This window comes from Cibotium barometz, chromosome 60, assembly GCF_041138505.1.
Source record: "Cibotium barometz isolate CiBa-2024 chromosome 60, ASM4113850v1, whole genome shotgun sequence".
NCBI classification, from domain to species: domain Eukaryota; kingdom Viridiplantae; phylum Streptophyta; class Polypodiopsida; order Cyatheales; family Cibotiaceae; genus Cibotium; species Cibotium barometz.
Window position 1 is genome coordinate 8,825,225 of NC_141105.1, and position 144,179 is coordinate 8,969,403.

Genomic DNA, 144,179 nt, shown 5'->3' on the forward strand with positions numbered 1-144,179 from the left:
CCCGCTCTTCACCATGCTATCTTACCCAAACATGCTCTGATGGTGACCAAAATTTGTGAGCATCTAGGGGGGACCTGCCCCCACATGCTCGCAAAGTTTGATCCCCAAAGGAGCATGTTTGGATTAGCAATTAGTGCCTAGTTTGGATTTTTCAAGTCTCTTGGTGCTTGAGAGGGCAAGGAAAATCTCGCTCTTCCCCATGCCATCATACCCAAACATGCTCCGATGGTGACCACACTTTCTGAGCATGTGGGGGTGGGTCCCCCCCACATGCTCACAAAGTTTGGTCACCAGTGGAGCATTTTTAGATTATCAATTAGCGCCTAGTGTGAATTTTTTCAATTCTCTTCGTACTTGAGAGGCCATGGAAAATCCCACTCTTCCTCATGCCATCGTACCTAAACATATTCGGATGGTGACAAAGTTCTGCGAGCACATGGAGGTGGGTCCCTCCCAAATGCTTGCAAAGTTCGGTCACTATTGGAGCTTGTTTGGATTAGCAATTAATTCCCACTGTGGATTTTTCAGGTCTCTTGAAGCTTGAGAGGCCATAGAAAATCCCGCTCTTCTCCATGAGATCGTACCCAAACATGCTCCGATGGTGACCAAACTTTGCGAGCATGGGGGGTGGGTCCCCCCCACATGCTTGAAAAGTTTGGTCACCATCGGAGCATGTTTGGATTAAAAATTAGCGCCCAGTGCGAATTTTTCAAGTCTCTTGGTGCTTGAAAGGCCATAGAAAATCTCGCTTTTCCCCATGCCATCGTACCCAAACATGCTCCAATGGTGACCAAACTTTGCAAGCATATGGGGGTGGGTCCCCTTCACATGTTTGCAAAGTTCGGTCACCATCTGAGCATGTTTAGATTAGCAATTAGCTCCCAGTACTGAGTTTTCAAGTCTCTTGGTGCTTGAGAGACCATGGAAAATCCCGTTCTTCCCCATGCCACTACACTGTACTCAAACATGCTTCGACGGTGACCAAAATTTGCGAGCACGTGGGGGTAGCTTGCAAATTTTGGTCACCATCGGAGTATATTTATATTAGCAATTAGCGCCCAGTGTAGATTTTTCAAGTCTCTTCATACTTGAGAGGCCATGGAAATACCCTCTCTTCCCCATGCTATCGTACCCAAACATGCTCGATGGTGACCAAACTTTGCGAGCATGTGGGGGTGGATCCCTCCCACATTCTTGCAATGTTTGGTCATCATCAGAGCATTTTTGGATTAGTAATTAGAGCCCAGTGCAGATTTTTCAAGTCTCTTCATACTTGAGAGGCCATGGAAAATCTCGCTCTTCCCCATGCCATCATGCCATCATACCCAAACATGCTCCGATGGGGTGACCACACTTTGTGAGCATGTGGGGGTGGGACCCCCCCACATGCTCGCAAAGTTTGGTCACCATCGGAGCATTGTTGGATTAGCAATTAGCGCCTAGTGTGGATTTTTCAAGTCTCTTCGTACTTGAGAGGCCATGAAAAATCTCGCTCTTCCCCATGCCATCGTACCCAAACATGTTCGGATGGTGAAAAAACTCTGCGAGCATGTGGGGGTGGTTCCCTCCCACATGCTTACAAAGTTCGGTCACCATCATAGCTTTTTTGGATTAGCAATTAGTGCCCAGTGTGGATTTTTCAAGTCTCTTGGTGCTTGAGAGGCCATAGAAAATCTTGCTCTTCCCCATACCATCGTACTTAAATATGCTCCAATGGTAACCAAACTTTTCGAGCACATGGGGGTGGGTCCCTCCCACATTCTTGCAAAGTTTGGTCACCATCGGAGCATTTTTAGATTAGCAATTACTTGAGAGGCCATAGAAAATCCCGCTCTTCCCCATGCCATCGTACCCAAACATGCTCCGATGGTGACCAAAATTTGTGTGCATGTGGGGGTGGGTCCCCCCCCCACATTCTTGCAAAGTTTAGTTCCCATCGGAGAATGTTTGGATTATCAATTAGCGCCCAGTGTAGATTTTTCAAGTCTCTTGGTACTTGAGAGGCCATGGAAAATCCCGCTCTTCCCCATGCCATCATACCCACCATGTTCCGATCCTGACCGAACTTTGCGAGCATGTGGGGGTGGGTCCCCCTCACATGCTTGCAAAGTTCTCTCACCATCGGAGCATGTTTGCATTAGCAATTAGTTGCCCAGTGCAGATTTTTCAAGTCTCTTCATCCTTGAGAGGCCATGGAAAATCTCGCTCTTCCCCATGCCATCATACCCAAACATGTTCCGATGGTGACCAAACTCTGCGAGCATGTGGGGGTGAGGAGGGGGTGAGTCCCCCCCACAATCTTACAAATTTTGGTCACCATCGGAGCATGTTTGGATTAGCAATTAGTGCCCAGTGCAGATTTTTCAAGTCTCTTCATACTGGAGAGGCCATAGAAAATCCCGCTCTTGCCCATGTCATCGTACCTAAACATGCTCCAATGGGGTGACCAAACTTTGCGAGCATGTGGGAGTGGGTCCCCCCCACATTCTTGCAAAGTTCGGTCACCATCGGAGCATGTTTGGATTAGAAATTAGCACCGCCCAGTGCGGATTTTTCAAGTCTCTTGGTGCTTGAGAGGCCATAGAAAATCCCGCTCTTCCCCATGCCATCATACCTAAACATGCTCTGATGGTGACCAAACTTTGCGAGCATGTGTGGGAGTGGGTCCCCCACACATGATTGTAAATTTCGGTCACCATCGGAGAATGTTTGGATTAGCAATTAGCGCCTAGTGTGGATTTTTTTAGTCTCTTGGTGCTTGAAAGGACATGGAAAATCCCGCTCTTCCTCATGCCACTATATCCAAACATGCTCCTATGGTGACTAAACTTTGCGAGCACGTGGGGGTGGATCTCTCCCACATGCAAATTTTGGTCACCATAGGAGCATGTTTGGATTAGCAATTAGTGCCCATTGCAGATTTTTCAAGTCTCTTCATACTTGAGAGGCCATGGAAAATCCCGCTCTTCCCCATGCCACTATACCCAAACATGCTTTGATAGTGACCAAACTTTGCGAGCACGTGGGGGTGGATCCCCCCCATATGCTTGCAAAGTTTGGTCACCATCAAAATATTTTTGGATTAGCAATTAGCGCCCAGTGCAAATTTTTCAAGTCTCTTCATACTTGAGAGGCCATGGATCTTCCCCATGCTATCATAACCAAACATGCTCTATTTGGTGACCAAACTTTGTGATGAGCACATGGGGGTGGATTCCCCCCACATTCTTGCAAAGTTTGGTCACCATTGGAGCATGTTTTGATTAGCAATTAGCGCCCAGTGTGGATTTTTCAAGTCTCTTCATACTTGAGAGGCCATGGAAAATCCCTCTTTCCCATGCCATCATACCCAAACATGTTCCGATCATGACCAAACTCTGCGAGCATGTGGGGGTGGTCCCTCCCACATGCTTGCAAAGTTCGGTCACCATTGGAGCATGTTTGGATTAGCAATTATCGTCCAGTGGCGGATTGTTCAAGTCTTTTGGTGCTTGAGAGGCCATAGAAAATACCGCTCTTCCCTATGCCATCGTACCCAAACATGCTCCGATGGTGACCAAACTTTGCAAGCATGTGGGGGTGTGTCCCTCCCACATGCTTTCAAAGTTCGGTCACTATCGGAGTATGTTTGGATTAGTAATTAGTGTGCCCAGTGCGGATTTTTCAAGTCTCTTGGTGCTTGAGAGGCCGTAGAAAATCCCGCTCTTTCCCATGCCATCGTATCCAAAAATGCTCCGATGGTGACCAAACTTTGCGAGCATGCGGGGGGTGGGTCCCCCCTACATGCTTACAAAGTTCCGTCACCATCGGAGCATGTTTGGATTAGCAATTAGCGCCCAGTGCGGATTTTTGAAGGCTCTTGGTGCTTAAGAGGCCATGGAAAATCCCGTTCTTCCCCATGCCACTCTACCCAAACATGCTCCGATGGTGACCAAACGTTGCGAGCATGTGGGGGTGGATCCCTCCCACTTGCTTGCAAAGTTTGGTCACCATCATCTGAGCATGTTTGAGTATGATGGTATGGGGATTTTCAACAAACAATATGATAGCCAAAGTGTTATAAAAATCTAAAATCCATGAACATCAACTAAAATGCAATGATCCTCTCAATAATGAAAAAACTCATAATGATAAAAACATCAACTAAGGACATCAGAATGTGAGCTAATCCAACCACTCTGGGTTTAGTCACTGACTCAAAAGATCGAGGCATAATGAAAATGAGGTACCCCAGCTATTCTAAGGTTAGTCACTGCCAATAAATGTAAGTACAATGTAAGTGAGCTAACCCAACTAGTCTAAGTTTAGTCACTATCAAGATAGAGATCTAGTCAAGAGCACCCTCTCTAGCTCTCAAATGCTCTAGAATGATCTCATGGGTCACAAACTCAGATATGATGCCACGAACTGAGAATATAACATTATTATTAATATCATTATTATATAATATTTATTATCAATATTATTAATAATAAATATTTACAAGTCAAAATATTTATCATTATTAGATATATAAATATATCTTTTATTGTATAATTATATAACTATATTTTCTTATATAATGTAATTTTTTTAAATTTTATTCAAAGGTTTATCCTACACATAAAATATTTTCAAGAAATATTAAATTTAAAAATTTAAAAATTTTAAATTAAATAACATGAACTTTAAAAATAATATTATTTATCTAATTCTAAATATAATCCTTTAAAATTAGTGATTTTAAATTCTTTTATATTAATAAGTTATATATATATATATATCATTTAAAATTTAATATTTTATTTCTCTTTTTTTTAAAAATACTAAAAATATACTAACTTTTTCTAAAATATGTTTTTGAAAAAAATGGGAAGGTGGGAAGGAGGTGCCACATGTCACATGCGTGCATGACACGTGGTATTTTCTTGACATGTGGCACTATTATGGCTGATGTGGCAATTCCATGATGTGGCATGCCATGTCACCAAGTGCTAGGTGGTATGCAAAGGTAGCAAGAAGATGTGGCATGCCATGTCACCAAGTGCTAGGTGGTATGCAAAGGTAGCAAGAAGATGTGGCATTAATGATGACTAGGATGATGAGGTGGGGAGTCATCTAGGTTGACCATGTTGACATGGAGAGTGGAGTTGGCAAGGTGAGGTAGCAAGGTGCTTATGTGGATCCTCTCGAAGTTGATGTGGACATAAAGTCGCATGCATATATAAGATTTATGCCTACCCAAGCCTCACACATGGCATGATATCTAGGCTTTGAAGTTTACCAAGCCTAGATTTCCAAACCTAACTAGGATTGGTTTTAGACTTGAAAAGGGGAGAGTGGACACAATATGGGAATTTTCACTTGGGAGGATTGAAAATGGACCTTCCCATACTCAAACTAAGCTAATTTTTTGTTAGTAAATTCATAGCAACAAGTATATTGATCCCTAGATTTTTTAGATTGAAAGATTTAATATTTGATTTTCTAGAATTAAATTACATTTGATTTAATGGGGCTCTAACAGTCATAATAAATTTTTCAAAGTAAATCTATAAAAATCCAACCGTTAGATTTGTAATTTTACCTTAAACCCACATTCTACTAATCTTTTCCAATCTAATCATCACTAGATCTATACAAATTGAGCATTTTAAATGGTAGATGTGGTGGGAGGATAAAATAGTATGTCTTTTAACAATTCTAATGCATTTTAAATAATATAGAAAATAGTAGAACACATAAAAAATTACTCGATAAATCAAGTTAAGCTCTATGTTATTTGAATTTGTGATATGCAAAGTGGGAACATCATATGGGTAATAATGTAAAAGTTATAGGTAATTTACTCACATTCAGTGTACCTGTCCAAACCTTCGAGACAGGGCCTGCATATAATTTTGGTCCCCAAAGAAAAGAGAATTTGCAATTATTGGATATTCAATCAGATTATAGTTCTAGGCGCCCAACTTTGCATATGATGTTTCATTGGAAGACCTTGAAGTGAAACTCCTTGGCTAACTAGGAAAGATTGGCTATTCTTCTTGAAAAAATGCTTGTTTTCAGGCTAAACCCAAGGGCGCCCACTAAACGAAACTAGATAACCTCATCTTGCAACCACCCCTTAATGCATTCATTAATCCCTATGCATAGAGCTTAATACATGCATTAAGCTCTATGCATATAGAGCTTAATCTATGCATAGAGCTTAATGCATAGATTAAGCTCTATGCATAGAGATTAATCTATGCATTAAGATGTATGCATATAGCTTAATGCATGCATTAAGCTTTTAAGCTTTATGCATAGAGATTAATCTATGCATTAAACTTAAGCTAAGCTAATCCTAAACCCTGGCACCCAAGGGTGCAATAATAGGTAGATGAAAAGCATAAATCATTAGAGGGCTTACCTCTTTCTGGTGAAATTGAAGGAAAGGATTAGAGGACCTACAAAACATAGATTAAACAAAGTAATTAGTAATACAAAATCCTAAAAGCTTAATGCATAGATAAAAAACCCTGAAGAATACAAGCAAAAGAAAGCTTACCTCTATATTGTCTAACTAAAAGAGATGATTAGTGCACGACCAACACACAACATAAAAAGGTAAAAGAGTGATTAGTAACACATTTAATGAACTCTACCTACCAAACACAAGAAACAAACAAAAGACCAATACACATTAAGCATAGACATAAAAATAAGAAGGAGAAGAAGCAAAAGGAGAAGGTTAGTACTCTATACATTAATCTTAATCTCTTTATGTTTCTTATCAATCATTAGGTTAAGCATCATAGAAGCAAATCCTAATCATTAGGTCACACCATCACTTGTAGAGTGATGGATAGGAAAAGAAAGAGAAATAGCAAGAGGAAGGGGAAGGGGAAGGAGAAGGAGGATTCAGGGGAAGAAGAAGAAGAGCCATAAACAAATGCATTAGAATAAAACATAAGAGAAAAATGCCTTCAAGAGCTTACACCATAGCCATTTGGTGATGAAGAAAAAGAGTCTCCTGAAGAGGAAGGGGAAGGGGAAGGGGAAGAAGAAAGGGAATATAAAGAGTACAAATGCATGTGAGGGGAGCTAGCTTGATAGAAGGGAGGAGTCGGTGCAGGAACTCAAGGAAAGTATTGGAGTCAATTTTTTGGGGGAGAGAAAGATAGGCATCAGGGGCGCCACAGGCACGAAAAGTTATTTTTCTTAGCGTTGCTAAAAAAGATGCTTAGTGATACTTTAAGGACACTTATAGCATTTCTTATAGCGATGCTAGGTAAATTCCAGAGATCAAGCATATGCATATACCATTAACACTGCTAAATTAAGTGCATATATTCATATTCAGTTTTTTAATTGCACACTTTTTGTGCCCCAGTACATGTCTTCTACTAGTTCGTATCATGATGGGTCACCATTAATTGGAGATCTAGAGTGGTTGCAAAGAAGACTCCCTTGTTCATGTGTAAGATGCAAGAATGTTTGTGTATGTGAACGTCGTGACATTGAAGCATATTAGAAAATGGGGATCGTTTGAACCAATGCCAGCCAACTTGATATTGCAAGCCAATCCCTCGGTTAGTATATAAACTTATACCTTGAAATGTAAACTCGTGGTTTGCCATATGTAATGTTGAGTGTCCAATTTGCGGTTCATCACTTGTTTCTAAACAAGCACATGTACTAAAGAAAGTAGTGTATAATGAACATCATCAATTTCTTCCTCCAAACCACCCAAATTATGCTCCATCAGAGGTAAAATCGATTGTGATTTGAGAGGTGCGGAGTGGGAGACCATGTAACATTCGCCTCCTACTACGATGCCATTGGAGAGAAGGTGGAGAGATGGAGAGTGGGATGAGAGATGGAGGGTGACTCCCATCACAGCACCTCCACAGCACTCGCAAGCATGAAAAGGTACTCAATCTTCTATCATCTACCATAGGTGGACAGAGTTAAAAATAAATCATCTTTTAGATCCAATGCACATTTTTAAGAATGTGACATTGTAATGAAAGGGGCTTGAGTTTGTACATAAGGAGAGGATCATGGGCATGGATATGGCTGGACAAGTATGAGGCCCAACATTAATGAGTGTGAAAAGGTGGGCAAGTATATAAGTGAATATTGTAATTAGGGGTATTAATCAGTTTTTAACTAATCAAATCATATTTTCTTGGAGCTCTATGCTTCTATGGCTATGGTGGTACTCCCTTGAGTGCATGTGGTGCTCCATCATGAGTGCATTCACTTTCTTTCTCTCTTTATCATTACAGTGGTATCAGAGACTTGTCTTTGATCCAATTTTTTTGAAATTTTCTAAATTTTTTGCATTTTCTTGATCTTCTTGGAGTTTCTTTTTGGAAATTTTCTTGATTTTCTTGATTTTGAGTGATTTCTTGATCAAGAAATGGGGCATGGGGAGTGTGGAATGCTGGAAATCTCATTAATTTTTGAATTGATTAATGTTTTGGGGGGCTCTGAGTCATTGTGGACTAACAATTGGGGCAGTCGCTCCAAAATTTGAGGGACAGGACCAAAATTGGAAAATTTTTAAAATAATCATGATTAGTGAACTAATCCAAAATGTTTATGATTTTTCCTTCCTCTCCACATGTTTGATTCTCAGGGAATAGGGTTTCATCCTCTTGCCATTGATCAACATTGTTTTAAGGTTTTGATGAAGCAGATCATGATCTTTCAAATGAGCTCTACAATTTGTGCTACGTGTTTTCTTTCCCATGGAGAATCGTAGATTTATGCGTGCTGTTCAAGGACTATTTTTTATGTCGTTTCGTTCGATTGAGGGGTTGTGGGGAGCAAGCCTAAGCTTGCTTAAGCTTAGCATAAGTGTAACCAAGCGTAAGCTCAAAGGACCTCAATGGCTGCGTTTTAATGTGCATGGATGTCAGTTGTTGCCGTGAAGAGAGGCATCCTTCAAGCTGCAAATTAGCATGATCATGATGATCTCCTTCAAGTCTTTAATACTCAAACAACTATGCATAGGTAGTGATGTTGTTTATGCCATTGATAAAGGCATTGTATGATGGCATTTTCAGCTCTTTGAACACTATGATTTCAAGCCTTTTGAAACTTCTCTTCAAGCTATTTGAACACCATGGATTGAATTTTTTGATTGCCAATGTTCCAAACATTTGCATGCTACATGAAATGGTGGTATGCCCATGATATTTGGAAGTTTTTGCATGGCCATTATATCTACCATTGAGGTGATTTTGGAATGCATTACATGAGCTCTTGCTTAGCATTAAGCAAGCTTTTGCTTAAGCATTAAGCAAGCATAATTGAGCCATTGGAACTTCTACTTGCCATTTGGTTGATAGCTTGCTCATTAATGAGGACTATGGAGTAAAGGCAAAGGACTGAAGTGATATACATGAAAACAATGAGGTGTAGTTCCATATTGTTGCCAAATACTAGCCTAAAGCAAGCACATGCATGTGTCTACATGAGCCAATGATTGCATTGATCTTGGGAATTCCAACTTGAAGAAGCTAATCCTTATAGTTCATTTGCCTTGTGATTCACATGATGCTGGATGCTATTTGGATGTTGTTTTTGTGGTCATTTGGTGTATCAGAGCTACTTTGGATGATTGGGGGAAAGCATGAGTATATGTCTTTGTAATGGATAAAATGAAAATAGCATGAGTCATGCTAAACACATTGTAAGTGCTCCTACCTTATCTTTTTGAAGCTACATCCACATACACCTCACTTGTACTCTCACTTCAATTACTAGTATCTAGTATGCTTTGTGAGGGTACCTCGGGCATTGGAGGAGAGGCTTGGGGGGGAGCATGGCATGAACTCTCCTTATCGTGAGTGCTTTTGGAAAAGCGGCAAGGGGGGGGATTAGGTACTTGGATGTAAAGACTTGAGCTCAACTTGTGCCTAGATTCGGACTAGGTATGAGGGTGGGAAGGCTTGGCCGGGAGATCAGCAAGCATAAAGCGCTCCTTCGACACACACTTGACTTTATTGCAAGCATGCTGAGGCTATGGAAGCCAAATGTCACTTGATTGAGCATGCCATGGATACTTGATAGTGGTCGAAGCATAAGAGTTGCATGAGCAAGTGTATGCTTTTAATAGTGATGATTACTTGGGGCATTATATCATGATTGGACATTAGGTAAGTGCTTATGGATTTTGATTGAGATTTGGTCCAAATTGCGGGAAGATTATGGCAAAATTTTTATGATTTTCCTACACTCTACAGTGTGTACAATTGTGCAATTCAATCCCAATCCGTTCAAGATATCTCAAGGATCTTTGGAAGCCTTAAAAGGGTGTCTTAAGGCAAACCTAACAAGCCATCAAGTGGTTGATTTCAGACACCATCTCAGGGTGCAAAGGGGATAGTTTGGTCTCAGACTGAAAACCCTAATTCAGTCAAAAACAGTGTGGACTGAATTGAGGGTCAAAAACAATGCGGACTGAATTGAGGGTGTTTACATAGCCTAAGAGCACTACCTAAGGGCTTCCAGATGAGCCAACAAGTTCCAATTCCGTCACCATTGGATGGTCAACCTCACATAGTTGACTTTCAACTCTAAAAGTCAAAAAAGAGAGATATATAGGTGCCCAAAGTGGTGATTCAGGGTGATAGGAGTGTTCCTCTCGTCAAGGTGAATGTGGAAAACTAAAGAACTCCCAATTTGGTTGTCGTTTGCTATACTAACCACTTGATAGCATGGGAAACCGAGAAAGGCCATCGAGATCTCAAGCACAAGTGCCCGTGGAAGACAACCAAGCTCATGATGATGCCAATGAAGTGGTTCATGAATGACATGGTACATGTGGGGATGCGCCATTAGGTGAGAATCCATATTCCATTGTTGAACATGGGAAAAGTTCAAGGGCAATGCAATAAGAAAGGGTACCTCTACATGACATTAGTGGGCAAATAGTGAATGAAGGAATGCCGGTGCACACTAGTGAACATGATCAAATCTCATTGGGAAAAATTACTTTGGATATGTTAAGGATTTCTCTCACCGATGCAATCAAGGATGCTCAAAGGGATGCCCAAAAAGAGGTGCTCAACATTAGTAGTGAGATTGTGTGTCAAGGCAATGAGAATGCCAAGTTGATGCATCAAATGGTGGACAAGTTGGATGAAAGGTTTGCAACTCTTGAAGACCAGATTTTAGGTGTACAAAGGGGTGTGGACAGGTCTGATCATGCACCAAATTCACATGGGAATCTTGGTGGTATGCAAGGAAAGTCAAATATGCCTTCAAGAGACCATCAAAGTGGGCATGTTTTGGGTTCTAAGTTTGGAAAGCAGCCCATAGTTTTGGATCCCATGGAAGGCTCTTCAAGGGGTGTTTACAATGTTAGTGGGAGATGGGATATACCACACAATACCCACAGACATTCTACATTGGAATCACCAAGAGGAGCCAAAGATGTGAAAGACAAGATTACACTTCCCAAGTTCAAAACACAACCACCAAGGAATTGGAGGAATGGACTAGCAAGATGGACAGTGTACTTTGCATTGTATCCCGGTCCCATGAGGAAGAAGACAAAGTACAATTTGTGGTGTTGCATTTGGAAGATTATGCCCATTTATGGTGGTGGTCTACTCAACATGAGGGTTTGCATTTTGACACTTGGGAGGCATTCAAGTATGCCATGTTTCAAAACTTCACATCTCCATTGGAACGGGCTCAATTGGTGGGACAATGGTATGACTTGGAGCAAAAGGGAAGTTCCGTCAAGGAATATAGCAACCAATTTAGGAAGATTTCCATGTTTGTTGAAGGAATGAATGAGTATAACAAAATGGTGAAGTACATACATGGATTGTAATCCTCACTTGGAGCTGATGTTAAGACTCAAAGACCTCAAACTTTGCAAGATGCCGTGTATTATGCGGAGGTCTTTGAATCTAAGTATAAGGAGGTGTTGCAAATATATGGAATGCGGGATCAACTAATCCATCTACTTTTAGTCCAAATGCAATAAAATGGCCAACTTCTACCTCTTCAACACCTTATGTACCTCGTGCAAGCTTCACTACTCCAACTTCTACTTCCATACAACAATATCCTATTGTGTATGGACAGCCAAGGAATGTGAAATGGAGTGGTTCTTCGGCCAAACCTCCTCTCATATCAAGAGTGATGCTAAATCTTCTTCCCTTCAAGGCAAAGTGATTAAGCAATTATCACAAGCGAAGATGGAGGAGAAGAGGAAGAAAGGGGTTTGCTTCCTTTGCAATGAGAAATGGAGTCCCAAGCATAAAAAGGTTTGCAAGGCAAAGGAGGTGAGAGCTAACATGATCTTTAAGGTGGTTAAAGATGAAGAGGAACCACTGGATTATGTGGATAAGGCTGAATTTCAAGATTGTGCAAATGAGGTGATAGAAGAGCTTACTCTTGACCCTTCTCAAGAGTTTCCATTTGATCTGGGTGGAGAGGATTGGCTAGAAGTTGAAACAAAAGAAAGGACAGCCATGCTTTGTGCCATTTCACAAGAAGCTAAAGCGGGATGCAAAGGTTCCAACACTTTGAGGCTTGTGGGGAAGATTAGGGGCAGATCCATTCATATACTTCTTGATTCGAGGAGCACACATAGTTTTGTAAACTCTAAATCAATAAATTCTTTGAAACTATGCCCAACAGAGATAATGAATGCTCTAAAAGTGAACAAGGATTTCTTTGTCTTCCAATTATGCCTATGATGCCCGTTTGATTGTGCTTGATATGGGTCCCATTGATGTGGTTCTTGTATGCGATTGGTTGCACATTTGGGCAGGTTCTCAATCGATTTGAAGCACATGAAAATGTGGTTTATGCATGAAGACAAAGAGCTATGCTTTGATGGAATTTGCAGCCATGCTGTCCATGAAGCAAATGAAGAGAGAGATGAAGAGTTTATGGCATGTTTACATGCTATAACTCCCTCGTCTCAAGAAGAGGACAATGGGTTGCAAATACATGATAAAGAGATGGGTTGCAAATACATGATAAAGAGATGGATGCCTTGTTGTAAGAGTACAAAGATGTGATTGAGAGGCACCTAAATGCTTGCCACCTACTAGAGAAGTTGTCCATGCCATAGAGCTTAAGAAGGATGCAAAACCAGTCAATAAGCCTCCTTATAGGCTTTCGAAGGTTGAAAAAGGCGCAAAAGACTTCTCCAAGATATATCTCAAGTCAGGGTATCATCAAATAAGGATAAAAGATAGTGATGAGTTTAAGGCAGCATTCCAGACTAAACGGGGTCTATTTCAATTCATGGTTATGCTTTTTGGATTATCAAATTCCCCGGCCATATTTCAAGCTCTCATGAATAAAGTTTTGAAGCCATTCCTCTACAAATCAGTTTTTGTCTTCTTTGATGACATACTTGTGTATAGCAAGTCAAGGGAAGAGCACTTGATGCATGTGGAGCAAGTGTTGAAGGTATTGAGAGAGCACAAGTTGTTTGCCAAGCAAAGCAAGTGCATCTTTATGTCACAAGAAGTGGAATACTTGGGTCACATTGTGAGCAATAATGGTATTAAGATGGATCCCAAACAAGAAGGTAAAATGTGTGAAAGAGTGGCCTACACCATCCAACACTACTCAACTAAGGGTATTTTTGGGATTATCATCCTTTTATAGGAGGTTCATACACCATTATGCTCACATGGCAGCCCCACTTACTAATAGGCTTAAGAAGGAAGCATTTTTTTAGGATGCCGTGGTGGCCGATAAGAGCTTTCAAGAGCTCAAGCAAGCACTCATTTCATCTCCAATATTGGTTTGCCCTGATTTTTCTAAGCCTTTCACTATACGGGCTAATGCAAGTGGAAGAGGAATTAGTGCCGTGATATATCAAGAACATGGGCTAGTTGCTTATGAGAATAGAAAGCTCACCGAGAAGGAGAGGGAGCTTCATGTTTATGATCAAGAAATGTTGGCCATTTTGCATGCCGTAAAAGAAGTGGCATCACTATTTGTATGGTGGGCATTTCAAAGTAAGGACCAATCATCGAGTACTCCAATTTTTCCTCACCCAACAAAACCTTTCTCCCAAGCAAAAGAGATGGCTTGTTACCTTGCAAAATTATGATTTCGAGATCTCTTACACTGTGAGAAAGGATAATGTTGTGGCAGATGCACTTTCTAGGATGTGGGCTTGCACTATACATGCTATTTTGGAGGTGCATTATGATTGGATTCATGAGATACACAAGAGGAGTATTTGGTGGATGACATGGCTGGTCCAATGTTTCAGAAATTACAACAAGGGTTATGTGATGAATATCCACATTTTGAGGTGCGCAATGGGTTGCTTTGGTACAAAGGAAAGGTCTATTTGGTTCCTCACTCATCCTTCAAGCTGAAAATCCTACAAGATATGCACTCTTCACTAATGGCGGGTCATTTGGGAGTGTTCAAGACCTATGATAAGATACGAAAGAGTTTCTTTTGGAAAGGACTTTGGAAGGATGTGCATGACTATGTGCAAAAGTGTTTGCTTTCCAACAAAACAAGGATCCAAATCAATTTCCAGGAGGATTGTTGCAACCATTACCTATTCCGGAAGGAAAGTGGACCCACATAGCCATGTATTTCATTTTACCAGGCTATCCACTACTAAGCAAGGGTGGAATAGCATCTATGTGGTAGTGGATAGATTAAGAGAGGCGGCTCATTTCATACCCACAAAGACGCAATATACAACTTCTATGGTGGCTCAACAATTTATGGAGCATGTGTTTAGGTTGCATGGAATGCCTAAGCAAGTGGTGAGTGATAGGGATGTCAAGTTCATGAGCCATTTTTGGAAGAGTGTCTTTGATTCCATGGGGACTACACTCACTCCAAGTACAGCCTATCATCTGCAACAACGGATGGCCAAACCGAGAGAGTGAACAAGTGGCTCGAAATATAAGGACGAGTACTCCAATTTTTCCTCACCCAACAAAACCTTTCTCCCAAGCAAAAGAGATGGCTTGCTACCTTGCAAAGTTATGATTTCGAGATTTCTTACAGGGCGGGAAAGGATAATGTTGTGGCGGATGCACTTTCTAGGATGTGGGCTTGCACTATACATGCTATTTTGGAGGTTCATAATGATTGGATTCATGAGATACACAAGAGGAGTATTTGGTGGATGACATGGTTGGTCCAATGTTTCAAAAATTACAACAAGGGTTATGTGATGAATATCCACATTTTGAGGTGTGCAATGGGTTGCTTTGGTACAAAGGAAAGGTCTATTTGGTTCCTCATTCATCCTTCAAGCTGAAAATCCTACAAGAGATGCACTCTTTACCAATGGTGGGTCATTTGGGAGTGTTCAAGACCTATGATAAGATACGAAAGAGTTTCTTTTGGAAAGGACTTTGGAAGGATGTGCATGACTATGTGCAAAAGTGTTTGCTTTCCAACAAAACAAGGATCCAAATCAATTTCCAGGAGGATTGTTGCAACCATTACCTATTCCGGAAGGAAAGTGGACCCACATAGCCATGTATTTCATTTTACCAGGCTGTCCACTAGTAAGCAAGGGTGGAATAGCATCTATGTGGTAGTGGATAGATTAACAAAGGCAGCTCATTTCATACCCACAAAGATGCAATATACAACTTCAATGGTGGCTCAACAATTTATGGAGCATGTGTTTAGGTTGCATGGAATGCCTAAGCAAGTGGTGAGTGATAGGGATGTCAAGTTCATGAGCCATTTTTGGAAGAGTGTCTTTGATTCCATGGGGACTACACTCACTCTCCAAGTACAGCCTATCATCTGCATCCGGATGGCCAAACCGAGAGGGTGAACAAGTGGCTCGAAATATATTTGAGACACTATTGTTATGACACCCAATCTTCATGGGATAAATGGCTGCACTTAGCTGAATTTTACCATAATAATACATATCACATGAGTATTGGTATGTCTCCATTTGAGGGCATGTATGGGTATAAGGTGCATGTACCTTCCATTGCATTCAATGAGAAAAAGGTGAATCGTCAAGCCAAAGAGGAGATTGAGAAGATGTGTATAATATTGCAAAGGTGCAAGGATAACATGACTAAGACACAATACCAAATGAAGCAATATGCCGAATAATCACGGAAGCATGTGGAGTTCAAGGAAGGGGATTATGTATTCCTAAGAATCCGTAAGGCAAGGTATGCTTCTTTGAAGGGAGACACCAATACAAAGCTTGCTCATCGCTTTTATGGACTGTATAAGGTTTTGAGAAGAAATGGTGAAGTAGTTGTTGTTACCTTCTATCAAAAGGATCCACAATGTGTTTCATGTGTCACATTTGAAGAAGTATGTGGGACCTCAATTGGAAGTGATTGATGAATTACCTCCAATGGATGAAGTGGGAATGATTCAATATGTGGCAGGAGAAGGTGATTGGAATGAGGGAAAGACACCTTCCTAATAGGTCTATTGTTGAGTACCTTGTGAAGTGGAGAGGCTTGCCTAATGAGGAAGCTTCTTAGCAGTCCGAAGGCTTCATGAAAGACCATCTAGAGCTTCTACAAGCCATGAATCAAAGTGGATGAAGTGGTATAGCTGTTTGGACCTGTCTTTAGATAGCTATTTGCATGGATTTGGATGATGATATGAAGGATGCCATTGCTGTAAATTTATTGTATGGATAGCCATAGTCATTGGTATACTTCACTACTCACATCAATCAAGTTCAACAAGACTCCGCAGGCTTATGGATATCATAGAGGGTAGTCCATATGTATATCAAATAAGTGGACAGCTCTATGTGGAGTTCTCTTGTGTAAGACATTTTTGAAATTGCAACACAAATGTACTTCCACATTCATGAGGGAAGTCAAGAAGAATTCCAACAGTCCATACATGGTTTCGAGGACGAAACCTTTGGGGGTGGAGATGGTTTGTAATAAAAGGGGCTTGAGTTTGTACATAAGGAGAGGCTCATGGGCATGGATATGGTCAGGCAAGTATGAGGCCCAACATTAATGCGTCTAAAAAGGTGGGCAAGTATATAAGTGAATATTGTAACTAGGGACATTAATCACTTTTTTGACTAATCAAATCATATTTCCTTGGAGCTCTATGCTTCTATGGCTATGGTGGTACTCCTTTGAGTGCTTGTGGTACTCCATCATGAGCATTCTCTTTCTTTCTCTCTCTATCATTACAGACATCAATGATTTGGGACCATCTAATTGATAAAAAAGACACCCATGCAATAAGGGATGACCTAGCCGAAATCAGATGCATGGAAAATGCATGGCCAAGAGTAGTCAATGACAAGGTGGTTTTATCAAAGGCACCATGGAGGTTGACAAGGCAAGAGAAAAAGAATGTCAAGAATCAAATAATTTCATCTTTTCGTACTCCAACCGTGCACTCATTAAAGGGTGCATTTACAATAACAAAAAACAACCGTGCACTCATTAAAGGGTGCATTTACAATAACAAAAAACAAGGGCAAGCATCAATTATATGGTCTCAAATCACATGATTGGCACAAGATAATGCAGGTATGTACATAACTATATCTATTTTTGGGCACTCCTTGGTTTATGTTGTGTGGACTCTATATTGACCTTTTATTATTTTCAAAAATTGATTGCACTAGTACATACTTCTAATATCAATTGGCGGCTGCGGGGAGAAGAGAAAGCTCGAAATGCCATCTATAAATTAGGTGAATTGGTGAGGTGAGTTTTAATCAAAACTATAGATTTGTGCATTTAGTATAACATATAGCTTTGAAATTATTTATTATTCTTTAATTTATCATTTATTCCTTTGTTGAATAGGTGAATAGTGTCAAAGGAGATTCATCCACATTATTCCATTGAGAATACTCGAGTTGAGTCGATTGAGGTGGTGTGTATGAGGGAAGAAAGCTTTCCAAGAAGCATACTCACAACTCAATTGCACCTTCTAGTACATTTGGTGAATGAGGTGGCTATATGTGACGTTGTTCATAGTAGCCGATGGATGTTCTTTCTTGAACGCTTCATGAAAACCTTGAAGGGATTTGTGAGGCAAAGGGTAAGGCCAGAAGGAAGGATGGCAGAGGGATGGTTGGTGCAAGAATCCCTCATATACATCTCTGAATATTTGAAACAGATTGATCCATCTATGCCTAGATCCATGCATAACCAGAAGTATGAACGAATGGTGTCACATGTGCCACATGGAAAAGGACACATTCGAAAGATGGATGAGTCCATGCACAAAAATAATCGCATTACATTTTGTCTTCTTAACACTTCTGTATGACAAAAAAGTGGATTGAGAAATATGAAGATGTAAGAAAGAGAAGAGGAGCATTTAAGAGATCAACACAAAGGCACATGGCATACCCACCTAACCTAAAGGACCCAACCTAAAATTGGAAGATTGAATGGCTTAGAGATGCCCTAGACTAAGCCGAAAGGAAGAGAGAGGAGATTATAAGAGAAGAATGGGAGTATGCAACGGGATGCAACTACCATGTAAGTAAAGATGTTTTGCTAAGATATATAATGAAGACTATATTAGGGAGTTTGAAAAAATCCCATTACTTTGGGTATTTTCTTTTCAATCTAACTTTTGGTGTATCTTGATCATACCAATTTGAAAGTTGTCGAAGAATGTGGATTTAGAACCTACTCTTCAAGAGCTTTCCAATGATATCACATTGATAAAACATTAAAAAAATCATCGTGCCCCCATTTTTTGATCTTGCAAAATGAAAATTGGGATTTTCCCAAAATCCCTTATATGGTCTTAATGTTGAATACTAAATTTCTTACATATAAGCTATATTTTAATTGGATTGCAGTATAAAGTGCATTATGCAATGTGGTGAGAATGCTGACATGAGTAACGAGAAATCATGTGAAAAACATGATCGCCTGCCAGTTCCACACAGAAGGTCGGCATTTTTATACTTAATGTGTGGAATCCAAGAGAATCACATATGATTGTGGTGTAATGGCAAGTTTTGACCAAGAAAGTCGAGCTAGTAGAAGAAATAATAATATTATAGCAGAGAAACTTGAATATTGTGGAACAATTCAAGACATCTTAGAGATTGGATTTAGAGCTTTCAAAGTGTTCATCTTTGATGTTAAGTGGTTCAAAGTGGTATATAGAGATACTGAAGCAACCGTCAAGAAGCATCCAAGGAGCAGATTTTTTGCAATAATTGACTCAATTAAATTATGGCAAGATTTAAGAGACACGTACATTCTACCACAACATTGTGAACAAGTTTACACTTGATTTTCAATTTTGATGAATCTATACATAGAAGGAAGGCATTGTATATATTTTCTTATAAATATTTTGTGGTTCTTTCTTTTAGGTTGTGTTTCATCCGATCCAAAGAGATCGTAATTGGTGGTATGTAATACAAGTCGTTCCTTGATCTAAACTTATATTTCAAGATCAAAATGTTGCAAAAGAAATACATGGTGGACAATCATGGAGGATGCAGCAATGTTTTTACAGTGCCACTGTAGCGATGCTTATAGGGTGTTTAACTAGCATGGTGCTAATAATGGCGTTAATAGTGGCGCTTATCGAGTTCCTCTCAACGGTGCTAATAACGGCACTTATAGCAACGTAACGTAAAATGTGCCGCTAAAACACTGCAAATAAACACCGCTAGTAGGGCCCTCTCTTGTAGTGTATCCATCTCTCTTGTGTACTTGTCTACTTATGTGTGTTTCTTTTCTTCCACAAGGAGCTCAAGCTCATCATCTCCCTCCCATTCTTCTCATGCTAGACCTAGATAAAAGGAGCCAACCTAAAAAGAATTCATTTTTGGGATCCCTTTTAGAGGTTCAGTGTGTACGATGGACCTGGACAAAAGGATCACACCTAGAAAAGACATTTTGGGATATTTTTTAGAGCCCAAGTCTTTTGGCTCTTTCACTTTTGGGATGCCCACCTTCAAAGGAGATCATATATAACTAGGCTTACCTTACCTAGTATCATGCCCTACCAAATATAACTTAAGATCAAAGCTATCCCAAGTTTATTTTTCCCTCATTTTTCATGTCTAAAATGTCTCTATAATAATACTATGCCCTCGATAAACCTTTTAAAATGCTATTTTCCTTATTATAGCTCCTGTAATATATTACCTTATCTACTTTTGAACACTTTTATCCTGGCAACTCTTATGGCTCCATTGGAAGACATCATTATGCTTCCAGAAGCAAAGAGGACTTACATAGTTATGTTCCGTGTGAATATGCATCTCTTAAAGAATTAAAGAATATAGTTGCAACAAGTTATTCATCCACTCCTCAAATGCTTCCACCAGAGGGGAAATAGAATGTGGATCTTTGGTTTGATGATCCATTGCATTTAAAAATCTTATCCCACATTATGACATGGCAAGCTTTATGCCTTTTATTGGGGATGGGAGAGAAGGATTCTTTTGTTAAAGGCAAATATTAGTGATGTTTGGAGGCACACAGGCATGGGAATACAATTAGGAATGCAAGCTATAAGTTAACAAAAGAAATTGTTATATGAGCCAATAATTAGGAATGCAATCTATGAGCCGAAAAAATATATGGTTACACCTATGGGTACTTCTAAGTTTCAAATATGGGTCCTATATCTAAAAGAAGAGATAGGGAGAGTTTAAAAAAGGCAGCTCAAATACACAAATAGAGATATCTCTAAGTGATGTTCCATAAAAAATAGCTCTTAATCTCACTAGAAGGGTGTTGCTAATCCCCCTATGTCTAGTAGTGATGATTTAGACGACGAACTTTATTATTTCATTAAAATTTGCACACATTCAATAATAGTTTACTTAGAGATTTCTTAGTTTACTAGATATGCATGATAGCCAACTATATATGACTAGCTTCTTTTGTCATAGGCTCGATCCATTTATGCCTTATAGCACACATTATGGTTGAGATTACCTACTTTGAAATGTCCTAAATTAATTATGACTCATAATAGACCACTCAAGAACTTATGTGTCTGGGCTTTTACACATGCATGGCTTGCTCACATATACAAAGGACCCTTACTAAGAATTATCATAAGACATGGTAGAGTCATAGTTAAGGATTGGATTACATGAGTACCAATGATAGGAGTGACAACATGGCTATCTTAATTTATCTAAAGAGAGGAAAAGTCTTTCTTAATTAAGCACAATAAAAATACTCCATGAAGAGTTTGGAAAATGGGTAAATTCGCTTATCATCCAACCGGATGGATTTTTAAAATAGCTTATAAGACTCATATCCAAAAGTTTTTCAAACAATAGAGCATTATGGAAAATTCAGGCTCCAAATGGACCCTTTTGGAGCCCATTAAAATAATATAAGGCCAGATCCATGTAACATGGATCATTTTTATCAGAGTGGGCCCCATAATTTCAAGATCAAAAAAGAGAAATAAAAGCAATTGGCATAAAACTCAAAAATAGAAGAATGTCATGTACGAATACCAAGGATTCCCTGGTTAAAGGCAAATATTAGTGATGTTTGGAGGCACACAGGCATGGGAATACAATTAGGAATGCAAGCTATAAGTTAACAAAAGAAATTGTTATATGAGTCAATAATTAGGAATGCAATCTATGAGCCGAAAAAATATATGGTTACACCTATGGGCACTTCTAAGTTTCAAATATGGGTCCTATATCTAAAAGAAGAGATAGGGAGAGTTTAAAAAAGGCACCTCAAATACACAAATAGAGATATCTCTAAGTGATGTTCCATAAAAAATAGCTCTTAATCTCACTAGAAGGGTGTTGCTAATCCCCCTATGTCTAGTAGTGATGATTTAGACGACGAACTTTATTATTTCATTAAACTTTGCACACATTCGATAATAGTTTACTTAGAGATTTCTTAGTTTACTAGATATGCATGATAGCCAACTATATATGACTAGCTTCTTTTGTCATAGGCTCGATCCATTTATGCCTTATAGCACACATTATGGTTGAGATTACCTACTTTGAAATGTCCTAAATTAATTATGACTCATAATAGACCACTCAAGAACTTATGTGTCTGGGCTTTTACACATGCATGGCTTGCTCACATATACAAAGGACCCTTACTAAGAATTATCATAAGACATGGTAGAGTCATAGTTAAGGATTGGATTACATGAGTACCAATGATAGGAGTGAGAACATGGCTATCTTAATTTATCTAAAGAGAGGAAAAGTCTTTCTTCATTAAGCACAATAAAAATACTCCATGAAGATTTTGTAAAATGGGTAAATTAGCTTATCATCCAACCGGATGGATTTTTAAAATAGCTTATAAGACTCATATCCAAAAGTTTTTCAAACAATAGAGCATTATGGAAAATTCAGGCTCCAAATGGACCCTTTTGGAGCCCATTAAAATAATATAAGGCCAGATCCACGTAACATGGATCGTTTTTATCAGAAAGGGCCCCATAATTTCAAGATCAAAAAAGAGAAATAAAAGCTATTGGCATAAAACTCAAAAATAGAAGAATGTCAGGTATGAATACCACCTACCAAAACGTATGTTAGAAGAAATATTAGAAAAAATGGCTAGATTGATTGAAAACTTTCTCCACAATTTGAACTTAGTCCTCTTTGTTTCGCGCCTCTTAGTTTTACTTATTTCTACCATATCTGCTTCTTCTCTCAACCTCTTTTTTCTTCCATCTTAATAGTCTAGTAAATTTCAGCTATGTTTTCTAATCATGATTTTAAGTTGTGATTTTATTTTGTTTGTTATGTTCATTAACCTTACTGACCATGATGTCATTTGTGAAAACTTACAGGCTTATTTGTTAACTCGACTACAAGGAAGACAGAGTGCAAGCTTCACAACATTTTTTTAAAGTTTTATTTTCGTTATTTAGATTGTTGAGCCCATCGAAATGGTAATAATTTTCTATTCTCCCTTTGTAGATGAGTTCTAGGAGAACACACGTCTGCAGCATTGAAAGTGTGGAGCTTTTCAACAGGAAGGATGCTAATGGTGGCAACTAGATCCCTCAGCGATTCATTGAAGTCAAACTGGACCACAATGAGATGAGAAGCATTCAAGGTAAAATAAAAAGACATTGGTAATCCTAACAAGCATTGGAAAGGTAGGATTCTTGAGTTCTGCACACAGGCGGTCAAATGGTGCAATAGACCTAGTCCTTGTGCAAAATATTTATATGCACATAAACATAATGCTACATCACCACGATGGAAGTACAAGATCTAAGACAAACAGTACGATTCAATAAGTAGTCTTTATTTTTTGTGTTCAATACCTAATTTTTTGTGCTCTATATAGCTAAGCATTAAAATTTTCTTGCAACTTTATATCCATCAAATAGGAGTGGAAAAATGCAAAGTGCATCAATGAAAAAATCAATGTCTTCTATACAGAGATGGGCACATTGCTATATGACAACCCACCCAGCCATTTAACATGGGGAATCTTCTTTTACAATTCCATGTATGTTTTGGCTAATGCAAACAATAATATTAGTAGACTGGAGTCTATCCCACTACCACCATTGTCTAGCCAAGAATGAGTTTGTTCTTACATAGACATCATTGCAGCATGCAAGAATAAGATAAGAATAGATATGCATACAGCAATGATTTGACAGGTTCTAAGGATGTCCATCTGAGTTGGTTTATACCATTTATCGCCTTTGCATACATGTTTAAATCATTTGAGGGTGTCAAGAAAACAAAGTTAACATATCAAGTGAGGTTCCTTGATAATGATTGGATGAACTGGTTTTTGGGAGAGGGATGGGATGTAAAGAGAACCTCTGTATATAAGATGAAATTGAATGCAAAGTAACAATGCTAGATGTTACATTCAAATAAAATCAAAACATAATGTTTGTTAATGTTTGTAGCAAATTGTGTTAGGGTGACAGCGTTAATTTCTAGCATTAGTTGTTAATTTCTAGCATTAGTTGTTTCTATGCCCATGTATTTCATTGGGAGTCAAACATTATGTATGAAATTTTGTTACAGAAGATGGCAACTATGGCAAGATGTCTGGCAAAGCTTAGATCAAGACATGCGTGATATGGAACTCACTCTTCCATCATAGATGTTACAATCCAATCACAAGATTGATACCCATAATTATGGGTCAATCTAAAAAGCCATTGGCCACCCATTGGCCTTTCTTAGAGATAAGAGATCCAATTGATGCGTAATGGTTCACCGAGGGATTTCTATTTTAAGTTAAATGGTAGAAAAATTGAAAGCAGGAGTAAAGCTTCAAAAACCTGCTCTATTTGTATCGAACCACATATCCTATAGGTTGTGGAATCACCTTGATATTGTAACCTTTCCATCTATGATAAATTTTCATAAGTTATCTTTGGTCTATATGTTGCGTAAATGTTACTTCTTTCTTCTTTTTATATCTTTTTCTTTTTATTTGCTTCAATGGCAACCACACGTCCTAGGCATCCCTGCTTCTCTACCTTGAAAATTCCTAGATTACAACATTAAGCCATAATAGGCTATTACTTACATACATTACTTTGAATTCTACATATAGGTACCATGGAGAACAAAAGGAGCATTTAAAGACATTACCACAAAGCAAGTTCTCTTGGTGCTACCAACTACATCATAAAGATCATCATTACAACATGGAGATACAAAAATGTCTTGTTAACATCTGGCACGACCAAATTTTGTAAATGCCAAGATTAGTTAATACAAAGATCAATGTCTTCTTATATTGTCGAATATATTAACTTTACACATTGCATCCGAGATATGTTCTTAATATGTGAATTCTAGTTAACTAAGCTGATGTAGAATATTATTGTTGGGTGGGGGAAGCTTACTCTTATTGTGGAGGAGGGTAAGCTTACTCTTTCTGTTGGGAGAGTCACAAGCATGCTCTTGTCATGCTGCTTGCTCCCACCGAGGGAATGGCAAATCTCCAAGATGGATCCACTCCTCACTACCGTCAGTTGTGGCGTTTGCGCATATTGCCACAGCGGTGGCTTTGGTCTTGGCTATTGTGGAGGGGACACAAGTGCAAATGGCACATCAGGCTCTCATTGCTCAATCTTTTTGATTAGATTTTCAATTGTTTTCGCTTTGAATAGTCGTACATCCAAATCGCATATTCTGCTAATTGTGGATTCTACACATAATACAAAAAATTATATATGTGCTATCAATGAGAATGTATGAGAAAATTGAGATATCGTTAAAAGAAGAAGTGTATGCTTACATTTTCTAAGAGCAATCCCAACATTGAGTGCAGCAGCAAAATGGCATTGTAGCACACTCTCCAACCAACTAACACCATCTTGTAGGACTTTACATCTAATGATCTCCATTGCTGCTCTAAAATCTCCTCCTAGGTAAGGGCCTTAATACTAGCTATTAACTTTCTAATAGATCTATACACCATTTTTCAATTATCAACTCTCTCTCTCTCTCGCTCTCTCTCTCTCTCTCTCTCTCTCTCTCTCTCTCTCTCTCTCTCTAAAGTGGCTCTAAAGTCTTGTCATACCAGAATCTAAGAAGCCGTAGTAGCGAGGACATGTCCTTCAACTTCACTGTCAATCTATGTGCATGGGAAGCTAGAATGTAGTTGTTCTCAAAATACTCAATAACTCAATCCTTGGCAACCTCTTGGGTGGCGAGCAACCCAGCGTCGAGCCGTGCCAACGCATACCAATGTGGTTCCTTTTGCAAATGGATATGACAAGGCACTAGAATGGGAACTTTGAAATTACACTCTACATGTGCCTCTACACCTCTCGCAGTTCATGTGGAACAGACCTATGCTTCTCGTACATCTGAGTCCTCATTGACCAAAGATTGGATATATTATTACCCGGCATACAGCTTTGTGACCTATTTTAGAATCTTTTGATGAGGAGGCCCTCGCGGTCTGCTTTGTCCGTGCCATCTATAATAAAATCAGATGGATGGCTCAAATAACTAACCAAGAAAACTTTTTAGATAAAAATCACTACAACGTGATAGACAGAAATCCAACACACATTCAATCCCCCACATCGCATTGTATAAAATTCACAATCAATAAAACAAAAACACACAATTAGTTCAAATAACTACCATGGAAGACATTTTGGGTAAAAATAAAAATCACTCTACAATGCAATAGATAGACATCCAACACATTCAATCCTCCACATCGTGTTGTACTGAATTCACAATAAAGGAAACTCCAACATGCAAAATTGGCTCAAATGACTAACAAAGAACTTTTTAGATAAAAATCACTACAAGCAATAGACAAACATCCAACACATTCAATCCCCCACATCATGTTGTACTGAATTCACAATAAATAAAACAACAACACGCAAAATCGTCTCTAATAACTAACAAGAAAAACATTTTTAAAAAAAATCACTACAATACGATAGCAAACATCCAACACATTCAATCCCCCACATCACCTAAGAATCACAACAACACGATAAACAAACATCCAACACATTCAAACCAATACATCGCGTTGTATTAAATTTACAATTAAATAACAACACGATAAATTCACAATTAAATCACAACAACACGATAAATAGACATCCAACACATTAAATCCCCCACATCATGTTGTATTGAACTCACAATAAATAAAATAACAACATGCAAAATCAGCTCAAATGACTAACGAGAAAAATATTTTGGACAAAAATCACCACAACGCAATAGACAAACATCAGACACATTTAATTCCCCACATTGCGTTGTAGTGAATTCACAATAAAGAAAACTCCAACATGCAAATCGGCTCAAATGACTAATAAGAAAAAAATTTGGATAAAAATCACTACAACGTAATAGACAAACATCCAACACATTCAAACCCATACATCGTGTTATACTAAATTCACAATCAAAGAAACTCCAACATGCAAAATAGAGTCAAATGACAAACAAGGAAAACTTTTTAAATAAAATTCACTACAATGGGATAGGAAAACATCAAACACATTAAATCCCCCACATCGTGTTATACTCAATTCACAATCAAGGAAACTCTACACGTTAAATATCTATTTAACCAGTACCTATACCAATCAATACAACACAAGGGGACAACCCGTAAAATAACTGTGCAGGACGTTGTCCTCGCGTTGTAGTGATTGTACTACAGAAAGAGTGATGTTGGAGGTGCTATGTTTTTTGTTCAGAAGTCTCTTGGGATTCCACGCACAAGAGGCGTGCCACAGCACAGAAGAAGAACACATGGCAGAAGTTATTAAACATTGGATTGAGAAATGAAAACTTCCTTGTCAATAGAATGTCATCCACAAGATTGAATACATGAGATGGCGTAGACGACGAAGAGCAGACCACGCTGACGAAGATAGAAAAAAAATAAGACATACTATTTACGAAGAGCTCGCCGCCACTAAATTTGATGATTTAGGGTTTAACAGAAGAGGACACATATTAAATAGGTGTGATGCGGTATGATGATGTCAGAAGTAATGGTGTTAGGTGCACACGACATGCAATGATGATAATCGAATGCATGAGTGACACGTGTCTACTATCACTCATGTGAAAGAACGTGGGCAAGACCAATGTATGCCTGCCATGTGTAAAGACCAAAGGATAAAGCACTCCCATATGCATTATTTATAGCGTGAGTTTCAAAATCTCTTGGCTTGTTTTTTTTGTGAAATTTTAAGGTGAGTTTACAAATCTTAATGGTCTTAGGATGTTCTTTTTCATAATTGAAAAATTATTGTGAGCGTCATTCCTGTACCTATACAAATCTTGTATATTGCAATTCAGTACAATGCGATATAAGGCTTCACTTGCCAACATCCACCTTAAATCGTGTTGTACTAACTTGCAATATAAAATGTCAATATAGCATGAATATAGAACCCTACGAACCAATCATAGGCCCATAATCGTGTTCTAATGAAAAGTTGTAGTATCGTAAATTTTTATAAATGGTTGTTAGTGGTTGTTGCATATTTGTGTAACTCTTTTATATTGCAATTCAATACAACGTGATATAAGGCTTTGCCCTAAATCACATTGTACTGGCTTGCAATATACAAGGTCAGTATAGCGTGAAAATGGAACCTTAAGAGCGATCATCGGCTCATACTCATGTTTTAATGAAAATAGGCTAGATTCGCGAGCTTTTAAAGCCGGTTTTTAGTGGTTGTTGCATATTTATGCAACATAGATCTTGAATATTGTAATTCAATACAACATGATATAAGTCTACACTCGCAAACATCCACCCTAAAATGTGGTGTACTAACTTGCAATATATAAGGTCACTATAGCATGAATATGGAACCCTACTCCCAATCACCAACCCATAGATACATTCTAATGAAATAATGTAGTATCGTAAGCTTTTAAGGCCAGTTACTAATTGTTGTTGTATATTTGTGTAGCATAGACCTTGTATTTTATAATTCAGTACAACGCGATATATGGCTTCAATTGCCAATATCCACAATAAATCACATTGTACTGGCTTGCAATATATAAGGTCAATATAACATAAATATGGAACCCTACGCTGGCCCACAATCGTTTTGTAATGAAAAATTGTAGTATCACGAGCTTTTGAAGCCGATTTTTAGTGGTTGTTGCATATTAGTGCAACACAGACCTTATATATTGCAGCTCAATACAACTCGATATAAGACTTCACTCGCCAACATCCACCCTAAATCTTGCTATACTGACTTACAATATACAAGGTCTTTTTATCTCGAATATGAAACCCTAGTCCTAATTGTTGGCCGATAGTCATGTTGCTTAATTTTTAACAATGCAAATCAGTATAATGTGAATATGGAACCCTACGGGCCGATCGTCGGCCAGCTTATGGTTACGTTGTAATGTAAAGTTGAAGTATCGCTAGCTTTTGAAGCCATTTGTAAGTGGTTAGTGCATATTTGTAAAACATAGAACTTGTATATTTCCATTCAGTACAACACGATATCAAGCCTCACTTACCAACATCCACCATAAATTGTACTTTTTTTTATATTTGCACTATAATTGTAAATCTCCATTAATCTTTCATTACCGTGTAGTTAACAATCGTTTTGACATCTTTTTATGCTTATAGATGCATCCTTTTGAGATCGAGGTCGAACCCAATACAGGGTTTCAAAGTCCCAGGGAGAAATTGTTCAACTTCCTTCACAAAGTCGACCAGTACCATCGTGTTTCTTCGATATCCTCAAGAGATAAGGTAAACAAGGATATCCTCAAGAGATAAGGTAAACATGGATATTTCAAAGGTGTCAGAGGATAAGAAGAAGACACATAGTAAGTACCTAATACACAAGCACAAATGTCGTCTTGTTGACTACCCCTATGGGTTTATTTGTTATTTGCATCTATTGCTTAAGGATGAGCAAGTTTTAATAGAAGGAGTTGAGGGGAGGACAAAGGATCCTTCAAGAGCAAAAGATGAAGATGACGAGGGTTCAAAAGATAACAAAGGAGATAAAATTGGCTGTGGAGAGGGACCTCAGTGAGCAGCTTAGTATTTACGCCTTCAGAAGAAAAGGCACCCACATGGTTACACCTGACGAGGACCCCGTTGTGACTGAGGAAATAGAGCACATTTCGACCAATTCGTCCCCACATATCCAATAGGTGACAACCAGTATGTCATGTTCACATATATTCAAGCATTATTTGACATCAGAAAAGACTACTATCTCGCCATCATCGCACAAAATCTTGAAGAAGAAGATGATTTTGTCGATCCAGATGTGGATAAGTATGTTCTATTGCATTCAAATGTCAAGGACAATGAGTTTCATACTTCTATTGAGACATTAACAATGACATACAAGGATGCTATTCACTATGAATTAGCAAAGACTTAAAATTTCACAAATGGAAAGGGAACGAAAGTCTTCATCCATATAGGATGCCAACTCAACAATCAACATATGGACAAATGATTCACTTGTTAAATGACAAGAATAAGAAAATCTAATTACAATAATTTTAAATATCGTAATGAAGCTTCACATTGCATTTGTCTTGTTGGCTTATGGACAACTTTGTTTTGTAGCTGGTGGTGTATGAGGTTGATTTGTCGTGCGCGCATCAAGAACACAAGTGGGAGGACTAGGAAAGAACTCAGCACTAGGAGAGTATATTAACCAGCTGAAATTTCCACATTTCATCATATTCCACTAAAAATTTTAAAGAATAAAGCTGAATTCCCATTATTTGCAATCATCCTGGGAGATACCTCGTCCTCTGAAATGTAGACAAAATCATGCTTCTGGAGGAGGAGTTAGTGGTGTGAATCTTCGAGTAGGACCCCGAAGTGTATACTCTAAGGAGTAAATATTACTTAGCCTATATTGCATATGGATTAATATGTGGAATCAAGGATCCCAAGATGCTAAGTGAATATGGCAAAAGAGAGCTTCTCATATTCAAAAGACCGAGAGTTCCACCAGTTCTACTGCAGGATGACGCCAAATCATCTTCAAAGAGGACAAGGCTTCACACACTAGAGGATGCTCGTCAACAGGATCAGTAGTAGTAGACTCACATCTCTTGTAAAAAACTAGTGTTTTAATGTAATACAATGATACTTCTGAAGTAAAACTGTTGATCATGGATCATGGAGCATGAGCAAGGGCTTTTTGACTTGGCTCTATTGTTATATCCTTAACTCTTGAATCTTGTCCATTTTTTTAATGTTTGAAAGTTTGAAAGCATCTATATGGGAGATGGTAGTATAGTGAAGCATAAATTGAAACCAATGAAAATTTCAAGTCACTAATTTATAATTGTGAAGCTTATTGAAGAATCAAATTTTCAATATCCAAAGCATTAAGCCCCGTGAATTGGCTTGTTTCTCCTCTATCCTAACTGCAATCCTTCTATACCACCACATGAGTAATCGCCTCAATGTACTGACTTCAATGTACTGACTTCATGGATTCCACCACCATGCAAGGTGGCCTTCTTGAAACCCATGAGCTTGCCAATATGAGTGCTCCATGCCTTGGGTAGACCAGATAGCTAAGCTTCCTTGATTTACAAAGTAAGAACCATGAGCCTCCAAAATGTGCTGAAATAAAAATGACAACATATGCACATTGGTTATTTTCAATAAGAATCACTAAACAACATGAGACCATACAAAATCGAAGATCTTACCATATAATGTGTTATGCTACTTGATGTCCATGCTTCCACCATGTACTTGAAAAAAATGGTCATAGCTTCTTTAAAATCGTCGACATCTTCTTCATAAATTACTGACATCATGATTCCTCTATTTTTCTTTAACACAAAGTGAAAAATGTGCATTGGATATATGAAATCCAAGGGCAACAAGATACGCTCCAATCTTGTTTGACCATCATAATATGTATATTTATTATTGAAATTTACACCCACTCCCTAAGCATTACCTTAACAGAGCGTGTCGGGCGACTTGAACTAGCTCGTTACTACAAGAAGTTTATAGTGCAACAACCTTTGTGCGCGCTACCAAAGTTGTACATTAGTGCGCTTTTGAGCCATCTTAACGTACATATAGCCCCCCGTCAAATTTCCACCATTTCTTGTGTTCTGGAAATAACCTCCTCTAGCTTTGATGGTGAGGTTTTATCTTGTCTTGTGTGATCCACATGTTCAAAGGTTGTACAATTTCATAAAGTATGGTCCATGTGTACACGAGTTTAAGAGGAAAAAACATAGAAAATTGCCATCATTTAGAAGAGTAAGACACTCATAGATAGGATTGTATACATACTATGTACGGTGTAACACGTTTTCTTCCCAAGATTTGAAATAAGCCTTCGTAATTCTGAGTAGGAAACAACCTTTCACGCTTCTTTCTGGGAACCAACACAGGAAATTGAAGGACTTAAATGCCATGTTTAAGATTGGCAGTATGAAATCAGCATAATTTAAAAGAATAAACAACACAAATAAGAATGGCATAACATTACTGGTGGATGGGCTACCAGCTCCTGCACACATTTTAAACAAGATGGACTTACCAATTCAACGCTCCCAGAAATTGGTGGGGGCATGAAGTTCGAGACCTCTCTCATAATGATTGTGAGCAGCTAGGGGGTCCACCCTATAAGCTCAAATATTCAGACCTTATCTGATGAACTGATCCTAAAGTCAATGCATCAAACTTCAAATACATACGATAATGAAAGGGATCAGCCACCCTACTATGTGCTACCATGCCTACCAGCCATAATTGATCCATTCAAAAGCGAGACATGATCCATCATTGAGGTCCAAGGCGAAGTCATGAATAAGCGCAAGGACTATGAGGGTCAAGGACTATGAGGGTCAAGCACAAACCTCTGTTTATTATTAGGAAATTAAAATCCTCAGTTAAAAAGAGGTTGGTCGCCCCCCTGAAAATTAGCGTAGCCTACTTCCTGACTGAACGAACAATTTTGATTGCCTAGCAGGGTAGCTTTTTCCATCAAAGATTGTTCCAGGATACCATGAAAAAACCCACAAGAACATCTGCAAAGTGCTCTTGTGCCATAAGGGACCCCACTAATTTCCAGATTCATATAAACTACATTTCAAACATCCGGTTTCCAGATATATGTACACAGAAATGGCATACATGGCTTTACAACAATACCAACCTTTTACCCTACATCCTTTCAGCCAGACTTCCATGCACTGATGTCATCAAGCATATAAGACACCATTCATGTAGGGATTAGCATTGTGGACAAAGGCTTCAGACTACTAATTGACCGCTGTAGCCATAATATTTCAGCAGGCTTTCATTTGCTCGCCAATCTTCTTTCACCTTCACTTTTATCTGCCAACCCACACTCAATTTCAAACACGGTAACACCAAGGGCATATCACACCACATGGATAATAATGCATGTTTTTAGGGATGGTGACTTACCTCCAGATAGACCTGCCTTCCAACAAAATCTTCAATGTCAAGCCGCGCTGCTGTTGCCAGATTTTTTAAAGCCGCACCCTCCTATACAAGGAGCCAGGCATTTCAAGTCCAGCCTCACTAGACAGATAACAGAATAATTTGAAACGTGTCTACTGGTAACTCTGGTTCGTAATGGCTACAAAAACCTCTATTAAAACAATTTTAACAACATAATCACTTTATCAAAATCATTGCCTTGCTGCACAAGCAAGTTCTCATCCTCAAAATGATGTATCTGATGCTAGCAGTGCCCTGCTCCAACTTGCAATTATATCCAGACCAACCCAACTACTTTTCTCGAGTCATTAAACAATGGTACATTTGAAAAACGTGTCTACCATACATGTCATGCGTGGGAGAGAGGACCTCAGTATAGAACCTCTCCCCGCCACCACACTGACCTGCCAGTGGGTAAGCCCATACAGAAACACTCCTAAATGTAGCCAACCAACCCGCCATTGAAATTACAGGCACACCACCACCTTACACTTTTCACCACCAGCCCAGGCTATCCAGGGACTTCAGATACTAAGGTGAAAGATCATGAGCACCTATGATCATTGAATAAGGGTTGTAAAACCCCGGCACGAATCCTAGCCCAAAATTCAATGAATCTATTTGTCATGGCCTCCCATAAAACTGGTCAGAGAACACCATTATACATACCGGTAGGGGACCCAATAAATCCACAAAATACCAGACTATCATGATTGGCCATTTTCTGGACATTGTTTCATAGAGGTGTTTCCAATGTTTCATAAAATTCAGAAACATTCCTTAAAGCGTCATACAAAAACGGAGATAGGGAAAGTTGTGGTGTTCTAAGATAGTGTTTTTTTTAAAGAAAAGAGACTTCTATTAAGCAGAATAAAATCATACAAAGGGATATCTCAAACCAAATGGTAATCTTAACCAAAGTACAAGTGCACATTTCAACAAACGGGTAGATTTGACTCTAGTTGGGATTTAGGCCCCCAAGTTTACCTAAATAAAAGGAAACTGCAAAAAACAAGGCATTTCAAACGAACGAAATGTTTCCTTAAGGTTTCATCAGTTTCATATCGATTGAAAAGCATTTGAGTGCAAGTTAGTTCATGGCCAGCATTTCTTCACCGGCAAATAAGGCATACTTGAGTGTGTGAGCAAAGCAACAGCCCGTCTCTGCATGGTTGTTCCTACCACAAAGCAAACACTTTATACCTTTGTAGATCTTGGTGAAGGAGTTCACAACCGCCAGCCCCCCCCCCCCCCCCCCCCTATTCCCGTGTTTTTTAACGTCTTCTCTTCTTCTTTGGAGTGTGAGGTTAAGAAGATTTTTGAGTGTGGTGATGAGGTTTCTGTTGGGATTTTCAGGCATTGACATTGACTTGATAAGTACAGCTATGGCCAAACCTTCCTCCACTTTCACTTTAATTGCAGTAAGCTGGTTCATCACAGACTTCATCATATTCACATGAGCATCGAGGCTCTCATGTGACTGCATCATAAGACCAAGCAAGCTTTTGGGGAGACCACCTCCACACTGGATCATATCTTTACAGTCAGAACCATCATTAATCAAGCAAAACACAGAGGAGAGAAGCTATTGCTGCTTCGTGGGTTTCCGTAAAGCCTTTAATACAATTCCACTAGTCAGACTAATAAGCCACTTCAGAGAGACACATGTAGAGGATGAGCATAGTTGCCATGCGTTTTTTAAAACGCATTTCAAAATGTTTCATACACTTTGGGGAAGATTCAAAAATGTTTCAGGTAGGCTGCAACCTTTAGCTCAGTGTTGGTCCTTGACAGCTGGCCCCCTAGATAAGCCATTGGTCACAACTCACAGAAGAATCATGTTTCAAAAAACATTAAAACATGAAACGAACTCACCCAAAAAAAAAAGAAGAAGAAGAAGAAGAAGAAGAAGAGAGAGAGAGACAAGCAAACACGTGTAAAAAAGGCAAGGTGCAGGAGGCCCAAGCTGATTCAGGAAACAGGTATCAGGTAAAAATCAGTAGCAGCAGGTTGTAGGAGGGGACGGTGCCACATTTTGTACAGTATGCCAGTACGTCTTCTCCTTTGCAGGACAACGTGAGTTAACAAGATAGGCACATTTTTCAACCTTTTAAAAGAAGTGCTGAAAGAAACTCCAAATGAACATTTGAAACTTTTCATACGGGTATTCTACGGTATGAAACACGGTTTAAGCCCCCATCACATTCTATGAGCACAGGTCAGTGAACACATGCACAGAGCAGGGACTATCAGAGTTACTACATAGCATGTTGAGCATGAAACAAGGATGCCTTTATCACCAACACTACATGGTCTGTATATAGATGAGCTGGCTCTACCCTAGCTGCTACTAGCCTCTCTTTGTACCACAACTATGTCACACTGTAGAAGAGTTGCAAAAGCATCTGGATATATTACATTACTCCTGTGAGGAAAGGATCTTGAATGCCAATCTCTGAACGACTAAGGTCATGGTCTCTCACACGAGCTCTTTTTTTCTTCTTCTTGGTTTGGGGAGGGGAGGCCGCGCGGGGGGGAAGGGGGGGGGGGTGGGGGGGCGGCAGGGGGGCGTGGTGGGCACACAGCTTCATGTTCAACAATCAGACGGTGGGGAGAAACATGTTCTAAGGTCCTGGGGTTGAACAAGAATGGGGGTATGGCTAAAGGGAATTGGGAGATACAGAGATTTTGTTCATTTAGATAAAAATTGGGGGAAGTGGGGATCTGGATATGGACAAAAATTGGGTTGGGAAAATTTGGCCATGTATGGAGCACAATTGACCTCATATCACTAGATTGAAGCTTGATGTATAGATCACATATCATGATGCTCTCTCACTTCTTATGGACAACAGACTCTATATCCCATCATAGTTACGGGAAACGCTGGAAATGCCTGCATTCGTGGGCTGAAACGGCGTTTCACCCTGGTGACGTGCCAGAAACGCGTTTCTTGCACGCCGAAACGGAGCGTTTCGTGCGTATCTGGCTTGTGAGAAACGTTTCGCAGCAAGCGAAACAGCTATTTCAGGTGACAGTATGACATGTGGCCCCAAGCTCCAAAAAAACCCAAAATGGGCATGCGATCAAGGATGCCCTCCGCACACAAGTGAGAAATGACCAAAATGGGCTGGGCGCCATTCGAATCTATTTCGAAACGTGTGGCCCATACAAAAAATGGAGAGAGAAAAAAAAGCCCAAATCAGCCAGCTATATGCGCATCAAAGTGTGAGGAAAAAAAGCCCCATTCGATGCTGTTTTCTGTAGCAAAGTAAAAGCCCCATTTTTCAGCTCTTATTTCCTCTCTTTTTTTCCACTCCCTCTACTCTGCAAATCCTCCCCTTTTCTTTCCATAGTCTCTACATTGCTGCACAGTGCACATTCTCCCCTTTTCTTTTTCATCCCCATTCTTGCAAGCATTTCCTTTCTTTGTCACTCTCATGGCATCTAGGCAGCCACATCTTGAGAGAGAAAATGAGAAGGAATTCACTCAGAGTGACTATTGGTGGCAGCAGGTGGATATTCTTAATAAATATAACTCCAAGAGAGGTGGGGCAAAAAGATTTTGTTGCAGAAATTGTGGTCTGGAAAGAGGTGGCTATCCAAAGTGGGTTGAAGGCCATTTGCTTGCCTTGCCAAGGTTTGGCATAGGTAAATGCGAGAAGATTGCTCCAGCACATGCACAAAGAATGGAACATGAAGCTTCACTTCTTCCCCCTCCACCAAATACTCAGCGCAAGGAGCATACAATAAGTGCTCCAACTCAGCATTCAGCTTGTCATGGAACTCCTGTGTAAGTGCTACATCTGGCCATCCACCCACTTCTTTTCATGTTGCATCGTCTCTTGGGAGAGGTAGAAGCTCATTTGATATGCCTACACTTGCTCCTCCCAAAGGAAAGGCTAGGCAGTCCACTCTTCACACGGTATGGCATCCACAAAGAAAGGCACAGGTTGATGCTGGTGTAGCACACTTTTTCTACTCTTGTGGGATCTCTTTTAATGTTGCCCGCTCACCATTCTTCAAAGAGATGGTGGATGAAATTGCAGCATTTGGTGGTGCATACACGCCACCCTCTTATGATGCCTTGAGGTGGCATCGGTTTTCATACATCGGAGGTAGACACGGGCTCCATCATTGGTAATGTAGTTAAGGAAGTAGAGGGCGATGGTCAAACACATGAAGATAGCATGGAAGAAGCTCCACCAGAGGAGGATGAGCTTTAGGAGGACGCGGCTATTTCTATAGCATAGAAGACTCTTGAGAAGTCAGAACTCATGACTCTAGCATCTAGACTCTACAGAGTAGCTTCCTTCTGCCATTTGATTTTACACTTTTTGCAATGACTTGGTTTTGAGGCTTGACTCATTGATGATTGAGTGACGGGTTTAGCTTATTTTGTGATTATGGCGAGTTCTAAATGGTTTGATTTCTCATAACTTTAAAGTTTTAAATTGTGAAGTTTCAAATCATAAATGTGGAGTGTACACTGTAGACTCGAGATTTTACTTCTTTAGCACATGTTTTACATTATAGTATTATACATGTGGCCTCTCAACTTAGTGACTTTCCCCACACCCCCCTCTCAGGATAACCTAGGATGACCTCGAATTTAAATTTCCCCCATCCTCAAAATTTCGGTTTCTATTTCCATTTCCGACTCCGTTTCCATTTCCCCGTTTCTAGTAACTACGTATCCCAAACCACATCATTCTATCAGAGTTTGTAGCCTGCCCGCTCCACAGAGATGCCTGCCTCATTTTTTGGTGGTATAGGAGCTCAGGGCACAGGGCACAGGGCACCATTTTGGCACCAAGGGCATAAACACGCACTACTTGGCCAAGAACTGCTTATGTAAATGGAGCAAGGAACTAGGCTCCAGCAAGAGAGCTTTTTCAGGCAGAAAAGGTTGCAGATGAGGGATAAATCTTTTTTTAATAAGGATGCTAGTGGTGGCACTGCTGCTGCTGGCGGTGGCGGCGGTGGTGGTGGTGGTGGTGAGGGGAGGGGGAGGGGGAGGGGGAGGGGGAGGGGGGGATTTAGGCAAACAGAAACAGAAAATCCAGTATATTGAAAGGTGCTACTCCTGGAGCACTACTCACCTTCTTTCATAAGTTGTCAATAAATGGTGAATGCTTATCCATGGACAGGCATATAGCAGTGACATATGCAAGTGTAAACATTAAGTTGATGTAAGAGGTATGAGTGGAATGCCTAAGAACCACTGTTGTCCATGAATTCAATTCAAAACAGATTGCAAGGCTGCCATTCTGCAAATCAAATTCTCAAAAAACCAAAAGAGCCTCGTGTTAGACAAGCACATGCATCCATAGCCCACCTTGCCAATCATGATAGCTTTCTGAGAGTCTCTCTCAACAACAATCTCGATCTCAATGAAGTCCTTTGCAGGTGGTTTTCTTTCAACATAGGTGATAACATTAACCTACAAAAGCATGCAGGCCAAAGAATTAGCCAAAGTTCCAAACAGAACTGCAAAACAATCACAACAGAGAGAGAATGATGTCATACCTGAGAAACATAAGGTATCTCTTTCATGTATTGCAAAAAAATCTTCTCCCGTACTATCTCAGCTGCAAAAAATTTCTCGGGTTGATCGCTCACATGTTCCTAAAAAGGTTGATCAATACGAACAGATCCTTAACAATCTTCGCTTTGGAAAGCTGAAAGCACAGCACTAGCATACACAACCTTTGAAGCTTCTGCTGAGCTCAATGGCTTGACCTTTGATTGGCAATCCAGCAGTGCATGTGAAAGAAAATGATAAATGAGGCATGTTACCTAGTAACATCATCTTATGAATAAAAACATGTATTTCTTAATAAGTAGGAAAAAACCTAAGGTCACTGGGTTGGATCCACAATTTGAAGGCATTTATTTCTTAGTAAGTAGGAAAAAACAGGAGGTCACTGGGTTGGATCCACAATTTGAAGGCTTGATTTAAGCCTTCAATTTTAAGAAGAGTTTGATGCTTCTGTGTACTCACTTTGAAAACTTATAATGCAAAGTGCAATACCTAAAGCATTTGGTGGTTCAAAAGGCGACTGAATGCTCTAGTAATAATGCAACCGGCCTAGATCAGTCATCTCAAATGACACATAGCTGAAATCCGATCATCAATAGGGCCTATGAGCAACATGTCATCCAGATATAGAATTAAGTATCATCAAATCCTCTCCATCCTTCCAAACATAGAGGGTACTCTCAGTTGGACTATTTCGAAACCTGTGAGCAATCAAGTATGCATGTATCTTCTTGTACCAAGCTCCAGGATCTTGCTTGAGGACATAGAGTGCTTTTCTCAACCTGCACAGCTTGTGTTCCTGACCAGGCATCACAAAACCACAATGGGCTACGAGACATATACTTCCTCATGTAAGAAAAGCAGTTTTGATGTTCAGCTGATGCACTTCCATCCCAATGCAATAACACACCTACAGGAAATTCCACAATAAGTCCCACATGGCGAGGGGGTATGCCACCTGGCCCGGTTGGAGAGGCATTGCTTCCAAGCTCACTTTCAGGGCCCCAATACCAAGTGTTGGCTCTTTGTCAATGGCACTTGTTTTGGGAGAGGGACATGGAAGAAGAGGACTAAAGGAGGATCCAAATATTGCAGATGTATGAGTAGGATTACGCCTTTGGCCAATAGATGGGGCTATGACTGGTACTACTAAAATGCGGAGGTGAGAAACCTGAAGGGCTATCCCCCCACCATACTCCTCATAAGCCCTGACAACCTCAACCTCTCTGGCCCAAGGGACGGTGCCCCATGTAATGATCCGGGTCGAGGCCCTATCCATCGTGAAGATGCGGAGAATCCATTGCCAAATCTGCTGAGACTCCTGAGGATGGCCGCACCTGGTCTCCGCCGGGAGTATCTTCCGCTCCTCTCCAGGCTCGGAGCATTGGTGGGCTCGGTTCTTGAGACGGGCCCCTCAGCAGCTTCAGTGGTGGCCAGAGCAGCTGGGCTACCTTCGGTCAGAGTGTTGGTATCTGACATCTCCTCCCTTCCTAAGGTCATTCAGCTACCTAGGATAGGGGGGGGGGTGGATAGATCAGAGAGTGGAGTTCTCGGGGCTCCCGAACCAGTGCTTCATTTGCAGGCAGGTCGGTCATCTGGCCAAGGCCTGCCCTCGCAGGAGACCCCGACCCTCACCACCACAGCAGCAGGCTACTGATGGCCCGCCCACAGATTCGGCTCGGCAGGCTGCCTCCGGGACACCTGCTCAGGCCACAGAGACCTCGGAGTGGCAGCCTGGACAGGGGCGCCGCCGAGGGAGACAGCCACAGCAGCACGCCCAGAGACCGCTGCAGCAGCCACAGTCTCAGCCTCACTGGGTTCCCGTGAGGAACAGCTTTGCTCCCCTTCAGGAGGAGACCCCTGCAGCGACTGAGGACCAGGAGATGCCAGCTCCCCCTTCTTCACCCCCCCCCCACCCCCGTCCCCTCCCACCGCCTCGTCTCCACCTTCGCCTCCTCCCGCCTCCGCTCCGGTTTCGGCAGCAGCTCCCTCTCCACCTCCCTCGCCTCCCCCTCCTCCCCCTCCGCCCGCCTCACCTTCCCGGGAGACCCTGGCAGTTCCCTGGCGCTCACCTGCAGTCCGGAGAGCGCTGAGCACTGACCTCGCTCGAGCATCACAGAGGAGACCTATGCCGATTAGGGCCTCACGGATTTCATCTATCCGCAGTCGGCTGAGTCGCCTTGGCATTAGACAGCGCTCGGAGGCCTTTGATTATACCTTTACACTTGGAGCAGAGGGCCCCCATGAGCCAGCACCCATTCGAGTTCATGTAGTGATACCTCCGGCCCGCGGGGAGGAGGCACTAGACTCAGCGGTGGCCTTCTCGTTCCCTCTATGTGGACCTTGTGATCGGGAGTGGACTCTAGAGCTCGCTCTCAGCACTTTGAAGACTCAAGCAGTTGAGTTTTCTCACCACATGAGCGATCTGGAGGTGACTGATGTGATAGGCCGACTTTGGGAGTTGGCTCATTTTTTCTTGGATCCCGGGAGTGTGGATACCTCAGGGATTCGGCATTTGGTCGTGCGCATAGTGGCAGACTTGGCGCGCGACCCTGGATATGTGAGTATACACGAGGTTTCTCTGTCAGAGCAGGAGGCAGTCGCCATGGGCCACAGCCACTGGCGCCTGATCCGGGATTCTTGCAGTACACCGGGTGGGCAGATTCGCAGCCGTTCGGATGGGGACTACTCTCCATCCAAGCCGCTTGCGAAGGCCCGCCGTACGGCTGAGACAGCATCCACCTCAGCAGGGCATCCATGAGGATCATCTCATGGAATGTACAGGGCCTTGGCGGAGCACACTTTATACGCTATCGAGGTTGCTTGAGGCAGGAGCTTCAGAGATGCCTGGTTGGTGGCAGCATTGACATTTTGATGATGCAGGAGCACCACTTGGGTGAGAGCAGGATCCGGAGATATGGTTCGGTGATGCCTGGTAGATGGGACACTTTTTGGTCTGCAGGGTTTGGTCCTTTGGGTGGACAGGGAGGAGTATGCATGGTTATTGCAGATGTATGGCGGCAGGCCATTGTGGATCGAGGGATCATTGTGCCTGGTAGAGCACAGTATGTCATTCTGAGGATGCATGATGAGCTATTGGGTGTGCTCAACATCTATGCGCCCAATCATGCTAGTGCCAGAGCAGAGTTTTGGACTCAGGTTACAGATGCATTGCCAGAGGCCGCACATTGGTGTGTTGGGGGAGACTTCAACATGCTCGAGGACCCGGCAGATAGGGTGGGAGGCAGTCATGTTACAGTGCATGGCACGGAGCTTGCAGCTTGGGACCGGTTTTGCATGTCACTGAGGATCACTGATGCATGGCAGCATGGGGCTTTCTCCCGGTCTCAGGACAGTCTTAGTTTCTCTCGATCGGATCGCCGGCAGGGAGGGACTAATCTATCTCGGATTGATCGCTTTTATGTGGGCGATTGGTTAGGGGAGCGAGGGGGCTCCGTCGGCATTCTTGCTGGCACCTCATTTTCAGATCATGCGCCAGTTATATTGACATTGGAGGAGGGGACACGGGAGCCCAGCTTGCAGTTGAGGATCCCAGAGAGGGTACTTGCAGATCCCAGTCTCGCTGAGGACATTGAGAGGATCTGGCATGATAGTCAGTGCTCTGACCAGGATGCAGCGGGCCAGTGTGCCCAGGGACTCATTGATCTTAGCTCTTTTCTACATGCTGCAGCTTTGACACGACTGGGAGAGATTCGCGAGCGGGAGCAACGGCTGAGACGCAGCCTTGCTTCGCTACAGCGCCTTCAGGAGCAGCAGCCTGCATGTGAGTGGGTGGCGTCCCAGCTGAGCCAGGCACGCCAGGAGGTTAGAGAGGTAGAGGAGCAGAGACATGAGTTTTACTATCGTCGTCAGGCCTCTCAGTGGACGCAGCTTGGTGATAGAGTGACTGGGGAGTTTTTTGAGATCACTGGACCCCGTCATGCGCGAGCAGGAGTTCGCCAGCTTGGTAGACCGGATGGATCGATAGCTACTGAGCTCGGGGAGATCAGAGCCATTGCCACTGCTTTTTATAGTGACCTGCTTTCAGCGGAGCCAGCCACTGAGGATCGAGATGTGTGCAGACAGACTGTGTGGGCCCATGTGCAGAGGAGGGTCACAGACCATATGCGCACAGTTCTAGGTGCGCCTCTGTTAGAGATTGAGCTTGCCGAGGCCTTGAGGGTCCTGCCGCGACATAGTTGCCCAGGGGAGGACGGACTGACGCCGGCCTTTTTTATGCGCTATTGGGACCTTTTGGGGCCAAGCCTCCGCAGGGGCTTTCAGCATGTTTTGGACACTGGGGTGATGCCGCAGAGCTTTTCAGAGGGCTTGATCTATCTTATCCCCAAGGGGGAGGGAGTATCGGATGACATTCGGCATTGGAGGCCTATTACGATCCTCAATACTGTCTACAAGGTCTTAGCAAAGGCCTTGAGTTTGAGGATCCAGCCCTTCCTGGGGGAGTTGATTCATGCTACTCAGACAGGATTTGTCAAGGAGCGCAGTATCCTTGACAACATCTTTACTTTCTGGGAGGCAACGGCCCGAGCTAGGTTTCTTGGCGAGGACTTGGTCGTGATGCTTCTCGATTTTGAGAAGGCATACGATAGAGTTGATTGGGGATTCTTAGAGGGCACTATGCTACGCCTGGGCTTTGAGCCAGGATGGATCAGAGGGGTGGCAGCTTTGTATTCCACAGCTCGCAGCCAGGTGCTGATTGCAGGAGGTCGGGGGCCGAGTTTTGAGCTGACCAGATCAGTCCGTCAGGGGTGTCCTCTCGCCCCTTTCCTTTTTCTCTTCTTTGCGGAGGCTATGAGTATGTATTTGACGGCAGAGGAGGTTGGTTTGAGAGGACTCCAGCTCCCAGTCCGGGGGGAGGATTTGCTTGATGCTGAGTTTGCAGACGACACGGGCTTATTTTTGCATGGCCAAGAGGCCAATCTTATTCGGGCAGAGCAGTCGCTCCAGGTTTTTAGTGCAGCTTCGGGAGCATTGATCAATTGGCGCAAGACAGTGGCCTTTTGGATCAGTAGTGCTCCCACTCCGGCATGGAGCCCGGACCCCGGTTTTAGATGGATCCCTCCAGGCACAGCAGTGCGGTATTTGGGATGCCAGATTGGCCTCGATTTGTCACCTGAGCAGCAGATTGCCCCGCTTCTTCTGAGCATTCGGAAGAAGCTATTGTATTGGAGTACAGCTCGACTATCCTTGGCAGGGAGGGTGGTGGTGGCAAATCAGGTGCTGTTAGCGACTATGTGGTACATTACGTCTTGCTGGATTTTCTCGAGCTCTTGCATCAGCCAGGTACAGAGGCTGATCAGGAACTTTCTGTGGTCTGGGCGGGACGGTCAGCCAGCTCGGGCAAAGGTTGCATGGGCAGTGATTACACTTCCGCTGGCTCAGGGCGGTTTGGGCATTATAGATCCAGTCGATCAGAGTAGAGCCTTATTGGGGAAGCTAATTGTTCGGGGGTTGCTTCCAGGCGCTGAGCCTTGGAAAGAGCTCCTCTTGCAGCGACTGCAGGCCCAGGCGCCTCCTGCAGGGGGTACTTGGGCACCAGAGATTCGCTGGATCTTCATAGAGATGAGGAGGACAGGCCTCAGTAGAGGATGGGAGGACAGATTTGCTTTGAGTATCCTGAGAGCTTGGGAGCTGCTGAGACCGGGGCTCTCTCAGCGGCCTCCTTCTTGTGTTGAGGAGCGGGCCAGGCAGCCGCTCATCTGGAGCCCAGCGGTTCGTACAGAGCAGGGTCATATGCTGGGTTCTCGGCCTCGTCTAGCCTGGGGACCTTTAGCGGCAGGCCCAGCTCGTAGTTTTGGAGACTGGCAGGCTTTCTGCAGTCTACCAGAGGAGACCCAGGTGGAGAGGCTGAGTCACTTCAGAGGGGGGTTGATTATGAGGGATGATATTCAGGAGGCACTTACAGAGGAGTGGTTCACACCTCTCGAGCCATTGGCCCCACGGTGGATGGGAGCCTTTACACAGTTGGAGATCCTGATTGCTGTCAGAGCTAGCACTGAGGATGGCAGATGCCTCTATTATGAGATTCAGGATGAGGGCAGACTCCAGAGAGTGGAGGTGGAGTCGCCTTTGGTTGCAGAGTGCACCTTTCAGAGGATTCGGGTAGTGGCTGCCGCTTCTCGGAAGTGGCATATTGACCCCGACCCTGCTAACGTGCTCCCGGATTGGCGCATATGGGCATATGCAGCGCGCCCCTTGGCCCGGCTACAGTGGGACCCCGGGGAGTACGAGTGGCATGATCCTTATGCATCCCTTGAGGCCACAGAGATCACCTTTTTCCAGTATACTGTTCGACTGGGACGGCATATTTTGACGGCGAGGAGGACGGTTTCTCCAGCGGCAGCGGGGCATAGGCGATTGCAGGGACTATCACAGGAGTTCCTGGAGGATTTCTGGGCTCGGCTCTGGGCTAGTCGACAGGCCCGCAGGATCTCGGCTTTTCAGTGGCTGGTCGCCCACAGGGGCTCAGCAGTTGGCACTTGGCTTGTTTACAGCGGTCTTCCGGCGGCCTGCGTCCGATGCGGCCACCCTATGGAGACACAGAGACATTGCCTTTGGGACTGCCCTCAGGCACAGCAGATTTGGCTACGGATGCTGCGTATTCTGGCCCCCCTCTCCAGAGGGTATGTTTACGTGGGGTGCCGCTGCTTGGTCGACTTCGTCAGGGCCTGCTATGGGCTATGAGATGGAGCAGGGCAGTCAGGCCATCAGATTTATTAGGGGCCAGCCTCGCCTGGTTCCGGCACCGGATTTCTCGTCCGCCAGCTGGACACAGGAGAGGGATTTACGATGGGAGCTCCTCAGCATCCTCACCATCTGGTTCACCTGGAGGGCCCGGTGCTTTACGGCCTTTGAGGGGAGATTAGAGCCACCAGCAGAGACTGTTCGGGGGATTTGGCAGGAGTTGATCCACACCCTGCGAGGACAGTACGACCGCATCCGAGGAGACTCGGATGAGGCGATCTTACGGCGCCAGGCCTTTCACACCACTTGGCGCTGCGGCCCGTTCTACACCCTACACACGGGATCCCCCCGTTGGCACTACAGGCCACCTGTTTGGCTCTTCCCCCCCCCTATTGTATGATTTAGCCGCTCAGTTCTTTAGACTGATGCTTGTATTTTGCAGCACCTAGGGAGAGTCTCCCGGGCTGCCATGATGTATTCACTGCTCTTCTCTCTGTTAGGAGCAGGAGAGATCTCTTTTGTAGCCCTACGGGCGTTTTCTACATAACTAATGAAAGGATCTTTTCTCGAAAAAAAAAAAAGTGTGTCAAAGGCCCCTAGTCCCCCGGGCACACTGGCCTCCACAGTTACATTATCTGTCATCTATCCTAGGTACAAGATTGTACTCTTATGGTCTCTTGCTCCTTAAACTCACTTCCCAAGCAATCTTTGGAAGCCTATATGATGTTGGTAGTCTTAAAATTTTTGAATGTGTACAATCAACCTCTATAGGCAAGCTCCCTCACTTGAGGAGCAACAGTTAGTATGGAGTCTATTGTTTGACCTCCACGGTATTACTGTCTTACAAATATAAGCGCAATAGAGGACTCTGTCATGGGATCGAGCTCGATACCCAATGCATGTTGGGATTCAAACCCTTGTGTGTGTGAACACTCCCTATGAGTGTGTATGTGTGTGAACCCACCCTTAGGTGTGGATAGGATAAGTGTGCCATGTGTCACTCATCCAGAGCGTGCGTGCGTGTGTGTGTGTAGGTGTGTGTGTGTGTGTGCGACTCTGCTCGTCTACTCGCTTGCAACCTGCTTGTCTCCGTGCCTGTGACCTGCTCGTCTGCCTGCCTGCGATCTGCTCGTCTACTCGACATGTGGCCTGCTCGCCTCTGACTTGCGACCTACTGTGTGGTGACCGTCTGGAGGAGCTCGCCTGCGCCTGCGTCCTATCTGGTAACTGATCGCTTATGCCTATGAATTGTGTGATAGCTTCTCGCTTGTGACCTATGTGAAGACTAAGCGTGCTGCTCGCCTGTCTATTGCTGCTCCTGACCTCTCTACAGAATCTGCCACCTACTTTGTATACTGCTTCCTCTCTACGTTTTCGCCTGCCCACTGCTCGTGTGTGTGTGTGTGTTGTACAGCACCGTTTCTGTGTGCGTTTTTGTGTGTGGGTTTTTCAAGTCATGGAATTTCAGCAATATAAGAGAGGTGATCTCAAGCGTCGTCAGGTTGTTATTGATGAAGCACGAGACTGTTGTGCTGCACTTTGCTGATACTTTGCACAAGGGTTTTTCTGAGATCAATCAAGCATGGGGAGATGAGCCTGTGCCCGAGTTTCGTGTTTCTGTTCCAGGGCAAGTGTTGTATGCACCTCATAGTCACCTGAAACGTTTCGAGGTTTTTGACATTTCGGGGTTTTTGAGGTTTCGGGACAAAACGTTTGGTCGTTCGGCTAAGAAACGCGGAGGTTTCGTAGTTTTTCTATATAAATACAATAAAATGGTTTAGAACTTGTAGTTTGTAGAATTATTTGTAGGCCTACCTAGTGCTAGCTAGGCACTTAAAATATGGTAAAAGCTTAGGCAATTGTGGTCACAATTAGGTAATGTGACTCGTGACAAATTGGAATTGTGAGAAATTGGGGATTTATTGGGGAGTTGTGGAATTGTGACTCGTGAGAAATTGGGGATTTATGAGAAATTGGGGATTTATGAGAAATTGGGCAATTGAGAGTTTAGGGAATTGGGAATATTGGGAAATTTAGTGAGAAATTGGGGGAGAGGAGGAGGACTACACATCGTGTGCAAGAGAGAGAGAGAAAGAGGATGTTTGAGCTGTAGGTCACATGGAGAGAGAGAGAGAGAGAGAGAGAGAGAGCCCAACATTAAATTAAAAAAACACTTAGACCAAAAATAAAAAATAAAAAAAAGAAAATTTGTGGAGTTTCAGCCGTTTCTGGAGTTTCAGCCATTTCTGGGTTCTGGAGTTTCTCAGCCCAGAAACGTGCTTCTATGTGACTATGATGCACCTATTATGAGTTTGGCTCAGCGAGCTGTTGTATTATTCTTCCCCGGACACATGCCTGATGCTGCAGTTGTTGCACAATGGCTGAAATCTTTGCTTAAAGGCTATGTTGTTGCGGGATGCAACAAGGCGGCCAGAGGCTTCTATGAGGTTATATTCACAGATGCTCAATACAAACAACAGCTTTTGGAAAAATCCCCTTTGTTTTTTGGGACGCAATTGGTGCATGTATATCCTTGGTTGCCTACCAAGGACTATCAAAGTCTTATACACCACAAATGTCTTGTTTGGGTTGAGGTACTTGATCTAACATTATATTGCAGGCTGCATTGCCGTATCTGGCAGAAGCCCTTGGAAAGGTGGTTTGCCTGCCACGTTCTACTCGAAATGTTAATCGTTTTTGTGTGTTGTGGGATACAAACAAACCCACTCCTCCAAATGTGGCTTCACAGCAAGTTTTCTTTAATTGAAATGGGGTAATTTTGCGGGTTCATGTTTTGAGTGTGGAAAGGTTGGCCATATGCAATCTGAATGCCCGCAAGTTTTATTGAAACCTCCTCCTGCAGCTGCCCATCCAAATGATGATTCTATGTGTCAGGACCCACTGGGATGCCAAAAACTCGTGGTTTGGAGGTTGGCTCATCCCCCACTGAAGTTGAAAAAGGCAAGGCTAAAATGCCCAATACCCCCCCCCCCCTCCAAGATGGGGAATAAACTGCAGATTGGGGTGAAAGCCCCTGTATCATCGACAGGGGGGATAAAGGCCCTTCATTGAATTGGCAGATTCCTAAAAAGATAGTTAGGCCCAAAGCCATGGCCAGTCGCAATTTGACAGAGACAACCTCTTCCTCAAAGGATATCCTGGGAGTTGATGGTTTTGGAGTAGGCCAGCTTTGGTCGGCCGTAGTTCGTGCTAATCCATTATCTCAGACTTCTATGCCTGTCATTTCATCTGACACTCCTACTGATTCTGCTCTAGATTGTATGATTGAGGATGTACATGCTGTGGATGTATAGGTTGCCTCGTTGCTGCCTATTGCCGACATGCAGGTTGAGGCTTGATCTATCAGCATTCTCTCTCTTGTATATATGTATATACCGGTCAAATGTGTTACTTACAATGTCCAAGGCCTTTGTAATATAAATAAATGGAGGCTACTTTGGGATTACATAAATACGACTAAGCCGCATATTGTTTGTTTACAAGAACACAACCAACACTCTTTGGCAGGCAGGGAAGGCTACTTTGCGGAATTTCGTATCTTTTATACAGGCTCTCATGCTTTTTCTAGTGTGGCTATGTTGATACACCATGAATTACAGCCACAGGTTGCTTACAACGACCCGCATGGTCGTTTCCTTGCGGTCCAGTGCATGATTGATGGGGTCGTTTATGAATTTTCTTCATTGTATGCTTCTCAAACTTCGGCTCGCAGGGCTCGTATGTGGCATTGTTTGGCTGCTTACCCTTGGATGGCCAATGCTTTTCTTTGTGGGGATTTTAACAATTCCCCTGCTCTTGGGGACAGTATTACGCAGCAATCACATATGCTTATGATAGAACGCCAAGCTTGGGGTCAGATGGCTGATTCTTTACATGCTTGTGATTTGTGGCAGCACTTATTGCCGGGTCGTACTAGGTTTACTTTTCATCACAATGCATTTACTCAGTATTGGGCTCGACTAGATCGATGGTATATGTTGCATGCAATGCAATTTGATGCTTTCACTTGTGAGATGAACTTAGATTTCAATCTACGGTTATCGGATCATTTTCTGCTTTGTATGACTTTGTTTTTTGGTCTCCCAATGCATGATGTACCACTGCCATGCAAGCGATTGTTATTGGTCAATAACAGTTACATCAAACATCATGCCTTTAAAGCTATGGTGATTGGGCTTATTGATCGTCTTACATTACATGCCTCAGTGGATGCAGAGATTGGGCATGGGACCGTTGTACTGTGGGCATGCAAGATGTCATTTGAGATTATGGCAAATGGTATATGGAAGACTTGCACCGACATGTCGCAAATGCTAAGAATCAAATTCAAACTCTCACGGATATTTCTCAGCATCGCTCTTTGTCTTCTAATGAGCACTCTTGCTTTCAAGTTGCCTATCACTGTCTAGCTAACAATGATTGTCGTAAGCTCTGCAAATGGCAATTGTGTTCACGTCAGAAAGCCATGAAGGTCTCCCAAGGCTTTTTTTTAAAGGCCTTCATACCTCCCGTCGGATGCACTCACTTCATCGGGTCCAAAGGCCGAATGGTTCCTGGACAGAAAATAAGCAGCAGCTTGATGATGTTGTTCACAATTATTGTACTAACTTATTTGCTGCCCGTGGCCCTTTTTCTTTTGCTGAGATGGATGCCAGAAATGTATTCCTTGGGCAGGTCCAACCCATCTTATCTTTGGATGAGGCACATGATTTTGAGCTGCCATTTACAAAGGATGGGATGTATGCTGCATTGGCACGATTGGGATCTATAAATCCCCTAGATGGGATGGTGTGACAGTAGAATTCTTTGCTGAATTTTGGGATCAGTTGTGCCTTGTTCTGCTACATATGATCAATCATGCATGGATATCTGGTTCCTTGCCCTCTTTGTGGGAACAAGGATTGCTACGATTGATCCCCAAAAAACAGTTATGTGCACGATTGTCAGATTAGCGCTCGATTACACTAATGCCTGTGGTGTATAAGTTGGTTTCGAAGATGCTGGCTATTTGATTGTCACATCTCCATTGTGGGTTGCATCCAGCTCAGTATGGGTTTGTCCCACGTAGGCAGATCATGGATAATATTGCCAATGCTTATACAGGCATTGAATATGCAAAATACACAGATCAGGATGTTCTCATTATGCACGTGGATATTGAAAAGGCTTTTGACACAGTTGGTTGGGATCTCATTGCTGCAATCATGGCTCGATTGGGGTTTGGGCCGAAAATGCAGAATGTGGTTTATTGGCTCTATGAGGATGGCACTACGCATTGCCTATTGGCTGATGCTCTTTCCTCCTCTTGGTCCTTAGGCCGCTCTGTGAGGCAAGGCTGTCCATTGAGTGCTATTGCCACTCATCCCCTGCTATTACACATGGATGCCCTGGTTTCAGTGCAACATTTACATGGCATTAACATTCCTGGGAGTTCTCCTTTTGTTAGTCAAGCATATGCCAATGACTCTTTTTTCTTTTTACAAAACTCTGAATCAGATTTTCAACAGATTATGCATGCCCTTGACCTGTACGGTCTAGCAGCGGGTTTAAAAGTAAATTTTCCAAGCTCTTGGCCTTGAAGGGGCGTGACTGGCATAAATTGTTGTGGCCGGGTCTTTTGATTCCTCCAGATCAGGTGGTGCGGCATTTGGGGTACCCCATTGGATGGCATATTTCTTTGGAACAAGAAAGGCAATGGGTGCTTCATAAGCTTGATTACTGGAAACTTTCTACTTGGCCCCTTCATGTTCGCCTTCGGATTGTTCAGTCTATCATTATGGCGTATGTCCATTTCCATTTGCCTCTCATTCATTGGTCCTCTACAGATATTGATCGATTCATGTTTAAAGGGATGGAATGTCTCTGGCGCACTAAAACAGAAGGTAGAGCGGTTCGTTTACTTCGGTATAATTATGTATGTACGCCAAAACTGCATGGGGGCTTGAACATTCTTAGTATTCATTTTCATGTATTGGCGAGGAAGGCAACGCTCTTATTGACATTTGTGGGGCAGCAAAAACCTTGGACCCTTATGCTTTCTAGTATGTTGGCCTCCGTCCGGACAGGTGCTTTTGGGCATTGGATCCTTAGTATTCAGGATGTCATATTTGGGTATTTTTAGGGACGCATTCTTGGTCGTCCCTTTTCTACTCGTCTGCTTCACGACTGGCAACAATTACTCTCTTATTTGAAATGGCCTCCGAATCCTAGTAACACCTTTTGCCAGCAAAGCATACATTGGAGCCGTGTTTTTGATTGCCCATTAGCCCTTTCTCAACCACGAAAGGCTTATTTTCTTCATTGCAAGGGAATTTGTACCATGGCTGATGTGATCAATGAAAGCGGCTACACCCTCTCTTTCCCTCAGGCCAGGAGCGTCATGACTCATCATTTGGGTATGCACCATCGGCCTGTTTGGCATGCTATTGTTACTATGCTGTAGACGTTTTAGCTGGTTCCGCCATTGTTCTCTACTCTGCCACTCCTAGATTGGAGCTTTGATCGTGGGCTCCCAGGTTATTCCTCCTCCTCCTCCTTTGCGGATTTGATAGCTAAAAATGCCTAATACATTCTTCTCCCACAGCCATGGATTCAAGAGCATGGTAATCGGCTATGGTGCTTGGACAAGTCTCTTGGATGGTGGAAGACTTGTCTTCATCGCATCTGGAAAAGTAAACTTCCTTTGAAGCAGCGGGTTTTCCTTTGGCGGTGTTTGGTGGGTGCATTCCCAGTGGGTTCTCTGTTGGCTGCCGGATTGCTTCATCAGTTTGTTCGATTTGTTCGCATCCACGTGAGACTGTGCTACATCTTTTATGGGCCTGTCCTACTGTTCGTGATTTTTTTGCTCGTTTGACAGCTCTGCTCCATGCTCGTTTTCCCAGCCTCACTTTTGGCAGGCATTTCTGGATCTTTGGTAGATTTGCTTCCCTCCCTGATTATGCTTAGTTCTTCTCTTGGTGCCGTTACTGGGCTCTGTGAACCGTATATCATGCACGGAACACCCAGTTATTTCAGCATACCTCGGTGGATGTTTATGCTTATTTTCGAAGTTCTTTGCTTCAGTCTCTTCAAGATGCTCATTTCCTTGGACAGCTTTCCTTGCCTCAGCTGGAAGTGTTTTATCACTGTTTTTAGCTTTTTGATACTGGTTGTCCCACTCTGGGACGGCCATGCATGTACATTTTAATTATAATGAAACAATGGATTTCACCCCAAAAAAAAAAAGTGTGTGTGATTTCTTTGGGTCAAAAGATAAGGCTACATGCCTATAAAAGCATTGTACTTGGTGTGAAGGTTAACACAACAATCAATCAAGTAATCATTGAGTGGTGCAATACTCTCTCTCTCTCTCTCTCTCTCTCTCTCTCTCTCTCTCTCTACTAGAGTTTCATAGCCACAGAGACTCACTGATTAGGGAGTCGAGACCCCATGGGAGACATCCACCCCGGCCCTAGGTGACCATCACTCAGGTCTTCCGACCACAAGAGGACGCCCCACCAGCCAAGGATGACATACCCACAACTTCATCGAGCCACACATTCTGGAGTGCCAAACCCCCCCCAGCACACCCCACTTTGGTGTGACTCTAGACCACGCCACCGCACTACGTTGAGCCCGACCCCCGAAATTCCTTAGACCTCACTAGCAACACACACATCAGCCCCAGCTTGAGGAGATCTTGGAGAGGCACAGAGCCACCTTCCCACGCCCGTTGGATCTTGGATCTGCAGAGCCTTCTACAGGCTAACCCCATGCCCGATTTCCTTGATGGCCCCCTCCCCCTACCACGGGGTTAGCTCCATAGGTTGTATGATGATGACGGTCCCATTTCGTATCATATGGCTCAGCTTTACTACATTGGATACCATGATGCAGTGCCTTATGCGGGATACTTTAGGGTGCAACAAGAGCTTGTCATGCCCGCCCGCGCCGTAACATTCTTCCTCACCACCGCTGGACCGATCGTTTCAATCAGTGTCATCTCTCTCCCCTTGCTCGTGTCCACCAAGGAGGAGTACAAGTGAACTGGGCCGAGTACTTACACAAAGAGCTCCACGCAATTTGCGCAAACCCACAGGGCAAGCTCGCAAGACGGCAGCCTTGCTCCTCACCAAGGTTTTATATCATGCCTCAGGCTGGTGGTCCGACCTCCCCCGCCCCATCCCCAACTTGAGGGTGCCACCTCCATTCCCACCCCTCTGCTTCCACCTCTCTCCTCTCCAACCTCTCCACCTCCAAACGCCATCACCCTCTTTCTTTTATTTTTAGCACCCATGATGATGTATTCCCTGGACATGATGTAATCTTTTGGTCTCATAGGTCCTTTTTTTTTTTTCCAGAAAGAGACTTCTATTAAGTATGAGAAAAACATACAACAATCACAGCTATAAGCCAGAAAAGAATAGAATCACCCCAATATGTAAGGTGATTTCAACCACTAAGGAGCATCATGTTGCCATGTAAGACCTGTGGTACTAGAGGAAAAGAAGATGCCATGGTCCCACTCCCGCATAAATATCACACGCTTCGCCTGTGCAGAACGAGAGAGCCCCTGAATGCTAGCCCAAGTACCCGTAAGAGTATGGATGATATCACCCCATATAGTACTTATGCACTGAGACCCAAAAATCTGGACACCCTTAATAGCCTCCGTGCATCTAGCTCTCCAGATCTCCATGCTGTAATACTGGCAACAATCTCCCAACTGGTGTCAATCCTCTGTCTGGGGGGTGTATAATCAGAGTGAGGAACATCCTGCAATAAACCATGCTAGGCAATACCTCTACGAATGAAAATAGCAGAATCTGTACCACTGCCCTCATAAAAAAGCTGCGGACCGGATTGGGAGAGCCAAGCAATTGTCCCCAAAGTCACATGCATGGCTCGGCTACTCAATTTGCCCATAAGTTGGGCTACAGAACCCCAAATCTGCACAGCGAGTGAGGAGAAGCCTAGAATTCCGGACAGTGAAACTGAAAAAAGGAAGGCTTTTCAAAGAATCGAAGGCATCAATCCACTCCCACAGAACCCCAAATCTGTTGTGCAATGCTGCATCCCCATAAACAATGTTGTACAGTCTCAGAATCTACTGCACACCTAGGACAGGAAGGTGCTACACAGAAAACTGATCTCCACTGATTGGTGGGGAGACCACCATGTAAGAATAACCAAAAGAAATGAGAGATCCGGCTCCTTCTGTATGAGTGCCAAAGTCTATGCCAATATCTGCGCTCTATTACTGGAGAAATATCACAGCTCTCCCAATGAGGCCTGAGAGTAGGAATCCTATGTATCTGTCGAGTGAGGAGAAGCCTGGAATTCCGGACAGTGAAACTGAAAAAAGAAAGGCTTTTCAAAGGATCGAAGACATCAATCCACTCCCACTCTCGTGGATCCCACTGAAGATATCTGATAGGGCTGCCACCATATAACCACAAACACCAAGAGCCATGAGTCACTATCTGAGGAGAAGGGTCAATGAACCAATGCTTCCCCGAACTACCAACAATCCTCACTGGACTAAGGCTAGTATCTGGGATGATCTCCTCCATACTACATCTCCTCAATCTCTCTCCAGGCATGATAGAGTAAATGATGCAATGTGTAGCCTCCTGACCCGGGAGAGCAATGACCTGCAAAGGTATGCCTATCCTCGAAAAAACTCCCAGCCAACTCGGATGATAGTCTCCGTGAAAGGTCCCAGAAAGCCACTCATGCGGAATAGTTGCATCAATCTGATCAATACGAATGCGAGAGCCCGTAGAACTGTGTATGCACATCTCTCCCATCCTGACCACTGCATATAATGAGATGCACCAAGTGGCCGACCAGCCTCATCCCTAATGAGCTCGTTCCACATAATAGGTTGTCGGTCAGCCTCATCCAAAGACCTAGGAAGCCTTTGTCGCAAAAAAGATCGCATGCTTCTCCATGCTTTGACAATGGCTGCAATAACAGGGAAAGATGGTGCCTTGATATCAGCCTCTGTGAACAAAAAACGTGTGCTGGGAATCCAGTCTCTCCCGACCCTGGGTGTACATCTGGAAATCTGAGACAAGAAAAAATCCTTTCAAGACTTAGTGCCTGGTAGGAAACCTCTGACCGCAAGTTTGCAAAGCAACGCCCTCCATTGAACATCCGGATCAATAATATTCAAGCCCCCCTCTCGTTTGGGCTGAATAACTGTGAGCCAAGCTACCCTGGCACGAGTGTCTGAGATGCCATCCAAACCCAACCAGAGAAAATTACGGATCAATCTCCGCAATCGACCAATGCACGCACGAGAGAAGCACCAACAAGAGGCAATAAACCAAGCTAAGACAAGCAATACCTAATTAGCCACCAAAGCTCTGGAAGCTAAATCTAATCTCCTAGAGCTCCAATGGAGAAGCTTCTTCCGGATACTCATAAGTACCGGAGCAAACTGTTGTACAGGAGAAACATCAATCCCAACTTGGCATCCCAAATATCTAGCAGTGCATCCTCTATTGATCCAATTAAAACCAAGCTCTGCACCCCAAGCAACTCTTGATGAATCACTATTCCAAAAACCAACAGATTTGTGCCAATTAATGAGTGCCCCTACTGCCAAACAGAACTCAACTAGTGCTACCCAGAAGGAACATAAGCATATATGTGAAGCCTCCAAGAACATGGCTGTGTCATCAGCTAACTCAAAGTCAACCAATTCCTCTTGACTACGAAGAGGCAACCTCAATTCCGAAATACCAGCAGTGGAGCCGAGAAAGATGCTCATGGCCTCTACAACTATGATATATAATAATGGGGCTAAAGGGCAGCCCTGTCATACTAAGCGAGAAATCTGAAACCGCTCTCCTCTATTACCACAAGCGAGCACTCTACTGTGGGCATCACGATACATGCATGAAACTCCCTTGATCCATCTCTGAGAGAAGCCCATATGGCCAAGAGTACCCTCAAGGAAGTCCCAATCCACTCTATCATAGGCCTTCTCAAAATCCAAGAGAAAAATAGATAAGGGCTGATTGCTCACTTTAGCCCATTCGACGGCCTCCCAAAACGAGAAAATGTTATCAAAGATGCTCTTGCCGTGTAAGAATTCATTCTGAGTATCATGAATGACATCTTGCAAAATTGGCTGCAATCTGATGCTCACTGCCTTAGCAAGAATCTTATAGGCAGTCCCAAGTAAGGTGATAGGTCTCCATTGGCCAATCAATGTCTTATCCCCGCTCTTAGGAATAAGATAAATAAGCCCCTCAGTGAGAGAAGAAGGCATAGAACCTGTGTCCCACATCTCCTGCTGCAGAGCCGATGTGATCTCAGCCCCAATCTCATCCCAAAAAGTAACGAAAAAAACAGGGGAGAGGCCATCCTCCCTTGGACTCATAGGTCATTTTGGCCTTTTGTAGACGTTAATATAACTTTCTTTCTTTCTTTCTTTCTTTCTAGCTGCAGGCTCTCCTCGTACCATGTCAACCTACAAGCCCAGTAATGGAAGCTGATCGCACTTACCTAATTTCTATCCTAAAACCTGTCCTATAAATCTCAATCTCAATCCTTCACTTAATCAATCACTCTTTACACCAACAATTCAAAAGAGAGTTAAGAAGATGTGAGCAATGTTACATTGAAAATTTAATTCTAGCATAGAAGACTATTAAACTTTAGTATCTTAATAATAAATAATGCATTCTTCATTCAACCAAAAAAACTCAAAAGATGCCTCAAAGAATCTGGGCATCAGCGTATGAGAATGACACGTGGAGAATTTACATGTATGTATACGCAATAAATGTATACATGTATGTGTATGTATGCACATATATCATATACATGTATGTGTGTCTGCATGCACATGTGCATACACATGCAGGTACATGCATATGTGAACGTGATTGTGAATATATATATGCAACGAGAACATGGACATGAAAGGAAATATTTATGTACATGTACATGTGTGCATGTGCGTGTGCGTGTGCGTGTGAATGGATAAAGATATTCACATGCATATGCATATGGAAGTACATTGTATACACACAGAATCCAAGTTTGGCAAACTACTCAGTACATCTGCTGCTCCTTCAAAAATGCATACTCTGCTTCGTAAAAACAGTCTGCCACACATAAATTTAGCAAAAAGAAAAAATCATCAGTAGGATTTGTCATCTTACCTTTGGATAATAAGCTGGCCCAAGGGGCAGTTTTGTCACCAGCCAGTCTTTTAGATCAACAACCCCATGTCCAAACTTTGCACTGACTGCAAGGACTTCATTAAGACCACTGAATTGCTCATACCACTGTAGCAAACAACCAAATGTGTCAAAAATAAACCCTTCTAGAGCCTGCACAAAGAATACGACACAGCTGTATCAAATCTCAATAGTTTAATAAATGTGCTCCTAAAATGAGACTGGGAACATTGGCCAAACTTCTTTCTAACTAAGCAAAATGTCATAAATTTAGGGAAAATATCAAAAGTGTGCACCTTCGACAGCACCATTACCTGTTTTTTTTTTGCAATTTCCCCAGGCTTGATCAAATCTCTCTTATTCAAGACTAAGAGACTTGGCCTGCTTTGAACAATCTTTTGGGCACCTTCCTCTAGCATGTCAATCACCTGCCAAAAATCCAGCATTTGAGCTTTTTTGTTGCACTTTTCTTATATCTCTCTCCTAATCTCCAGCATTAAAGCCATTACAATCCCTCCCTCCATCCATGTGACTTTCCAGAATTAAAATTTTCCCCACATGTTTTGCATCTTTGACCTGCCCTGCAAGACAGTGCTTTCGAGCCAAATTTTATCAGGAATTTCCCAAAAACCTGGGCCTGGTAACTACGAAAGGTTTGCATAGTCGATGGGTTTCCTTTCTTTGGCAAGAGCTAGTTTGAGTAGAAGATCACTCATTGTCTCTGCCACCACTATTGGAAGGCAACTTTGGAGCTCAATGCAACTATGCTTATCACCAACCCAAAACTGGCGCATAACTAGGTTTAGTATGTCTGCGTGGCACCCAAGTGCCGGGTGCACAATAATCAATTACTTACTCCTTTTAAAAGACCAGCATCCCTCAAATATGTAACACCTTTCTTGAAAAATGGTACCAGAACAGTTTTGTATGCACAGTGGACTTAAGGTCAATGTGCAGTTTTCTGCAAAAGACAAAAATAATGCTTGTAAAACCCAAGGGCCTCTTCCCCTCAAATCACAACTGGCAGCAACGTGTGATGCCAAGACTGGAACCACGAAATGTACCATGCATTTGACAACGTTTGTCACAAGCTGAGATCAAAACTTGGCCTCTCAAGTGTTGAATGAAACCTTAGTTACATGTGTAGTACTTAACGGAGTGTGGAAGTATTGGGAGGCACTATTTCAATGTCCACTTGCATGGAAATTGAAAAATTTAAGAAGAATTTTCTCATAAATTCCTTCAAAGTCAAACAACAAACTCCCTAATAATTCCTCCTAGAATCAGGGAACCTATCGAATGAGCTACTCCAAATGCAGAGGCTGGAATAATCAGGCTCCCAACATGCACCCTCAGCAAGGCTGCCTAAGGTCGCATGAGAAGCCAGCTGCAAGGTTTAAAAAACACACAAAAGCATGCTCTTAAACTCCAGGTGCACGACTGACAACAAACCATTGCAGTGTTTGAGAGGCAGAATAAATCCAAATACAAACAGTACACTTCACACAACACAAATTCTCCTTGTAGAGCACCCCACTACTTGATAGAACCTATGCCACAGTATGCAATCCCTGCGATTGGTGCCATGAACTAAGCTTTCATAAATTGAGAACCGAGACAAAGTCACATGAGGCACAGGAACATACAAAGAGTACCCTCTATGTCAAGAAGACTAGAGAGGATTTGTTGGTCATCATTTTAACTTTTATACGTTGATGACATGCTACTCATCACGAGCCCCAATGTTGAGAAGATTTCAGCCTTTAAGGCTGAATTACAGGCTCTTTTCAGACGTCAGATTTGGGCCTATTGCATTACTATTCAAGCATTCAATTGTTACACAGTGATGATGGAATTGTCATGATGCAGTCAAACTATATACAGAGACTGCTGAAAAGGTTTAATTTTGAGGATTATTAGCCTATGGCTACACAAGTTGAGACAGGTGCCAAGCTTAGCATTCATTCTAAAGAGCCTTTAAATCAGCAAGCTGTTGGAAGCTTCATCTATCTATGCCATACGAGGCCAAATATTTGGTATGGGGTGTCGTGATTGAGTATATTTATGAACCAAAGCACTAGGCATTGGCACGCTATCAAGCGGGTTATCCGCTATTTCTAAGGCATTCAATTCCTCATATTGTTTCATCTCGGGGGGTGAGTGAGTCAGAGTTGCATGCCTTCAATGATTCTGATTGGGTTGGATGTTATGACATCAAGGTGTCCACTAGTGGTTTCTGCTTACACTTTGGTAATTCATGCATCTATGGCTCAGCAAGAAGCACCCCATAGTGGCCACTTCGAGCTGTGAGCTGAATACAAGGCAGCTTTTACAACAACAATTGAGGGTGTTTGGCTCAGACGCTTTTTAGCTGGAGCCTATGCACTCTTCCCAATGGAATGAGGAAGGGATGCAAAGCTGAGGCTGAGAGAGGAGCTGTTTGGGAGTGTTCTAGACTGTGTATGAATGCTGCATTTTACCTTCGGAGCAAAACGATGAGTAGCTGAATGCTGAAAACTGTATGGATGCAGAAAACGCAAGGTTGAATGCTGGCTGAATGCTGAAACTGCTGCGTTTTGCTGATGCAGGGACTGAATGCTCATGCGTTGATGCGCCTAGGGCTGTAGGAGGAAAACGCTGAGGTATGAGGGCTGAAATCTGCAATCACTTTATGCTCCTTGTGCTGAAGGCTCCAAGCGTTTGATTGCTCTTTGTTGAATATGATGAATGAATGAATGAATACCATGTTGATTCCCTCCCGAGAGCAGCCTGCCATGGAGAGGACTACCCTCACCAGTGTTTTTCCTCTTTTGGAGGTTCTGAGCATGTACTTGAGCCTGTTGGCTGGTTTTCCATATAACTAACAGACGGATCTACTTCCAAGGAAAAAAAAATTATGTGCACCTTGTGCAGTTGAACTGATATGTGGTCTTTTGGCCTAGACATGCTTCTTCTAAACAATTAGCCAAATGTTCTAAGCTTCCATCGGTGCATTCCATTGAATTTACTGACTTCTTTAGTGCCTTGTCACTAACCTTCTGAGGAGCTTCTGCAGCATCTGCTATAACAAGTACACAATCAGCGTTGAGTGCTGCAGTCCGTACATTTTGCATCATCATGTCGTCCAACTTATTCATTCTCTTCACAACCATGCCAGGAGTATCATATAGAATCATCTGCACAAACAAAGCAAAGCATCAATGAACCATATCCCTAGAATAGCTCCATATTAAACCACCTCAAAAATTATGGCATGACCAAGCTAAAGCTGAAACTTTATAGCCCTACATTGAAGTATAGCTCTTAACACTAGAACATCTAAACAAAATGTTTATGCAACCTTGCATATACACCTGATAGCTGGGAGCTGAACAGATGCCAAGTATTCGATGGCGTGTTGTCTGTGGCTTGTTTGTGACAATGGATAGCTTCTGGCCTATTATCTGATTCAAAAGTGTGCTTTTCCCAACATTTGGCTTACCAATCAAAGCCACATAGCCTGCATAAAGATTTAGCACCGTAAGGCATGATAAAAAGGAGTCCAAAAAAGTCACATTCACACCCAAACCCCTTATCTACACATTTGTCTTACCAATCAAAACCACATAGCCTGCATAAAGATTTAGCACCGTAAGGAGTCCAAAAAAGTCACATTCACACCCAAACCCCTTATCTACACATAAAAGATCCCAGGTGATATGTATGGCATTGGGAATGTATAATGACCTGTCCTACTTATCCATGATCCCATGTGTAGATGGCATACATAAATTTCTAATATTCAATAAAATAATTTTATCATACTAACACAAGAAGTTTTATATCTAAAAAGAAAAACACATACCAATGGTTTCCTTGACCCTTGAAACTTGAATATTACATTTTTTTTTAATGCACATCTCTCTCTCTCTCTCTCTCTCTCAAGGTGGAGATGTGGGCAAACACCATAGGTGTCAGCGTTTTGACTCATGATCTTTAAGAAGGGTGGTGTAACACATGGAAGCTCTGGGGGTCTTCTTTCAGCCCTAAACACCACTGAGAACATGCTGATGCAAAAACGCAAACAGAAGGGAGAGTAGAGAGAGAGAGAGAGAGAGAGAGAGAGAGAGAGAGATGCTGGAAATTCAGTATATTCATATGGTACAAAAAGATACCTAGTCTACAACCATAGGCTGCCTTCATAAAAAGGTGGGAAACACCCAAAATCTGTCCTAGTCTAAGACCCAACTCAAAGGAGTTGAATGAATACAATGATGAGCTCTTGCGCCTTTTATAGGCCTCTGGAATACTTGGCAGAGCTGGCCGACTGCTGTCAAACCAGTCGACTGGGCCTGGACTTCCATAAATGCTGGTCGGGCTGTGCCTCTCTATGAACTGAAGCGCTTGCTACAGCCGACCTCTTCTGATAAAGCCGACTCCACTTTCCTGCAGCCGACTGAGCCTTCCCACTTGCTCCAAGTCCACACTGTACCTTCTTGTGCTCCAAATCCTAGCTCTATTGGTTTTTCTCTTGGCTGCCCCTTCTAGATGAGCTCTAAGAATGTCCATGGCATTTTCAAGCACATGACATCCCCCTCTGCTAAACTTGATGACGGGATTCCAACTTTTTCCTTGGATGACTGTCATCATCCCACTCTAATCCCTGAGTCCCTCTGTCATCCATCCAACTCTGGCAACCCTTTTCACTGAAAACCCGGCCCGGTCTCCAAAACCACTCTGACTCTGAATAATATCTATGCATCTGTTCCCTCCAGTCCCCAATCCATTCTTGCCTCGACTCTGAACACTGTCTTGGTCTTCATTCCTGAGAAATGAGTCTGGCACTCTCACATCACCCCTTGGAGGATAATCCTCCCTTGGGACCATTGCCCGAGAACCTATCTGACTCACAGGACTGCCATCCCGTCTGGCTTTGTGGAACACCACCAACAAACCTCCTGGGAGCTCTTCCCGATTCTGTGTTCCTTGCCTTGGGCTTCGTATCCGTGTACTTTCCTGTACCTTGGACCTGTACACCATCATATGGGACTGAATCAGTGTTTAGCTTTGTTGAGCCTGATGCTCTGATACCAATGTAACACGCGGAAGCTCTGGGGGTCTTCTTTCAGCCCTAAACACCACTGAGAACATGCTGATGCAAAAACGCAAACAGAAGGGAGAGAGAGAGAGAGAGAGAGAGAGAGAGAGAGAGAGAGAGATGCTTGAAATTCAGTATATTCATATGGTACAAAAAGATACCTAGTCTACAGCCATAGGCTGCCTTCATAAAAAGGTGGGAAACACCCAAAATCTGTCCTAGTCTAAGACCCAACTCAAAGGAGTTGAATGAATACAATGATGAGCTCTTGCGCCTTTTATAGACCTCTGGAATACTTGCCAAAGCTGGCCGACTGGGCTTGGACTTCCATAAATGCTGGTCGGGCTGCGCCTCTCCATGAACTGAAGCGCCTGCTGCAGCCAACCTCTTCTGGTAAAGACGACTCCACTTTCCTGCAGCCGACTGAGCCTTCCAACTCCTCCAAGCCCTGCTCCAAGTCCACACTCTACCTTGTGCTCCAAATCCTAGCTCTATTGTCCTTTTTCTTGGCGGCCCCTTCTGGATGAGCTCTGAGAATGTCCATAGCATTTTCATGCACATGACACGTGGGAGGTGAGCTAACCACTCAGCCAAGAACTTGCCGACTAAAGATCACATTAATGCAGGGTTTTTGATATATCTCGATTCGAACAGAAAGTTCAAGGTTTTTCCGGGAAGCCTAAGCCTCGAGGTTGAATCTTTAGGCTCCATTCAAGCTGTTGTACGTTCAAATCCTTTGAGGAAACCTTAAACAGATTCATATGGTTGCATACATGACACTGGCATGTACATTCACTAACTGAATGCTTGAAAATCATCAACCGAGTTATTCATGAGTAACTGATTATGGGTTCAAATCCTTGAGAAACTAGTCCTCTTGTTAAAGGTAAGGTAATATGTTGGTGGCATACATGTGGGGCCTCTATGATCTGAATAAATGGAGGCGCTTTTGGCACTATGCAAATTGAATGAAGCCTACTATGTTGTGTATCCAAGAACATAATCAGCATGAGTTTGGTGGCCAACCTGGGCACTTCGCCAGTTATGATATATTTTATGCCGGAACCAGTAGTTATTCAGGGCCTTCTTTCCTTGTAAGGCACGAGTTGCAGCCTGTGCTTGAATTCAATGATCCTCATGGGAGATGGATGGTTATGCAATGTATGCTGCATGAACAAGTATATCAGTTTGCAAGACTTTATGCTTCTCAATTGTCATCTGCGAGACAAAGGTTGTGGTGGAACTTTTGCCTCCTATCCTTGGCTCACACATGCTTTTGTGTGTGGGGATTTCAATAACTCCCCCAAAGATGATGACAGGACATCCCATGCATCTCATATGCTACTGAATGAAAGACATGAATGGCATAATTTGATCCTTCAGATAGATGCTAGTGATATGTGGTTGGCCAATATGGCACATGTACCTGGATCATAGTCACAAGAAACATTTTGAGGTTTTTTTCGTTTTGAGATTTTTCGGGTTTTGTTTCGAAAGGTTTCGTCCCTCGGCTAAGAAACCACGAGGTTTCAAAAAATCAATAATTTCATAATGTATAAATACTTAAAGAACTTATAGTAGACATCTAAAAACATAGTGTAATGATGAAAAAATGGTGTCTTCTCACACATCTCAGGGAACCATCCTTATTTTGGTGAGGTCTTATGGCAATTTTGCTTGATTAGATGCCATATCTGGTTCAATCAAGGACTCTTAAGAAAATGAAGAAGAGAAGGTAGAAATTGGGAAAGATTTAAGACATTGAAGGATAGTGTATGAAGAAAAAGGGGAAAGAAGAGAGGAGAAGAAGAGAAAAGGAGAAGACGAGCAAGAGAGAAGAAGAGAAAGGAAGAAGAAGAGGAGAGAAGAGAATGAAGGAGGAGTAGAGGTGAAAGAAGTAGCAAAAGATGGAAAAGGGAAGGAGGGAGGCAGGAGAAGAAAAGGGAATGAAGGTGATGAGGAGGATATGGAAGAAAAACAAAAGTAAAAAATCCCAAAAAAATCACCCACTAGGAGGGGGGGGAAACAAAACCGCCATATTGGAGAGGTTTCAAGGTTTTTAAAACCCATTTCAAAGTTTCGAGGTTTTGAAAGCTAGAAGCAAGTTTTTTTGTTACTATGACCTGGATTTACTTTCAAACATAATGCTATCAATCACTATTCGGCATGTCATGATAGATGGTACATGCTAATGCTCGACAGTATGATGCATTCACATGCAAGCTATGGGTGGATTATGCTACTCAACTATTTGATCATGTACCTTTATGGATGGGGTTGTATTTTAAAATGCCTATCCATGAACCTCCGTTGCAGCATCTATCTTTTACAACAGCATATTTCAGCCTTTTGATTGTTAACAACAGCTATCTTTTACACAGCATATTTCAGGCAATGGTGAAGGATGCTATTGCACCACTTTGGGGTCAACAGATATAAGATTTGGATGTAGCTTGGCATCGCTTTGCTCATCGCATGCAAACTGTCGTTGCAGACTGTGGTAGACGGTACATGGGAGAACAAAGGCAAAGGGTGGATGATGCAAAACAAACAATACAATCATTGACAAAACTTTGGCATTGTCATGCATTATCAGATGTCCTGCAGATGGTATTGTATTACTCTAGATGAGCAAAGGAAGATACAAAAATGGTAAGTAAGGGCACGCTACAAACAAATAATAGACAAAGGTTGCTCTTCAAAAGCCTTCTTAAAAAGTCTATATGCGGATAGACGAAGGCAAAAGATTGCTTGAACTAAAAAAACTAATGGTCATCAGATGAGCACAAAAGCTAAGCCTGCAGATACACATGTGCAACATTTCGCTCGGATTTTCGAGCATCTTTTACAAATCACAATAGATGTTCAAAATGCAAGGTGTGAATTCTTAGCATGTGTAAACCCTATAGTGACTGATGGGGACGCCATATGTTTTGATACATTGTTAGTGAAACTGAACAAGAAGATGCATTAAAAGACATGGGTCACTGGAAATCTCCTCAATGGGATGGCGTGACATTGGAATTCTTCCAGAGACATTCTAGGAGGATCTGAAGAACCCAATTATGTATATGATTAATGCTGCATGGGTGAGCGGTGAACTGCCAGCATCGTGGAAAGAAGGGTTAGTTGCATTGGCTCCTAAAAAGGAATTGTGTGAAACGCTCAATGAATGGCGCCCAATCACTTTAATGCCTGTGATATATAAGCTAGCCACCAAAATGATAGCCAACCGCTTGAAAGGTGTTTTGTATGATGGATTACATCCTCAACAATATGGTTTTGTGCCAAGAAGACAAATAATGGATAATATATATATATATATATATATATACCTAGATGAATCCAAGAACATGCCCAAATTAACCTTTTAGGAGCGTGCATGTTATATCCTCATGGTAGTCAACCCACAAGACTATATATTGCTATGGAATATACAAAACAAGATGTGCTAATCATGTAGGTGGATGTGGCGAAGGCATTTGATACAATATAGCTGATGTAATGGTTGCTCTAGGATTCGGCATAAAATGCAGCATGTAATCTATTGGTTGTATAAGGATAGCACTACCCAATGTATTCTGGGTAAGGATCTCTCCACCCATTGGACGTTGGGAAGATCGGTGTAAGACAAAGTTTCCCTCTGAGTGCATTACTATATGCAATTGCTACCCATCCTTTGCTCTTGTACATTGATAAATTGACACAGACAAGAAGACAAGAGAGCTTCATGGCCTCCAAAAACCAGATAGAACTCATTTAATGGCACAGGCCTATGCAAATGTCATGTGCATCAGTAATGCCATGGACATTATGAGAGCTAGATCCAGAAGAGGCAACCAGATAAAGAGTATGAACCCAGGAGAAGAACCAGGATGATGGAGCACAGAACTCAGAGCACCTCTGCAGTGCAGACTGAAGCAAGGCTTGGAGAAAAGAACCAAAGGGATGCTGTCGGCTGACATCAGCATGGTCAAAAAGCTGTCGGCAGCATACTGGAGTGGTCGGCTGAGCCAGCAGATAAGGGCAGCAGGCAGGCGCCAGAACCAGGACCAGTCGGCTGAATTAAAGGGATTTAATGAATTAAAACTGGCCGACCAGCAGTCGGCCAGCTCCTACCTTGTCCAAGAGTGCTATAAAAGGCACCAAGTGCTCCATGTTTTACTCATTCCACCCACTAGGGGTGTGAGTCAATAGGAGGTCCCATAGGGGACAGATTTTAGGGTTTATTACCTTTTTATGAAGGCAGCCCATGGCTGTACAGATATGTACCTTTTTGTACCATAGTATATACTGAAATTCCAGCACTTCTCACTCTCTCTCTCTACTCTCTCTCTACCTGCGTTTTTGCATCATGGTGCGTTTTTGCATCAGAAGGTCTTCAAGAGTGTTTAGGGCTGAAAGAAGACTACCCCGAGCTTCCGCGTGTGACATTGGTATCAGAGCATCAGGCTCAGCAAAGCTAAACACTGATTCAGTCCCAGATGATGGTGTACAGGTCCAAGGTACAGGAAAGTACACGGATTCGAAGCCCAAGGCGGGAACACAGATCGGGAAGAACTCCCAGGAGGTTTGTTGGTGGTGTTCCACAGTGCCAGATGGGGATGGCAGTTCCGTGAGCCAGATGGGTTCTAAGGGAACGGTCCCAAGGGAGGTTGATCCTCCAAGGGTGATGTGAGAGTGCCAGACTCAGTTCCAGGAACGAAGACCAAGACGGTGTTCAGAGTCAGGGCAGGAATGGATTGTGGACTAGAGGAAGACCAGATGCATAGATCTTCATAAGAGACAGAGTGGGTTGGAGAACAGAACGGATTTTCAGAGAAAAAAGGTTTGCCAGGGATGGATGATGACAGAGGGACTTCGGAACAGGATTGGGATGATGACAGTCATCCAAGAGCAGGTTGGATTCCCGTCATCAAGTTTAGCAGAGGGGGATGTCATGTGCATCAGTAATGCCATGGACATTCTGAGAGCTAGATCCAGAAGAGGCAACCAGATAAAGAGTATGAACCCAGGAGAAGAACCAGGATGATGGAGCACAGAACTCAGAGCACCTCTGCAGTGCAGACTGAAGCAAGGCTTGGAGAAAAGAACCAAAGGGATGCTGTCGGCTGACATCAGCATGGTCAAAAAGCTGTCGGCAGCATACTGGAGTGGTCGGCTGAGCCAGCAGATAAGGGCAGCAGGCAGGCGCCAGAACCAGAACCAGTCGGCTGAATTAAAGGGATTTAATGAATTAAAACTGGCCGACCAGCAGTCGGCCAGCTCCTACCTTGTCCAAGAGTGCTATAAAAGGCACCAAGTGCTCCATGTTTTACTCATTCCACCCACTAGGGGTGTGAGTCAATAGGAGGTCCCATAGGGGACAGATTTTAGGGTTTATTACCTTTTTATGAAGGCAGCCCATGGCTGTACAGATATGTACCTTTTTGTACCATAGTATATACTGAAATTCCAGCACTTCTCACTCTCTCTCTCTCTACTCTCTCTCTACCTGCGTTTTTGCATCATGGTGCGTTTTTGCATCAGAAGGTCTTCAAGAGTGTTTAGGGCTGAAAGAAGACTACCCCGAGCTTCCGCGTGTGACAGCAAATGATTCTTTCTTCATGCCAAGGTGGAAAGGTACGTAAGGTACGGTACGAATCAGGTACGTAAGGTACGCACTCAAGTACGGGTTGAGATTTTGAGGTACGTTAAATTTGGAAAACAATTCATTTCTAAACAACAACACAATTACCAAAATGATAGCTATCAGTAAACAAAAGCATAAATAGGTTTCATGAAATGGAATCACTCAAACATTCAGTACCCATGACTCAAATGCCATGGGTTACACACTGTAAGCAATCAATCAAAATTTAAAAGTTAAAGAGACAATTTACTATCTAGAGAAGCCAAAAAATAATAGTTCTAGTCACTAGTGTCACTATCACTGCACAATGAGAAAGCACAGGTGGACAAATTGGGTGGCCAAATGGTGACATCCCCCCTGGCTTCTAAACACTTGTCCGTGAAAAGCATCCAAATGAAGCAAATGCAAGCAATCTCTAAAGAACTCCTCATCTACCCATTTTGCATCAATGGGAAAATAGTTCTTGAACTTCACAAGGTAACGCCTGACAATTTTGCCTGCAGCAAACTTGCATTCCTTGTGATACACAATCTCTTCTAGCTGCAAAATCTCCTCAAGCTCATCCACTTCTGGTGGATCCTCAATGAACGGTTCACTTTGCTCCAGCCCTACATACTTGCAAAGGAGACTCACATGAAAAGCATTGTGTATATGCCAATGACTAGGCAATGCCAACCTGAAAGCCACTTCATTGATCTTCTCGATCACTCGAAAAAGGCCCATAGTACCTGCCTGGTTGCAAGCTTAGAATATGCACCCTCTTTGCCAGACCTCTTTGCAAGTCTTGCTTTCTCAAATTTCAACAATACCCAAAAAGAATCAATGCTTGTCGGCAGCCTTTTTATGTTTGTCTTGTGACCTTGCAATGGTTGTCTACACCTGAGCAAAGGCAATATCCAAGCTCTTACATACTCATCAGCTGCAAATATCTCATCCTTTGTGCGAAGGATGGGTGGCAAAACCAACGTACCATAAACAATCTCAAACGGGGCCTTTCCCATAGATGCATGCATCGTGTTGTTCTATGCGAATTCCGCAAGTGGTAAGCACTTGACCCAAGAAGACTTTTGATCCGCCACACAACATTTCAAGAGATCCCACACCGCTGAATTTGCAGCCTCACTTTGCACATCCATTTGAAGGTGATAAGCTGATGAGAAGTCAAATTTGGTGCTCATATTATCAAATAAGGCCCGCCAAAAGAGACCTGTGGTTCTGGGATCTCTATTGACCAACAAGAAGTGAGCTTGCTTGCTAAACCTATCCACGATTGTCCAACTAGCATCATTACCTTGTTGGGTACATGGCAAATGAAATCCATTGTAATACTTTCCCATGACTACGTGGAAATAGGAAATGGCTAAAGCAAACCTGATGTCTTTTGCCTATCAAATTTCACCTTTTGAGAGGTGATATATGCACGTACATATGCCTCTATGTCCTTCCGCATACCTAGCCAAAAGAAATACCGCTTAATCATGTGCGTAGTAGGCATTATGCCTCTATGACCAGCATATAAAGGAGCATGGCACTCATCCAAAACTTTTTGCCTCATGTCAGATACCACATATAGGCAATTATCTTTCAGAAGATAACCCACTTTGATTACATATGAGGCATATGCATGACCAGCCATCAAATCAACCCAAATAGTGGCAAAATCAGCATCCATGTATGGTACGGCGTACGAGAGCAACTATGTTGGGAATGTAGATTTCATAGCATGCAATGGTGACATTTTCACTTTACATGACACACTGTATGTACCTGGAATTCGTAAAAATCTCATTTCTATGTTTGCTCTTGCTAAAACTAGGTTTAAAGTTCAGTTTTTTTATCACTGTTGTTGCTCAGTTTATGACCATCGAGATGTAGATTCTATTGTCATGTCTAGTACATTGTGCAATGGTTAGTACAAGGTGGATATGTATAATAGGATACAAGCATAGTTACCAGGAGTTTCAGAAACGCCTGATTTGAAACGGATTTCAGAAACGTTTTAGAAGTTTCATATTTTTTTGAAACCGCTAAAAAAAGTTTCAAACAAAAATGCGAATATATATATATATAGAATTTACACCAGTACAAGAAATAAGTGTTTAGGCCTTAGCCTATTTCAGCAAGCAGAATACATGAAAAGCACGACTCATGAGAAAACACATCGGATTCATTATTATTCAATGTAAACAACGATTCAATGCTAGAAAACAACAGCAGCTTCACGAAGCTTGTGAGGGTGGACATTAGTCGTGACCAGTCGGACAACCGTACACGGGCAACAACAACAGGAGTCGAGAGTCGGAACGGATGCACAGAAAAGCCCCTCGGAACGTGTCACAAACAAAAGTCGGCGCAAGCGACCATACGTTTTTTTTTTTTTTGGGAAAAACAAATCGGATAAGAAACGTGTTCATTCAATGAAACTTTTACGAAACGTTTCAGTCCGTTTCATACCAACTGAAACGCGTTTCGTTGCTACTATGGATACAAGAGTCCCATGATGCTATGGCTGTCTCTAACCCTACAGCTCTACTTGACACTGAGTTGTGGCTTGCTCGGTTTGGTCACCTAAATTTCCCCTCTCCTATGCGGTTGCAAAAACTTAACATGGTTCATGAATTGGCTCCTTTGCAGCATGTATGGCAAAAATTGGGAAAAGAATGTCGATGCGTCTTCCCAAGGATGGCACTGTGCGAGCTACTCGATCATTGCAGCTTGTGCATAGTGATGTTTGTGGCCCGATGCGGGCTCCATCTCTTGGGAGACATCTATATTTTGTCACTTTCATTGATGACTACACTCGGTTCACTTGGGTGTATGGCTTGAAAGCCAAATCAAATGTGTTTACATCCTTCCATCCTTTTTTACCCTTTGTTAAAAATGCTTGTGGCCATAAGCTTGTTGCTTTGCGTGCAGATGGAGAGGGGAATATTTATCAAATGAGTTCCAAGCTTTTATGCAATCTGGTGGCATATCTCATCAATGTACTACACCTTATACTCCTCAGCAAAACAGTGTTGCAATGTACTACACCTTATACTCCTCAGCAAAACAATGTTGCGGAGAGTCGTAATCATGTACTCTTATGGAGATGGCCAAATGTATGCTTAAAAGCAAGGATTTGCCAAGTAGATTTTGGCTTGAGGCGATCATGTGTGCGGCGTGCCAACTATGTGCTAAACTGTTGTCCCATTAAAACCTTGAAATCTATGACAGCTTATGAGGCTTGAAATGGCAAAATCCCAGTGATTACTCATATGTGAGTCTTTGGTTGTGTAACTGAAGGGCAACTATAACACGGAAATCTTATCAATCATGAGTATTGATCAAACACATGAAACATGTCAAAGAAGAGAGAGAAGAAGACAACTATGCACAGTGCACCACACTAGGAATAGAAATACAATGTGGTACTAACTCCAGTGAGGCCACGCAGATGCAGAGGGATGGAATCCCAACTGCCCTCGCGAGGGCCGAGGCAGCGGTGGGGGAGGAATCCATCACTCTCCCGATGGCACCACCAATCATCGGGAGGAGCGGAAGGTACTCCTTCCTAAGGCCTAGGAAGCAAACTATCACTGGGAAGCCCGTAACGCCAGCCAATGGGTCAAACGCAAGATCGAAGCCGTACTGCCACCCACCGTGCAAAGAAACGCAGTGCAAGGGGACTCAGCTCCATGACTCGGTCCAACGTCGATGACGAGTCAAACTCCACCTAGTAGTATCCGCGTCCCAAAGGGTGAATATCAGTGATCTTTCCAGGATCACCAATGAGGCTGGCCTGAAAGAGATCCCAGAGCTGTCCGTGCGCAGGGCAACTACCAACAATTTTGCAAACCAAGGTGGAGGCCTCAAGTGAGGCAACAATCGTGGCAAGAACATGTAGATCCACTTCAGAGAAGGAGATGCAAGCAACGGTGGCTTCGGTCGGGCATGACGGAGCGACTGCCATGGAGTCCTCTTGAGGGTGAAGACCAAAATAAACCGAAGCTTGCCGAGTAAAATTGAAAACCCCAGAAGCCAAGAAGCAACAAACTGCATGGGAGGGGAGAAAGGAGAGGGGCGGGGAAATGAAGAGAAAAAGGAAAGAAAAAAAGGGCGCGGCCAAGAGAGAAAAAGGAGTTTGGGGGGGGGTGTCAGAATGCACAACAGAAATGAAGACAACTGCTGTAGAGAGCAAAACACAAATGAGAAAGGGAGAGAGAAGCTGTGTAACTTTGCTCTATATACACAAGAAAATCTTGAATATGATACAAGACAGTGTGGGAAGGCCAAGGCCATTTTATATGGCCCCAGGCTGCTGGTCGGCCAGCCCATAAACAGTCGACAACAGCATAGATACGACTAACAACAGATGCTCACGATCAAGTAAAAAACCAGTCTGCCAGGTAAACATCAGTCGGCTAGAATTGCAGAACAACCCGAGTAGCAAAGAATCAGCTTTCCAGCATCCGACAGCCAAAAACAGTCCTCCCACACCCAAAAAAAATGGAAAAATACTATGGAGAATGAGGAAAAATGGAGGAACACCTAAAATGGGCGGGCACACCCACAACAGAGGCCCTGGTGTAATGTACAGAGACAGGAGATGACTTCTAACACCCCCTCTCAGCTTCTGGATGTGGAACCAACCCCAGTGAACTAGAGTGTGCTGCCGGAGCAAAGCCTGAGGTAGAGACTTCATGAAGAGGTCCACCGCGTTGTCCTCCGTCAAACAATAAACAAGCAAGATGTCACCAGCCAAAATCTTCTCACGAACAAAGTGATATTGTATCTCTATGTGCTTGGTCCGGGCATGGAAGATCGGGTTCCGAGAAATAGCGATGCAGCTCTGGTTATCGCACTAGATGACCGTTGTGGAAACCCAATCTCGCCAAGCAACCTCCGCAGCCACAACACCTCGCAAGCAGCTTGGTACTCTGCCTCTGTAGACGACAAGGCAATAGTTGGTTGCCTCTTGCTGCTCCATGAAATAGCTCCTGAGCTGAGGATAAAGCCGTAGCTTGATGTAGATCTCCTCGTGTCTAGATCTCCTCCCCAATCTAAGTCACTCTAGCCTTGGAGTCGGACTCGGTCCTTCATTTCCCCTCCAATGTCATAGAAGAGTCCAAGATCCTTCGTACCCTGCAGATACCGCAAGATGCGCAATCCTGCGTCCCGAGTCTTCAAAGGCATTTATTATTGTTGTTGTTACGGCCTTTCGACTGCTGGCCTGTCAAGGCCTCAGATCCTCCGTCTTGTGGAGGGTTCATAAAACGCTCTTCCTGGTCCAAGACCATAGGCACAAGCTCCTCCCATGTGATGGTGCTGAGCCTGCCACCACTGGTGATCAAAGAGGAGTAAAATGCTGAGTACTGAGAGGGAAAATGAGACAACATGATGGCCATGTCCTCTGAAGATATCTCTTTCCCAGCCTGAAGAACCTCCTGCTCAAGAGCCTGCAACTTGAAAGAACGCACACGTGCATTGACACGATCCCACAGCTGTGTCTAAGCCTCCCCTTCTTTCCGAGTAGAGGGTAACAACTCCCCGTCACCTCCAACTCCAGTCGTGGAACACCGTCCTCCAACTCCAGCCGTGGAACACCAACCACAATGAAATCAGCCAAGTCATAAGACTCCAAGACAGACTCCATCATTACCTTCCATATGCCGTAGTTGTTCCCGTCCAACTGTCGATCAACCGGGAACGTGGGGAGTGTAGGGATCTTCACGTGCTTCTCAACCGTCTCAAGCAAGTCTGCCATCTCAAGGGTTCACAAGGACTTGTGAAAGGAGGGTGGGTGGGAAAAAAAATGAAGAAAAGGCTGCAAATAGTATGCAAGGTGGCTGTCCAATAGTGATGGCCGCCTTCTACCCGATCTCCAAGTCCCGAACAGCCTAAGCAATCTCCAATCAACACCACAAATCAGCAAACCCTCGAGGTCCCACTGTCTCCAAGCTTCAAGCCACCTAGGGCTCTAATACCATGTCAGAATGCACAGCGGAAATGAAGACAACTGCTGTAGAGAGCAAAACGTAGATGAGAGAGAGAAAGAAAGATTTTATTAACGTCTTCCAAAAGACCGAACTCGGCCTATGAGACAAATCGGAGTACCTGCATGGGGTATCCTCTGTCATCTCAACAAAATGAAAAAGTACTAAACAAAAAAGCTGAATCTGGGTGTGCAGGGGATGGAGCTCTACTACTAGGAGAATGCAAAGCTATATGCATGGAGTATACAATCATGATATGCAACCTAGCTAGCTCCATCCTATACCATACTGGGGGTATAAAATGGTATACATCAATGAAGGGGGTGTCCACAGCTCCCTGAAGAACATGCCTGGGTGTGCTCTGAAGCGAGCCAGTCGCTCCGCACCCTCTCTGTGAAACTGAGCTCTGATCTCTGTCATCTCTCTCTGGTATAGGCGTGGTGTCCGAAAGCCAGGTATCCTCTGTCTCCTGCGAGCTCTAAGTGTCTCTGCTCTCTGGAGAGTAATTCCCTGCCGTGTAGGGGCTGGGAGGGGGATGGATCTCTGAAAAAATGTAGTAATCTGTGTCTGTCGCCCCCCCTCTGGAGCTGTCTGAGCCTGTAATAATGTCTCTCTGTGGCGCTGTATGTCTAGAATGAATCTCCCCAGTATGCGCTGGTCTGCTGCCTCAAAGATCTGGCGTAGGGAATGTGGCTCTCTGAATAAAATGGGATATCTCTCTCTCATGGCTGTATATGCTCTGCATCTGCATACATAATGCTCCTCACTCTCCACCTCCTCTTTGCACAATCTGCATACCCTCTCCTCTCGGGGGATCCGTGCTGCTCTGCCAGTCTCAATCTCCAGTCGGTGTGATGAAACTCTGAGCTGACCAATAGCCACTCGGGAGCCGTGTGGTAAAAAGCCCTCCATGTATCTAGGCCTCTCTATAAATCCATCATCAGTGATACTCATGAAGTGATCTCTGTAGTATAGCATCTTCGGTGGAAGAGGCTGTGTAGGCGATATCCATGTCTCTCGTGTATAGAGCTGCCATAGATCCTGTCTCAATACTCTGTTCCTCTCACTATGAGAGAGGCGGATATGTGGTGCATCCCTGTCATACTGGAATGGTGGTAGATGATCCATGTCTAGGCCATGCTGTGAGAACCAATGTGTGACCTGTGCATACCATGATCCTCTGTCTCCTGCCTCAGCCAGCTGTCTAGATGCCTCAAAAGCTATGTATGACAATCTGTCCTGTGGCATCTCTCTGAATCTGTCTAGCAGGCATATAGTCTGAAATATGCCCTCTACCATCATAGGAGGCGCAGCAAACTCTGCTCGAATAATGTCATGAGGTACTGATGGTTTGCTGCGTATCATGCGTGCCATCATGAGAGCCTGTGGTCTCTCTATCTGTGTCCACCAATGGGTAGCAAGGCCAGCCGCCCATACCGCTGCTCCATACATCAATGCCGGTGTGACTAATGTGTCAAATAGCCACCCCTTCGTCCGGGGCTCCTGAAAATGCGCCTGGTGGCACTATCTCTCTAGCATAGCCAATGCTGCATATCCCCGTGTCAATCTAGCTCTGGCTGCTGAACCCATGGTGAAGCGTGTGGCTGCAGAGAAGGTAACCCCTAGGTACACGTATGATGTCACCACCTCCACCTGGCATCCTGCGAGAGTGAATGTCAACTAACTCCTGCCCTGTCTCGATGTATGAAAGACCATAACCTTGGTTTTCCCAAGGTTCACAGTAAGACCCCTCTGTGTGCAGAAATCATCGAGAGCATGTAGATGCTGCTGTAGACCACCTGGAGACTCAGACACTAATACAATATCATCAGCATAGAGCATAATATGTACTGAGGTACCTCCTAATTCAACTCCATCTCCGCCTCCCCGTGTAATGAAGTCAACCACCTCATCAATGTATAACCCAAATAGCGTGGGGGAAAGTGGGCATCCTTGCTTCACACCAATGGTGCTAGCAATAGTCTCGGACATACCTCCTGGACATCTGACTCGCCCAAAAACCTGCTCATATAATGCATAGATGCCCCATGTCATATCTGCTGGTATGCCAAGAGACTGCAGGCGCTGAAAGAGCGTCTCTCGTGGTATTGTGTCAAATGCCTTGCGGAAATCCACAAAGCAGCAATAGAGCTTTCTCTTCCTCACTCTGGCCTGATCAATCATACATCTCAAAGTGAATACATGGTCAGTGGTAGAGAAAGCTCTCCTGAAGCCTGCCTGCCCTGATGAGCGTAAACCTGCTCGCTCAGCATATAAGCTAAGCTCTTGCTCCAGCACTGCACCATAGAGTTTGGCCAGCACGTAGCCAACCATAACCGTCCTGTAGTTGCTCGGATCGAGCATATCCCCTGTTTTGTGAATCGGCACAATGGTGTGCATCGTCCACTCCGCAGGCAAACCCTCTGCTAGTGCCATGTTAAACAGGTGTGCAAGAAAAGGAGCTAAAGAATCTACTGCATATATGAGATGCTCACCCTGCAGGCCCATATGGTCGGCGGCCCGTCCATGCTGTAGGCGGCGGATAGCTTTCTGTACCATCAAGTGGATAAAGAAGCTAGCTGTGGTAGGTCGAGGCTCCTGTGGCTGAGGTATAGGTGGTTGTTGTGGGGCATGGTATAGGCCCTCTGCATATGTGTGTCATGTCTGTGGGTCCGCAATAGGTGTCGGGGTCTGGGGCTCTCTGAAGTGCCGCCATGAGACAGGGCTATCTCTACTCACGAAGAAATGAAAGATCTCTAGCTCCTGTATCTCTGCGAAGGCCCGCCTTTTGCGGCGAGTAAGTCTCCTCGTCTCTCTCCTCGACTCCTGCTCTGTGATGGCTCCCAAGGCTCTCTGTATGCGAAGCCGTGAGTATAGGGCTCTGCACTTGTCATCATACCATCTGTTCTAGGGCATAGTCCCAGGTCTCGCAGGCTCTCCTGAGTGTACACGATGTGGGAAGCTCTGTAATGCAGCCGTGTGTAGGAGTGATGCCAGCTGGGCTGTAATGGTATCCATAGGTGCCAGGGGATCCATGAGTAGGAGTCCATCCTCTACTCTGCCAGTGTATATGTCTGCCATGTCATGTGTGAAGTAGATGGTAGTGTGTGGCGTCGGTATGTGGGGGGCTAGTGATACTGGTGATCCGGCTAGTGAAAATGCCAAGTATGTATGATCTGCCCCAAGAGGACGAGGTGGGATGGAGAATGAGGTGACAAGCTATGATGCCTCCAAAGACCCCATAATGTAGTCTACCACCGTGTCTCCGGTCCGTGTATGACCCCCATGTGGGAAGCATGTCAGCCATAGTAACCTGGACCGGCAGAAACGGTCGGTTCGGACCGGGTTGGAAACGGTGTTTCCGAGTTTCCGCGAGGTCGGAAACGGCAAGAAACGGAGTTTCTTTTGAATTTACTTTAGACATGTAAAAAACATGCATAGAGACATTCTATTAAATAAACTTATGTCAAGAGATGCAAAAAACATGCATAGTGAGACTTGAAAGCACTTGCCCTTGAGAACACTTGCCCTTGGAGGCTTGGGCTTGAGCCTTGAAGCCTTGAAGAATGGGCTGCCCGGCAGCCACCTGTGAGACTGGAGAGCAGGCTGCTGCAGAGTACAGGCCTTGGGGCCTTGTGGGGGCAAAGGCTTGAGCCTTAGGGCCTTGGCCTTGAGCCTTGGGCCCTTGTGTGGTAATGGGTGATAGGCGCAGCGTTCGCAGAATCGTAGGAAAGGAGGAGCGAAATGAAAAAACCGCACGCGCCCCCTCCCCCCCCTGTTTAACCTGCCCAAAAAAAAATGTACAGAAACGCCATTTCCGCCGGTCTGCCGTTTCCGGAAACGGCCGAACCGTTTCCAGAGGGCGGAAACGCCGTTTCTGGTTACTATGATGTCAGCCCTCCTGACCCGGCCACTGTAGCATCCCGTTATAAATAACGAGACGATGCCTGGCTCCCAACTCTAGTAAGTGGTCTCCATAATGTCCTCTGTCTGGTCCAGTGTCCTCTGATGCCCGACTAGCCTCTATCTCCTCTGGATCCACAGGGTGGAGGATCTCCCATGTCATCATAGTCATACACCTCACACTGTCTGCTCTGTGTGTGGGCATTGAAGTCGCCCGTAAGAAATACTTCCCCTAGTGTAGAATAATGCATAATCTCCTCTGACAGACAAGTGTATGGCGAGGCTCCTGTCTCCTCCTCCTGTGGCATGTCCTCTGTAATGACATAGAAGGATCCTGATGGAGAAAAGTAACATAGAGCTATGTATATAACCCTGTCCTGTGAGAGCCGTAAGCTAATCCACATGTATCTGGCCTCTGGATCCTGTGCTACCACTCTCAGTCTCCCCTGTAGCTCCCGTCTGAATAGGACTGCTACTCCCCCCGACCCTCTCGAGGTACCCTGGCGTGTGGTCCTCCTGTATGCTGACTCCCACTGGAATCCCTCTACTCGAGGTAGCCCTCTCTCTGGGCTCTGATGTGTCTCTGTCAGAAGTATGATGTCTCTCCCCACCATAACATGCTCCAGTCGTCCAGGCTGCACCCATAGTGAACCATTACAGTTCCATACTGCCATGTGTATCTCTGTCAGTGGCCTGGTCTGTGTCCCATAGGCCCAAACCGCTAATCCATGGGCCGGCCATCAATGATGACCCGACCATCTCGATAGAAGGCCTTCTTGCCTTCTCTCCTCGCGTGTAAGACTCGTGGCATGCAAGTTCTCCTATGCTCAAGCTGCATCCTCGTGAGATCATCATCCAAGAAAATAGGAGCTCCCTCTAAACACCGTAGTATGACCCTCTTCCTCATGAAGGTGACCCTCTCCGTCTCTCCTGCAAACTGTAGGATGAGGGCTCGCTTGCGTGTTGAGTCTTTCCCGGCTCTCCATGCTTTGGTGAAGGGGAGAGGGTGCTCTTCCTTGTAGCCGAGCTTCATGCATAGAAGCTGTCCATCTTTCTCGGGAGTGGAGTCGGGTGTCTCGGCTATACCTGTGACTCGAATGTTGAGGCGGCGGGCATGCCTCATCTTCTCCTCCTCAATGGTAGTGTGAATGATTTGGTGTTCTTCCCTTTGAGTCTCCTCCCGCACTTCTTTACGGATGTTCTTCTTCACCACCTCGACCCATCCTGATTGCTTGGCTTCGAGCTTTCCCTCCATGTCCTTTGTGATCTCCTTGGAGATCTCTTCTTTGATGGCCGTGAGAGTGTTGTCATTGATCTCCCCTTCTTCCTTCTCAGTATTCTTGATGGCTACCATTTCCACTTTCAATGCACTCACCTCCTCCTTGAGTGCCGTGTTCTCTTGTTCGAGGTTCGTGACCCGTGCTTCGAGAGCTATGATGTGCCGGTGTAGTTTGTTTTCCACCTCATTGAGGTTGGAATCGGATGTCTTCTTGTTCTCCTTGATTAGTGCCTTCATTGCCATCTCGAGAGCCTCGAGTTTCTCTTGGAGACTCGGGGCCATTCCTCCAGATCACTCTGCAGTTCTTCCCACAGGCTGGGAGGAGAGAGAGAGAAGCTATGTAACTCTGCTCTATATACACAAGAAAATCCCGAATATCATACAAGACAGTGTGGGAGGAGGGCCAAGGCCATTTTATATGGCCCCAGGCTGCTGGTCGGCCAACCCATAAACAGCCGACAGCAGCATAGATGCTCACGACCAGGTAAAAAACCAATCGGCCAAGTAAACATCAGTCGGCCAGCATCCAACAGATAGAAAAAATCCTCCCACACCCAAAAAAAATGGGAAAATACTATGGAGGATGAGGACAAATGGGGGAACACCTAAAATGGGCGGGCACACCCACAACAGAGGCCTGGTGTAATGTACAGACAGGAAATGACTGCTAACAGGGGGGGGGCAGAGAGGGAGAGACGGGCATAGGGACGAACTGGGGCAGCAAAAGAGGCGCAAAAGGCGCATAGAGGGGGGCGGGCAGAGGGGCGAAACAAGGGGAGGGGTAGCAAAAGATGCGCAGTGACCACAGGGGCCGGGGGGGGGGGGGGGGGGGGGGGGGGGCTGTAACATGCGGAAGCTCTGGGAGTGTTCTTTCAGCCCTAAACACTCCTGGAAAACATGCTGATGCAAAACGCAAATATGGAGAGAGAGTAGAGAGAGAGATATGTTGGAAATTCCGTATATTCATATAGTACAAAAAGAGTACTCTTCTACAGTCCTAGGCTGCCTCAATCAAAAGGTGATAAACACCCAAAATCTGGTCCTAAATCTGGACCCTAAGGATCCAATCCCTAAAGGACTGAATGACTAAGATGATGAACCTTGATGCCTATTTATAGGCCTTCAACAGGACTTGGCAAACTGGCCAACTACTGGTCGGCCAGTTGACAATTCATTAAATACCCAATATACTGCCCGACTCGGCCTCTTCATGCGCCTAGTCTCCTAAAGTGCAGCCGCCACCTCCTGATCAGGTTCAGCCAACAAACACCTGCAGCTGACTGTCCTCTTGTGTATCTGACAAGACCTCCTTCCACCTATCTCCAAGTCCATACTGCCAAAAGTGTTATGTGCTCCATCATCCTGGTACTTACTGTCTTTTTCTGGCTACCCTCTTCTAGGTAATCTCTGAGAATGTCCATGGCATATCCATGCACATGACGGGGCGGGGGGGGGGGGGGGGGGGGGGGGGGGGGGGGGCAAGAGCACTGCGAAGGGGGAAAAGCAACAGAAAAGCTACGAATAAGGAGGGGGGGGCGCACAACGGAAGGGGGTAAGGTGCAGGCGATGGGGGGGGTCAACGACAATGAGTTCACGACTTTTCCTGTTACATAAGCACTTTATGGCCTTAAACAACGTCCTCGTGCTTGGTACCAGAAAATTCATGCATACTTGACTACTAATGGGTTCCAAAATAGTCCAACTGAGAGTACTCTCTACGATCGCAGAGATGGGGACAATCTGCTGATCATTATTCTTTATGTGGATGAAATGCTCATTACCGGTCCTGATGAGGACAAACTTTCAGCTTTCAAAGCTGAATTGCAGCATGCTATTGATGTCAAAGACATGGGACATTTGCATTATTATTTGGGCATTCAGTTTATATCCGTTAAGGGGGGATCCTACTATCTCAGCGGAGATTAATTGAGCAGCTCCTTGCGCGTTTCCAGACGGATTGTAAACTTGTTTCTACTCCTATGGAACCAAGTTTAAAACTTTCACTTGAGGATGTTGGTGAGCCATTTGGTGCCACCACTTATTAATAGCCTGTTGGATGCCTTATTTATCTATGTACTACCCGTCTAGACATTCAATTTTTTGTTTCACAGTTGAGTACATTCATGCATAGCCCTGGCACTCAACATTGGCAAGCATGTAAGCGTGTCTTTCACTACCTTAAAGACAGCATTGACTTTGCGTTGTTTTATGGCAACTTGTCTACATTGTGCTTGATTGCTTTTACAAACAGTGACTAGGCAAGATGCTATGATACACAAGCGTCTACTTGTGGAAACTGTTTTCTTCTTGTGGCTCAGCAAGAAGCAGCCTACAATGGCCACTTCTAGCTGTGAAGCTGAGTACAAGGCAGCGTTTACAGCTACTGTGGAATGTGTTTGGCTACGACGTCTATTAGCCAATCTTGGTATTAGACAGCCATCTTCTATCACCACCTACACTGACAATCAGAGTGCTTTGGCCGTTGCTCAAAATCTCGTATTTCATGCCCGCACAAAGCATCTCAAGGTACATTACCATTATGACAAAGAGAGGCTCCATGCTGGAGAGATAGACTTGACTTATGTGCCTACACAAGCTAATGTGGCAGATGGATTTACATAGCCTCTTTCCAAAGACAAGTTTGAAGCTTTTCGCAAAACTTTAAACCTACAGCCTCTACCAGGGTAGTATGCTACACCCTGTTTACGTTCACATCATTCACTTCAAGAGGGTTTGTTAGCCATTTATCCTCCAGGAAGTTCTGGTGTTAACTATCCTACTCATGGACACTTTTTACTTTGGCTAGACAAGGGTTTTTTCCGATGTGAACACACCTCAGTATGTTGGGCACTTGCCTTGGGACACTTAGTACTATTAGTACTTGAATTACTCATGTACACTCATTACATTATCATTATTGAGTACCTCCTTTCCAACAGCTCATGTTTCTCTGTGTGCTTCTCTGTTTGTGTGCTCGTGTGTCTCTCTCTCTCTTGGGGAGCTCCTTCTCCATCACCCAACAATGAGCAGCATGAGCAAAAGAATGTTTGGCTGATGGATATATAAGTTCATGTAATCTATTTTGGAAGCACAAACTTCGTTTTGTGCCTAGACTAGTTTATCGGTATTTGGGTTATTCTATCAAATCCCATAGTAATCTCTTCCGGACTCATGAGTCATGACGAACTTGACTACACAGAGATAAGTGAAAAAAATATTATTAGCAAATATGCATTTTGGATAGCTGCTTGCCCTTGTATGCATATCCAAGAAGAAGAGTGAATGAGTTGTTTCACGAAAACATTTTCAATGGTTGAAAAGCATGGTATCTATGGTATAGATGTTCATCATCTGGATTTATGGCTCCTTTATTGGGATGTATTAGATTCATGGAGTGCATGACAACTCATGGATTAAGGATTTTTTCTATGGATCTCTGTTGGCAAATGAAATGCCTATAAAACTATTGGTGGCAGAAATGCCTATAAAATGTGTAGCATAAATGTTTATGAAAAAGAAACTAAAAATTTGAGGAAGAATCCCCCCTTGATGTTGACGAAGATCCTTTTGCGGCACCATTTCCAAGACTCCGACACTTGATGGTCAAGTGTGGGAAGCATACTTGCAAGAATCGGATGCTTCATGATGGTGTTTGCAGTACTGATAGTTACAATACTTTTTGGCACCATGGAGGCCAGGGCAGAGGACCTGAGAGAATGGATGAGGTCATCCATGATTCTTTATCTCAAATAATTAATGATTTGATCACCAAGCACCTTGCTGACTTATGCAAACTGTTGCAAAAGCAAGTGGAGCACCAAATAACAGAAGTGTAGGGTTTTGATGTTCTTGAGATTCAGCGTGTATGACATCGATTTGATGCTCCCAGTATGCTTAAATATTAAGGATTAAAACTATTGAAGTTTTAAACCTTAGAGCAATAATGTTTGAAGTGATGAAAACACAAATGAGCAATGGCAGCGAATGCAAAGAGGAACTGATATAGACAGCCGGAAAAGCCATGCAGCTTACACAGGCTGAGGCAGACGGAGCCGGGCAGCAAACACAACAAAGGCTTTGTTTGACGATGCAGCAGCTGATGTAGACGTTGGAGTCGCACGCAGTAGTAGGTGGTGCATAGGACCACCGTAGAGCCGCCAGCTTTGATAGCATGGACTAGCTGAGCAGCAGCTGTGACAAAGGCTATGATTCAGCCCAATGGGTTCATGAACATGTTTATGAGCTTATGGTTCAGCCAAATGGGTTTATGGACAGCTATGTGGGCTATTGGACAAGCTATGTTGGCCGGAATCCACACAGAATATACATATTCTTGGCATTTTCATAGGGCTTTTTTGATGACAAACCGTGTATATGAATTATTCATGATTAAATCTAGAGTGTGTGCTCCCCCAAAGCTTGTACATGATATTTTTCTCCTTGGGTAATAAAATACTCCAAGAGGGGGGAAGGAGGGGGACGTGGGGGGGGAGGGGAGTTGCATTTGGATGTCAGCCTCTGTGTGGTGTCAGATGTGCACATCTATCTTTTATAGTTTTGTGGAATTAAGTGGCATATGTTTAAGGTTGTGGCCAATTTAAGTGCTTAATTGCATTAATAGTCAAGTGTTTTGTGAAACCCCTTTTGCCCAACTCCAAGTTTCAGCTCTATCCATCTTCAATTGCAATTTTGCGTCAAATGCCATGCTTCATCATCCACCCTATAGATGACACATTGATGTCTAGATTCCTTGCTAATTAAACAATGGAGGTATTTTGTCATGTGTGCAGCCAAGTGAATAAAATCATACATTTTGAAGCATAGTGTTGCCTTCATCCACAAAAGCATGATAACTCAATATTCTCTACCAGAAGATTGCCTGCCAACCAGCCAATATGGAGATTTTGTCTCGCATTGTAGCCAACCGAAGGCAAACATTTCAAAGATTATTGTTCTTGCTTAATGACATCATAGCCAGCATTACGATCAAACAAGGTCAGCTCTATGATGAGCCCTCCATGTCGACTTCTCTCATAACATGAGTCTCACACACCCGGCTTTCATCTTCACACCTAAAGTCCATTGCTTGGAATCTGTCATAGTTGGGACTCGCCAATGATGGAAGAGATGTAAAAAGGTTTGCCCATAAATTCACTTAATCAACAAGACGATGCATATATAACATATTTCATGAGCAAATTCTGCCTTGGAACCGAAGTACGGGTCCATCCCCCCATTTGGGTATCCTTTTATTCAAAAACACTGGATACAATGCTTTACTAAGACCCAAATACGTTGTCCACAGATCTAGAGAGCACACAAACAATCAAGACCAATCACTCAAGAGTTGAGCTTTCGATATCAAGGATTATTGTAACCCTACTCTTTTACCAGTAAGTTTAGATTACTAAACAAAAAATAAAATTATTTCCAAGACTCCACACAAACCAAAATGCGATCTTAACTCCATGAGAGTTACTCACAAAGCTTGCAAACATTTGCTGCAATCTCCACGTTTGCATGAAGCTTGCAAACTTGACTTTTTTGCCCACTTAAAAATTGGGAGGCCGATCGTGTTTTAGCATTTTTTTAATGCGTAGTGTGAAAAAGCGTCACATTGGGTAGCATGGTGTTAAAAAACGTGAAAGGCTGAAATTTTAGTGTTGGGAATCGAGCAGGTGGCAACACACAAAGAGTGATATGTGTGTAGCTGAGCAAGGAGTGTTGACAGATGAGCTGGATGATTTCCAAAAAGGGTACTTTTGCACGGCCTCTTGCACTAGATGAGAACAGAACGCATGAAGTACAACTTCCCCATGTGAGAGAAATTGGAGCACTTTCTCCCTCATACATACCAAAAAAAGGATCAGAGGTTGAAGCCCTCAAACATTGACAAGTTGGTGTACATACACACCAATCTTCGACTCATATCCAAATTCAAGGCTAGACGATATGAGAAGATTGAGGTAATTTCACATATGCTCAATAAGGAGAAAGAGCTCATTGCCTTGCAAGACGTTCAAGAGACTAGAGAGGATGTGGGTACAGAGAACATGCACTCAATTGACTCTCGAGTCTCAATTGAAATTTAAAATTTCAGCTTGTTAATTTGAAGTCTAATTTCTAAATCTTTGTTTTGTGTTCTCTTTTCTTCTCCCATTATTAGCAATTTGGGCATAACTTTTATAATTTTTTATGCATACATAAGGTCACAAATGCATCCCCGCCACGGTTTGAAGCTCGAATGCGAATGCAAACTTGAATGCGAATGCATGAATGCAAAGAATGCTTGCAGCTATGGCTTCAAATCATCAACTCTATCATGCATCTACTACGGCATCCCCACAAGTAGGTGCAGGTTCTTGGTTCATGCATAAAGATATGTTCGTCTCCATATCCCACCCTTCAAACACATAGTTCAAGCTTCGCCGAAAAGGCCTTGGCTCCTACAGATTTGACTTTATTCAAGCAGTTGTTAATTCAAATTCTTGAAGGCGCCACCCTGCTTGTTGAATGAGTTTCATTTGGTAGCACCCATATAATTGGCATGTATGCTTGCCGACCCAACACTTTGAAAATCATTGACCAAGTGAGTAAGGTCAAAATCTTGAGGGCGTGCTCACAGGTGGCATGTATGGCTGCCAACCCAATGCTTTGGATGTTATCAACCATGAAAAGGGCTCCTACTCCACCTCTAATACCCTGCCACCAATGTAGATCACAAATTGACTTGGCTAGATATGTCCTCAGTTGAAATTTTGTATGTTCTATGAACACCATGCTTCCACCACACTATGAGATATTTCGATCTATATCTTCAGGCAGGAGATTGCCTGTTAACTGATCAATTAGAGCATTTTGTGCCACATTTTAACCAAGGGCAAACGATAGTATTGCCCTCATCCACACTTAATGTTGTATCCAAGTGGTAAAGGCAATGTTTTGAAGGATAGTGTTCATACTCACACGACCTGATAGCCGGCCCTATGATGAGGGGAGGTCATTTCTATGATGATTCAATACCCTGCTTGCATGTTGACAGCGTTGTTCCAGCTGTGTCATGGTCAGGGCTTGACAACAATTAGGACACTTTCAAAGATAAAATTCTCTGCTGGCCATCTGAGATAAGTCCCTGAGTCCATAACTTTTGATCTTGAAAGATCGAGAAGCACATCAACATTCATAAAGATCATAATTATGGGCATTATTAAGATTTATGATGCTCATGATTAAGGGAAGAAATCACTAACCGCTTCTGTGATTGGGGTCAGATGAGGTGAGAGAAGAGCCGTGTTCGTCTTCATGGCTATCCTCATGACTCGACTTTGGACTTAGCTTCCGGGAAGGTTTCTCTGGCTGCAAAAATCTATCTGGCTTTTCATTGAGAACGAACACAGGGGGACTACGTCCGGATGTAGGCGATGCTGATGGCGATGAGGGTGGGGGTGATGATGACGATGACGATGATGATGGCGACGGTGATGGTGATGGTGATGATGACGGTGACGACGATGGTGATGGTGTTGATGATGCCTTCGTTGACAAGAAAGCCTTCCTCCATGGCTTTCTAGGGTTTCCAGACCCCCTGTTGAGCCCCCTTCTTTCTGTATTTCTAGAATGTCCATCCCTCCTGCTGAGCTTCGTTGCTATGTTGTCAAATCCTTGGTAAAATCGGCATTGAGAGTGCAGGATGTTGTCGTGTCCGTAGTGCAAACATAGAGCTTCGGCCGCCATAGCCTGTCGGAGTAAAGATGAGGTTTAAACTCTAGAGCTTGAAGGAAGGCATCCTTGCCAGAGCCCAGTGAGTAGGCAGTGTAACATGTAAGGTGACACTCGAGGATAAGGCTAGTTCGTATCTTTTTAGCTTCAGTGTTTTTTTTTATAAACAAAATTTGGCTTGTTTAAAAATAGGCAGTATCTTTTTATTTGATAGGTATTAATTAGATGCTATTGATGTGGCATTTAATGAATATAACTTTAGAAGATGAGTTTCTTTCACCCCCTCCATGCCTCAACTCCCTCTACTGGTTCAGTGAGCCCTTTGAGGCTTTTTATAGAGAATTGTGGACCTTAAATAGAAAAGATATGGGTGAATGCATGGAAATACAAACAATATGGGGGGTCATCATTTTATTGCCTTAAATAGATAGGATTGCAAATAGAAAGCATATTGGTGAATGTATGCAAATAGAAAGCATATGGGAGGTCATCATTTTATTGCCTTAAATAAAGAAGATATGGGATTCATCATTTCATCGACTTTTTCAAGCATTAATCGTTACATACAAAAATGAAACCTTAGAAAAACACTCTTATTCTAGAAAATCTCACATAATATATTTAATAAAAATGCAAAAAAAACATTTTGGTAGGCAGTATCTTTTTAGCTTCAGTGTTTTTTTAGTTTTAAAAAATGGCTTGCCTGCTAAGATTTTACAAAAGTTTAAAAATAGGAAAAAAGCTACACCTATTCTTAAGTACTGAATTCATGTGGAAATGAAGAAATGAGGTGAAAAGACGCCCTTGGCTTGAAATAGAAGTTTGAACTCAACTAGATCTCTTGCATGGAAAGTATCCCCCATATCTTGAATGAACTAGATATCTTTTAGTTCAACTATCCCATGCACTTACGTGCATGCAAGGAAGCATTCTCTCTAAGACATTGGTTTCTTAGGAAAATCATTTTTCTTTTCACAATTTAAGGCTAATGAAATAGCTGAGCTACGAGAATGCATTCGAAACATATTTACCTCTGATCGAATTGTAGGTTTTAAACCTGCTATGAACTTTCTTCTTTGATCCTTTGTGCAAACCTTCTCGATTACCTATATTTGTAACAACATTTGCTAAAACCCATGCATATAAGCCAATATATTGTCTTTGTCAAGCTGTATAAATATAGACCATCGTTGTCGAGTCTTAGCTTTATACTATGAAGGTAGGAAATCTTTCTTCATGAGTTTCTGAAATCTTTTCCAAGATTTTGGTTTGTGCTTGTTGCTGGTTCTAATGACATTCCACCATAATGTTGCATTGTCCACCAACAAGTGATTAGTAGCACATTTGATTTTGTCTTTCTCAGAGAATTTCTCCCCTGAAAATAATCATCGAGTTGACTGCAAGTATGCTGCGAGCATCCTTTTTACCAACAAATTTTTGAAAAGAAAAAGCTTTGCGACTAATCTTCTTTTCTTTTGTAGACTCCTGAGCTCTAAGAGCAGCTTGTACGGTTCTCTGAATTTGATCACCATCGGAATCTGAAGATGTAGCACTGACATGTCTATGCCTCTTTTTGCGGGATAACGTGTCTTCAAAATCCATCCTTAACTTTTTCTCAATAAGAATCTGATTTTGAAGAGACTAAAGTTATTCTTGAATGGTTGGGGCTAGAGGATAGGTTGCCATTGTAGAAGAATGAAAGCGAAAAAATATGAAAGTGCAAAAAATAAAATAAAATAAGTAGCAAACTTATCTGAGTCCTGTATATTCGAAAGACGCCTTGTTGAAGCACTTGAAGTTGATGAAGCCCAACGAAGAATAATGCCTTGATGTCGATAATAAACTGAAATAATAATTCATTGAATAAATCTTCAAAAGAGTCGAAAAAAATGTTGAAGAAGATAACCAAGTTAATAATTTCTAGATGTCGAAGGATGTTATATTTTGTAGAAGAACCTGATTAGGCACATATACTACAAAAAATTATTTTTTGTAAATACATCAATATTTCAACTTTTGTAATAATTAACGTCAAAAATATTTGTTGCAAGAGGCTTCCAAATAATATGAAGAAGTTCATGTAATTTTCTACAATCTTGAAATTCTTGAAATTTTTTCCCTATAAATATGAAAATTTTCTAGAATTTGAGCTCTCTTTCTTCTCTTGAACCCCTTTTAAAACCTTTGAAAAAAAAGCTTTTATAAGATTTATATTATAAAGATTTGTTAATCCCATTTTGGATTAACAAACATGATCCTCCAATTGAGGACATTATAAGTGTCATGAAACGACACTATAAAAGTTGTACATTATGAGATATTGGCCACCCAAGGCCTAGTTAAGTAAGTTTTGGGCGCTCAAGTGTGAATAAGGGCCAAATGTATATAAAGCATTTTATCATAAAATGAAAAGACACAATCCCCTTTTTGTGCTATAGAGAGCTCTTCTTTGTGTCTTGAGAGAGATTGAGAGAGAGAGAGAGCATTCTAACATTATTCCTCTTCTATGCTTGTATGATTCATGCTTGTGTGGGAGAGTGAGAGAGAGTTATTGCCTTATGCAACAGTGCGAGCGACTCTACGGTGACAGCGTGGAGGTGGAGCTTGGAGGTTTGGAGTTTAACAAGTGAGCTTGGAGGCCTCAAGGGACTCGAGTTTGAAGCATTGGTAAGTGCCCTACGACAGTTGTGATCTATTGTTCATCCAATACATTGAGTTTCCTCTTGGAGGTGTGGTAGCCCATAACAAGCTTACTAATAATCTTATAATATAAGCTTTATTAGCTAAGCTTTAAAGGTTTGAAAGAAAATGACGCTCTCTAGAAATAGCCGTGTAGCGTTCAGACATTAGCGCTACCGTCGTCAAATTATGGAGGGAAGGTGAAAGAAAAAATAATAAGAAAAATTAAAATTCCCATGGTTTCAAGGCCGCCATGGAGAGGAAGGAGAAAACGAAAACTAGGCTAGGCCTGCACTGATTTCGCCGCCCGCTCCCGCTGCCAATTTGAGAGAAGAGAACGAAATTGAATTGTTTCCTTTGCCACTTATAAAAACTTGGATTTAATCCAATTAATTTAGCTTTTTAATAAAAAACAAATCTCTACAAAGCGATTAGTGCTTTTCTTTTCTTTTCCACCAAAATTGATTTGTTGAAGACTGTGCACCATCCATTATGGAATTCAAACATTGCTACTAGAGACTAGTTTAGCAATCCTGTTGTGAGTCTCTATGTTTCTTTCCTTGCCGATTCGATCCATATAAACGGATTATGAAGAGAATTAGTGAGATTAAAGGCAATTTTATGGTTTTCAGAAACCTACTAATGGTTTTCCACCTTACTTTACCCTTTGGGCAATAGATTGATGGAGATTTGTTGTCCAATGGTTAAAAGCAAGCCTTTTTTCAACCACACCTTAACATAAACGTATTCTTCTTCAAATTAAATTGAAAGATCACCAAAACCACCTATGCCTTTGTCTCTTTCACCTCTTTGTCCACCACAAGTCCACAAGTCTTTGACCGGCTTCAAGAAGATTGAATTAAACCAAAGCTCTGATACCACTGCACGGGACCTTTTGTACTTCTTGAAGAAATAATTAAAAACTCACAAATACATCATACAAATACTTAAATCAAATTTATATGAAAGATCATAGCATAGCATAAAACAAGAGAAATAGAACAACATCACCATCAAGACAAGATTGGGTGCAATCTCCCCCCTCATGTGTGTAGCTCCACTTCCACGACATGAGTATTTTGAGAACTTTATTCAATAAATAGCCCAAGGAGCTATTAATAGTTGTGCATACAAAATTGGGCTTTGCTTTTACACTTTTTACAAAAATAGCTCAAGCACTAGAGCTTGTTTACACACTAAGTGTAAATAATCAAAACTCTTCTAGCATATGTGCTAGGAATATAGCAACGCCATGTACAAGCATGCATAAATAATTTGTACAAACATTTGGTACGTGGCTAACAAAAATAACTCATAAAACAACCTTATGCTCATTCTCACATAACCTTGTGTGCATTCGCACATTCTATTAAGTTGATTTCTGCACACATTAAATCAAGCATATTTATCTATGATCATTATGCATCAAAAATATGATAAAATATATATTTGTAAGATCAACCTTGGTGCTACCACATCATTGATATCGTGGATCCTTGATGTGTAGCTTACCTATCCATTTGTGATCCTAGAGGGCACACGACTAGTTTCACCACCATTGATAGTGGTTCCTTAGCCTCTCCATTCACACCAGATCATCACATGACCATTATCTTGGATTTAGAGTGCCTTGGATTTCCCTTTGATCAAGGTGGGAGCTTGTCTAGCCTCATCATCCAGCAGGAGTCTACTGGCCTTTCCATTCGATCCACGCATCGTTGGAGATCACCTTTTGATGGTGGGGTGGCATTACTTCACATTTGACCCAAGTGGCCGCACACTCATGGTGTGGGGAGATACGACCTACCCTTTTGACCCAGGTGGCACGAGATCTATGTCCTTGATCGTGTGACTCTTCAGCTTTTCATTCGATCTAGGAGGCCTCTACACCTTCTATGACATTGTTGGATGTATAGTGACTATATGTTCAATTTTTGGCTTTTGTATATGGCCTCTTGTATGTGTATTTTCATGCATAACCACCCTTAGATTTCAAATATGAAATCATGTTAGGAGGGGATGGTTTGTATATAGTCTCTTGTATGTGTACTGTCATGCATGACCACCCTTAGATTTTGAGGATGAAATAATGTTAGGAGGGGATGGTTTGTAACAAAGTATGTTTAGGATGCACATGCACATGGGATGGGCCTAGACACATGGGCTTAAGATCATTTCCATGTGGGATTAGGGCACATGGGTGTAAACTAATGTGACTTCCTAGTAGATTGAACAGGATGACAAATAACCTGACTTCTGATCTAACAAACAAGCTCTAACTTCCACATTTTCTCTAAGACAAACAAAGATGAACAACATTGTACAGAGTACTACAAAGAGAGAAACACATTCCGTTAATGAGACTGATAAACATTACTGTTAAAGCTTCAAAAACATAAACATCAGCCGACAAAATGACAAACTTGTTGACTTCTGCCCAAAACATAGTTTTGCTTACATTCTTCTACATCCTTCTTGCACACAAAAACATAACTCCCCATTTCTATCCAACGCCAAAAGACATTCTAACTTCCCCTCTAAGATCCCAAAAGTCACATTTGATTTCCTTAAGGTTACATATCATATGACAAAATAATAATCCTCCTAAGTTCATCCCCTAAACACCTGGCATAGCCCGGTGGCTTGAGCCATAGGCTGACTTTGGACTCATAATCCCTTGATCCGCCAAACCTTCTGCCTAATCCCACTGGTTTGCCAACACTTTTGTCCACTGCACCCAATCTGACTTTCGTTTCCTTGCCTTTTGCTGCATCCAGCTCTGCATCATCTTGAACATTTAAAACAATAGTTTTCACCAAAGACTCACCTTGCTTGACTTTAGCAGTATCATCTTGTTTATCAAGTGTCTCATCCCGTAATATTGCCATCTGGTCCATTGCTGCACTCCATTCTGCCTCCTCCAGTTGCTTCTTCAACTCCGCAATAGTACTCCTCAGCTCTGGATTCTCTTTCCTTAGTGCTTCCTCACCTGCTGCTTCGAACCAAGACTTGAACTTGTCCATTGGCACTGACAGATGCTCTTGAAAAATGGTAGTCACCTACCTCCATAACTCCTGAGTGTAATCAAACACCTCTTTCTTCAACAAATCCGCATCCGCTTCTGCAACCAACCAGGACTCCAGTAACTGCCTGCCCATCTAAGGCTTCTTTTTCCATCTCCACCAAGGGCGTCAATCGATTCAAAAAAGTTATTGTTTGTGATCAACTGAGTGATCCTCTCCTCCATTTCCTGAAATTGAGACTCTGTGGCTACTTTTAGGCCATCCGCCCACACTTCAAAATCTTGCACAGCACTTAAAAGCTTTATATATTTGGCCTGCATCACAGCTCCTACATGCTCCACTTCCTCCTGCAAGCTTTTCTTCTCCTCCATCACTTCTTCCAACTTCTCGTATAGCTTCTGCACTTCTCTCTCCAACTCATCAACTTGCTTAGTATCCAATTTTCAAGCTTACAGTGTTAAGAGCATAGCCTCCTGGTTCTTGATGAACCGATTCAAATCAGATAGGCTTTGAATTGCATCCTGCACTGAAAAAATCCATGGCAAACTCGAACTTGCACCTATGACAAATGGTGTTAACCTCTGCAATGCCGTCATTGGGGTCTGCTCCCCGACACTTCCCCAAACCTCTTAGGGAATACTGTAATGGTCCTTGTCTTTGCATCTGGCTTTGAAACACTTGGTAATTGGGGAAAGAAATTGAACTTACCCCCTTCTTTCTACTTTTGTGGAGGACTTACCCCCTTCTTTTTGTGCTTTTGTGGATGCTGATGGCTCCCACTCTAGCTTTCTCTTTTTCACTTCCCCCACCGTCATCTGCTCCTCGCTTCTACCAAACCCTGATGGGGACATCGATGAAACAGTGGGCACCTACAATGCATATACGAAGATTGCTGCCAAGTACGGTGCTAACTTTCCCTCTGAAGGTAACTTGCGTTTATCACGCGCTTCCCCTAACTGCATCTTGTCATAAATGAAAGTGGCCCAATCCATCTTCATTCCTCTCTCTGCATTGTAGAGGGGTGCAAACGCCTCCTTTGACATATAGGCTGTCTTAGCTAGAATGCATACCTTGTCTAAGTACCAAAATAGATGGGTACTCCTCAGCTTGTTTGTATTCCTCACCATATAGTATGACCTTGTGCCCTCCGGGGGTCCAAACTCGGCCCGCATTAGAGCATCATAGATTTTATTCATTTTTTGTGTTTGGATGAATGGCACCCAAAAACTTTCGCCCCACAAGCTTCGGCGTCACCTCCTTGTCATCTGTGATGTATCCTGCGTTCTAACTCAGATGACACAACTACTTCTTCGCGAACTCGTTCTTTTCCCATGCAGCCCATGGTAAGCATGCAAACTCATACAAGCCAATTCGCTTGAGCCATACCTCGGTTTCTTTGTCTTGCATATCGAATCCCTCTTCGACATCGATCTCCTCTGGTTTATCTTCTCCTCCTGAATCTGCTTCCTCACTCTCCTCAATGATTTGGACACTTTCCCTTCTCGGTCGCAACAGCTCCTCCATGGTGGTCTTTCATCGACCTTGTTTGAGTCATTGACTCACTTGTGTGCTCCTGTGTGAGCGCAAGCTGCTTCCTCCTCAGACTCTGAAAAAATCATCACCCTGCACGAGCTGATTTGATATGGATGGTCACATCACGCCCATGCACTTATATCATTTCCTTTTGCCTCGTTCAGCGCACCGCATGCAGACTGAAATTTCTCAAAAAATGCACACCACCGAAAATCTCTCACACATGGCAATGGGACGGCCTCATCTCATGAGTGCTGTCCTTTCGAATATTTGTGATTCTGCTGCCTTGACTTCCTGTTTGACAATTCCTCTTGCAAAAACCCTGCACATGACATGTTGACTGATAACACAGTATTCCGATTCCACTTTCAACTCCCAACAATCCACAATCCGCGTCTGAATGACATTCTCAAACTCCAAAACTGTTTTATCTTCCTCCTCAAAATCAACACCCACATACTTAACTGAAATGTCCTTAGCTTTGTTTATCATCCATTTAGGAATCTCATGAATTCTCCCAAAGAACAACTTCAATCTGAACCCATTAACTGGTTTCTGAATCGGAGTTCCAAACACATCCCTCAATCGGAATGTTCCTTGGCCCAATTCTTCCACTATCTGATATGGCCCAAAATACCTAAGCTTTAGTTTGCCTGGGTGTGGCCCCAACTTTGAATTATACAGCATTACCCAATTGCCTTTCTGAAAGATCTTGAACTTCACCTGCCTTGCCATCCATGCCTGTCTTCTGTGCTGACCAATTTCTATTGCATATGCACTGTAAATCCTATCCTCCTCTAATTTCAGCAACTCTCTTTGGTGATGCAAAACTGAATCTTCTGGGCTCAATCTATGCTGAGCAGCTAGCCTCAAACTAGGTATCACATAAAAACAACTGCTTCAATTCCATAGACCAACTTGAAAGGTGTCATACCTATTGCCACTTTATATGCTGTTCTGAATGACCACAATGCTGAATCTAACTTATCATCCCAGTCTGATCTATTATCTAAAACAATCTTTTTTAAAATCCTCACCAACACCTTATTCGTGCTTTCAGCCTGTCCATTTGCTTGTGGATGATATGGGGTAGATTTCTTGTGGAGGATCATGTGCTTGGATGTCAACTCCTCAATGACTGAATTCAGAAAATGAACACCCTGATCTGACACCAATTCAATTGGGCATCCAAATCTAGTCATGATGTTCTTATATAGAGGAACCTGGCCACACTTGCTACTTTATTGTCCCTCAAAGGTACTACTTCTACCCACTTTGTAGCATAATCTGTTGTAACCAAAATATATCTTGCTCCTGTCCTCCTGCCCTTTGGCTTTATTGGTCCAACAACAAAATCTAGACCCCATTTCTGAAACGGTTCAAGTGGTAATACTGGGTGATCCTACATCCGATCCATCTGAGTTGGTTGACCAATTTTTTGACATTGAACACATTCTCTGGCAAACTTGTGTGCATCTCTTAACAACAATGGCCACCATAGACCTGCTTGCATAATCTTCCGCCCTGTAATTTCTCCTGAAAAATGTCCTCCAGCCATTTCGCAATGTGCCTCTTGCAAAACCGCCTTCTGTTCTTCATCTGGAACACATCTGTGAATAATCTGATATGCTCCTCTTTTATATAATGATCTAGCAATAATCAGAAATGACCTACTCCTCAAGGCAAATTTCTTCTTCTAATCCGTTGTCATATTAGAAGGTAACACTCCATCTGTCAAAAACTGCAACATTTGGTCATACCAATTGTCAACAAAGGACTGACCTTCCACTCGAAACAATTCCGCATCTGGGAACTGATCCGACACTCCTGGTGTCTCTTGTGAATGCTCCAGCCTACTGAGATAATCCGCCACCGCATGCTTATTTCCGGGAGTATGCTGTATAATCGAATTCCTGTAACAAAAGCATCCACCTGGCAAGTCTTCCTTCCAGCTTTGGCTTTGAAAAGATGCAAGGGAGAAGAGAGCTTGAGCTCTTGCAAGCACACACACACTCACAAAAACCCTAAAAGAGAACACACAAGGTGAGAGGCTGAAAATCTTCTTCTTCTTCACACAACACTCAACACACCATATACAAAGATAAGAGTACACACCATATGAAAAGGTACTCAACCAAATACATACTAGGGTTGTCTATAGTGTGAACCCAACTAAATGAGCTGGCGCTATATCTATGCCAGTCTCTAGAATGGTTGTCACACAGCTTGTCATCCCACTGGCCGCATATCACCCATGATCTCACCAACCATGCCAGTGGTGTAAGTGTGGGGCCTATCCCCCAGGCGGGTCATCAGCGTCCACCGCCTCACTAGATGAACTCGATATCTCAACACTCCCCCTCGAGCTCAACTCCATCTCGTGTACACCAAGCGAAGCCCTGAATCTACGGAGCTTCTCTGTACCCAATTCTTTGGTGAAGATGTCAGCGACCTGATCGTATGTGGCTGACATAAACAAGGTCAACGTCTCCTGCCAAAACCTTCTCTCTGACAAAATGGTAGTGGATCTCTATATGCTTCGTGCGAGCATGAAAAACTGGGTTCCTGGCCATTTGTATACTACTAATGTTGTCACAGAAAATGACAACTTGTCTATCCACTGATAGACCCAAATCTGCAAGTAGCTTTCTCAACCAAGCTACCTCACATGTTGCCATAGCAGCACCTCTATACTCGGCCTCTGTACTGGATAGAGCAACCGTAGACTGCTTCTTGCTGCTCCAAGTCACAGCAGCACTCCCCAAAGAAAACATGAAGCCACTAGTAGATCTTCTAACTGACCCAGCCCAATCAGCATCTGTGTACCCATGTACACATATCTCTGTCCCAGTTTCATAAAATAGTCCACAATGCAAAGTAGACCTCACATACCTCAGTATGCATCTCAATGCATCCAAATGTGGCTTCCGAGGAGGAACCTGCATAAATTGACTCACCAACCCAGCAACATAGCTCAAATCTGGCCTGGTGATCGTCATGTAGATCAAGCTTCCTACTATGCACCTATACATAGTAGGATCCTCACTCAACTTGCCATTCTGATCCAATGGCACTGAAATAGGCTTACAGCCTGTCATACCATACTTGGACAACATGTCTAAGCCATACTGTCTCTTGTGGTGACCTAATCACCTCAATGCCCAAGAAATATCTGAGCTCCCCCAGATCCTTCATCTCAAACTTCTATCTAAGCAAGATCTTTACATCAAAGATCTCTACATCATGGTCCCCCGTAATGATCAGGTCATCTACATAGATGACAACAAGCACAACCCCTCTATCATTGTGTCTCACATACAGCGAGAAATCTGCATTGGCTACATCAAAGCTAATAGTGACAAGATATTCAGAAATCTTATCAGACCATGCTCTTGGTGCTTGTTTTAAGCCATACAAGGCTTTCTTCAACCTGCAAACATGCTCGGGGTGACTCACATCCTCATAACCAGGTGGGTGCAATATATACACCTCTTCCCGCAAATCCCCATGCAAGAATGCATTCTTTACATCCATCTGATGTAAAGACCATTGCTTTGATGCAGCCACTACTATCACAACTCTCACTGTTGCCATCTTGGCAACTGGGTTGAAAGTTTCCTCGTAATCAATGCCATATGTCTGCGCATATCCTTTGGCTACCAATCTAGCCTTGTACCTGCTTATGGTTCCATCACTGTTATGTTCTACTTTGTACACCCACTTGCATCTAATGGCTTTCTTGCCTTCAGGTAATTGCACTAAATTCCAAGTCTCATTTCCATATAGTGCATCCATCTCCTCATCCATAGCTTTCTCCCAACACACATTTCCAACAGTCTCATCAATGCATGTGGGCTCTACAACTTGTACAACTTTTGCCATGTATGCGTAGTGATGTGCCACATAACCATCATAGGTAACCTCTGCACAAGATTCTTCACTCTCCCAGATCTTCGCAGCTTTGCATTCATGGCTTCCATAGCCTTCTTTACACCAGGTGTTCTCGTAGCTGGTATCCCAAGATCCTCATCAAGGCTCATCTCTGAGCCACATGAGAATGCCCTGCAGAAATGTCAGGCATACTAAGGGGCTCAACCACTTTCTCTTTGCCTTTATGTGATGTACTAATCACATTTGCAGGACTGGTATTATGACGCAGCCTGTCACTTCATGGTCTATCAACCAATTGATGAGGACTCTACTGGTCCACTCAAAGATTGTGATTGTTGCTGACTTGCATTATGTGCAACCACATTTCCACTCACATCAGTCCCAACAGGTTCTTTTTTAGCAGCATACCAGCTGCTCATCTCATAAAAAACAACATCCCTGCTTACCCTCAACTCACGTCGTGTAGCAGGGTTATAACACCTGTATCCCTTTTGCTCAAGGGAATACCCAATAAGCAAACATTTTTCAACTTTTGGATCCAGCTTAGTTCTCAGCTCATCTAGCACATGCACATATGCAATGCATCCAAAGACTTTTAGATGAGATAAATCAGGTTTTCTGCTAGTAAACCTCTCCTCTGGAGTTACATCATGTATGGCTGCAATTGGAGTTCTGTTCATGATGTAAAGTGCTGTAGAAACAGCCTCAGTCCAATAGCTATGCGACATATTCTTCTCTCCCATCAATGCTCGCACAATCTCAGCAATGTGCATGTTTTTCCGCTCAGCAACTCCATTTTGCTGCGGAGTGTATCTGCATGTAAACTGTCTCCGAATACCATTCTTCTTCAAAAATTCAGAGAACTCATTGGAGAAGTACTCTCCCCCTCCATCTGACCTTAGGCACTTTACATATTTCCCTGTTTGCTTTTCAACCATAACTCTGAAATTTTGAAAATGAGTGAACACGTCACCCTTCTCCTTCATGAAGTATACCCACAGTTTCCTTGTGTGGTTATCAATAAATGTCACATAATACCTGTAGCCTCCCATAGACATGGTCTTCATAGGACCCCATACATCTGAATGCACAACATCTAGTGCATTTCTGCTCACATTTCTCACGTGAAAATACATGTTTTGTTTGCTTTCCAAATTGGCATGCTTCACATATTTTCTGCATACCTTCAACTTTAAACTTTGGCAGCCCTGTCACAATTCCTTTAGTCTGCATATTCATTCTCTGCACATTCACATGTCCAATTCTTTTATGCCAAATGTCTGTGTCTACAACAATTCCTGAACCATTTGCAAACATCGCAGCACTTACTTCAGGCATATTTGCATTCAATGTAAACATTCTGCCCACTCTGTTGCCTTTTACAACAACTAGCTTGCACTTGTCTTTAAAGTCTTCAACACATAACAACCATCAGGGTTAAACCGAACCTGCAAACCCTGCTCAATCATTTGGCCAACTGAAACCAAATTCTTTGTTATGTTCTGAACATGAAGTACATCTACAAGGTACTTCACTTTGCCATCCTGCATAGACAATGGCACATCTCCAACATGGGCAATTGGATGAGCAGTGTCATTCCCTGTTTCCACAAAACCTGGTCTTTCAAGGTTTTTCATCTCCTTGAACCACTCCCCATAACTTGTCATGTGGTTCGAAGCACGTGAATCAACGTACCATACATCATCTTTATGTGCTGCTTCAACATTTTTAGACATGGCATTAACGACATGCATAACAAACATTCTTTCATTATCCTCATTGTTTCTGCTCGAGGATGCATAGTTGTTTTACTGCAATTTTCCATTTTGCATGTCAGCCTGCTTCTTATAACAATCTGCCTGCACATGTCCAGGCTTACCACAATAAAAGCATCCACGTGTATCATTATACTGCCTTTGCCAATTTCCACGACCTCTTTGACTCCCCCTACCTCCGAATTGGGCTCTTCCACCTGCGTGTTGTTGTTGTTGTGAATTCTGAGACTGTTGTTGCTGCTACTGGCCATAATTTTGATTACCTATTCGGCCACCTCCTTGGCCACGTCCATAGCCTCCTCTACCTCGTCCTCTTTTTGAACTTGTGTAGAAGGCCTGTTGCTCTGAACTGTTTTTGTTTTGTGAAGATTGTTGGTCTTCACCCAAGCTCCTCTTCTATAATCAACAAAGACACCAAATCTGTGAAATTGGGAATGTTTTCCCGAGTTTGAATAGACATCTTGAACACCTTGTATTGTGGCCTGAGACCACGTAGACAGACTTCCACCTTATCATCATCATCTACTGAAACGCCAATAGATGCAAGGGATTCCACAATACCCTTGATCTTTAATGTATAGTCATTCACTGACATACTCTTTTTCTCCACAGTATGAAGTTCATTCTTCAACTGTATCTTTCGTGCCTTGGTATTCGTTTCATAGAGTTTTACCAAGGTGTCCCACGCCTCCTTGGGAGACTTGGCATCCTGTATGTTCCCAATCATGGTGTCTTGTATAGAGAGCCAATACATAACTTTTATGGCTCCTTGGTTCCAATCCTTGAAATCTTTCACATCTGCAGCAGTCTGATTGATCTTTGGTATCTTCGATGCTACTTCATGCTCACCTTCTATGTAGTCCCAGTAACCCTTTCCCATCAAGAAATTTGTCAACCTGAACCTCCAAACATGGAAGTTGTTCTTATCAAGCTTCTTAGCAACAATCTGGTTTATGCCATCATTTGACATCTTGCCAGACACACAAATTTACCACAAACAGCACTCTGGTTTGTCCTGGACAAACTGTTAATTTTTTGCAGCGGTACTGTACTACACTCAAATGTCACAACCAGTGACCTCAATGTGTATACATACACCTAATGGCAATTGTTTCCTTCCTTGCAGCACACACAATGTATGCACAACCAATCTATCTTCTTGCAGTTCTTAAAATAGAGTTCTACATAGAAACGATGACTTACTCGCGCAGTGCTCGAAATCGTCTGCTTTCTAAAAAACGGAGGTCCTAACGTGCCCGAAACGCGTTTTTGGCCTGAAAATTTATGTCCAATAAGACTATATAGTTGCCCTGTAGCTTTACTCCCGCGAAGAAAGCTCCTCAATCAAAGATCGTTTGCCAATGCCTCCCGTAGAGCTCCCGACAAGGGTGTAGTCGCCAACACAAATAGGGAAGAGTAGATGAAGCTCTTACCCTTATACTGGTTCCTGTGCTTCTCTTGCTTGTAGCTCAACCCTTAGTATGAACCAGGCTTTGATACCATGAAAAGATGCAGGGGAGAAGAGAGCTTGAGCTCTTGCAAGTACACACACTCACAAAACCCTAAAAGAGAACACACAAGGTGAGAGGCTGAAAATCTTCTTCTTCTTCACACAACACTCAACACACCATATACAAAGATAAGAGTACACACCATATGAAAAGGCACTCAACCAAATACATACTAGGGTTCTCTATAGTGTGAACCCAACTAAATGAGCTGGCGCTATACCATGATCTCACCAACCATGCCAGTGGTGTAAGTGTGGGGCCTATCCCCCAGGCGGGTCATTAGTGTCCACCGCCTCACTAGATGAGCTCGATATCTCAACAGGCTTCATCACCAAGAATATCAGCGCTTGATGGTCAACATGAAAGACTACTACTTTGTTCCCCAATAGATATAATGCCTAAACTTTTTCAATTCAAAAATCATCCCTAAAGCTTCTTGTACTGTAACGGTGTAGTTCTTCTCTGCTGGCTTCAACATCCTGCTGGCATAATAGACTGGTCAAAACTATCCCCGAATCTTCTCCTGCATCAAAACTGCTCCAACAGCCATATCCAATGCATCTACAAATACATGAAAAGGTAACTCCCAATCTGGTGGTTGGAGAATAGGAGATACTACCAACATCTTCTTCATGATCTGGAATGCTTTTTCCTGAGCCTCACCCCATACAAACTCCACATCTTTCTTTGTCAAATGACTCAATGGAGCACTAACATCCACCAAATACCTCAAATATTGATTATGCCATTTAATCTGACCCATAAACCTTGAAACTGCCTTTAAGTTGTCAGGTGCTACTGCTTTCTGAATTGCACTGATCTTATTAGCATTAATTAACATACCTTCTTCTGAGATGATATGCCCCAACAATTTCCCTCTTTGAACTGCAATAGCACACTTGTGTGGATTTAGGATCATTCTAAACATTCTGCATCTTTCAAAACAGTTCCTGAGATACTCCAAATGCTTAACTTTCTTTCCAAATAGTGAGAAGTCAGGGATTACTCCCCTAAAATTTGGATTATACCAACAGTCTTTTGTCTTATGGCCATCCTTATCACAGATGTCACAGTAAGTTGTCTTACTACTTGACTCCTTCTTGACTCCCAGTTCCTTCAATTTCTTTTCTACCACCTTTTCAACTGAACTATCCTTCACCTTCTTCTTAGACTTCTTTACTAGATTTCTTTTTGTGTTTCTTCTTTCTGTTCCCATCTTCATCTGAACCTGAATCAGTGTCTGAATCATCCTCACTATCCGATTCTGAATCCTCTTCCAAATCCGAATTGTTTGAATCTGTGTCTGATTGCTCCTCTGAATCTTCATCACTGCTATCATCTTTTGACTTCTTCTTCTTCTTCTTCTTCCCGTTTGACTTTTTCTTCTTCTTATCTTTGGAGCATTTCCGTGCTGAATTTGGATTTGATAATCCAAATCTCTTTTCTGCCCTTGTGGCAGTGTCCACCAATGCATCCAGACCGGTTGCAATATCCACACCTGCTACTACATTCCGTAGCTCCTTGCGCAACCCATTCATGAAATATCCCGCCAGCATTTCATCCGTAGGTCTCTCCGCATTTGTGAGCCTATTCAGATACTGATTAAACTTCTGTGCATAATCTTCCACAAACATCATCTTTTGCTTAGTGTCCCTAAGGTTGGAAAACACTTCATTCGGAGTCTTCTCCCTTTTGAAACCGATTCTAAAATCCATTCCTCAATGCAGTGTAATCCACGAAATGTCTTGCATTAAAATTGCTAAACCACTGCATGGCTTTGCCCTCCAATGTTGCCTCAAACTGACGCATCTTAGCTTGCGCATCATATACTCCGTCAAATCCTCTGGCCTGCCATCTTGTCTCAAATTGAGCTACATGGCAAAATCAGGGTATTCTTTAGACTTTCCCAAAAAGGTCCCGAACTTGACGCGTAAATCTGCTCTAGCTGCTGCCATGTTTTGAAGCATATTTGGGGATAACTACCCTGCCTGTGTCGATGTTGATGATGATGATGCTGACCCTGGTGATGGTGGTCGAGGTGCTTCCAACACCGCTCTTCTCCCTACTGTTAAAGGATCAAACTACAATCTCCTCCTAGCCAATAATGCCTGCTGTAATATTGCTGCGCCTATGAATTGCAAAATTATATTTCCTCTAACACATCTCTTTCCGATGGTTCACCACCATACTCCTCCGTTTCGTCAAATTCTTATGTATCCGGCTCCGATTCTTCCTCGGAACTATCACTTTGCATCCCAATTTCTTCACCTCCTTCCTGCAATACCTGATCATGGTCATCCTCCTCTCCTGCTGTGTACTTTGCCACCTTGCTACTGATCTTGTAAAATAAGGATGAGATGGTCTTCCCAAATCCTCCAGGTCAAAACTGAATAGCCGTTGGAATCATACAGCTTCTGAAAGAATTCCAAATGTCATCCCAAACAACTGCTTTGTAACCTCTCTGGCACTCATCAATCTCACAGAAGAAAATGAATTCGACCATGACAACCCATCATAAGCACTGTGATCACCAGTGTAAACTAGTTTAACTTCCTAGCAGATTGAACAGGATGACAAATAACCTGACTTCTGATCTGACAAACAAACTCTAACTTCCACATTCTCTCTAAGACAAACAAAGATGAACAACATTGTACAGAGTACTACAAAGAGAGAAACACCTTCCATTAATGAGACTGATAAAAACATTACTGTCAAAGCTTCAAAAACATAATCATCAGCCAATAAAATGACAAACTTGCTGACTTCTACATTGCCCAAAACATAGTTCTGCTTACATTCGTCTACATCCTTCTTGCACACAAAAACTTAAATCCCCATTTCTATCCAATGCCGCCAAAAGACATTCTAACTTCCCCTAAGATCCCAAAAGTCACATTTGATTTCCCTAAGGTTACATATCATATGACAAAATAATAATCCTCCTAAGTTCATCCCCTAAACAATGGGCCTTGGGACTATAAAAGGCATGTGCTCTAGGACTATTGTACCTTGATATACCTTTTGAACCTTTTGATATCTTTGGACTATCATTACACTTACTTTCCATTATCCTTACTATTATTCTCTCAAGCTTTCCTTAATCCAAGCTAATTAGGATAATCCCCATGATAGTTTAATGCATCACTATCTCCTAATGCATTGCTACGATCCATTGAAAGGTAGGTAGAAATAGGCGTATCATTAATCATAATGCTCGGAATGCTCGTTACTATCCCTCCCATTAAGATCATGTCCACATGATCTAACTCACACACATCACTCTCGCTATCACTATCACATAGATATCATCATGTGCATGTGTTAGTGGCATCATGTGCACGTGTATCACTATCATCATGTGTATCTGTGTGCGATACATCAATATCATCATGTGTATGTGTGCACGATACATCATTATGATCATTTGAATCTGAGTCGGCATAGTCTACATTCTTGGAAACATAGTAGTAGCAGCTCAAGAGTGTAGGACACTCAAGAAAGTTGTCGTAGAAGACTCGTCCCATGCGATCAATGCTGAACCATCCATGTTGAGGTGGCAAAGCAATGAAATAATGAAATCTCCATGACCATAGCATCTAGGCCATCTGTCACGTACACTCCCCTCATGAAACAAATACCTCCAGTGAGATAAGGTATCAATGCCTTGACCTCAAATAACCGCTAATGTCATGAGTAATCCGTTACATCATAGCGTGAAGTTGGCGAGTGAAGGTCTAAAAGTCAGAGTCTCAAAGTGCCTATGCATAAAAGTAATGAAAGATATGTGATACCAAGAATAAAATGGCAAGTCGAAGTAGCGATCACGTAACCATGAAGATAGTGCCAGAGTTTATCTCATGCAATTAGGATCGATAATAGAATCGAGCGATAATGGTGTTTATAGTGTTGGTCATGAGATGGGTAAAAATAGTAAGAATAACCCATAGCTGTGTGTGAATACACCCAATAAACCAAAGCTTGTGAACAAAGGCTAGAAAAATCTCCAAGTGTGTGAAACAAGCCCAAAATGTGCTAATGTGCATGATCAAGGCTATAAAAGCACAAATAGTGTGAGAAAATGCTAGCAATGCCAAAGGGTGCGTATCACAACTAACCATGCACAAAACACACATCGCGTGTGAACAAGTCCAAATAATGCATCAACATGTGTGTCATGCCTCGCACACATGAAAATAACCCAAGGATGCTAAAAATGTGTGAATAAACCCATAATGCGTGAGGGCATGTGAATAAGTGCTAATAATGAGCTAATGCATGTGACACATCTCACAAGACACCACTACATGTAAACAAAATGCGCTAATGCATGTGACACATCTCACAAGACACCACTACGTGTAAACAAAATGCGCAGTCAATATAGATCACCCCAAACCTGCCTCTTTGCGTGAACTGCCCTAGTGTTAATGGGCTGGCCAAATAAAAGGAAATGTGGAGTGGCTAGAAACTTAGGGTGTGGTGTGAACACACAAACCCTAAGTGGAGTCTTTTAATGCTAAAAAAGAAAAGAAAAAGTGTGCTCTTTATTCTCTTTCTCTTTTCTTTTTTTCACTCACACGTTGGGGCTTGCAGCCTCCTTCTTCTCTTTCTCTTTTCTTTTTTCTACTCCCATGTTGAGGCCTGCAGCCTCCTCCTCACCTTGGTAGCTAGGAGGTTTTTGCTCAATGAAGCTTGCCTCCCCTCTTGTTTTTTTCTTCTTGTTTTATTAAAAAAAAATGATGGCCTTGCTTAACGCCTTTGGGCGAGCCTTACAAACAAAGGCCATGAAGCTTTGAAAGTACTGTATGCCTTTGTCTGAGCCTTTGCAAGCAAAGCTTGGCTGAGCAAAGTTGGCTATCTCAGAGAACTAGGTGATGATGCATTAGTTACCTTAACAAGAGATGACGCCTGCCACGATGAGAGAAAGCTAGCCTGGCTAAGGTGATGAGCACTGACTCCTTATGCAAGATAGCAACCTGTGATGCACTTGTATCTTGCAGGTGTTGAGATTTTCTGCTGAGTCTCATAGAACCTTTGCTTTTACTATGTGCTGTAGAGCAAGGTGTTGCACTGGACACCTGCACAAAATATCCATCTTTTATGAAGGTGCATAGTCTAGCCTTCCTTTGTTTAAGCTTTTCATTGTTGAAATTGCTATAGACTTGATTTGTAGTGAAAATTCACTCCAAATCCATGGAGAAAGCTTGATTTGCATAATGCCTTTGTAATCTTTACAAATTTGCACCAAGATTCTTCAAAACTTCAAAGAATACACAATTTCTGCTCCAATCTAAATTCTGCTTTGAAAGCTTTATGATTTTGCAACATAAGTTTGTTTAAATCTATAACAAAACTGTAAATCTACGCTAGCTCTATAATAATTTGCACAAAACTATAATATGCACAGAGCTGTAATCTGAACAATAACTTTGCATTGATCTTGAATATTACACCAAATTTGTAAGGAAAATGTAATAACTTTGTAATAGAACTACACCAAAATCTATAACATTTGCAATCTGTCTCTAGTTTCTTTTATAATTAGCACCTTTCTTGATGAATCTTTCACCAAAAACTACACAACAACCAAGAATCTCCACAAGAATGCAAAAAACATGCAAATGATAGCAGGATTTGATGAGAATAGACTCTAATTCATGTACAATTTTTCCAAAATTCAAGAAATCAAGAAGAGTTTCAAGAACATCAAGAAGTGTAAGAAAACCAAGAAAAAGCATTTTGAAAACTGTGGAAATCATTAATTTTGAGAATGATTAGTACTAATCATGATCAAGAGAATGCATTCTATTTTTTTAAGATTAATAATAATCGAAAAATATTTATCACTAATCATGATCAAGAAAATGCATTTTGAAAAAATTAGATTAATAGCTCATTAATAGTAATCCAAAAATGATTAATCTTCTAATCAAAGCATTAAGATCTAAGCCAAGAGCTTTGATACCAATGAAAGAAAGTAACATTTAGGTTAGTCTTGGATTAGCCTAATTAAGGAAAGCCTGAGAGATTAGCACTAAGGATAATGGAAAGTAAGTGTAATGATAGTCCAAGGATGTTAAAAGGTTCAAAAGGTAACATTTAGGTTAGCCTTGGATTAACCTAGATTAAAGAAAGCCTGAGAGATTAGCACTAAGGATAATGGAAAGTAAGTGTAATGATAGTCCAAGGATGTTAAAATGTTCAAAAGGTATATCAAGGTACAATAGTCCTATATCACAGGCCTTTTATAGCCCAAGGCTTATGTGCCCTAATCTCACATGTAAATGACCCTAAGCCCATGTGCCTAGGCCCATCCCAATACTTAGTTACATTTGTATTTTGCTTTGTAAACCCACTTATTGACAATTACCTTTGAGGATGATCTATAAGGTCTCAAGTGTGGTTTTTAGAATGGAGTTATATTCTTCTTGCATGGCTTCCATCCACTTTGGACCCCCTTGTGCTTAACAAAGGTGGTAGGCTATTGAATCTTGAGTACCTCTATCATAAGAGAAAAAATATAAGCTTGACACATAAACCTCAAAGTTTTATAGTAGAAATTCACATTATATACATATGATTGCTGAAATGCATCCCTCCCAAAGCTCTTGCTCAAAACTGAATACTACTACTAGTACTCACTTGTCAAAATCCTTGCCATACATAGGGTATTATGTCACATGCCCTTGAAATAGCGATCACAAAAAATAGCTTAGGGGGGTTACTCTGATAATGGAGCTATCAAATTCATACGCCCTTGTAGTGCTTGAAACAATTCCACCTTGGTCAAAACAACCTAATGCATTAGAGGGTGAACATGTGCTTTTAGAGGGTGAACATCTACTTTTAACCCCAAAGCTCATTTGAAACACATAGCAAAGATACAAGGAATATACGTATTTTTTTCTACCTCTCATCTCATGAAATTCTCAAATGTACACTTAGGGGACTTAAAGATATGTGTTGCATATGTAACACCTTTGGCTTTGGACCCTTCCGTGCGAACACGGAAAACATGCACCTCATTACGCACAAGCACGTCTTCTCTTAATTCCTCTCCCTTCAACTCCATGGCCCATGCCATTCTATCCTTGCTACCACACAACATGTTCATTTCTCCTTGTGGATCTATCATTGCACGGTGGGGCTACTTGACATTGTACCATTGATTCAATGTCCCCTCCTTGCCAATCTTGAAATGCCACTACACAACATGTCCATTTCTCCTTGTGGCTCTGTCATTGCATGGTGGGGCTACCCCTCAGCCTCGTATCATTGATTCAATGCACTCTTCCAACACAAAACCACCTGCTTGAAGCGTAGCATGAGTGACTGAAACCAATACCACAAAACCATACAAACTGCTCTATTATTCCACCATGATAGGAATGATGTCCCTTAAAGGTTGAGGCAAAAACCCAAGCATTGCACCTCTACCCCCAAGGGATATCATTACCCCACATTGTGTGCTTTGATCTATAAGAAACCAAAAGAATGTGACTATGCTCCTTGGTGTAGTACAACGAATTGCCCAATTCACATCATTAACTTCATGCGTAACACCCACCACTTGATCTATTTGTTTACTACTGCAGGCATGTTTCTTTGGGGTTGTGTTTCCACTGTGATTGTCAGTCTCCAAAATCACATGTTGGTTTGTTAATCCTCTTCTTTTACGCACAATACGCTTGTGAGAGCAACACGTTTTTTTGATGTTGACATTATTACATATCTTGATTGAAAATGCTCCTTTATCTTTTTCAAAGATGGCCTAGATCCTACATGCGTTCTTTTCAAGTAAGCATTATTATTAGTGCTTTGAATCACAACCATTGCAAGGTCACCTATAGAAGCTTCATATAATTAAATCTACAGAAGCTTCATATAATGAAACCTACAAAAGCTTCATACAATGAAACTTGTAGAAGCTTCATACAATGAAACCTGTTGATCACCTCCCATAGTTGCTCTGATGGATGAGTGCTTGTTCTGTGAAAGGTTTACATTAGGCACAAATCCGCTCTTCCCATGTTGCTTTAGCATCCAATTTCCCCAATGGAAGCCATACACATCCCACCAAGCCAGCCAAATTTCCAAAGCAAGAATCTCATTCTTTTGAGCATGGCCAGAATCCCATCATGAAGTGAGCACATCTTTGTAGTACTCAACCTCTGATGATGCATTTCTCCACTCCCAGCAAAGATGTTTGTGCTCTTCTTGGTACTCAGCCTTGATACATTTCTTAATGTGAAAAACCATGCTTTTCTCCTAGTGTAAGGCACATGATCTCTCTTTCCCTTTCATGATCTTATTTGGACCACTATCATTCATTCTATGAATAGCCAACCAATTAGCACTTGGCTCATCTGCCCATGAAACCCCTAAACTCAGCATCCTTATATAGCCATTATTTCTCATCTACTCATTAATCATGTTCCAAAAATGAACGTGTACATTAGTGTTCTCCACCTTGTCACACATGAAAATTGTAAGCAACTCTCTCACATAAGGGTCATAGATACATGCACGTGATTAAAATGCACCCATTTCTTCCCAAGAAATCCTCAAGGTCTCATCTTGTTGACAAGATTAAGATTGCTTCCTGGTCTAATTGTATACATCTTGAAAACATATGACTCAATGTCATCAGATATTTGCCCTAGAAATAAAACACTCTGAAAGAATACATATCTACATTTTCTCTTCAAATCTGATAGGGCTTCCAAACCACTCTTGCTTCAATGAGATCTTTTCTTTCTTCTTGCACACATCTTGTAGCCTTCTTCTAAACCACTCTTGCTTCATTGAGATCTTTTCTTGCTTCTTGCACACATCTTGTAGCCATCGTCTAGGGAATAATGGAGAGGAGCCTTTTATAGAAAACAAGGAATTACAAAATCTAATAGGATCCAAAAATATATAACTCAAATTTTGGGGGATTACCCGAGTAGAGAGTCCAACACATACAACTGAAAAGATAGATTTTTAAAAGTTAAGAAGCTTCCCGCATAGTAAAATGTCAATGATATGATGCCGTCTTCTTGTTTTGAGGTCTCCAAGATTTCGACACTTGACTGTCAAGTGTGGGAAGAGTACTTACAAAGAACAGATGCTTCATGATGATGCTTGTAGCAGTATTAATGGTACTACTTTAGAGAACAGATGAGCACCTCCATGATATTGTAACTCAAACTAATATGATCACTAAGCATATGTGCAAGCTATTGCACTAGTGAAGCAGAGGAGCATAAGTAAAGTAAAAGATTTGAATTTTGACCAATTTTCATCTCATGAAAAACTTGCAAATGATGATGTGGATTTGATAATGTCAACTCATTCTTACGTTAATTGTTTTGTGAATAAAGGTAGCATTGTCTCTTCTGCATGTATGTTTTTCTTTACTCCTAAAGCCTCGTATAAGCTTATAATGTGTTGCCTTATGGCTTGCTTAGTTTGTACCCAAGCTTTTACTTACTTACGCTTAGTAATAATGAAGTCTAGTGCAAACCCACATGGTGAGTCTATCTTCTATATGTTTGTTTAGCTTAACTTGAGATTACGTATAAGCTTTTAACTTGGTTTAAAAACCTCGTCTAATGAATCAAGGATCTAGCATAGCCTTATATTTTCTTCTTTGTGAATAACATAACCATGTTATGAGAGATCTTAGGAATTAGTATGTGATATCTGCACATGGATACATGAATATATATTACTTTAGGTCTAAACTAGTAAGCTTAAAGCCTATAATCTTGTAAATGTGCATATGGATACACGAATATATATTACTTTAGTTCTAAACTAGTAAACTTAAAGCGTATAATCTTGTATATGTGCATATGGATACATGAATATATATTACTCTAAATCTAAACTAGTAAGCTTAAAGCCTATGACCTTATTTATGTGGGTTTGGTTAAGTGGCCAAAAAACTAAAGATTTTAAACTTAAAAGTTATCACTTTCACATCTAACATAATCTTCTTTTACAATCATGTTTATGTCTCGAACATAGATGAGTTGAAAAAGACACATAACCTTGAAAACCAAGAAAAGGTTTCTTTCACATCTAACATAATCTTCTTTTACAATCATGTTTATGTCTCAAACATAGATGAGTTGAAAAAGACACATAACCTTGAAAACCAAGAAAAGGTCTCTTTGTTTATATGCTTGACTAAAAAGATTTCACATAGCATGTTTAGAATCTTAAAGTGATAAAGCTTAATCAAAATCTGGCAACTAATATGATATATCTTCTTCTCTTAGAAATGTTATCCATTGGAATCCAAATCAATGAAAAATATATTGTTACTTTTAATATTAACTTTTCAAGTTTATTTCCAACTTTATAATGATTATCTTCTCTTGTTAAAGTATGATCAAACACAAATGTTAAGAAAGCCTTGCTTGTTCATAACCAAGTTTCAAGTTTTGTTGAGATTACATCTTACTTCAAGGTGATTTAAGATCCAAAGCTTTGGATCTATGATGCTGTAAGAAGAGATATCTATTGGATGAGCCTTCTTATAGTAATATCCCTTAAAAGAGATATCGATATCAAAAGATTTGGATCTATGCTAAAAAAAGAGATATCTATTGGATGAGCTTTCTTATGGTCATATCCCTTGAAAGAGATATTGATGGTCTAAGTTCATTTGGGCCAAATCAATAAAAAATATTTGCTGATGGGAGGATAGTGTTATGAGAAGTCAATTTATGGAATATACATTCCCATATTTCCCATTATTTATGGAATATACATTCCCATATTTCCCATTATTTATGAATTGGAGTTAATTCATGGAATATACATTCGTAAATTTTCCATTGTTATGAATTCTCCTAGATGGGTTTAGATTGGGATGCCTTTCTAAATTCGGATAGTCGTAGCTTACTTTATGCATACGGGGGTGAATCCCTCATGAATCCGTACATACGTGGGAGTGTTAGTTGTATTATCTTGATTTTATGAGTTGCGTATGGTTATTTATATTTTAAATAAATTAATTTATTAATCAATTGGCATAGTTAATGTAAGTGCAGATCATCGAATTGGATAATGAAGCGAGCTTGTGGTGTTTAGGAATATTTTTAGATGATCGATTTTGAGTGTTGATAAATATTATTTGATTTTGTGACAAAAAAGTGCCATTAGTTCATTTTATATGCCATCCATATTTACTAACAATGTATATATTATTTGGGATATGTGAAAGCTGTTAGTATACACTCAATGCCCGCCTCTCAGCATGTATCTCACTTTGATGTATATTGCACATTTGTTAGGCTTGCATTATGAGGAGTAGCCATGGTGCATATGTCTTTAGTGGGAACCCCGGCTTAGACACCGATGGGGTCATTATTGTGACCATTGATGATGATTAGGAGATCGTTAGGGATACGAGCATTAGTTGGGGTCTAGGGCATCGCCTCGGCGGTTGGGGGTTCGGGGGCAAGAGCCCACGAGGCAACAATATGAGGAATATTCCCTCGGATACCATGTCCATCATTAGTGGTTGGTGGTCGGTGGGCCATGTTCTTGATACGCGGGTGGTGACCATGTCTATGCAGTGTAACCACCCTCGTTGTATACGTATCTACCATGCTACCTACAATACCATATATGGACATAGTTACCATGAGCTAAGGTATCTAATGCTTGTGAGTATCCACCCCCTTCTACACCTCATACATACTCCATCCAGAGTCTATCTAGATCGCCATCTAAGCTCTACTTGAGAGCGCACGAGTGGACAGCACCATCACTTGTACCACTTTGGTATAATCATAATTTTAAATTCTCTCCATTGTGTATCTATTACATTGTCTATTGTGCTTTGTCTTGCTATCTCTTTCCGTTGTGCCATAGTCTTATAAAAGCTCCCTTGTGCATATTAGATTTTACAAGATATGTACACCTTTATATGGTTTTTTTTGAAGTATATTAGCTTGCACTTCTAATAAAGCAAGCTATTTTTGAAGCAAGCTATCTTTGAAGAAATTGATATATTTGTAAAAGGACACTATTTTGAGCCCCACAGGTTCTCGCGCAAGAAATATATTTAAGTACACCAAGAGGAAGCGTAGGCTCACTCTTGTGTGGGGGAAAATTGGACCAATTTCATGTCTTAAACAATTGTTTATTCTATTTATTCTTGGTATTTAATATTTTTACAATCAATTCATTGGCTTCATGTCAACCTCCCACAACAATGGTATCAAATCTAAGATTGATTGCAAAAATTGAAAGCGGTGAACAACCACAAGAAGACAACGAGGCTTTGGAAATCAAGACTAGGTAATTTTCATTTATCAATTGCAAGTAAATTCAAAGGTTCAAAGAGAAGCATGTTTCTGTCCCTACTAGATAACAAATTTCCATGTTTCTTTTACCTATGAGATAGAGCAAGGTGGAAACCACTCTTCAAAACCACTCGCAAAACCACCCAAAAATCTCAAGTGGTTTTGTTGAATTCTATCCCTTTTCGAGCTGACACTATCGATTAGTTTCTCCCATCTCGGAGGTCTCTTCACCTGTCTCCCTCCATGGATGGCATCAGGCACATATTTTTCATCCTTAATTACTTTCTAATTTCGCCCGACACATTATGCACGATTTGGCCACCTCTACTAGTCTTGGTTAAAAGCATATAGTGGGATTGGATCAGCCATTGTATGTTATAGTAGGAGAGTACTTTTCCATATAGGATGTACTCTTATCTCTTTAGTTTATGGTTGTAGAGAAAAGAAGATAGAAGAAAATTCAGCCATCCATCTCTCTCTTATGTCTTTCCCTCTCTTGTGTGTGTGTGTGTGTGTGTGTTTGCTTGCAAAGAACTCAAGCTCTCCCTTGTGTCTTTCTCTCTCTTGCATGTGTGTGTTTCCTTACAAGGAACTCAAGCTCTCTCTCTCTCTCTCTCTCTCTCTCTCTCTCTCTCTCTCTCTCTCTCTCTCTCTCTCTCCCTCGCATTCTCTTTATTCTTCCCACCTTTTTTTTCTCCTCTTCTCTAGGCTGTTTGTATAACTAAGTGTGTGTGTCATATTGAGATTGACCATGTTTGACGGTTTTGCGGGTCTAGGCTCGGGAGGTAAACTTCCAAGAAATCCTATGTATCATGTACGTTAAGTTTTCTAAAGCTTAAAGTTTATAAGCTTTATAAAGCTTAAAGTTTATAATTTTTCTAAAGATTAAAGTTTATAATCTTTCTAAAGTTTTTCTTTAAGTTTTCAAAACCCAATAAAATTCTTATTTTTTTAAAAATATCCTTTGCTGTCAACGTCATAGAGAATTTTATAAATTTAAAATTTTTAAAAGAAATTCTATATTGCTTTTTGCCTTTTAAAATCATTATTTTCTAAAAACTCTCCCTTTTTTTAGCTTAAACATTTCATAAAATGATCAAAAAGTTCCAAAAAAAATTTCAATAAAATATAGAAAATTCCTTGGAGTTTTAGCAAGTAATTGAGCAGATTTCTAGCCATTTAACTCAACTGATTTCATCCCAAACTAATGAATTCAGGTGTGTTAATTTTAACCAACCCATACGATGACACCACCACCAATGAAGATGTTAACACTCGAGATGGTGGATTTTCTAGTTCTTCACTTCCACAATTGACTTTTGAAGATCGCATTCAACTTCTCAAGAAACTACTTCAAGATGAAAAATAAAAGTGCCATGTCTTTGAACAACGACTTGATGGTAATGAAGTTTCTACTCCTCCTTTTTAAGATGCACACATCACCAACATCATCAAGGGTACTTTTGATTGCTCAATAAATAAAAAGAACAGTAAGATTAGCTATCCTAATTTTGCTTTTGTCAAATTTGATTTTAAAAAGGAGCTCATCTTGTGCTTTCATGGTTAAGTCAATTGGATGATTATTTTTCTGAGGAGATCTTTTTTAGAAAGGCAAAAAGGATGCTTGTCTTGTGCTGGTTAAGTCAATTGGATGATTATTTTTCTAAGGATACCTTTTTAGAAAGAGATAAGATCAAATGTGCTACCAACCACATGGTTGATCGAGCATCATTATGGTGGAATGTTCTTTGTAATAGCCATGACAAACCAACTACTTAGGTGGAATTCTAATGCAAAGTGAAGTCAGCTTTTTGTCACCGTGATTTACTCTCAAGGCACGTCCATGCATGGGACACTTTGACTATGTTCAACTGCGAGACAATACCCCGATACACGAAGAAATTTTAGCAAAGTCTACTTTAACTCCACATGCTTAAAGAAGTACCTAGAGATACAAGTCAACGTCGTTACAAATGAGGACTCGAGGAGACTATTCAAGCGGAGGTAAACATGTTCAAACCTACTTCACTTGATGATGCTATTTATTTAGCTCATGATTCGGAACATAAAAGAGGTTTGCATAAACCCCCTCATCAATTCAATACTTTTTTATCCAATAATCATTAAGCCTCCAGCTTCAACAACAATTGATAACCCTTTCCTCATCATTATGGTGCTCCTACTGGACCACGTTCTTTTAACAATTTTAATACAAATAGAAAGCCTTGGGTAGCACCTAGTAATGCACACACAAATTGTAATCAAAATGGAAAGACTATTAAATATCAAAGCAATGTAAGTCAACCCAAGTCTATTAGTCACAACACTAATATTGCAAAGAAACCTTGCCCTACATATTACAAGTGTAACCAATCAAGCCACTTTGCTTCTCGATATTGGAAGACTACCAAGCCATTGACCACTCAACTTCATAACATGGAGGAGGCACCCAACGATGATGGTGACTATGCTCTAGATTGGTTTGAAGACACGCTACATGATGATGGTAGCACCGACCAAAGTGATGTGTCAGATAACCCTATTTCATTTTATTCTTGATAACCCCAACCAAAGCAATGTGTTAGGTAACCCTATTTCATTTTATTCATTGCTCAAAATGAAGGGTAAAATTAATGGTGATGATATTAACTAGTGTGTTGCATGATGATATTAACTAGTGTGTTGCATGATGATGGTAGTACACATGATTTTATTTCTGAGTGTGTTATTGAGAAGTTGCAATTAGAAACACACCCATCACTTTATAAGGTTACATTAGCATTCCAAGGTACACGTTATAATGGAACTAAAGAAATTAAGCAATTAGAGATTGCTATTGGTCCTTATAAAGAGAAAAGATATTTCTTAATTGCACCACTACACACTAGTGATATCATCTTAGGCATGTCCTTTTGTCATCAATTTAATCCTCAAATTGTCTATGACACACATTTAATGTGGATCACACATCAAAATGAAACTTTAACTCTTCATAGTGATGTCACACATGAACTTTTTTTTGTTGTTATCACACACTCAGGCTAAATGTGCTTTAAGGAAATGAGACAAATCTTACATGATTTATGTGAATGGAATTGAAGAGACCGCTGACTATAATTTGTCACATAGTCAATAACTTTTTCTAGATCAATTCAAAGAATCTTTTACAGATGACCTACCCGTAGGACTACCTACATCTTGTCTAGAATACCACATAATTAAGATCCTCCGTGGTAGTCAACCACCTCATAAGGCCCCTTATGGGCAAAATCAAATTTAACAAAAATAAATTCAACGACAAATAGAAGAACTTTTAGATCATGGACTCACATGACCTAGTAGTTCTCCTTTTGGTGCCCTAGTACTCTTAGTTTAGAAAAAGAACAAAACCTACCTCATATGCATTGATTATAGAGCTTTGAATAAGACAACTCTTAAAAACATGTATTCTATTCCTCGTGTTGATGATTTGATAGATAAACTTTGTGGTGCATGTATATTTAGTAAAATAGATTTGAAATCTAGATATCATCAATTTCATATGCATACTTCTAACATTTACAAGACTGCTTTTCAAACTCTATTAAGGCACTATGAATTTCTTATTATGCCTTTTGATCTTACCAATGCATGTGCAACATTTAGTAGAATGATAAACTGCATTTTCTTGAAACACCAACTTTTTATGATTGTTTTCTTTGATGGCATTCTTGTTTAAAGTGAAGAAGAGCATAAACAACATCTTGCCTTTGTCTTCAAAATTTTGAAAGAAAAACAATTATTTGCTAATCTAGCGAAAAGATATTTCTTTCAAAAGGAAATTAAATATTTAGGTCACATTATCTCAATTGTTGTTGAAGGTATTTAGAGTAGATCCCAAAAAGGTCCACAACACTATTAAGACTTGGCCTACTCTAAATAATGTTATTGAGGTTCATTCTTTTCTAGGTATTTGTAGTTATTATAAAAAAATTCATAATTTTTCTTTGATTTGTTTAGGTCACATTGTCTCAACTGAAGGTATTAGAGTAGATCCCAAAAAGGCCCACACTATTAAGACTTGGCCTACTCCAAAGAATGTTACTGAGGTTCGTTCTTTTCTAGGTCTTTTGCGGTTATTTTACAGAAAATTTGTTTGTAATTTTTCTTTGATTGGATTACCCTTGACTATGCTTCTTCGCAAGTAGATTGTGTTCCATTGGGGTGAACACCAACAAAAAATCTTTGACATGCTTCTCGCAAGCAGACTATTTTTTGTTGTGGTGAACACTAACAAAAATTCCTTGACATGCTCAAACATGTTTTGACACATACCCTATTCCTTTACTTACCTGAATTTTCATGACTTTTCTTCCTTGTCTTGTGAACTGATGCCAATGGATCCAATATTGGTGTAGTCCTTATGTAGGATGGTCATCCTCTTGCATATGAAAATTGTAAGCTCAAACCCTTTGAAACTATATACAGCACTTACGCGATAAAGGACTTCTTGTCGTTGTCCACACATTTCGTATGTGGAAATGTAGTGGTGCAGTCCTTATGTAGGATGGTCATCCTCTTGCATATGAAAATTATAATCTCGAACCCTATGAAACTAAATATAGCACTTACGATAAAGAACTTTTTGTTGTTGTCTACACATTTCGTATTTGGAAACATTATTTAATGTGTTTTGAGTTTCTCATGAAAACAGACCAATAAAGTATATAACGTCTACTTTCCCAACCTTTGATCTCTGACCGTCACATTAAATGGGCATCATTTATTTAAAATTTTCATCCTCTCATTCAATATCATCCAGGAAAAGAAAATGTTGTAGCAAATTCATTTAGACGACGTCTTTCCATCGCATAAGGCTCATGCATAAAGCCTCATGCATTAAGCCTCATGCATAGAGCTTATGCATAAGGCTCATCGCATAAGGCTCATGCATAAAGCCTCATGCATTAAGCCTTATGCATAGAGCTTATGCATAAGGCATATGTATTAAGATTAATGCATAGAGACTTTATGCATACAGCTTAATGCATAAGGCTTATGTATTAAGCTTTATGCATAAAGCTTATGCATAGAGCTTAATGCATAAGGCTCATGTATAAAGGCTCATGAATTAAGCCTTATGCATAGAGCTTAATGCATATAAGGCTCATGCATAGAGCTTAATGCATATAAAGCCTCATGCATGGAGCTTATGCATAGAGCTTGATGCATAAGGCTTATGTATTAAGCTTTGCATTAAGCTTAATGCATAGGGATCATGCATAAAGCCGCATGAATTGAGCATTTATGCAAAGAGATTGATGTATAAGGCTCATGCATAAAGCCTCATGCATAGAGCTTATATATAAAGCCTCATGCGCATAGAGCTTATGCATAGAGCTCATGCATAGAGCTTAATGCAAAATACATAAGCTTGCATGCATAAGTACTAGAGGCAAAATATATGTAAGAAAAATAATCCCTGACACCTGAAGGTGCAAAAATAACAAAGAGCAAGGTCAAGGGGCTTACCTCTTATGCTTGTGAGAGAAGGGCTTGTACGTGGTTGATCTTCTTTGGAGAAAAACACCTAAACCTAGTGTAAGATTCCTCCCCAGTCTCTCAAGATGTCCAGTATCTTCCCCTGTAATCAAATCCCTCTTCAGATATATAAAAGATCTTGTTTCTACCTGTTTTGTCTAGAGAGAGAAAATATTCTAGAGAGAGGTTATTCAAATTTTAGATATTTTTGGATGGAAAAATATCTCTTCTTATTAAAATAAATTCCCCCAAAACAGAAGTTCAAAAAGATTTTCAGAAGGTGCATTAGAAATCAATTATAATCTGTTTAAAAGGCCTTATCCTAGGGGTCCAGATTTTCTAAAAATTTTAAATTAAGGTTTTGAGGGGCCAATCAGATTCATCCAAATGTGTGGAGGATATAAATAGAAAAAATAAAGAAAATCCCCCCAAAAATGAGTAAATACTCACATAAGATGAAGATTGGACTAAGGACCAAAGGAAATACTAAAAAAATAAATTTTTGACACCTCAGAGTGGGGATTCCCCCTCATGAAGGAGGTGCCTATTTCACATGTGTGGTGGAGTTTTAAATTCCCAAAATTGAGATATTTCATCTGTGCTCTCTCCTAATTCAAGTCTAGTTCCGAAAAGTAAGCTAAACTGACCCAAAAATGGTAAAAAATTGACCAAACTGATCTGGAAAATTCTAGAATCAGTTTGCTTGGTTAGAAGATCACTTTTTCCTATAAATAGAAGCCTCCCCCTTTGTTGAAGCTTTATAGTGTTTTATGCACTGTTCCTCTACTCCTCCCCAGAGCCAAAAACTGTGAATTTCTTAATCATTCATTAGTTTTTGACCTTTTCCTCCTCTAAAGAACTGGTGGCCACTCTTGTTGCAAACAAGAGTAGATCCCTCAAACCATCAAGCCAAAGGAAAGCTCCCAAAATTTCATGTAAGTTAGAAATCCTACTTTTCTTATTCTTTTAATGCTTTTCTAATTTTTTGTTATCTTTAAAATGATAATCTGATGCTATGCCTTGTTGGAAAGGCTTTCCCCCTCTCTCATTCTTAAATTCAGTCCTTCTTTATCCTAGTTAAGCAATCAAATTGTTTGAATTAAACTTTTCATATTGTTTCTCTTTTAAAAGTGGAATTTGATTTGTTTAGAATGCTTTAAACAAATTGGAGAAAATTTTTAAGTAAATTAAGAATAGAAAAATTTAAAAAATGGTCAGCCATACAAAGGAGGTTTGGTGAAATTTTCTTAAATTTTGTGAAATAAGTATTACCTTTTATTATTCAAAAAGAGTAATCCCCATCGTTTGTGTATTCTAAAAGTGTTATTTTCATTCTATGCATATGAAAATGCATAGTAGAAATATTTTTATTACAAAAGTGTTATTTCTATTAGATTTAAATTCTATGCATAGAAAGATGCATATTGGTTATTTTTTTATATATAAAAGAGCGATTTCTATTAGATTTAAATTCTATGCATAGAAGGATGCATATTGGTTATTTATTATTATTATAAAAGAGTGATTTTGAGTAGATTTAAATTCTATGCATAGAAGGATGCATATTGGTTATTTTTTTATTATAAAAGAGTGATTTTCATTAGATTTAAATTCTATGCATAGAAAGATGTATATTGATTATTATTTTTTATTATAAAAGTGTTACTTTCATCAATATTGATTTTTATGCATAAATAGATGCATAAAAGAATTTTTTAATTATAAAAGTGTTACTTTCATCAATATTAATTTTTATGCATAAATAGATGCATAAAAGATTTTTTTTAATTATAAAAGTGTTACTTTCATCAATATTGATTTTTATGCATAAATAGATACATAAAAGAATTTTTTTCATATAAGTGTTACTTTCATCATTATTGATTTTTATGCATAAAATGATGCATAAAAGAATTTTTTATTATTAAAAAAGTGTTACTTTCATCAATATTGATTTTTATGCATAAAATGATGTATAAAAGAATTTTTTTAATTATAAAAGTGTTACTTTCATCAATATTAAATTTTATGCATAAATAGATGCATACAATTTTTTTTAAAAAATCAAAATGAGAGTTCTCTTTAATCATTATTTAAATCCCATGAATATTGGTAAATGAATAAGTAAATACTCTGTGAAGGAAAATTATACCATTTCATATTCTCTAGGATGGTAATGAGAAAATTCAGAAAAACTATTAAAGTCAAAATTTTATATAAATGATTAATTTATTCCTCATAGGAATTTGTGACTAGTTTTGAATTCAGCTATGCAAAATACTCAATTAATGAAATTCAGTAAAGTAGTAATTGAAATATTACCCTTCGAGAAAGATAGTTCAGGGAGAACCTTTCCAGACTCAAACCCTGAATCAGATTATGACCAAGATGTAACTCCTTTGTGAGTTTCAAGAAAAGACGATGTGACCAGTTTAGTAATCTACACTCAAATCACCCACTGAATCTGAAACTAAGTTGAGACCTTTGATTTTGATCTGAGGATCAAGAATTCAGAATTTGAGGAATTCTGCTTGGGAATCCAAACCTGTGATCTAGAAGTCTTGGGATACGGAATTAAGATATACTCATTGTATTCAAAAGAAAATCAAAACTGAAAACTTGCATAGAAACGCTGTTTTCTTAAAGGACTGTCTTACGCCAGAATGCTGGAGGCAGCATTTGGTATATGTGTTTTTCTAAGGGAAGTTCGGTTGCAACAGCGGGGAGTGTTCAAAGGACGGCTCACGCAGCAAAAACCTCAACAGGTCTTGACCAGCTTGGGTATGGTGTAAAATGAAGTACTTCTGGTACGATGGGCGAGGGCCGACGAAGCGGTCCCTGAGTGAAGTGCTAAGATACCTAAGGAGGATCCTGGAGGGTTCTGACCAGGCGATGCATGGGCTTGCGGTGCTTAGGACACCCATGCATATGTTGTGGAAGATATATATATGTATGATGATGAGAAAATTATTGTAATCTGTTACTGGATCTCGTTGCTGACCTGTTGGTCTCAACGGAGAGTCCAGAGTGATACTGTTTTGTGAGAAACAAGGATTGAATGAAAACTTTGAGTTATGACATCTGTAACCAATAATTGTTTGTCAATGGATTGTTTTATAAATTAAAGTTTAAAGAGGAGTGTGTGCGTATCTGTATTCTAAACCAAAAGTTAAGAAAGGCATTCAATTATGGGTGGGTGAGTACTTGTCTGGTTCTACCAATTCCAGTGGTTGGGCGGTGGCTAAAACCCATGGGCCGGATGGGGTTAGGGTAGAATCAGTAGAGTTTTAATAATAAAATTGATCAATAGGAATACACTTAGAACTCGAATAGTTAAATAATAACCTGAAGACTTCTCAAATGAATAGATCAATGGCTGTGCCTGATTCAATTAGGAAAAAGGCGTTGATTCCTTTAAGTTAAGTATGTAATAGTTTCCCTTCTATCTGGTTTATTTAGATGAAGGTTAGTTTAGTATCTTGACCTCATTAGAAAAATTCGTTTTAAGAAATTCAAAATGGTGGAATCGTCCCCGTTTTCCAGGCGTGGGAAATTTTCCCGGTTTTGGTTTTCGGAATGACCACCAGCTTAGTCTCGTGCCCGGACATTCGAGGGCGAGGCCCCGAGTGGGAAACCCTGCTCTACACAAGAGGGAGTTGCTTTCGCTCTGCCAGCAATCGGGAATCCGATGCGCGGAGAGGGCAGTGGGATCTCACAGTTGGTATCATAGCGCTGTTGTAAATTTACCTGACAGCATTAGAAATTGCTTAAAATTTTAAAGTAAATCTGGGAAATAATGTTTTCACTTGTTAAACTTATGTTGAATGAACTTCAAAAATTGAAAACTCATAAATTGAATTGGAAATTTATAGATGGATACCCCGAATCTATCTGGCATTCCTAAACTCTCCCAGAGTCAGGATATGATAGCCTTTGCATTCGAGCACCTCATCAACTCTGCTACGACCCGAGTAAGCAGAGTGAGACTCGCACGTCATTTTGAGAGTCTTTACTTTCCTGATCCTCTTGAGCGACGTTGGTATATGTGGTTCTGTGGAGGACGATGTATTAATGTCAGTACCAGTCAGCGTCAGAGGCTCAGGCAAAGTATTTCCTTTGCCATGATTCTGATAAGGCTAGGGCTTGTTCAGCATGTACAACTCTTTGATCATTCACCCAGGAACTTTAGAATATCATGCCGAGTTTTTAGGCTTCTTAGCCGCTTTATCCCTATAGAAGTAGAATTACAACACCTCTTTCTGTAATGAATCATGTGTACCAAGGCATGTCTCCTTCGCAGTTTCGCTTCTTTATGCGTACGCGATTGAGACAGTGATTTTGGGAGCCGTGATGCTCTATGTATATATCAAAAACTTTTGATAATAAATGATGTTTTGCAAAAAAAATTCCAAATTATTTTCATGATTGTGAATATAGTTAATAAAATTATCAGAGTAAATCTTGTTTCATGAAGTATGATGAAATAATCATCTGTTTAAAGAATAAATCGCAAAAATTAAATAATCAAAAATCTATTGTCAAAGTTAAGTTGACGAAAATCTCGTTTTGTCAAAGTCATGAGGTGCGCGACCAGTGCAAGGCAACCGGATCCTCTAACCGATGACGAAGAGTTAGATCCGAATGTTCGAAAAGCCCTGCACAGATCCCAACCTGGTCCCTTCAAGGGTGAAGGGGAGCAGTTAGGTGAAGTAGTGGAAAAAAGGATTGAGGCAATGGAGGAATACTTTGATGTAACTGGCTACAATGAGAGAAGTAAGATGGCTCTCGCCAGGTTAAAGATTGTGGAAATGATCATGTTCGCTTTGCTAGGAATCACTGCGAGACTAACCGTCTCGACCGGAATACCCAGACCTGGACCGATCTTAAAGCTTACCTCAGAAAGAGGTTTTGTCCTCCGGGCTTCCTTGAAACTAAAATGAATGAGTTCTTGGAACTAAAGCAGGATAGCCAAACAATTGAAGAGTACCATCAAGATTTTGCCCTTCTCCTCAAATATTCCCCGCAATTGGATGAAGAGCAGCTGATGGCCAGATTCATTTGAGGAATGAATGAGCCATTGGACACCTTAGTAAAGAATGCCAAACCTGTCTCAATGGCCGAAGCAGTAAGAATGGCAAAAGACTTTGCCAAAGCCTTTGTAGTTAAGGTCCCGCTGAAGCATGCACCCTCTAACTTTAAAAGATTCTAAACCCTGGGAAGTACTTCAAACTTTCCTCCCCTAAGGAGGTATCAAGGCCCAATTCAGAATCAGGATACTGGGAGATTCAGAAGTGAAGGAAGACCCTTCCCACAAAACACTTTCTCAGGAGCCCCACCTCTTTTAAGAATTCAGAGGGATGAGCTCAGAAGTGAGAGCCGGTGTTTTGGATGCCAGGGTTTTGGTCACCAGCTGAAAGACTGCCCGACTCCTACCATGTCAAGGGGACAGGGAAGTCAAGGACCGAGAGTGCAGAGACCATCCCCTTCCTATCAATCAAATCAAGGTCCATCTCGTCAAAATGGTCCATCTCGTCTTAAAATCAGGGCAATCCCAAGAGAACTCCAGCTCCGCCATCTGCCTCTGTCGTCCAGAGTAGCCTTAGAACTCCTTCCCAAAACTGGGGCAACCAAAAAGAAAGAGTTCCGCCTCAGATTGCAGCAGCCAGAGCAATCACAATAGCAGAAGTAGTGGAAGAAGAAAGAGGACAAATTTATGCAGCAATTGAAAACCAAGGGCCAAACCATCAATTCTCCGTCACATTCATACTCCAGTTGAGTATCAGGGTAAGCCTTTTAAGATTTTCATTGATTCAGGCAGTACTCATTCTTTCATTTCTCCTGGATGCTTGCGTAAGCTAGTCTTAGATTAGAAATCAGGGAAACCTATACAAGTTGAATTGGCAAGTGGGAAGATTCTTTCCACTCACCTTGAGATAGATCGTATTCAGTTCAATCTAGATGGGAATTTAACTGACTGTCAGTTCAGAGTTATACCTTTGGGAGTTTTCGATGGGATCCTTGGAATGGATTGGCTCCATAAAAATCAAGTTAACATTCACTGTCATAATGGAACCATTTCCTTCCGTGACCTCCACGAAAATAAAGTTCAAGGAACCGGAATTTTAGGATCCCCAAGTCTGTAGTTAGTAAAGGCTTCTAAGTTACTAAAAGGACTTAGAAAGAAGCAGCTCATTTTTGTTGTCAAAATGAATCCAGTAGACTCAAAGTTAAAAGCTAAAGCACCTGAATGGTTAAGTGATTATGATGATTTATTCCCAGCAGAATTAATAGAGATGCCTCCAATTCAGGAAGTAGATCACGTGATAGAATTTACCCCCGGAGCTCAGCCAGTAGCCCTGCGCACGTACAAAATGCCAGTTCCTGAAGCCATCGAACTCAAGGAACAGCTTAGACAGCTGTTAGAACAAGGGTTTGTAAGACCCAGTGTTTCACCTTGGGGTGCGCCAGTTCTCTTTCAGAAAAAGAAAGATAGAACGCTAAGACAAAGGTCTCAATTAGCTTTTGACAGTTAAGAATAAGTATCCTATCCCCAAAATTGATGAGCTTCTGGACAGGCTAAGTGGAGCCCAGATCTTCACAAAGATAGATCTCAAATCAGGGTATTATCAGATTAGGATTAATGAGCAAGATATCCTGAAGACAGCCATCAATACTCGGTATGGGCATTATGAATTCACTGTCATGCCGTTTGGATTGACAAATGCCCCAGCTACATTCAATCGATTAATGCAAGACATTCTCAGAGAATACTTGGATGATTTTGTTCTTGTTTTCTTGGATGATATTCTCATTTACTCAAAGAATGCAGCTAACCATGAAACTCATGTCAGAAAATTTCTTGAGATTCTAAGGAAGCACAAACTCTTTGCAAAAAAGAGCAAATGCACTTTCTCTGCCAACCATGCTGAATACTTAGGCTTTCTATTGGGCATTCTGGTATCAAAAGAGGCAAATTTTTTAGATTCCGTAAAAGTCCAAGCAGTCATAGATTGGCCTAAACCAAAGGCAGTGAAAGAAGTCAGAGGATTCTTGGGATTGACTGGTTGGTATAGAATTTTTATACCAAATTATGCTCTCATAGCTTCCCCCTTGACTAATCTTCTTAAGAAGAATATCCCGTTTCAATGGTCTGCTTGGTGTGCCAGAGTGCTTTTGATAAGTTGAAGACTGCCTTGGTAACCAATCCCATTCTAAAGCTGCTTGATTTCTCTCTACCCTTTGAGGTAGTAAAACTGATGCCAGTGGTTTTGCCCTGGGAGGTGCACTCATGCAGGAAGGTCATGCAGTGGCCTATGAATCCCGAAAACTCAGAACGCATGAGAGGAATTATGTTGTCCACATGACCTGGAACTACTTTCAGAAGTATATGCCCTGAAGTTGTGGGAGACGTTACCTACTGGGTCAAAGATTCACTTTGATGACAGATCATCAGAGCTTAAAGTGGATCTTCACTCAGAAGGATCTCAACATGCGCCAAAGAAGGTGGATGCAGACCCTGCAGGAATTTGATTTTGAAATCAAGTATCGCCCAGGCAAAGAAAATGTGGTAGCAGATGCCCTCAGCAGAAAAGCCTCCTTGCTTGCAATTACTATAGTGTCAAATCCTTTGATTATTGAAGTAAGAGAGAAGATCACGCAGGATAGATTCTTTGGCCCTATTGCTACCCTACTTATGGAGGAAAGCAAAACTCCATAGGAGTTGAACCGAGTTCAAGGGTATATCCTGGATGATGGAATTATGTATTATAATCGCAGATTATGCATTCCCAATGATGAGGGAACTAAGGGTCGAATTCTAAATGAAGCCCATGACAACCTTATTGCAGGACATCCAGGTTTCATCAATACCTACATGTCTGTGAAGAAAAGCTTCTTTTGGTCTGGTCTAAAAAAGGATGTGCTTAATCATGTACGTTAATGTGACTGACCTGTCAGAAAGTCAAGGCCGAGAGAGTAAAAATGCACGGGAAGTTACATCCATTAGACATCCCCTAGATGAAGTGGGAATGCATCAGTATGGATTTTATTACTGGATTACCCTCAGTGCAATCAGGTTACAACTCCATCTTCATGGTAGTTGATAGACTAACCAAAGTTGCCCATCTGATTCCAGTAAAAGAAACCTACACTACTGCAGTGGATATGGCCAGAGTGTTCCTCAAAGACATCTCAGATTGCATGGCCTACCCAGAAGAATAGTAAGTGATCGAGATCCCAAATTCACGTCAAGATTCTGGACTGCATTTTTTGAAGCAGTAGGAACTTTCTTGGATCTCAGCACAGCTTACCACCTCGAGACCGATGGTCAAACTGAAAGGGTGAACCAAGTAATCGAAGGTATACTTTGGTCATGCTGTGGCAGGGAACCCAAGAAGTGGCTAAGCTATCTTCTGCGCACCTAGTCGAGTTCGCCTACAATGCTTTTTATCACAGAAGTATTGGGATGAGCCCTTTCAAAGCTTTGTATGGACAAGATTGCTTAACTCCATTAACTTGGTCCGACCCATTGATTAGGGTCGAGATGTCCAAACAGATGCTTGATGACATGGAGCAACAGATGCAGTCAATTCGCAAAGATATAAAAGCTACCCAGGATAGACAGAAGCAGTATGCAGATAAGAAGAGGACAGACAGAAAATTCGAAGAAGCAGATATGGTCTTCATTCGAGTACGTCCCAAAAGAAGTTCTCTATCTCTTTTGGAAAGTACAAGAAGTTATCTCCCATATATATTGTGGTCCATATCTGATTACAAAGAAAGTAGGTGACTTAGCCTACAAGCTTCTTCTGCCTCCTCATCTCAAAGTACATAATGTATTTCATGTCAGCCTTCTTAAAAAGTATATACCAAGCCCAAATCATGTGCTTGATAATGAAATCTTAACTTCTTCAACCCAAGGGCAGATGGAACTCCAACCTGAAGAAATCCTTGATGTTCGAGAAAAGGTTCTCAAGGAAATCTAAGAGAATTATTGGTCAAATGGAAGTTCTATCCTTTTGAAGATGCCACCTGGGAGAAAGAAGCTGAACTGTTACGAGATTACCCCCAGTTTGCGAGATGAGGACATCTCGTGTTTTTCAAGTGGGAGAGAATGTAAGATTCCTTCCCAGCCTCTCAAGATGTCCAGTATCTTCCCCTGTAATCAAATCCCTCTTCACATATATAAAAGATCTTGTTTCTACCTGTTTTTACCTAGAGAGAGAAAATATTCTAGAGAGAGATTATTCAGATTTTAGATATTTTTGGATGGAAAAATATCTCTTCTTATTAAAATAAATTCCCCCGAAACAGAAGTTCAAAAAGGTTTTCAGAAGGTGCATTAGAAATCAATTATAATCTGTTCAAAAGGCCTTATCCAGATTTTCTAAAAATTTTAAATTAAGGTTTTGAGGGGCCAATCAGATTCATCCAAATGTGTGGAGGAGATAAATAGAAGAAATAAAGAAAATCCCCCCAAAAATGAGTAAATACTCACATAAGATGAAAAGTGGACTGAGGACCAAAGGAAATACTAAAAAAATAAATTTTTGACACCTCAGAGTGGGGATTCCCCCTCATGAAGGAGGTGCCTATTTCACATGTGTGGTGGAGTTTTAAATTCCCAGAAATTGAGATATTTCATCTCTTCTCTCTCCTAATTCAAGTCTAGTTCCAAAAAGTAAGCTAAACTGACCCACCAAAAATGGTCAAAAATTGAACAAACTGATCTAGAAAATTCTAGAATCAATTTGCTTGGTTAGAAGATCACTTTTCCCTATAAATAGAAGCCTCCCCCTTTGTTGAAGCTTAATAGTGTTTTATGCACTATTACTCTGCTCTTCCCTAGAGCCAAAAACTGTGAATTTCTTAATAATTCATTAGTTTTTGACCTTTCCCTCTTCTAAAGAAGTGGTGGCCACTCTTGTTGCAAACAAGAGTAGATCCCTCAAACCATCAAGCCAAAGGAAAGCTCCCAGAATTTCATGTAAGTTAGAAATCCTACTTTTCTTATTCTTTTAATGCTTTTCTAATTTTTTGTTATCTTTAAAATGATAATTTGATGCTATGCCTTGCTGGAAAGGCTTTCCCCCTCTCTCATTCTTAAATTTAGCCCTTCTTTATCCTAGTTAAGTAATCAAATTGTTTGAATTAAACTTTTCATATTGATTCTCTTTTAAAAGTGGAATTTGATTAGTTTAGAATGCTTTAAACAAATTGGGGATAATTTTTAAGTAAATTAAGAATAGGAAAAATTGAAAAATGGTCAGCCATACAAAGGAGGTTATGGCAAAATTTTCTTAAATTTTATGAAATAAGTATTACCTTTTATTATTCAAAAAGAGTAATCCCCATTGTTTGTGTATTCTAAAAGTGTTATTTTCATTCTATGCATAGGAAAATGCATAGTAGAAATATTTTTATTACAAAAGTGTTATTTCTATTAGATTTAAATTCTATGCATAGAAAGATGCATATTGGTTATTTTTTTAATAAAAGAGTGATTTCTATTAGATTTAAATTCTATGCATAGAAGGATACATATTGGTTATTTATTATTATTATAAAAGAGTGATTTTCATTAGATTTAAATTCTATGCATAGAAGGATGCATATTGGTTATTTTTTTATTATAAAAGAGTGATTTTCATTAGATTTAAATTCTATGCATAGAAAGATGTATATTGATTATTTTTTTTATTATAAAAGTGTTACTTTCATCAATATTGATTTTTATGCATAAATAGATGCATAAAAGAATTTTTTTTATTATAAAAGTTTTACTTTCATCAATATTGATTTTTATGCATAAATAGATGCATCAAAGAATTTTTTTAATTATAAAAGTGTTAATTGCATCAATATTGATTTTTATGCAAAAATAGATGCATAAAAGAATTTTTTTAATTATAAAAGTGTTACTTTCATCAATATTGATTTTTATGCATAAATAGATGCATAAAAGATTTTTTTTAATTATAAAAGTGTTACTTTCATCAATATTGATTTTTATGCATAAATAGATGCATAAAAGAAGTTTTTTAAAATAAAAGTGTTACTTTCATCAATATTGATTTTTATGCATAAAATGATGCATAAAAGAATTTTTTTAATTATAAAAGTGTTACTTTCATCAATATTGATTTTTATGCATAAAAGATTTTTTTTAATTATAAAAGTGTTACTCTCATCAATATTGAATTTTATGCATAAATAGATGCATACATAATTTTTTGTTTATCAAAATGAGAGTTCTCTTTAATCATTGTTTAAATCCCATGAATATTGGTAAATGAATAAGTAAATACTCTATGAGAGAAAATTATACCATTTCATATTCTCGAGGATGGTAATGAGAAAATTCAGAAAAACTATCGAAGTCGAAATTTTAGATAAATGATCAATTTATTCCTCATAGGAATTCGTGTGACTAGTTTTGAATTCAGTTAAGCAAAATACTCAATGAATGAAATTCAGTAAAGTAGTAATTGAAATATTACCCATTGAATCTGAAACTAAGTTGAGACCTTTGATTTTGATCTGAGGATCAAGAATTCAGAATTCGAGGAATTCTGCTTGGGAATCCAAACCTGTGATCTAGAAGTCTTAGGATACGGAATTAAGATGTACTCATTGTATTCAAAAGAAAATCAAAACTGAAAACTTGCATAGAAATCCCGTTTTCTTAAAGGACTGTCTTACGCCAGAATGCTGGAGGGAGCATTTGGTATATGTGTTTTTCTAAGGGAAGTTTGGTTGCAACAGCTGGCGGGGAGTGTTCAAAGGACGGCTCACGCAGCAAAAACCTGCCCAGGTCTTGACAAGCCTGGATATGGTGTAAAATGGTGTGCTTCCAGTACGATGGGCGAGGGCCGATGAAGCGGTCCTTGAGTGAACTGCCAGGACACCTAAGGAGGATCCTGGAGGGTTCTGACCAGGCGATGCACGGGCTCGCCGTGCTTAGTACACCCATGCATATGTCATGGAAGATATATATATGTATGATGACGAGAAAATTATTGTAATCTGTTACTGGATCTCGTTGTTGCTGACCTGCTGGTCTCAACGGAGAGTCCAGAGTGATACTGTTTTGTGAGAAGCAAGGATTGAATGAAAATTTTGAGTTATGACATCTGTAACCAATAATTGTTTGTCAATGGATTGATTTTGAGTTATGACATCTGTAACCAATAATTGTTTGTCAATGGATTGTTTTATAAATTAAAGTTTAAAGAGGAGTGTGTGCGTATCTGTATTCTAAAGCAAAAGTTAAGAAAGGCATTCAATTATGGGTGGGTGAGTACTTGTCTGGTTCTACCAATTCCAACGGTTAACCCATGGGCCGAATGGGGTTAAGCTGAAATCAGTAGAGTTTTAATAATAAAATTGATCAATAGGAATACGTTTAGAACTCTAATAGTTAAATAATAACCTGAAGACTTCTCAAATGAATAGATCAACGACTATGCCTGATTCAATTAGGAAAAAAGTGTTGATTCCTTCAAGTTAAGTCTATAATAGTTTCCCTTTTATCTGGTTTATTCAGATGAAGGTTAGTTCACTATTTTGACCTCGTTAGAAAAATTCGTTAAGAAATTCAAAATGGTGGAATCGTCCCCGTTTTTCGGGCATGGAAAACTTTCTCGGTTTAGGTTTTTGGAATGACCACCAGCTTAGTCTCGTGCCCGGACATTCGAGGGCAAGGCCCCGAGTGGGAAACCCTGCCCCGTGTGCAAGAGGGAGCTACTTTCGTTTTGCCAGTAATCAGGAATCGGATGCACGGAGGGGACAGTGGGATCTCACACCTAGCCACAAAAAGAATTAAGATGAAGTCCTAAGTGATGTACTTCATGGATATATTATGAGAGTAGTCATTGTAATAGCATTAGGCCTCTTATGAGCCTAAAGTGTCCAGTCGGCCACAGTTTAAGTGTGTGAACACTTATGGCCATGTATATAAGTGAATTTCTCTCATAATACAACATACTCTCCCATTGTGCAATCCTCTTGATCTCTCTCCCCAATGCAAGTGAGTGTGTGTGAGTGAAGTAAGGTGAGAGGAGGGACAAGGAACCGTAATGCAACGCGATGGTGTGACAACGCTCACGGGAGACGCGGTGGAATTGCTTCTCAAGGATTTGTAGAGCTTGGAGACCTCAAGGGTTATGAGCTCAGCCATTGGAAAGAGCCTCACGACAGTTGCGGTTCACGAGGTAATCTCTTTTTGGATGTGTTTCAAGGAGGGTTAGGGTGAGCCATAACATTTTTGGCGCTACTGTAGAGGAGCCATCCCTTGGCTTTTTCCATCGTTTTGCCTCTAATCTACATATAAGCCATTTCCCATTATCTTGATTAATGGTTTTCCATGAAAAATATATGGATTTGATGGTGATTTGCATGAGATTTGGTGTAGAATAGCTCTCTGTTTTGTTTTTGAAAAGAATGCTTTTTGCTTAATTTTTAGATTAATTTGTTATTTTTGTGGTTTTTCATGTTCTTAGGGCTTGCACATAGTTTTTGTATTAGGCTTAGTTTGCATCCATTGCATCAAACAATGTAAGAGAATGCAATTCTTAGTGAATGTTAGCTCTCTTTAGTTTAAACATAGATCTAAGATCATTAATTTTAGTTTAAACATAGATCTAAGATCATTAATTTTAGTTTAATTGTGTGTTTGTTGTTGAAATTATTTGGATTAGAGTGTTAGAAAGCATTAAGAGTAGCTTAATCTTTCAAAAGATTTCTTAAAACCATCAAAAAACCCTTGAATTTGACTAATTTCTCTTAATGGACTGGTTTTTGTCATTAAAGGTGATTACTCTTGTTCAAGAGGCCAAAAAATTAGAAAATGTGTTAATTGGGGTCTAAATGGATTATATGAGTAGTCGAAATTAGACTTTTTAAGTGTTTTGAGAGCATCTAGATGCATCAAAACACCTAATCACATCAAAACTGAAGGCACAGGAACGAATGGAAAGACATAATGAAGATATAAGTGCAAAGCAATGATAAGCAAAGTACTCACATGTAGACCAAGAGAGCTTGATGTTGATTGATATATAAGACTAGAAAGTACAATGCCTTTATAGGATAGGCACACACACTCTAAGTGTCACATGTATATGGGATAAATCCCAATATGCCACATGGCACTCTCACACAAAGACTAGACATAAAACTCACTCTAGACACACTAGAACACTCACTTTGACTTCATGTTCTAACACCCCCCGAGGCAAGGTGAGAGACTACTCGAATGAGCCAAGAACAGAACATGGCAATGACGGACTACCAACCTCCAAGTTAGAACTAGACATAGTTCCCACACAATCTCAGAGGCAAGTGAGCATGGCTCAGAGGCTAGTGAGCATGGTACAAATGACTCAGAGGCTCATCAAAGCATGGCTCAGAGGTTCATCATGCATGGATGCATGAACAACTCAGAGGTCTAGACAACTGGAGCAACCTGAGATCCTATCAAAGCCAATACATGACTACACAATACATCCCCCTCCTGACTCCATAACAGAATGGTGGGGAGTCAGACACGAAAAAACAGGAAAGATTACAACATTTTAGGAGGACAATCCAAGGCTGTGAACCTATTTATTGACTAATGACACAAGACTCATTATTACAAGCATTTTAGGGGGACTACGTAGGGCAGAGTACCCAAGCACACATAGAATAAATAAGAAAATGAGATCTCTTCGATGAGAGATGTCCTCCACATAGCTGCTGCATACATGGGTATGCCCATTCGTGCACCCGAATGAAGTGTCGGTGAAGCACAAAATGTCCCCGAAGGATATGTCGGTGAAGGCCATAGGAGCAGCTGAGTGGAGCAATCATAGCATGACTCTCAAAACCTTGATCGAAGAGTCCCCAATGTCGGATATGATGCCTTAACTTGGATCAATCTTGATTAATGTAGCAAAATTTCCAAATAAATGTGAAAATAAGGACTGAATTTACATAGATTTTGCAAAATCCCCAAAATTTTACGTGCTACAGACTTCGATTTTCAGATTGCGAGGTGATGAAATTGAAGGAGATAGTCGATGCAGATCAGGTTGTGGAAGAGGGAGGCAACATGAGAGATGTGAACACGTGGAAGAGGGAGGCAGCAGGAGAAATACGAATCAACAATGTCTTGTTGCTGCTGCAGATCAGGTCAAATCAACTCCACGAATGTAGAGAAGTAAGCACCAGCTTCAGGAAGAGTGGTGGCGGGCAGCTTCCAAGAAATGACGGGCAGCAAGAACTCATGGGCAAACAAAAAAATTCGCGCAGGAAAAATTTCGTCACTTTCTTCCAGGGGCCATAACTTTTCACCAGAACCTCGGATTGCAAAGATGTAAAAACAAAAAATGAAGTTCACAAAGTCCTCTACAACTTTGCTACAGATTTCAGGTTGAAATTCAATTTGTGTCAAAAGATATGGCCGTCACAATGGTCGCTGGTCTCAATTCCAGAAACATGGCGATGAAGATCAAAGGGCAACTCCACATGAAGGGGTTAAGGGAAGGGCAGCCTTCCAAGGAGAAAGAGAGAGAGAGGCTTCTCTTTCTTGGCCTCCCTCAACTCAATCCCTTGGAAGAGCAAGGAGAAAGGGAGCTGGCTCTGATACCACATGAAGGCACAGGAATGAATGGAAAGACATAATGAAGATATAAGTGCAAAGCAATGATAAGCAAAGTACTCACATGTAGACCAAGAGAGCTTGATGTTGATTGATATATAAGACTAGAAAGTACAATGCCTTTATAGGATAGGCACACACACTCTAAGTGTCACATGTATATGGGATAAATCCCAATATGCCACATGGCACTCTCACACAAAGACTAGACATAAAACTCACTCTAGACACACTAGAACACTCACTTTGACTTCATGTTCTAACAAAAACACCTAATCACATCAATTTTTTCATTAATTGGAGAAATTTGACTCTCTTTGCTTAAAATTATCTTAAAAGAGGAGACTATAATTAAGAGTCTAATTAATCTCCTAATTTAGATTAATTTACACAATTGTTAATGTATAAAGATTAGGTTTTCCTTGCTCTATCCAATGATGTGCTCAATTGCGTGAATTAATTAGGGATTAATGGTTAATTAGAGTCCTTGATTAGTGTAAAAGAGAGAAAGATAAGTGAAAGGATTAATTTTAGATTAATCTTTAATCACTTTTTTACACAACTCATTAAGGCTAATGAGCATTCCATGAGTAGATGCTCATGAGTTGTCAAAATTATCCATTTTGGGAGTCATTTATGAAAGGTGTAAGGGGTGTCATTAAAAGGTTGACTTTTTTTTAATTCTCACTTACTTTTTTGAGAAAATACCCATACCCCTTTCATTTTAAATTCAAAAATACCCCCCTCAAAAAAGAAAATTCGTATTTCCCACTAGACTCAAAATAAAAAATAAAAAATTTGACTGTGAACGAAAAAATTCTAGCCGTGAATAGAAATCCAGCCGTAAATGGGAAAAATCCGACTGTGAACGGAAAAATTTTGGCCATGAAAGTTTAGACATGAAAAAAATTTATTTAAAAAAATTAAATTTAATATTCTGTGGAGTCCGGTTCACAACGTGAGCCATTTTTCTACACTTTCACGGAACTAGGTTTCATGTGAAATTTTTTTAAAAAAAATCAAATTTAATATTTCGTTGAGTCCGGTTCACGACATGAACCATTTTTCTGCACTTTCACAAAACTAGGTTTCACGTGAAAAAAAATTTGAATTTAATATTCTATGGAGTCGGGTCCTTTCGTACCCCTACGGGTGTCATGCATTCTTTAAAGGGGGCATTCACAACAACAAAGAAAAAAGAAGCAAGTCAATTTGTAAGGTCTAAAAACCACATGATTGGCACAAGATGTTTCAAGTATGTTCAATTTACTTATATAAGTGGCATGATTGTCTTTCATTGTAATTACATAAAATTGATTTCAATGTTTTGTGTTACATAGTTTATTCTTCCCATATGCATGAGCCAGTGTGGAGATCAAAAAGTGTGTGAGGCCATCTATAAAATGGGGGCGGTGGTGAGGTATGAAAAACTAAAATTCTAATATGTTGTGCTAGTTTGTGAGACATGTTATGCTAATTAAATGGACTCAACACCATCTTAGGTACATAAGTTTCAGGGAAATCCATCCATCCACTATTGATATACAACCCAAGTAATGGCAATGGAGGCAGTGTGCATGGTAGATGAGAACCTCCCAAGAACTATCCTCATCACTAGTCAATTACATCTTGTGGTACACTTAACAGGGTGTGCGGTGTTGTGCATGCTCGGTGGATGTTCTTCCTTGAGCGTTGAAGACCTTGAAGGATTTTTTAAGGGAAAGAGACAGGTCAGAAGGAAGCATGGAAGAGGGTTGATTAGTGCAAGAAGCATGTGTCCACATTTCAAAAAAGTATCTTTTTCGAGTGGATCTCACAATGCCACGACTGTGGAGTAATGAGGAAGATGAGTGCATGGTGTCCCATGTACCACAAGGCAAAGGAAGAGCAAGGATAATGGACACATCAATGTTGAAATAGTGAAGTTATGAAGAGGTGGGTGGCAAGGTATGAAGAGGTGAGGAGAAAATGATAGTAGGAGAGAGAAGAGCATTTAGGATGTAATTGAGAGGCTTACCATTTTCTCTCGAGCTTGCATCACTTCCAAAATATTGTACTATTGTTGATTAGCTTTATGAAGAAATGAAAAAGGCCAAAGCACATGAAGAGATGGTGAGACAGAAGAAGAGTGAGAGTATGCAAGAGGATGTAAGCCTCATGTAAGTGTGTCTCTACTTTCTCCTTTTTTATTCAAGTCATGATAGGGTTATTTAATATGGTAATATATTTCATTTGTTGTTGGTGGTAGTATAAGGTGTACAATGCCATGTGGTCCGAAGGAAGGCATTTCCACAGTCAATGTATAGATACAAAGAGAAATACCCAAGATTGTGGTATTATGGAAAACCTTGAGCAAGAAAGTGAAGCAATGCTTGATTATTGTGGCATGATTCAAAACATCCTAAAGGTTGGATTCAAGATATTCCAAATTTTTATTAGATGTGAAGTGGTTCAAGGATATTGTAGAGTAGAGTGGGATGCCCGTCGTGCAAGCATACTAAATGACTAGGGTCCTCTCTAGGGCAGTATACCCTCAGGAGTTGGCACAGGCTAGGGAGATGGCGACCTCTCTATCCCACTCCACTACGCACTCACACAGACTCAAGAACGAAACACCACACAAGAGCCACCTAGGTGACATACACACAGTCCTAGATAGAGTGGACAATAGTTGGGATATCACAAGACCATGTATTGCATTGGGATCCTTTCTTGGTACAACATGCTCTCTATATACAATGGGCGTGCCCCTTGGGCTATCATGAGCCAGATGCTAAAAGTGGTCACTGATAGATGCCTTTGGAGTAGGTGAGAGCGCCAAGCACAAGTAGGTGATAGATGCCGTTGGAGTGGGTGAGAGGCGTCGGCGAGTAGGTGGGCACCACTTTGTCGATCAAGTGGGTGGCCAAACTTGGAAGTGGTTCGCCGGTGATTCCCACTTTGTGTGGCTGGTGGTTGGCTTTGTGGGCGCCTTGGGTTCATGATGCCCGATCTTGGGGTTCACAGGCTTAGGTGATGCTAGCTGGGGATGCCCATCATGGGGATGCCCGATCTTGGGGTTCATGAGCTTAGGTGATGCTGACTTGGGGATGCCCATCTTGGGGGTTCACGGGCTTGGGTGCTAGACCACGGTGACCACAGACAGTGAGGGTGGCTACAGGTCCCCCACCAATTAATTCATTCACTATCTCGATGAATGCTAGTAGTAGTGAGAGGCATGCGAAGGGAACTCCAGAGGAAAGGAAAGGAGTTGAAGAAGTAGAACCACCATAGTTGGAGGAGTGTAGAGATTGGAGATTACCGAAGGAGGTGCTGAAAAAGTAAACCACCATAGGTTCACAATGCGGAGACCAGAGACCACCACAGGTCAAGAGTGTTGAGACACTAGATGTTTCGAAGAGAGGTGGCCACCACAAGCCGTTGCTATCGTGAGTAGTGACTTGGCTGCATGTGGGGTGTGGGGAACAAAGGAAACAACAAACAATGATCCATGTATATATAGCAGTGACCATGTAGCATAACTATAAGTATGTAGCAGTGACCATGTAGCATAACTATAACTATGTAGCAGTTTTGATGATATATACAATGAGCTACCAAGATAGGCAGAATAACATGAAAAAACATATGCAAAAAGTAAGAACTAAGAAGTTATTCTAAATGTGCTATAGTCCACTAGGTCCACCAACAAGGGAACTTCTAGAAGGATCTTGTAAACCAAAGTGCCCCTGGGTGGTAGGCAGTGGTACTCGTAGAAGGAGTGCTGGAGGATGGCGCTGTAGGAACAAGACCGAGACAACCAAAAGCAAGCTGGAGGGTTTGTCGAATCCCATGAAGCTGAAAGGCCTACTCCTCCCCTGAAGAGATGGAAGCTCGGAGACGTCATACTGGGCAGCCTCAAGGCGAGAGCGAGTGGCCGCGCAAGATTGGTCTCGGTGGTGGTGAGGCACACTCAGAGGGAGGATAACTGGGCCTCTAAAGCGGAACGCCTGCTCTCGGATGCTGCAAGAAGGTGACACACCTCAATGCACTCTTGGTGTGACTCCATGAGAGAGGCTTGGGCCTGTTGTTGCAGATGGTGTTGGAGAGGTGCAACGACGTCGTAGAGCGGGCTTGAGTGAGGGCTGGCAGAGGTCACTGCAGTTGCGTTCCCACTCGTGTGAGAGAAGGATGAAGTAATCAATAAGATGCTTGGAGTAGATCTGGGTATCGAGGGAGAGGCAGTCAAACGAACGAACAAGGTGGTGAGCACGAGGAGGGCGAGGCAAGGAGAGAGGGGGCAACCAAGTGAAGGGAAGGACGTTCCAAAATGGGTCCGGGGTGGCATTGGTGAAAGGGGAGTGACTACGGGCATAGGATGGTGAGGAAGAGGATGGGGAGGTACCGATGGAAGAGGGGGTCGTAGCCAAGAGATGATAAGCAGGGTGGGGTGTTATGCGAATGGGTGGAGAGGCCCAAGGAAGTGTCAACAGGTGTGGTGGGGCAAGAGGTAGGTGGAGGAGAAGAGGGCGAGAAGGAAATGTCTTCTAGTGAGGGAAGGAGCTTGAGGTCGAAGGGAAGTGGGGTGTGGGTGATGGCGGGAGGTGGGGAGGAGGCAAGGCCGCAAACTCGAGCAGGTGTGGAGAGGGTGTAGGTTGTGGTGCCAAGTGCAATGGAGGTGGAAGCGGTGGATATCCAAGACCCAAAGATGGTGGTGGCGGTAACTGTGGGGGAGAAGGAAGCAAAGATATTGGGTTGCAAAGGGTGGGCCGTTGGCATTGGCTAGGGTGATGAGAACTGTGACGTTGGCGACGATGACGAGGTCGATCTTGATGTACCCTTGCCCGAATCCGATGATGTTGATGGCGAGGTGGGGAAGGGATGTTGCCTGTGTGGGCGAGGCAAAGAAGGATGGCACTGAGGAAGCGGATGGAACCCCAAGTAAAGTTAGAGCTATTGGGAGTGTGGTATCGGATGTGGAAGTGGCGGCATCTTGCGTAGATGGATTCATAGATGAAGTGGCCAAAGGGAAATGGTGTGGTAGTGTAGACTCCAGAGGCAGTAGAAAGCCTCCATGGCATGGGTGGAGATGATAGGGTAGGGGGTGGAAGGAGTGTCGTGGAAGAGGAAGTAGTAGTGGAAGAAGGTGTAGAGGTTGAGGGTGCGCCGGGGGGGGGGGGGGGGGGTCAGGTGGAGAGGAATCAGAACCATGGAGGAGAGAGAGAGTGGTAGCACTAAGCCCAGTGGATGATATGCCGATAATCATGGTGGTGGAATTGCGGTGGGTGACGGAAGGGTGAGGGGGGCCAAGGAGGGCAGTGATGTGTTGGGAGGAGAGGAAATCCAAGCGAAATGGGTGGCCAAAGGATGGAAAATTATAGACAAGGGATGCGCAAAGAGAAGGGGTAGGGATGCCAAACCTGTGAGGCCAAGAGAAGCAAGCTGGTCGGAAGTGAAGAGAGTAGTGACAGGAGAACATGGAAAAAGGATGTGGCTCATGGAAGTTGATGTGAAAGGAATAACAGTGGGATGTGTAATGAGGGGTGATGGGGACGGGCATGACCATGAAGGGAAGGGTATTGGAAGAGGCAGATGGAGGGTGGGTGAGGGTGATAGGCACATAAGTGGGGTCATCAACCTCACTTCCAAAGCCGTCATCAGGAGCAGAGGGAGAGGAGTTAGTGGGGGTGAAGAAGATATGGGAAGGTTGTCCACCTGCGCAGGTCGGTGTCGGAAGTGATGGGGTGCTAGCAGACAGCGAAAATCGCACTTCTTGCACAGGGCAGAACCTCTCACTCGGGGCCTTGCCCACGGATATCCGGACAAGAGACTAATCCCTTGGTTCTTCCAAAACCGAACCTGGAAAAACTTCCCTCGCCCAGCAGACATAGGCGATTCCTCCAGGATATTTTTATTCTAACATAGTCAAGAGCCTTAACTAACCAAACTGATCTAACCGAACCCGTAAGTCACATGGTCAGATCAAGGAAGAGACTTGCACTTGGATCATAGAGACCAACGCTTTTTTCCTCATCAAGAGGCACATCTGTTGATTCTTTTCCATAGAACAAAGACTATCTGGGATTTACTTCATCTATCGTAACATAACAGAATTGAGTCTCAGTTTAGGTATCCATCAGTCCAGCCTAACCCCATCCAATCCCATGGGTTAGTCAACTGCCCAAACCACTGTAGTGATAGGATCCATTTAGAAATTTGGGTTCTGTTTTGCCCCGGGTACTAGGGAAAAGAGTTCCTAGGCCCCCTAGTCGGCGCTTCAAACAAACTTCAAGATAGTCACACCACTTACACAGCCAATATGAAATTGCCTATTTTTTTCATAGGTTTAGCTGTCTTTAAAACAATCTTTTAATGTGAAACCATAGTATCACTAATCATAATCCTCCAAAATATCCAGCTTGAATTCTAATTTCCAATCATTCCTTCATCGGTGTACTTATGGCATCATTGGCAACCAGAACGCTCACCACGTGTCCACTCAGGGGCCTTTTCAATAGTTCCTAGCTCATAGTACACGAAAATATAATCACATAAGAAAATCCAGATGGACTCTTCATTGAAGATCAGCAAGATCAACCAATAGATCCATATAAAAGAGCCATGGACTCATCCGTTGAGGACTAGCAAGGCCAGTCAACCAGATCCATGCCCAAGTTTAGAAAACAACTCTAACTCCTTGTTCCAATTTTCTTCCTCGACACACGCGTGGGTATCTTTGCGACCCTAGAGCCCAAGCACCGTATGGTTAGCACCCTCTAGGCTCCTTCGGAGGTTACCTAGCGCTTCACTCATAGGCCGCTTCCTTGGTCCCTCATCCATCGTACCGGAAGCTCACCATTTAAATCGAACCGAGGCTAGTCAAGACCTCGGCCCCGCAACCTTGCTACGTGAGACGTCCTCCGTTGACTTTCCATCTCTGTTGCAACTTTTATCACTTAGGTCTCCCACGACCTCATTCACAAGATGGTCAAAATGCTTCCCCAACATTCTTGACATAAAACAGTCATTTAAATTAGGTCATAAATAAAATTTCTAATGCTCATCTTCCCACATTGTTCCACATCATTTCTCATTATTCCACATTCTTCTAAATCAATTTACTTTGCTTAATCCACATCCAGTCATATCTATTCCCATTATCCTTCATCCATTTTTCTCATCCAATCATATCTATTCCTATCATCCTTCATCCATTCTCATCCAATCATCCAATCATATTATATCACATCTCATCATATCTATCCACATTACATCACATTTATCCACATCACATCTTATCACATCCAATTACATCTATTCAGATCCTCACCCATATCCACATTACATCACATCACATCCATTCACATCACATCTCATCCATTTACATCTACCTAGATCCACATCACATCACATCACATCTCGTCCATTCACATCTACCTAGATCCACATTCATCCACCTTACATCTTATCTATCCATTCACATTACATCACATCCATTCAGATATCATCATATCACACTCACATCCATTAACATCTCATCATATCACACTTACATCCATTAACATCTCATCGCATCCATTCAGATATCATCACATCACATTCACATCTGATCGCATCCATTCACATCTCATCGCATTCATTCATATCTCATCACACCCATTCACACCCATCACACCCATTCACATTCATCACATTCATTGCATCCACATCACATCACATACATTCCATCCACATCTATCCTTATCACATCACATTCATTCCATTCATATCACATCACATTCATTTCATCCACATTACATCACATCCTTTCACATCTCATCACATTCATCCATATCCATTCATTCATTCACATCACATCTATCCACATCCATCCATTCATTCACATGCACATCTATCCACATCCATCCATTCATTCACATTCACATCTATCCACATCCATCCATTTATTCACATGCATATCTATCACATCACATCTCATTCTCATCCATTTACATCACATCATATCCTTTCACATATCATCACATCTCATTCTTATCCATTTACATCACATCACATCCTTTCACATATCATCACATCTTATTCACATCTCATCACAGTCACATCCACATCTATTTACATCACATCACATCTCATCACATTCACATCTACATTCATTTACATCACATCACATCACATCTTATTCACATCTCATCACATCCACATCTCATCACATCCACATCCACATCCACATCCATTTACATCACAGCATATCCCATCCACATCTCATCACATCCACATCCACATCCATTTACATCACATCACATCCCATCCACATCTCATCACATCCACATCCACATCCATTTACATCACATCACATCCCATCCACATCTCATCACATTCACATCTTATCACATTGCATTCACATTTAGTACCGTTTTCTACTTTCGATACCAATGGGACTTTTCTAAGTTTCTGTCAATTGCTTGGCCTGGTTAAAGGTACTTTTTCTCGATGGATATTTTCATATTCTTTCTCAAGTTTATCAAGTGAAACATATTCAATATTCTTCTTTTTGAGTAAAAGATTCATGGGATTTACAAAAATCAATTCTACCCATATTTCCCAATAAAATTAATAATGCTTGAAATTTCACTTTTGATAAATACTCATAATTTGAATTATGCCAAAAATTCCTCTTTTACCATTTAATTACTTGGATCTCAATTATCATGGGAATTCCTCTTTCTGCATAAAATAAATTTACCAAAAATTTCTCTTTTACTATTTATTTACTTGGATCTCAAATATCATGGGAATTCCTCTTTTTTGCATAAAATAAATTTACCAAAAATTCACCTTTTTGCATAAAAATAAATTTACCAAAAATTCCTCTTTTTGCATAAAAATAAATTTACAAAAAATTCCTCTTTTACCATTTAATTACTTGGACCTCAAATATCATGGGAATTGCTCTTTTTGTATGAAAATAAATCTACCAAAATTTGTAGGAAATATCACCCAAATCCATTCAAAGGTTAAAAGGGGCTATATTGCCTTGATTACTTTACTCAAGAATCATCTTCAAATGGGCGCCTATTTCAAAATAGCCTAGAGGGCATCTTGTTCATTTATGGCAAACCCACATGGGGGGGAGATGGCATCTTATGGTTGTAAGACATCATAGGTGATGTCATGAGGTCATGTACTACTTGCCTATATAAGAGGCCCTTGCTAATGAAGAGTACAACTCGTGTTTCTATGTTTATGCCTAAACCATGTTTCATTAGCATCTCTTAATCCACTCATAATCTTGCTTCTAACCATGACCTAAACATGACCATAGCCATGTTTGATCCTCCTTAGCTTTGCTAATCCACTCACTAAACCAAGAAAATTTACTCTTTTCTCATAATCAATTAAT

The 144,179-nt window shown here is 41.5% G+C and overlaps 1 protein-coding gene across 1 annotated transcript; it reads right to left on the reverse strand.

The window, feature by feature from the left end:
- Positions 1–32,271: 32,271 nt before the first annotated feature.
- On the reverse strand, positions 32,272–87,094 carry LOC147604946 (GTP-binding protein Era-like protein). Its single transcript, XM_086793775.1, has 9 exons — positions 86,452–87,094; positions 60,689–60,834; positions 60,371–60,511; positions 57,650–57,763; positions 57,318–57,443; positions 38,421–38,519; positions 38,230–38,334; positions 32,856–32,936; positions 32,272–32,762 (listed from the first exon to the last, which is right to left on the reverse strand). Exons 1-9 carry the CDS (start codon positions 86,933–86,935, stop codon positions 32,679–32,681), a joined length of 1,380 nt encoding a protein of 459 aa, XP_086649901.1. The 5' UTR covers positions 86,936–87,094; the 3' UTR covers positions 32,272–32,678.
- Between the last annotated feature and the right edge of the window lie 57,085 nt (positions 87,095–144,179).

What these genes read in the sequence shown, in the direction of transcription:
- LOC147604946 (XM_086793775.1), bottom strand. Translation starts at nt 86,935, where the DNA reads ATGGCGGCCGAAGCTCTATGTTTGCACTACGGACACGACAACATCCTG. An exon ending in CTGCAGAAGCTCCTCAGAAG is followed by an intron (nt 57,764 to 60,370) that starts GTTAGTGACAAG and finishes GATTTTTGGCAG; the next exon opens with GTGATTGACATGCTAGAGGA. An exon ending in GGCCAGCTTATTATCCAAAG is followed by an intron (nt 38,520 to 57,317) that starts GTAAGATGACAA and finishes CAACCTTTTTAG; the next exon opens with GAACATGTGAGCGATCAACC.